The sequence below is a fragment of the Centruroides vittatus genome, unplaced genomic scaffold (genome assembly GCF_030686945.1).
Source record: "Centruroides vittatus isolate TY-2023 unplaced genomic scaffold, ASM3068694v2 contig_7, whole genome shotgun sequence".
Classification (NCBI taxonomy): Eukaryota; Metazoa; Arthropoda; class Arachnida; order Scorpiones; family Buthidae; genus Centruroides; species Centruroides vittatus.
The window spans coordinates 2461044-2569409 of NW_027122442.1; the positions used below are offsets into that span (position 1 = coordinate 2461044).

The 108366-nt window shown below is 31.6% G+C and overlaps 5 protein-coding genes across 6 annotated transcripts; 2 read left to right on the plus strand and 3 right to left on the minus strand.

Moving 5' to 3' along the window:
* Positions 1-754: 754 nt before the first annotated feature.
* On the plus strand, positions 755-57427 carry LOC136980408 (centrosomal protein of 135 kDa-like). The gene is given in 29 exon segments (XM_067276514.1): positions 755-944; positions 1049-1243; positions 5718-5844; positions 7755-7922; positions 11816-11952; positions 11954-12049; positions 12172-12300; positions 14877-15005; positions 15366-15413; positions 15501-15651; positions 15732-15901; positions 15985-16185; positions 17578-17703; positions 17781-17876; positions 20289-20459; positions 20542-20619; positions 20701-20852; positions 29624-29739; positions 35851-36005; positions 36077-36132; positions 38963-39131; positions 39290-39400; positions 50363-50548; positions 50608-50817; positions 50909-51111; positions 51179-51283; positions 56852-57082; positions 57166-57241; positions 57311-57427. Coding segments are annotated over 28 exon segments (3807 nt in total). The 5' UTR covers positions 755-944; the 3' UTR covers positions 57326-57427.
* A 17-nt stretch (positions 57428-57444) lies between these two features.
* On the minus strand, positions 57445-80642 carry LOC136980487 (stAR-related lipid transfer protein 13-like). Of its 2 annotated transcripts, none has more exons than XM_067276611.1 (20): positions 80410-80642; positions 76971-77077; positions 71699-72484; positions 71471-71616; positions 70919-71387; positions 69730-69766; positions 64385-64456; positions 63332-63413; positions 62979-63042; positions 61854-62811; positions 61664-61781; positions 61334-61584; positions 60948-61259; positions 60747-60877; positions 60489-60677; positions 60263-60409; positions 60029-60192; positions 59831-59956; positions 58218-58397; positions 57445-58144 (listed from the first exon to the last, which is right to left on the minus strand). In XM_067276611.1, exons 1-20 carry the CDS (start codon positions 80474-80476, stop codon positions 58030-58032), a joined length of 4521 nt encoding a protein of 1506 aa, XP_067132712.1. In that variant the 5' UTR covers positions 80477-80642; the 3' UTR covers positions 57445-58029. The 2 variants fall into 2 exon arrangements, with proteins under 2 accessions (XP_067132712.1, XP_067132713.1); XM_067276612.1 differs by lacking the exon at positions 80410-80642 and adding an exon at positions 77505-77798.
* A 1659-nt stretch (positions 80643-82301) lies between these two features.
* Positions 82302-91197, minus strand: clos (closca). Its single transcript, XM_067276597.1, has 27 exons — positions 91059-91197; positions 90755-90984; positions 90549-90665; positions 90111-90250; positions 89952-90048; positions 89774-89882; positions 89600-89691; positions 89236-89520; positions 88832-89131; positions 88497-88750; positions 88270-88423; positions 87413-88024; positions 87151-87348; positions 87034-87084; positions 86714-86970; positions 86185-86629; positions 85286-86085; positions 85087-85216; positions 84835-84978; positions 84530-84773; positions 84125-84468; positions 83873-84060; positions 83700-83808; positions 83334-83578; positions 82989-83257; positions 82541-82740; positions 82302-82467 (listed from the first exon to the last, which is right to left on the minus strand). The coding sequence occupies exons 2-27, from the start codon at positions 90981-90983 to the stop codon at positions 82322-82324; spliced, it is 6159 nt and encodes a 2052-aa protein (XP_067132698.1). The 5' UTR covers position 90984; positions 91059-91197; the 3' UTR covers positions 82302-82321.
* Positions 91198-93758: 2561 nt separating this feature from the next.
* Positions 93759-96771, minus strand: elg1 (enhanced level of genomic instability 1). Its single transcript, XM_067276600.1, has 2 exons — positions 95427-96771; positions 93759-95342 (listed from the first exon to the last, which is right to left on the minus strand). Exons 1-2 carry the CDS (start codon positions 96736-96738, stop codon positions 93997-93999), a joined length of 2658 nt encoding a protein of 885 aa, XP_067132701.1. The 5' UTR covers positions 96739-96771; the 3' UTR covers positions 93759-93996.
* Positions 96772-102680: 5909 nt separating this feature from the next.
* Positions 102681-105680, plus strand: IleRS-m (Isoleucyl-tRNA synthetase, mitochondrial). Its single transcript, XM_067276598.1, has one exon. The coding sequence runs from the start codon at positions 102724-102726 to the stop codon at positions 105643-105645; it is 2922 nt and encodes a 973-aa protein (XP_067132699.1). The 5' UTR covers positions 102681-102723; the 3' UTR covers positions 105646-105680.
* Positions 105681-108366: the final 2686 nt, after the last annotated feature.

Here is a 108366-nt window from a genome sequence, read left to right on the forward strand (position 1 = left end):
AAGACAAGGGACTACAAGCATCACCGGGTTGAGAAACATCAGGAATTTTTCGGGGTAATCCATCAGGATGTATCAGGTTCCGTCCCTCATCACCTGGGCTCTCCATTTGTGAGCCTAGCAAAATCCGTAACGAACTTGCTAAAAAAGATAACTCTCTCTTAGGCAGGGAGTGATACAGAAGTGAGTAAGGTGGGCTGCCCAGGGAGGCAGATTGCTAAGGGCGGCAAAATTGGCCGAAGAAAATAAAAATAATAAAACATTCGTAATTTCAGATAATTGATTTTTTTACTTTTTAAAAATAGTTAAGTAATTAAACGTGCGAGGTCTGAGCCTCAGATCTTTCAATTAAAATTACACTATGCCTATATTTAACAGGGGTGACGGCCAAATGGCCGGAGCGGCCAAGGTGGCATCCTACCGCTCTGGGGACCTGGAATCGAATCCGGACAGGTCGAAAAATCCCCGGAAATTTTTCAGAGGTGGTCCATTTTGATATGTCGGGTCCCGTCCCTCACCACCCGGCTGCCCCATTATGACCCTGGCCGAACCCATAATGGACTTGCTTAAAGAGGTCCTCTTAGTGCCCACAGGGCGGAAAGAGTTAAAAACAAAGTTATGGAAGGCAACGAAAGATAAATTATCATTTTAATTTAAAAATATTACTACAAAAATTCATTTTCATTAAACTTCTTGTGTTTTTACAAGTTATTTAATTATTTAAAAAAAAGTTTATTTTTAGCCGCTAGAGGGATAAGCTTTGTTTGAAGTCGTTCAACTTTTTGAGTAAAATGGCGGTTTACTCAAAACATTCGGTTGTTGTTATTAAAATTAATTTAAATTGAGTATTTATTTTACACCAAAACAAGAAAATAACGATCAAGATCTATTAGAACATGTTTTGACTTAATTATATTCAAAAATAAGTTTGATATGCCGTTTATAAGGTACTTTTATATTTTCCATTTTATAAATTAGATTTCTTGATACATTTATAAGTGTTTGTGTTTAAATGTTATTTATAAAATAATTTTTTCATTTTTATATTTAGATGAGTTTAAGGATGAATACTCTGACATCTGCAGAGAATAAATTTGGACATTTGAGGAAGAAACTTGATCAAATGGGTTATCTTCAGCCTTTGGGATTAGAATCGGCTTTGCTTGTGGAAAAGATTTTAACAGATTTATTACATGCTACAGAAGGATTGCATAATTATAAAGAACAGAAAAATATATTGGAAGAGGTAGTTATAAACATATATATTTTATTTTCAATTTAATAATAAATAAGGGGCTGTCCGTAAATTATATCTGCATTTTTCTACTTCCTCTCCCCCTTGTTGTCTAAGTTTCCGTAACCTCCTCCCATTTTCAGATGTCCAACAAAACTCAACCCCTTAAAACCTTTATCGTTTTGTGAATAGTAAAATACATAAACTGTATAAAATTTAATGAAATAAAATGGATGTCCATTGAAGTTCAACCCCTCCCCCCTTCTAGTGTGGATGTCATTTATGGACAGCTGATAAGTACTATACATAAAAGTATCCAGCAAGAAATTATGAAAATCTAGATAAAAGCAAATGTTTTTACCTGTGTTGAATGGTTATCATTGGACTAAAAGACCTTTGCAGTTTGAATGCAGTTACTAACAGTTCAAATAGAAGAATTACTCGGAATAGGTGTAATTTCTTGGTTTACTCTGTTTCTTGCTGAATATTGATTATATGTAGGCTTACCAGATGTCCTGGTTTGATGATGTGGTCCCAGCATCCGGCCAGTTTGGTTTGTCATTTTGTCTCAGTTATTAGGTTAAATTTTAAAAGCGTCGAATATACAAGAAGTAAAAATAGCGTAGCCTTGGTAAAATGGTGATTTGGCAACTAAATAATGCCTTCTGTTACACTCACTGTTGCCAATCTAAATATTTTGTATCTAGATCTAAGTGTTTTTAAAGTATGTTGTCTAGATGTTTTCCTCCATACTTTATAGCATATGGCCTAATGAATTTAGATGTTTTATTTTTTCATCCAGATATTTTTTACAGAATTTATAATAGTATGTAGCCTCTGAGATCCAGATATTTTTATTTCATTTTTTTAGATATTTTGTTTCAATTAGAATTGACAACACTTACACTGGCAACATTATTTTTGCACATGTCCTATCTTAGTCGAGTTCAAATTGCTAGTTGGCATTTGCGATTATTTTGTATTGTACATTAATTTAATCTCCAAAAGTCCAAAAAAACTGTGTGTGTACTGATTGAAAAAAGGATTATCTGTTTTTGAAAAAGTCTGTGATCATATTGACAAAGTGAAAAATGAACTGCGCTTTTTAGAATTTTCAGTAACTCATGGTGGGTGTTCGGACATTAAAAATCACTTGAAATGTGGGAAACAAGGCAAACCTAGTAGCAATAGGAACTTCCTTAAATATATTGTCATATTTTAAAGCAGTGTTTCTCAAACTTTTTGGACCGCAACCCCCCTTCTGCACTTAAAAATTTCAAAGGACCTTCGAAGAATAAGTATGTGTCAAAAAGCATCCCGGAGGGAGGGGGTTAGGCTCGTATTTAAATATTTATATTATTTTTATTGTTTATATGTGCAATTTATTTAAGTAAAAATTATTTTATATATTTTTTATTTCTATTATTTCTAAACATGAATCCATAGTAAATTTATAAAATATTTGAAAAAATTGATCTGGCATCAATTTTTCAGCGACCCCCAAATATTTTTCACGACCCCCACTTTGAGAATCACTGTTTTAAAGGTACCGATTTAAGTGAAAAGAATTTTTAAAGAAAGTTTACACTTGTAAATATTAATAAGTTCTTAATAATAAGGTATGTTCAATTGAGTTATTAAAAATTGCTTTTAACTTGTTTTTTGTTAACAACTTTTTATATAGCCTTTTCAATCATAGGTACTTATCCTAGTAGGCTTTATTTTCTGTTGTGAGTATTTTCTCAAAATTGTCCTGATTTGAGAAAAAAATATTATGGTAAGCCTAATTATATGTATAGTGCTTATTTATATATACCCAATATGAATCATTGAATTTAATGATAAATTTAACAAATAAAAAAATATTGAAATATACTACTAGCTAATAATTGTATGAAATTTTATACATATGTTAAGTTTGTATTTATTAGATTTACATTTTTAAAACTATGAAAAATAGAATAATGCATTTCTTATATATTTTTCCCATATATTTTTTATTCCCACAAATGCATTTATTTATTCTTAATGAATTAGCAACTACATTTATTATTATTTTTATTGCAAAAACATACAAGTTGAAAATTACAAGTGGGTTGACTATTTAATAACTATCAGTCCATGTTCTATTAATGACAAATATCTGAAATACTGCTGAGGATTTATTATAACTTTGATCCATGACAACATAAGTTGTTTTATCATTTAATGTTGAAAAAAAATAATTTAAAAAGAAATTTTAATAAATTACAGGAATTCACAGTAATAGATTCAGTAATATAATATAGTAAAGGAATTTAAATTTTTAATGATTTTGAAAATTCATAATTACATAATTTCATACTAAATGATGCTCATTGTGCTATCTTTAGTATTGTGTATTTATTTCTAATATTATATGAAGTCATACATAATACTGTTACAAATGTTACTTATTTCATAACCTTTGTGGTATATACTGTAATTCTTGCGTTCTATGCAAATAAACAAATATTTTGTTTCATTTATATAGATTTACATTTTTATATTTATTTATGTTATAGCAATTATTTTTTCCAATTAGAGTAATAAAATTTTAATTATTAATAAAAAAATAGAAATATGTTATCCTTTAAGAATGAATTTCCATTAATAATAGTAATACTAATACATTAAAAAAATCCTAAGATTTAATGTCACAGTTTTAAAAATTTACACACAAATTAATTGCTGCAAAACTCAACCTTACCATAAATTTTATAATTTATGGGTAATTTTGTGAACACTTGATAATTATATTTATATATTAATCATTTAAATACTGATAAACAATAAATATTATTTGTTTGTTTTATAAGTATTTGAATAACAGAAAAAATATTAGAAAACAATGTATAAAAATTAATAAATTGTTGAAAATCAATTTTTGAAAGTTAATTAGAATGCATTTATTTCTGTTATGAGAAGAAAAAAGAAATTTAAAACAGAGTTTCAAAAATAAATAAGTATATTCATTGTTTTGATAAGCAATGTGATCTATTTTAAATTCATGTAAATATTTCAAAAAAGATTTAATTAATTATAATTCAGAAATTGCTCGTCATATATCAGAAATATTTCAAAAAAGATTTAATTAATTATAATGAAAATAAATATTGCTTTATTTTAGTGAAGGTTTGTTATAGTTCCGATACATAACATAAGATAAACAGAGGTTTAAAATTTTAAAATTTATTGATAATGCATTAGAATTAAATGTAAAATTTACAGCAGTTAAATCCATGAATATATCTAATGTTATTTAAAATATTAACATAATCAAATACTACATTTATTCTAATAATCAGCACATCTACAAAATAAAAAAATTATAAACAGCACTGTCTAATAGTAAGCACACTAACTATTGAAAGAAGATAAATATTGTAAAATGAAAAATTGTAAAAATTTTGTTCAGCATTGCTACTCTTACAATATGTTGAAATAATGTGTGCATTATGTTGTTTGAATAATAATAAAATGAAAAAGTTACTGGACTTATGCCATTAATAGTTGCCCTCAAATAATAGTAACTATATTCAAATAAACAGGGCAATTGAAAGATGAAGTCATAGACAGCATGCTGTTTATTAGAATAAATACAGTATATACAGGATGAATCAATATGACGAGCAATTTCTGAATATTTTTATATAGAAATTATTAGCAATAGGAAAATGCAGTATTTGAAACAAGACTTTTATGGTATGTACATTCATCATGAAGTTATATCTTTTTTGAACATCCAACTTCCTGGCAGATTGATAAGCTAAATGTGTCATACAGTGGCCTGTGCACTCATACCTCTAGATTTTTTTCTGAGGGAATGTGAAGGATAAAGTTTATGTACTGCCTTTACCATAAAATTTTGATTGATCTGAAGTTCTTGTTCAATAAATGTTTTTAATTGCTCATGTCATTTAGACTCACCCCTGCATATTATTATTATCATTATCATCATCATTATTATTCATTACTAGATCTACATATTTTGTCTAAGTTTGAGAATAACAAACAGAAATCAAAAATTTATAATCTGTTTATGTTAATCCTTTATTCTGTATTATATAATTTATATATATATATATATATTGAAAATTATTTGTATGTTGATGAATTATTTTATGTTTTATTTTTTAATTTGAGTATTACATGTAATTTGATGAAATGACAATGTAGGAAAAATAAAATCTCGTATTCATTGACTGCAGTTTTGTAGTGTATTTTAAATTTGTAAAAGTGAACAATGTGTGAAAATATATTTGAACAGATTAAAAGCATTTATAATCAAATTACAAAATTATAATTAATGAATTTATATTTTTGTTGACTTAGTATATTTGTATCATACTGAGTAATCCATTAATAGTTTTATACTATATATATATATATATATATATATATATTTGATGATAATTATAAATTTAATTTTAGATTATAAATTTATTTATACTAATATTTGATGAAGGAAAAGAAAACATTTGAAAAGCAACTTGAACCCTTCCAAGCAGAAAATGCAAAATTAGTGAAAAAAAATAATGAACTTAATATTCATATACTTCATCAAAATGAAAAATTTGAAGAGACAGTAAAAGGTAAATATATACTTTGTTTATAAACAAAGAACAGTATAATTTCCTTTAAAATTTTTAGTGTTATGATATCTGTTGTTGATAAGTTTTAGAGCTATTGTATGCACACTCACTAATTCATGTTATGCTAATCTGAACTCTGCTTAGTCAAATCAACTTTGTTTGTATTTTTTATTGATATTTTATCAACTTAATGATAAATTTTATACAAAATTAAATAAAAATAATTTGCTTACTAAATAAAATAAAATGCTTACTATGATTCTATCAGTATGATTTTACGAACTAAATACATATTTAGGAAAAGAATCTATTTCTTACAAGACTATACATATACATTAGTCCATATCCTTTTGGTCCCTTCATGTGCTTTTTTAGAAGCAATAACAAGTCTATGGCGGAACTGACCTTTTATTGGAGGCTACTGTCCGCCATCCAATGTAAAAAAGTTAGAGTCCTCTAGCGGTAGCACACACAATTCTTAAAAACTAATAATTACATTCAATTCGTCCCAGCAATTTTTAATGTAAATACATATTCCTTGATACTTTCTGAACATTTTTGTGGACCCTTTAGAACTGGTCTGCAGACTCCAGTTTGGAAAATTCTAATCTATGTTAAATTTTTTTCTTTAAATAAATTGGAAATTCAAGATTCTGTTTGATTCAAGAGAAACAAACAGATTAACTTTTAATAACCCTATTAAAAATCCTTTTCGACAGAAAGAAATATTAACTGATTGTAGAGATTCCTGAAGTTATTTAAGCATATTTGCTTTTTCTGTTATAGGTAAGAAACTGCAAATAACTTCAATTTAAAGAATAATAATAAAATATAAAAATCTAAGTATCAATATTTTCATAAATAAAAAGTTATTAAACTTCATGAAGTTGCATGAGTTACATGTAATCTAAAAAGTTGTACAATAAATTCTTGACTTAGAGTTAATTCAGTCCAAAAATTTCTGTGCAAATTGAAAAACAATGTAAGTTGAATTATGCTTAAATACAACATATTTTTAACATACAGTAGAGAGTCGAAATTGGAATCAATTGGGGACTGGGGTTGTTCAGATTAGTGATTTGTTTGGATTACCGATTATGTAAGAAAAAATATTTTAACCTATCCGATGTTAAAATTTTTCTTCGTTGCATGTCGCTTCGCGTTGAATTTTCGTCGATTTTAAGCCTAACGAAAATTTTTATAATAATAATCAAGGCTATTGTATTGTTAAAAATGATTTCTTTATTTTGTACAAACAAAATAAATATATTGAAGAATATAAAAACATGAAAATTATACTTTAGAAGTAAATCTAGCATCAAAAATGTTCGATTTGGCACGACACAGTCCGACTGAAAATCATTCCAATTACCGGGGTTCCGATTAACGACTCTCTACTGTATATATTAATTTCAAAGAATAATTAAGGCTAAACAGCTTCTGGTTATGAGAAGAAAACATTAAGAAAATAAATTTTTATTTAATATCCTATCAAGTACGTAAATGCACAAAACATTTGTATTATGTAGGTTACAATAAGAACTTTGAGTTTAACTAACATGACACAATTTACACTCTAGGTAGAAACAGACAAACTAGTGATGACAGCATTTGCTGACATTAGCTATAAACTAATACTGTCTGTTATATATGTACAAAGTAGCACTTGGTAGCTAGCATTGCTTATTATAAATTGAAGTATTGTAATTGCTTATCTATAAATCCATGTAAATCAAGGATGTACTGTATCTTATTTCTGTAAAATTGAACATGTATTCAGATAAAAATAAAAATAATATATAGTCTTTTAAATTAAGAAATTTATTTTATTCTGTATATTCTATTTTTAGAAAAAAAATAAAATAATAAAAATATTTTTATTTCAAAGATTATAAAATTTATTGTTGCAGATCTTAAAACAAATTTGAGAAAATTGGAACATGAAAATGCTGACTTAAGATTTCTTAATACACAATATTATCATAAACTAAAAGCTCTTGAGAGAGAGTCTCAACAAAAAGCTGAACAACTTTTATTATTTCAAGAAAAAAATCTTCAAGCAACTGTTCAAGTTAAAAGTAACAATTTCATTTTATTTTTTGTTTTTTAAATATTTACAAATTATTTTTTATAAAATTTACATTTTCTTTTTGCTAAATGCAGGTTTCTTAGATTATTATTTTCCTTATAGACAAGATATATTTTATTACATAACAAGAAATATTCATGTAGAAATTTTTTCCACCAAATAAATTCTTGTTTACTGTACTCTAATAAAAGAAAAAAGAAATTTCAATATTAAAAGTTTCATTTTTTTACATTCCTAATTTTACATGATAACTCTGGATATCTTCTATATTGAAGTTTATGACTATACAAAAATATATACATTTTTGAGTCTATCTTTTTATTCATTTAACACCAACCACAGAAGTAACAATTACAACAGCTTGAAGAAAACTTCTTTAAAAAGACCAATGACAATAAATAAAAATTCACATAGTTAAAAACGATATCAAACATCAGTTTTTTACTGGAGGATCTGATGTTTTCACATTAAAAACAAAAGTACAATTTTCTCACCTGTTGGTGTTAAATGGATAAAAAGATAGACTCAAAAATGTATATATTTTTGTATAGTCATAAACTTCGATTTCTAATTTTCTTACATTTATATTTATATACTGAATAACTGATACTAGAAAAATCAGAGAATATATCATTATCTCTCTAAATGATCTTATTTATTTTCTGCTTATATATTAGATGTTTATTACTCTTTAATAAATCAAAAACTCAAATTTTGTATTAAAAAGTGATATTTTGTAATTTTATATTATTTATTGAATATTAGAAAAATAATAATTCAATACAGCTTCACTGATACAAATTTCACTGTTCTGTTATTGCTGCTGAAATTAATACTAAAACAATAAAATTTGAATTAACAGGTAAAATCTTAAAAATAATTAAAATTTTAAAAATTGAAAATATTTTGAGGAGGAAAAAAATTCATCAAAGAATTATTGATCAACTTAAATCTGTTTTTTATATATATATATATTTGAATATATATATATACAGTAGAGCGTCGAAAAGTGGAACCAATTGGGGACTGGGGTCCTTCCAGTTAATGATTTGTTGCAGTTTCCGACTTTGTACGAAAAAATACATTAACCTGTCTGATGTTCAAATTTTTCTCCGTTGTGTATCACTTCCTGTTGAATTTTTCTCCGTTGCGTGTCGCTTCGTGTTGAATTTTCGTCGATTTTAAGCCTAACGAAAATTTTTATAATAATCATCGAGGCTATCGTATCGTTAAAAATTATTTCTGCATTTTGTACAAACAAAATAAATATATTAAAGAATATAAAAAACATGCAAATTATACTTTAGAAGTAAATTTAGTATCAAAAACATTCGATTCAGCACGACACAGTCCGACTGAAAATCGTTCCACTTTCCGGCCATTCCACTTACCGACGTTCCACTTATCGACGCTCTACTGTATTTGAATAATAATAATAATATATATATATATTATTATTATTATTATTATTATTCAAATTTCTGTTAAAAGCTGTTAAGTATGAACAGCTTTTTGAGTTTAATTTGTTTTTAATATATCTGTTAGAATTCATACATTTGCTTATTTTTTCATTTCTGATGTGTTCTTGAAATAAAATTTTCAGTTTTCATAATTATGCTATAAAAATTAATTAAAAAAGACAAAAATTGGAAATATAACAGCTTTTTTAAAAATTTTATTTGGATTGAAATAAATAATAAATATAATATACAGTAGAGCATTTATTATCCGACCCCCGATTAACCGACTTATTGGTTAACCGACCGTGTTCTAGTCGGCAAATTCAAATGTCCACTAGTGATGTGGCGCTACAATATTTGGTTATGTCTTGGCTACTTTAATATTATTTCTGTTAAATTTTTGCATGTTTTAGCTGGCAGCACTGGCTCGACCATGAAAGGGAGGCTAGTATTTAAACCAGGCCTAATACACTATACTAATAATGTATTTTTTCATACTTTTTGGTTATCCGACCAACCCCAGTCCCCAATTAAGTCGGATAATTGATGCTATACTGTATATATATATATATATAAGTAAATCCCTATTAAATCCAGTTATTTTGTTAGAAATTCATTACATAATTTGATTTTATTATTATAAATATATATAAATTAAAACTGCATATACGTTTATAAATTACTCAGTTTTACTCATAGTAATATGAAAAAATATAAAGAACAACTTAATCTGATATGAATGGATTTTATAATTTTTGACAGTATCAAAATTGGATATAATTTATGCTACAAGTAATTTTGATTGTAATGTAATTAGATTCTGCATACTATAAATGTAATTTTTATTCCCTAATTAAATATCAGGTCAGTCCATAAGTCCATGGCATTTTTATGACCTTGAGAAAAATCTTGTTTTGCTGTTAAAAATGTCAGTCTAATGTGATAATTTTTACACTGAAGTGTTAAATTGGATCTCATTCATGTAATACTGTTCAGAATTGTGAACATTTCAGTTGTTTATTTTCGTTAAAATGGAAGTAACCCACGAATACAAAAGACATGTTTTATACTTTTTATTTTTAAGTGGTGAGAATGCTACAAATGCAGCCAAAAAAATAAATACTGTACATAATCAAATTGTAATTAGTGCAAGGACTACACAGAAGTGGTTTGAAAGATTTAGAAACAATGATTTTAGTGTGGAGGATAAGGCTCATACTGGAAGACCCGTTGACTTTGATGATGATGCTCTCTCTGCACTAGTTGAAGCAGAACCATCTTTAACAGTTGATGAAATTGCGGAATGTTTAAATTCATCCCATGGAACTGTTCATAGACACCTATAACAAATTGGAAAAGTTTCAAAGCTAGGAAAATGGATACCACATGAATTGTCAATAGCTAACCGACAACAACGTGTAAACATTTGCACGTCTCTTTTATCCCATATTGCTTTAGAACCTTTTCTTGATAGGCTGGTTACTGGAGATGAAAAATGGATCCTCTATAATAATGTGACGAGAAAAAGACAATGGATAGATCGCGACAAGCAGCCAAAACTGACTGCAAAAGGTGGGTTGCATCCAAAAAAAATTCTTTTGTCTGGGATATGTCAGGTGTAATTCACTTTGAGCTGTTAGAACCTAATCAAACAATTACAGCTCAAATGTATTGTGAGCAATTAGAGCGTTTAAATGAAAAATTGAAAAAAAATCGACTGTCATTAGTGAACAGAAAGCAGGTTCTCTTGCAGCATGACAATGCCAGACCACACGCTGCAAAAATAACTGTACAGAAACTTGAAAGCTACAACTGGAAAATTTTACCTCATCCACCATATTCGCCAGATATTGCTCCCAGTGATTATCATCTTTCTCGCAGTTAGCAGAATTTTTTAAAAGGGAAAACTTTTGAGGATGAGAACAATGTAAAAAAGGCTATTTCTGAATATTTTGATTCAAAACTGAAATCATTTTACGAAGACGGGATTAAAAAGCTACCATCAAGATGGCAAGAAATTGTACAAAATAATGGTGAATACATTATAGGTTAAAATAAAATTTAATTAAAATTTTTTGCTGCTTTTTTTGTAGATAAAAATATGCATGAGCTTATGGACTGACCTGATATTAACTAAATTTGTATATACTTTATGATTTTTACAGTATTGAGGAAGTATATGTAACAAAAACTAGATAAAATCTAATTTTATCCAGTTTTTGTTACACGTAGATTAAATGTGTTTTGAAGAAAATGATTTTAAAAAATTAGATTGTTTATTTAGTATGACAAAATTGCAAATAAATATTTTTGTCTATAAGAATTACTTCTTAAACAGAATATGAGATAAAAAAAGAAAAAGATTAAAATATATTTTTACTGTATTATTAATATTATCATCATTATTATCATCATTTTTTAGATGTCAAGAAACAAGCACAGTTTAGACGTCAGAAAATGGAAATAGATACTCTTCTTCCTCCTGCTGTGCCATCTGAAATATTAAACAATGTTTATGAACAGACCCAAGATATATACATCATCGATATGTTAAAATTAAGCCGACAATCGCATAATTCAATTAGAAGAAGATAACAAAAAGATTCTAAATACATTGGAAGAAGCTGAGGAAGCTTTAATTGATCTTCAGAAACAAGTATGCATTTTTCTATTTGTTAGAAGTGTGATTGCTAAGCTACATAATTTTGAGGAATTTTAGAAAAAGTAAAGTGAAAATATTTCTATAATTTAGAAAACAATGTAGATATTATGTTGTAGATAGGATCAAGAAATAAGGAAATAATTCGTTTAAAGCAAATGCTTGATGGTGGTCGTCCCATTGATGCTATTGTTTCTGAAGCCAAACATATTGCAAATGATAATTTAGTCACTAGTCTGCACATGCAGGTAAAATTCTTTAAATATCAGAATATATGCTTATTAAATATTATATAGGCCTATTAATTTTTTAGTTAATATAGAAATCTAAAATTTATATATATATATCTTTTTAGTGTGTATATGTATGTAAAAACACTAAAAAGATTTATGTATAATCAGAATTACTGTATTATTCATGCATGTAACCTTTGGTAGCATATAACTCACAGAAATTGCTTGGATAAAAATAAAACTTTTGCATAACCTCTTTCACTGTATACCTCATGGCTATGGGAACACCCATTGTTTTATAGGTATAGTTTGTAATTGCAGTTTAACTTGGCATGCACTCACATGACTAGCACACTTTCAAATTGTCTTATAAGTCAATTTGATAACCCACTGGTTATATGCATGAAAATATGTTCATGAAATTATATAAAAATTTTATTGATTTTGTATCTTTTAATGATTGGAACAGGATATAATAAATACATAAATAACAAATATTACATGATTTTTGAACTTATATAAGAACAATGAAAACTCATTTTGTTATATAATGGTTCAGGAGTAAAAGGTGGTAAGTGCCATTTCCATTGATATGTTATAATGCATGTTAATGGCTAAACAGAATGTATTTCAATTTAAATATTACAAGTACTTTCAATTATAACAAGCACTTTATTCTGATTAAAGTAAACAAAGCATTAATTATCAAAGCTACATTAATTAATGATAGGAGACATAATATATTAAATAATGGAGTTTTGTATTAAGAAATAAATGCTTGTATTTAAAATTTTTTAACTCTATTGTGTAAGGTAGGAATATTTTTATAAAATTGTTTGTGATTTATCTATTTCTATAACCACAAAAATGATTGACATTAACAGAATTATATCTTAATTATTTTGTATGAGAAAAATACAGTTATATGCTTTTTAATTTTAACTAAATATAGAATAGAATAATTATTCCTAACATTAGAAAAATGTAGTTTTTCTAAACATATTTACTTCTGTAATGCATTTCTATCAGTGACAGATCATTATCTTCATAAGGTTAGTATGCTTCCAATTTATCTTTAATGATAATTTTTACAGTTGTCATACAGATTTATTTTAAATATAAATATTAGTTATTTGAAACTTGAATAATCTTAATCAGCAGAAATTTCTATTTGTTATGTGTATTTTAAGTTTGATACACAAATCAACATTAATATCAGTCAAAAATGATAATGAGATTAAAAATTATTGTATATTTTTATTTAATATAAAATAAATCATACAAATAAAATAAATCATTTAAAGTCTGAATAAATTTTTTAGTTGATGAGATTAGTTTTAAGTTTTAAAAATCTGAAATGATTTCCATAACTTTTATAAAAAAAAAAATTATAGACAAATCAAACATTTATGAAACCTGTTTTACATATCTACTGAATAAGAAGTGTGTAGAAATGCAAATCTTAAACAACTAATGAATGATAAATTTTTAAAAACTACTTGGAGTTATTGTTTTATTCTTCAAAATATTATAATTAGTCTTTTCTTATTTTATTCATAAATCTATTGTTTATTTTATTAATATTGCATTGATTTTTGTATTATTTAAAGAAAAATATTTTAACATTTAAATTATCTTAGCTATTTTTGCACTATTATATAACACTATTTTTGCATTTCACCTTTTTTTTTGTAAAAGTGAAAATCCTCTTCAGATTTGTTTCGGTTAGCATAAACAGATATAAATATAAATTTTTTATAAAAACAAAATGATGTAAAGTAAATTTTTGTAAAGTAGGCAATACCTGTATACAAGATGAACTGTGTAATCCACTATAGTAAACCCTTGCTAAGTCAAACTGCCTTAACACAAAGTCATATCAACTTGCTGTCAACAAGTTCAGGGCATAGTATGTAGGGTTTTCCATATAATATGATCTAATTAAGTCAAAATTGCTGATACTATTAATTCAGACATATTTTCCTATGTACTCTCTGCTCTTTGATAGGTCTGTGATCTTTATTTTCTCTTGTAGTACATATGAATATAGACAATTTAAGATAAACAAACACTATGGCTCCATGCCAAACACAATTAAACACAATACCATGTCATTACAGCTGTGAGGTTGTAATGACATGGTATTGTGTTTGGTGCAGTATGTTATATTCTGATTAGAACACAAGAAAATGCCTTGACAATGCCCTCAAAAGTACCAAAAACTGTGTACAATTTTGTAATCATTCTGTGATCAGATTCTTTATAACAGGAAATTTATAGCCACAGAAAAATTCAAGAAAATCTGATATTAAACTCGTTAACTTGAAACTCTTTAACTCAAAGTCAGGACTCTTTTACTCCTTAAAACTTCAACTTAATGAGATTTTACTGTGTTTGATGTTTTATTATTATTGACTTAATAAATTTGAATTTGGAAAATCAAAACTATTTTAGATTTTAGATTAATTAAGTTGTATGTAAATAATTTTAGAATTTATTTATTTTATAATAGTTTTTTTCATTATTTTATGGTAAAATACTATAAAGAGTAATATTTTATTTAAACAAAACTATATAACTTTAACAGATAGAATGTTTACAAAAACAAAATTCTGAACTGGAAAGCAAGTTTAGTGAAATATGAAGAATCTACTAAGTTTCATTTTTCCAATAACAATTCAAATAACAAGCTAAAACTTCAACCAAAAAAAGTAATTCAAGTATGAAATATTAAGATTTTATTATTTTTATTTATTATAGCAAAAATTTAAGAATCTAACATTTAAAATTTTGAATAAAAAAGTTTTTTTGTAATAAATATTTCATAATTTAATATGATTTTCATATTTTCTTGCATTTTTTTCCATCTGAATAGAAAGAAAAAACTATATCAATTAGAAGAGAATATTAATTTAAGGCAGCATTGTTATTTATATTTCATAAAAATTTAGTTACAGTATTTTATTAATAAATATTCAAGTTCCAATGAGAAGAATAAACTAAAATTAAGAAAATATTTATTATATTTTATTTATATTATAATAATTGTTTTCTTTTACTCAATTATAACATTATTATAGAAACAAAAATCGTGTGGAATGAGTTCAAAATATGATGAAATAATAAAAGTAAGTACTGATTTGTAATATAAATTTTATATTTTTAAGTACTTATATAAAATACTAATCTGAAAAAATTATTAAAATTTATTAAAGAAATATAATGAATTGGAGAAAGAAAATCAAAATCTAATTATGCTTTTGAAAAGTAAGGATTTAGAACAAATAAATTTAGAAAAATTGATTAAAGAATTAGAACAAGAAAAAGAAGAGCTCCAGAAAAAACTAAATTCTATGTCTTCAAATGGTAATTTTTTACATGTAAAATATTTTAGAAATATACTGTTATTTACGAAATATTTAGTTTAATTATTTTACAACATACAGAAAAAGATTTAGTTTTGGAAATTGGTCGACTCAGTCATAAAAATGTGGATGATATCTGTCAGAGGTATTCTTCAGATCACTTGTTGCAGTTAATCTCTATCTTAGAAGCTCAGAGAGATCATTACAAAGAAGAAGTTATTGCTTTACAAAATATTCAACAATATAAAAATGTATATTTATTTTTATAATACAATATATTTAACTACATTATTTTAAAATAATTACATTGTTATAATTTTATTTGTCGTAATAGAATAATACAGAAATATCAAAAACTACAGTGAAAAAGAATAAAAAATCTTCAGATAAAAATGAAAAACAAACAAAATCAGAAGATAATCTTTTAAAATTAATAGAAGAAGAAAGAAATTACTATAAACAACAATATTTAAACTTAGAAGAAAATATAAAGAAACAGTCAAATACTCTTTCTAATGTTGAACAGATTGATAAAGTAAGGAATTTTAATTCACAATTTATTTATAAAGTAAATTAATTTTTTTAATATTAAATAAAGAACTGCTGTAGGTATATTTGTACATCATTGATAAAATAAAATCTCTAATGGATACTGATAACACTTTTGATAATAGTTTTAAAATTCATTTTAAAGCATTTATCTTAAATAGTTTGATTATTTATAATACTGTTCCTGTTCTTGTTTCATATATTAAATCTAACAAATGTTATTGAAAACGTGGCTATCGACAAGCTTTCAATAACATTGTATTAAAAGTTAAACTCTTTTTATTTTAACATCCATAATCACATTAGCAATAGCAACTAAATGCAACACTATACAAAAGAAAGGAATATATTGTCTTCATTTTGATATTTAATATAAAATAAGTAATTTAATTTACTTAATAATTCAAAAAGTTAGCATAAGGTTTTTAACAATCCAATAGATTTATCATTACTTACTAAATTAAAGAATTTACCTGAAAATTGTAACACAATTTTTTGCATTTTTTTAACACGTTAACTGCCATCCGACGCGCCGGTGGTCGTACTAATTAGGGCCGTACAGAGCCATCCGACCGCCCGTCATCGCTATAACCAATGTAGTTTCACTCAAGGTTAAATTATCCTGGCTTTGTAAGACGTTGTTTTACATCCTAGTGGTGGCCTCTCGCGGACGTCTATGAAGTTTGTTTCTGACTGCCGGCCGTCGTATGGCCTCACGAAGTGGTTCGACGGCCGGCTGTCGTAGTTTTTTTTAAATAAAAAGCTATTTTATATCTAATAGTGTTTTTTTAATAGTGAATTGTTAAAAAAAGGAAAAAATATCGAAAACTAGTTTAATTATTTTCTTTTGTTACATATAAAGTAATTAATATTAAATATTACATGGTCTTATAGTCTCCGGTTTCAGGCCATACGATGGCCAGTCATTGTTGATATATTTTTTTCAATCTTCACTCTACCGACTGTTATATAATGACCCTTCTATTTATATCATAATAAAATATTAAATATCAAATTTTCTCATTGTGGCCTGAAAAAATGGAAAATATCATATTACAGGTGGCAGTTAACGTGTTAAAGTATAGTGATGATGTACAGTAGTTATATTGGATGGAAAGCTATCAATATTATATTATTGAAATTTGTTTATTTGAAAACAGTTTTCTGTAAGGGTATAGTTACTTAAATATAAAATTAAGTTATATGAAATACTATAAACCAAAGATTTAAATGCTAATGAAATTGTAAATTTAGTTTAAGAAATAAAATAAATTGAACATTTTGAAATTAAAGAAAATTGAAATTTCAAAGCAATACAAGCATAACAATTTTTTGAAATAATTGAGTAATTTTACACTGTTATTAAATCACTCCATAGGAGGTCTCAGCAATTGACAATGAGTTATACAGATTACGAGAAGAAGTTATTGAATTACAGACTGTAAAGTTAGAAAGGGATCAGTTAAAAAACAGAATTAAAGAATTAGAAAAATTATTAGAAAAAGTATGTAAAGTATGTTTTAAATATATATTTTGATAAAAACATTCATAATCTGTATATAATTTTCTTTATTTACAAAGAACAATTTAAAGTTTAATGCAGAATCAGATGTGAGAACTGAAGAAAGAATAGAATTGGAAAGTAAAGTCCAAATATTACAAGATGAATTAGAACAGGTTTGATTTTTTTTTACTTTAATAATGCAAATTAATTTTAAATTAGCAAAGAAAAATTATTTTTAAAATGTTTTTTTTCTTTGAAAGAGGAAAAAATTTATTTAACATATTATGTTTTAAATTGTTTTCATTTCTCTCTTTGCTGCATTTGCTATTTTCCTGCATTTACTGTAATTTATTCTGTATTATTTTTGGTATTATAAAAAATTATAACTATTTTACATGTGTAACAATGCCTGAATGTATGAATAATGTCTGATTTTACACATATAACAATAAAAATCACTAATGTTATTATTATACATTTAAGTAAAATCACTTCTGAAAAAATTTAATTTGTGCAAATAAAATTATTTTAATTCCAAATGTCTCAGGTTAAAGACAGGTTTACTGAGGATGGGAAAATTTAAATAATTACAAAAAGCAATCAAATGCCTGTTTTGATTTTGATAATTAACAGTGGTGAGTGATTTTGTCAATAATAGGGCTGCAATTTTCAAAAATTGCAGACCTATAAATTCCCACTTGCATCTGTCTGTCTGTCTCCTTCCTTAATCTCGAGAACAGAGTTAGATAGATTAAGGTTGAGACCAGATATGGAAAGGTTAACGGCAGAAGACCCTCATTAACTATAACCAAACTTCCAGTTTGGACCATAAGTCACATTATTTTGATTCAAATATTTTCTTCTGAAAGGAGGTAGATAGATGACTGGCAAGACTATATTGCCAGTAACATGAGAAGTATTATGTACAGGAGCAAGACACTACTAAAATTGAGAGCATAGTGATGAAAACTTGCAGCCCTGCTTTTTTACAATGTCACAATAAATACCGTATTTTACGGACTATAAGATGCATTTTTTTCTTTGAAAAATTGCCTCCAAAATTCAGGTGCGTCTTATAGGTATTTTTTTTAAAAATTGCTTAAAAATTAAGGTGCGTCTTATAGTCTGTAGCGTCTTATAGTCCATAAAATACGGTAATTGCTCATATTATTAATGCTTGTTCTTGTCTTAATATTTTGTCACCCATATGCATCACTCATAAACACCCAATTTCCAGAATACATTTTATTTTGTACGGAATAAATAAATATAGATTTTCAAGAAAGTCTCTGTTATTATGTAATATGTTTGGTAAAAAAAATGAAAAATATAGAAAAACAGTAGTATATCTTCTTAAAATAAAAAAAAAAGATATATTACATATTTTAGTTTAATCAGATCAGTATCTTCATAAAAAATTATAATTTAGAATTATTTGAAATTAAATTTAAAAACAAGTACAAATTTTCAAAAAAAAAAAAAAAAACAATTAACATTATAGTAAATAATGTATAAAGAACATAAATATCTATACTATATATATAAATGAGGATGTTTGTTTGTTTGCTATACACGCCTATGCCATTTAACCAATTGTTATGAAGCTCAGCAGTTATATTCACATACTTCTAACTTAGATATTGTTGTACATCTCACCCCAAAATATTGATTGGATTTCTATAAAATCAATTTCTATTTACATTCAATTTGCTGGCTTTACACACAGCGCCATTTATTAGCAAAAAATTAAGAAACTGATAAACTAAGTATAATTCTTACAAAAAAGGATATAATTTTTAAAAATAGATGTTATATTTACTCAATTACTGCAACAATGATATAGTGCATCTCTTTCATCCTATGTCATTACTGCAACAGGTAGCATATAGCACTTGCCTGCATGAAATTGAAAGTGTTATCCTGTGAAAAGTCTATAAGTATTTAATTTTTCACATCTAAAAACTTGGGTGTTTTTATTTCTGAATGGTACACTCCTAATTCTAATAATTGCCTTCCAGTAGCCAAGTGGATAAAATCCCAAATACTGGTAGTTAGTTGTGGGTTTCGACATTGCTAATGGGCTGGCCAAGTGTCGTTTTTCGGGTTTTCTTCATATTAGTAATATTTAAAAAGGGTCCAGCTTCTCATAAAAGTTCTCATTCCTGGAATGCTTTACCTTTATCAGATCACTCACATGTCGCATTGCCATAACCAAATAAACCAAACTAAGCAAAAATTATTATTAGTATGAAGCAAAAATACTTGAAATTTTAAGTATTTTTTCTTGTATTTTTCAGTTTTTATTGTCTGTTTTATCTTACTAAAATGAAATTAATACATTTTTTATGTTAGAAATTATTTAATTAAAAATTTAATAAATATTTGTTGTTGTTTACATATGTATTCTTACATTCTTACAATTAGTTCCATAGCAGATTAATAATTAAAACAGAAATTTTTATTGGAACTATATTAGTTTTGGATATGATTTGTTGTTCATTGATTTGTATTAAAAATTTGATGTTTTCTTTTAAAATTTTCAAAAACTAACTATGAAACTAAAAATTACACTTTAAATTATGTAGGAAAAAAAAGAAATAATGTGGTTACGTAATGAAGTTGTCCTTGCTGCAAAAAATCCTCAACAATCTACATTAGATTTAATATTAAAGAGAATGACTCAAGAGAAAGATAATATTTCATTTGAATTACAACAAGTTTTAGATGAGAGGAAACTGTTACAATTAAAGTTACAGGTATTTACATGAAAATATTTTAATGGAAAACTAAATAATATAATTGATAATTCTGATTACAAAATACAATGTTTATCGATAGGAAAGTAATGATAAACATTCCTCTGAAAAAAGAAAATTGCATCAACAGATTGAAGATTTGAAATCTACTATAATTGAAGTATATTTATTACATTAAATAAAAATTTATTTTAATTTTAACATTTTTTTAAGTTTTGTATTTATTATTCATTTTTCATAGTCAGAAAAACAGAGAAATATTTTGGAAACAGAAGTGTCATCACTCAAAAATTTGGTTTCTTCTTTAGAAGAAGAACTGATTAATTTACAGTTTCATTGGTCTCAACTTAAAGATGAGCACAATATAACTAAAGCTGCTGCTGACCAAATGAAGTAATTATCTTGATTAAATTTTTTTGATTTTTTAAAACTTTATTATAGTTTTTATTTTATATATACATTTTAAATTTTTATATTATATTTTTAATATTAGTTTAATTTTTAAACTGTTTTTACATTTTTACACAATACAGAGCATTGAAAATTTTAAGTTTAAAAAACTGTATTGAAGATATTACTTTTTAAATGATTTTATAAATGATTTTGGGTATGATTATTTAATATCATCAATCAAAATATATCACTTTTGATATATTTTGATTGATGATATTAAATAATCATACCCAAAATTTTGATAACTCAGATTTGTGAATAATGCTATATAAATATTAGCATACACTTGCAAATATTAAAAGAAATGTACTGAGTTTTTATTAAATACAGTCAAATCTTAATTTAGTGCTATTGATTGTTTGTTACTGAAATTGGCACTAAATTGAAGCATCTCAAATAATAAGAATTACATATAATAATGAAGCATATACAAAAAGTAGGGTTTAAAAGTTTGAGTCATGTATTTTTATGCTAACGGCATTGTTTGCACTGCAGAATCATACATTTAATAAATACTATAGAAGGTTTCTATTTAATATTTTTGAGGATATATATTAGATATATATATATATATATATATATATACACACACACACACACACATATACAGTAAGACCCCACTTAACGCTGATTCAATATAACGCAGTGTGCTTGATGCCTAAAAAATGCTCAAAATTTATGCTGATTCAAATTAACGTGGTATTTCATTGATTTGTATATAATACAATTATTCCCAAACACAAATCAATTAGCAAAAGGTGGCAATTCGTTGTAGTGCTGTACTTCCCTTAAATCTATGTTTGTTTTGTGCAATTTTAGAAAAACTATAACATTATGGATGCCATAAGAAATATCGACTTTCCTTGGCAAGAATTAACTGATAAATGCATGAATGGAGTGTGGAAGAAGTTATGGCTGAAGGTATCCAAGAATTCTCATTGAGAAGAGCTTATCACTGCATTGTTAGGTTGACAAAATTGTCAACTTAATTGATACATAAGATGTAGATGAGCAGGGTATTGAAGAGTTACTGCAGGTTTCTGGTAAGAGCCTTACCAATGACGACCTCCAAGAAATGGCAGAACAAAGAATTTGTGTAAAACTGGAAAATAGAGATTCTGAAGATGAAGAACCCGAAAAATTTCTCTACAGATATCCTTAGTAAAAGTTTGGTAATGATAACCAAAATCATTGATCAAATTGTACTGAATGATCCGTATTTTGATAGGATGCCAAAGCAAAACGAGGCATTTTGGTTGCAATCTCCTGCTACCAACATTTGCTTAAGGAAAGAAAATGAAAGTGATCAATGAAACTACATGACATCATTGCAAAAAAGGAGAATTTCAGAAGAGCCAGGACCTTTGTCACAAAAAATTACATTTCAGTCCACATATGTTTATGTGTTATTTAACATATATTATTATGCAAAAGTTTATATAAAAATAACTTAAAATTATAGTAAAATTTGTTTATTTTTTGGTTGCGTGTTTCCCTATTTACTCTATATTAAAATGGTCTCTTTTAACGCTGTTTTGCTTAGCGCTTTGTCGTCTAGGAATGCATCCCCTGTGTTAAGCAGGGGCTTACTGTGTATATATATATGTTAAGTATTCATTGGCACTTTGAGGAGATGGCAGTGTATCAAGGTTTGACTGTATTATTATTATTATGTTGGGTTAAAAGAGATATACTCGGTTAACATCGGTGGCTGTGTACTATGCTGGACCAAAGTCAAGGCATAGTAACCAAAACAGAAATTAAAGAAGTGTATCAGTGTGTGTGTCTGTATTCAGGAATTTTCTCACAATATGACATGTATTCAATATAGTGGCCTTCTGTAGTATGATGTATGTGTTTCTATTCAATTGTAACGTGCCCAGGCTTTTGTGTAGTGTGTGTGGTATGACACCTGTAGAGGAGAGAACAACAGGTACAATAAGCACCCTATCCATACTATCCCTACACTATCCATACTATCCCTACATCCCTATACCCTATCCCTATAGATACTAAGCATCCTACCCACCCTATCCACAGAACTTGCCCAGGAAATAAGGCATCTGTAGGATGCCTTATTTCCTGGGCAAGTTCTGTGTACTTGCTAATTTTTTCGGTGCATGCGTTTTGTATATTGTGAGTGTTTGGAATGGATATGTCTATAATGTATGTGATTTTATTGTGTTTGTCAATGAGTGTGATGTCTGGTCTGTTGTGGTAAATTGTTTTATCTGTGATTATGGCTCTGTCGTAGTACATTTTGTGCATGTTGTTTTCCAATACTGTCTGCGGAATGTATTTGTAGTATGGTTCGTGGATGTCTACTAATTTGTGTTTCTTTGCAAGCTCTTGGTGTATTATATTTGCTACTTGATTATGTCTGTGTAGATAATCTGTCTGTGCCAAGAGCTTGCAACCAGAAGTGATGTGTTGTATAGTTTCTGGCATGACGTGACATTTTCTGCATGTGTCATTTGTGAGTGTTGTATCTTTGAGTATGTGTTTTCTGTAGTTTTTAGTATTTATGACCTGATCCTGTATGGCGATCATGAATCCTTCCGTCTCCCCAAAGAGGCATCCCCGAGCTAACCAGCTGTTTGACGCAGTTTTGTCAACAAAATCCTGGGCCAGATCATAAGGATGCCTGCCATGGAGTGCCTTTCGAGCCCACGATTGCTTAATGGTGTCTATGCTTTTTATATGTTGCGTTGTGTCCATATGATGTGAGTGTAAGTTTAATGGTGTGTTATTCGAGTCTGCTAGAGTTACTGCTTTATGTAATTGTGATGTTTCTTGTTTTTTGTAGAAAAACTCTCGCAATGACTGTATTTGTTTGTAGTGAAGGTTAACTATGTCAATCAGGCCACGTCCGCCATCTTTACGTGGAAGGGTTAATCTTTCTGTGGCGGATTTAGGATGATGTTGTTTATGCTTAGTAAGTGTAGTTCTTGTTTTCCTTTGGAGTTGCTCAAGATCTGTGTGAGTCCAATGTATAACTCCAAAAGAATATGTGAGTACTGGGATGACATATGTGTTTATTGCTTTAACTGTGTGTTTTGCATTTAACTGTGTTCTGAGAATAGCATTTAACCTACTTTGGTATTCTTTAATTAATCTTTGCTTTATTTGTGTATGTTCTGTTAGTTTGGCCTGTTGGAATCCTAAATACTTGTAGAACTCGCCCTCTTCCATGGATTCAATAACGTCTCCATTTCCAAGTGCAAAATCTTCTTTCTTCAGGATTCCTTTTTCTATGTGAAGTGTTTTGCATTTATCTAGGCCAAATTCCATTTGTATGTCCTTGGTGTATGAATGTGTGATTTGTAGGAGTTGATGAAGTTGTTTTTGTGTGGATGCATAAAGTTTTATGTCATCCATGTACATGAGATGTGACAGTGTAAACTGTGTTGTTTTTTCGTGTCTGATATTGTAACCATATTGCGTGTTGTTTAACATGTTGGATAATGGATTCAGGGCTAGGCAGAACCAGAGAGGATTCAAGGAATCTCCTTGAAAAATTCCTCGCCTAATAAAAATTTGCTTTGTTTGTATGGAAGTGTTACTAACCCTGAGATGTAGTGTTGTTCTCCAGTGCTGCATAGTGTTTTGGAAGAATGCAATGAGTGATGGATGTATTTTGTACATGTGTAGAATATGTAGCAGCCAACTGTGTGGAACACTGTCGAATGCTTTTCTGTAGTCTATATATGCCATGTGTATGTTTCTGTGTTGTTTGTGTGCTTGCCGTAGAATGACTGAATCTATGAGTAACTGTTCTTTGCATCCCCTGTGGTTTCTACGACAACCTTTTTGTTGTTCTGTAAGAATGTCGTGTTCTTCAACATGTTTGTATATTTTGTTTGCAATACAGGATGTCAATAATTTGTAGAGTGTTGGAAGACATGTAATTGGTCTGTATTGTGTGGGGTCTGTGGTATTGTTGTTTTTAGGTTTCATGTAGGTGATGCCCTGAGTAAGAAAATTTGGCATGTCTTGTGGATTGATGATGATGTGTGTTAGGTGTTTAGCTAGTTCCTGGTGCAGTGATGTAAACTTTTTGTACCAGAAATTGTGAATGTTGTTTACACCAGGTGTCTTCCAGTTGTGTGTTCTGTTAACAGTGTATTGGAAATCACGTATGCTTATTTCAACACAGGGCATAGTTGGTATGTTGTGTAAGTTTTTGTTCTCCTCCTCGATCCAGCCTGCTTCAGCATTGTGCGTGACAGCACTGGACCAAAGAGAAGACCAATATGTTGTGAGTTCTTCTTCTGTTGGTGTGCCACTGTGCTGTGTATCAGTGTTTGCTTTGTTATTAATTTGTCTGTAAAAGAGTTTTTCATTGTTTGTAAATAATTTATTTTGTTGTTTTCGTAGTGTACATGTTTTGTAACGTTTGAGTCTACGTGCTTTGGCAGCAAGTTTTTGTTTTAGTGTATCAATGTATTCTGTAATGCGTGTGTTGTGATGTTCATGTTTTGTGTGTGTTTTTATTTTCTTGAAAATGTTTTTGAGCTGTTTCCTTAATTTGGGTGTTATGTTGTTTTTAGTGTATTGTGTTAGTCTGCCTAATTGCTGTCTAATGTCATTTATTTGTGTTTCTATTCTTCTCTGCCAGGCAGGCTTGTGATAGAATTGTGTTTTCTGTGTATTTGTCTGTGACTGTACTTTCAGTCCATGGTGTGTCACTACTGTGACTGCCCCAGCATAAACTAATGTATGAATGTCTGCGAGTGTAGAAATTGAATGAATGTAGTGTGGTAGTAAGTGAGTGTTTACATAATTTAGTGTTTTTCCTACTTCCTTTGACGTGTTGATTTTTGGTATTCGTGGTCTGTTGTGTGGGATCTGTGCCTGTATATTTAGTGAGTGTTTCCTGAAATATAAGTGAGAGCGTATTAACTAAATCCATGTCTATGTTATCAGTGATGGATGAGGAAGTGTCTGTAGTATCATTAGTGGTAATTGTTGTATGTGTGTTATTATCAATGCTTGTTGCTGGATTATCCTGACAGGTTACATGATCTTCATTAATGTTAGATGTTTCTGTCTGTTGATGTATTTGATCAGCAACCTGTTGTTTGATAAGTTCAAGTGTTGTTTGTGGAATAAGGTTGTTGTGTATAATTGTTCTTTTTTGATCAACAACCCTTTGTTCGGTGACAGTGAGATGAGGATACTGTTGTGTGAATCTATGGTGTAGTTGTTGTCTGTATGCTGTCATGTTTGTTTCGAGTTTTGTGATCGTGTAATAAGTACGGATGATAAACTCCTTCATTTCTACTGTCCATTTCATCCGTTGGCGTGGTTTTCCAGCCTTTGTGGTCTGTGGATGCATTGCCACAGAAACACCAAGGCTGGGTTGGTTCCTCACATCTGTTGAGGGCATTGCAGTAGCCATGCTTGGGCCAGTGCTGCTTTCGCCACCGGTAACCAAGGGAGACTGTGGCCTATTTTTCGAAACGTGAGCCTCTGCCTAACCCACGAACGCGGACCTTGTTAACCCGGGCGACGTTCGAGCCGGTATCACACTTTGATCTAGTTATCACCATTTATTATTATTATGTTGGGTTAAGTTAGATATACTCGGTTAACACCGGTGGCTAAGTACTATGCCGGACCAAAGTCAAGGCATAGTAACCAAAACAGAAATTAAAGAAGTGTATCAGTGTGTGTGTCTGTATTCAGGAATTTTCTCACAATATGACATGTATTCAATATAGTGGCCTTCTGTAGTGTGATGTATGTGTTTCTATTCAATTGTAATGTGCCCAGGCTTTTGTGTAGTGTGTGTGGTATGACACCTGTAGAGGAGAGAACAACAGGTACAATAAGCACCCTATCCATCCTCCACAGATGCCTTACTTCCTGGGCGAGTTCTGTGTACTTGCTAATTTTTTCAGTGCATGTGTTTTGTATATTGTGAGTGTTTGGAATGGATATGTCTATAATGTATGTGATTTTATTGTGTTTGTCAATGAGTGTGATGTCTGGTCTGTTGTGGTAAATTGTTTTATTATTATTATTATTATTATTATTGAATTTTTAGAAAAAAAAATATTTTTATAAACATCTGTTTGTTATTGCATATTGTTAATTTAAATAATAGCTTTTTTAAATAAAAGTTCATGACAGTGTCTTCTGCAATCTCATGATGTAATTCTTTACATACTATTAAATTGAACTTGTCCAGTAAAACATTTTAATTAAGTATATTTAATAATAATTGCAGAAACAATATTAAATATAAATGAATTATTTTTATTAGTTTCTACTAAAAGTATAGTAAATAAAATTATAAGATCATTTCACATTAGAAATTATTAATAATATTTTTATTATTTAAATAAATAATAGTTGAAATTACCAGGTTGTTCAATAAGTTTTGTCGTTCGATAAAAAAAACACAATTTTATGGTTTGAAATACATTTTATTATTCAATATAATTTCCCTGAACTTCAATACACTTGTTCCAGTGATCTTCTAATTTATGGATTCCATCCCTGAAGTGAGAATCCGGAAGACTGTCGAAATACGCTTCCACGGCTGCTATTACCTCTTCGTTCGATGAAAATCGTTTCCCACGCATGAATTTTTTAAGATGTGAGAACAGCCAGAAGTCAGAGGGAGCTAAATCTGGCGAATAGGGAGGATGTTGCAACAATTCGTATTTTAATTCGCTGATTTTCGCGATGGTTTTTTGAGCTGTATGAGAGGGTGCGTTATCTTGATGAAAAATGATTTTTTTCTTCTGTAAACCAGGTCTTTTCTCACGAATTTTTACATCCAGCTGGTCCAAAAGATTACAATAATAGTCTGAGTTGATTGTTTTACCAGTTTGGAGATAATCCACGAACAAAATTCCTTTTGCATCCCAAAAAACTGATGCTAACACCTTCTTGGCCGATTTCTGGACCCTAACTCGCTTCGGAGCCGAAGTACCGGGTTCACACCACTCCTTAGCCTCTTGTTTTGATTCAGGATCATGATGGTAGACCCAAGTCTCATCCATAGTAATGAAACGACGCACAAAATCCTTTTTATTTTTTCTAAAACGCTCCAAATGTTGCTGAGAAAGTTGCATTCGAATGTGTTTTTGCTCCATAGTTAGCGAATGCGGCACCCATTGTGCACACAGCTTTCTGTAACCCAAAACATCAGCCAAAATATTGCTCACACTGCCTAATGAGATCCCTAGGGCTTCTACTAAATCTCTCTCAGTTAATCGACGATCTTCCAAAACCATATGCTGTATTTTTGCTACGATTTCTGGTGTTGATGCACTTTTTGGACGTCCTTCACGTGGATCGTCTTCAAGACTTGTACGGCCACGTTTAAATTCAGCAACCCATCTTTCTACTGTTCTAATTGAAGGTGAAGAGTCCTTATACACTTTTACCAATCGTTCATGAATTTGTTTTGGTGCTACACCTTCCAAAAATAAGAATTTTATCACTGCACGATATTCAATTTTTTCCATTGTAAAAAAATACACTGACACGTCAACTTTGAACAGCTGCAAATATAGAAATGAGTTGACAGATCTACATGAAACTTCACACGTGTTTATAAAAAAGTAGTACTATTTTTAGAGTAATAAAACGACAAACCTAATAGCGCCATCTCCTATTGAACGACAAAACTTATTGAACAACCTGGTAGTTTATAATTTGCTGCATTTTTTCATTGGATTGCTGATTATGAAATCTTATATTACTGAAAATATTTTGGAATAATAAACTGTTATTTATAAAAAGCTGTACATCTGTTCTAAGCAAAAATGGAATCTATTTAGGACAGTGATTTAATCATTTTAATTATTTCTATATGGTATATTTTAAAACTTGTTATATAAATTAACAATATTCTATAGCTAATGTTTATATTAAATTTTATTTTTATAATTTGTAAAAGTGTATTTAATTTCTTTATGAATAATAATACACAATACAATTTGACAATTTTGTTAACTATAGTATATTTGTCAGAAATGTTTTTTGATGTACAGTACAATATTACTTGTTAGATATAATAGGGGAGAAAATAATCAATAATTTCCATTTTAAAAAAATTAATATTTTTTTATATTCTAGTATACAATGACTAATTATTTTTGTTAATATTCAAACTTCACACACACATGATTCAGATATCACTTGTCTGTTTAACTGTTTGAAATATCCACTTGAAATTAAAAAATAACTAATTAAAATAAATAAAATATGATAACATTATAAAAATGGCAAATGTATATAAATTTTTCAATATTTGATTTCATGTTAAAGAAGCAAATTAAAATTCAATGAAAATTCAATTAGCTTTGTTAAATGGCTAACAATTTATTTAATTATTTTTAAATATTAAATAATTAAAAAATTAAATAATTGTTAAAAAATAATTAAATAAAATGGTAGCCATTAAACAATCATTTGAAACATTTTCATATCATTTTTAAAGGTGAATTAAGGATGAGTTATAAGATAAATTGAAAGAACTAAAATAGTGTTTTATTGTATGAAATAAGTAAATCTGAAAGTAAAATTTATATGTATTAAATCAAATTTTAATTGAAATCTATTTTAGCAAATTATTGATTATTAATGAAAATTTTATTATGGATATTTATATAATTTTACATAAATTTAATAAATATTTTTTGTGTTTTGAATTCATAATTATATGAATGCACATTATATTTTATATTATTTAGGTTATTAGCTGATGAAGGAGAAGCTTCAAAAACAAATATACATTCCCAATTCCTTCTGAAAGAAAAAGAACTTCATTCAGCTAAAGAAAAAATTTCCTCTTTACAAACAAATTTAGGTTAGAAATTTACATTTGTAATATTCAGTTATAATTTTTCTATTAAATTACATTTTGGTTATAATCAAAAGGTTATTTTTATGCATTTAAGTCTTCCAATTTATCATTGCATGTCGTAATTTATGGCGTAGAATTTTTATAACAATAATCTGCATCATATTAAAGAAAAATAATAGTATTTACTGTACTATCAGTAATCAAGAGTTGGAATGTAATTTTTAATTATATAATGATGCAAATATGTTTACTATTATTGGTTTTACACAAAAGAAGTATAAATAATGAGTTATTAAGTATCAAAGATGATGACAGGATCGATTTTGAAATAAAATAATTACTAAAATGTAAAATTTAGATTTTGTTTTAATATATTTAATATAAAAATTTAACTAGGCATAATGATTATGAATCTAAAACTAACTGTATAGCTATATTAGTCTCTGTATGGCTAAAGTGGTTAAGGCATTTATCTACTACTATAGGGACCCTGGATTGAATAAGGGCAAGTAAATCCAGAAATTTTTTATGCATTGATCTATTCCAGATTTTATTGAGCCATGTCCCTCACCAACCAGGCCAGTTGTTGTGAGTCCATCTGAAACTGCAGTGCTCTTGTAAACATATTCATATTGTTAATTACAGTACTTGCTTTTTTATTATAAAAGTAAATTTTCTCCTTTTCTCATTTTTCAAACATCATATAAACTCGGTTTTGGATGCAACGTTAAGTGATTACTATTTAGGATTACATAACATGATGTATATTTTATTTAATTATTTATTCATAAAAATTTATGAATTAATATTATGATTTTAACAGAATTATGATTGTTTTAATATTTAAAAAATTTAATAATCAAAATTAGCAAATATTTACAGAAAAAGAGAACTAAACTAAACTAAAAGAATATTTTATCAATGTTGAAAATGAATTTAATATTTATTATTAATTTTAATAATGTAAAACCAGATATATTAAGTTATTATTTAAATTGATTGGAAAAATTCAATAAAGTTGTTTTAATAATAATAATAGTAGGACAAAATCTACAAATATTTAGATTCCAACAGGCCAAATTTACAGAACACACACAATAAAACAAAGACTAGCAAAAGAACACAACAGGAAATTAAACTCAATACTAACAACACAGTTGAATAAAAAACATATATTTAAAGCCAATGACATGTCATTTCAATACTGGCATTTGGAGTTATATATTGAATACAACAGAAGTAATACAACTCCAAAGGAAAACACAAACAACATTAACCCTTTTACTGTGATGTGGTTGGTTGTACTTTATTCTTCAAAACACTGATCCAAACTGCAGTTACTCAAGGTCACTCTACGTATTTTATTTTAAAAATTCTCCAAAAATCGAATTTTTATCATAGAGATACAAAAAAATCACATATATTTGTTACTTTATGTAGTTTTTAGCACAATAGTGTATAATCGTTTGGAGTAAAAATTACAAAAACAAGTGTTAAATTATGACCCAAATTTCTGATGTTATAGATTACTTTACTTTGACAAAGAATAAAATTATTCAATTTCATTATTTGTTTTTGGCACCAAGCCAGCACGAAAGAAAATATTGTTTTGTACATGACGATATAATATTTAGGCATATTTATCTATTTTTTTATGAACACTATCACTTTATATAAAACAATCTATATTTACTAGTTTTCTCTCTTTTCGATTTGTAGGTTAGTAGAACATGTCATTTTAGGCAGTAGGCAACTTTAGACAGTAAGCGGAAAATACCAAAACTATAGAACAATAAAAGTATCCTCATCATTTTCTCACTTTTCTCACTTTTTTGGTCATTTTCACGTGCTTAATTAAGATGTGGGGCAAACCAAAAATAATTTTAAAGCCAAACGAATTGCCGAATTATCGGACTATCAGAATAGAATTTTTTAGAAGAAAATACGCGGCCCTGAGCAGACTCAAAATTGCAACTGCCTGCTCAGTGTCGTTAGGTTATAGAAAACAAAAATTTATTTAACGTATTTAAAAAAATCTTTTATGCACTTAAAAAATCCCTCTCATTACAAATTCAGAAGCCAGTGTTGAGTAAAGTTATGTACTCATGCCATATTTTCATTATTCGCCAAAATCTACCTTATCCGAATTGCATTTCCTTCTACAGAGTTTAAAAATAAGTATTCTAAGCATCCCTGCAGTTTTGGCTGTTTTCTAAGAAAATCACTAAAGTCCTTTTGCAGGGGAAAGCACATTACGCAGAGGGATTAATCTCTCAAGCTGACAACACTGCTGCCGCTTTTAAATTCAAAATATATAATTATTAAAATTAACACGAGATAGTAGCGTAACCTCCTACCACTAAAAAAGATTTCGTTTCTGACCATTTAGTTATCCTGGTTATAGCCCAATAATTTGGCAGATTATTTGGTTTTAATTAACAATCGGGTTATGGAGTTGTCGTTTACAAAAATATTTTTTTACTTGATTTATCTTTAAATAATTTCATAAACTTGAGTTTAATAAAATTACTTTAATGATTTCATAGCATATTGTTAACGTTAAATCACATCTACATCTTCCCATAAATGTATGTTTAAATTGACTACAAGTATAATTATTCCATATAGTAAGTGTTATTTTCATAAAATGTGTGATTACTTTGCTTGTGAAATATCCATTTTTTAATCTTCTCTTATGCCGATTATAATTGTGCATTAATTGAGAGACTAAAAAAGTAAACGAAAATGTAAATTCATATTTACATATAAAATTTACCAAATAAATTAAAATATTCGAAGTGTTGTAAAAAGTACAACACGTAATTGCTTGTGAGAAAGATTTTCACAGGCTTCCCAAAGGTTAACAACTTTGCAACGATGTTGGTTTTTATTCATCTGCAGGAAAAAGTTTTTTGTTATTTATGAAATCATTAATAAAATATTATTTTACTTATATTATTTGGAGTATATTTATTTCAGATTTATTATTTTATTTGGAAATCAATATTTACACATCTCGAAGCATTAAAAAATAAACAGTTTCTGATAATGATAAATATCCGAGAATAGCCAAATTAGTGAAATCAGCATCGAAAATCCCGTTCCCATGAATGAGAGGATCAATTTTATGCCGGGCACTTTCTCCTGATAGAGCATCAGTGTTGGAAAGAATGCTTAATTCACTTTTGATTGTTAAGGAGGGACTAAACATGTATGACCAAAGCCCACACCTTGTACCTATTGCAAAGGACGACTGAAATTAGCTTCCTCGGTGCATAGAAATTATCAAGAACGATTGGAAAATGAAAAGAAGTTAAAAGAATAAGAGAAACGGAAAAAAGAGCACAGAAATGTTTTGAAGAACAACAAAAGAAAGCTGTTCGTAACATGAAGATTATGGAACGGCAACTGAGTTTAAACCAGAAAAATGTAGAAGAAAATGAAATACATGCGACAGTCTAAGTTTTGTTAGAAGCAGCAAACAAAAAAACTGGAGAAGGCTATTAACAGCAAGAACATGAATGAAGTACAAGCAGCACGTGTGATGCTTATTAGTGTTAAGTGTTCAAAAGCAAGAGGAAGCGAAATAGAAGGAAGTTGATAACATGCAGAATAATCTTAATAAAAGAACATCATCTTTCATGACTGATTATTTACAGAAGCCAAAGACATTTCAAGTATTCATGGTTTACTGGAAATACAGAAGCCACTGGTTATCGGGAAACAGAAAAAAAAACGCGATATAACCGAGTAATAAAAATTCTGGGCTTTTACTAAACAGATTATACATGCTATGGAATCTCTGTTCTTTCATCAATCAGCAAGTGTTTCTGATATAAAATAAGCTTAGTTTTTCAATCCTGAATTTTATTCGTAGGTTATATCGAATTAATTGACGTTTACGTAAACATCGAAACCATGAACGCCCATTTAGCATTGTTTCTTTAACAATGACATTGAAAGACAAATACTGTCGATATAAAAACAAAACATCAATTGCGATTTTATTATACAGTACTATATAAATCGCTTATTAGAAATTCGTGTAGTTTATATTTTTCAATAAAAATTATAAATGCTGTAATTGAAAATTTAAAAAAAATGAATATTGAATATATAATAGAACATCAAACCTTATAAAATTACAGAGTAAAAATTCTCTAAAAAGCAAAATGAAGTTACTACTGTATAAAAATTTTAGAAGTTTTCGTTCAGAATTAGAGAGATCTTTTCCTTACACGTTATGCGGTGAATTCGAAATTTCACACCTTTATGTGAATTGACGCAATACCGTTAATTCACATAAATGTATGAAATTTCGAATTCACAGAAACTTGTAAATGAGGAGACTGTACTTAAAACTAATAAATAAACAACTTTTATATCAAAAGGAAACAAATGACAATCGATCTATCCACCTGTTCTGCATATTTAGCTCTTTCTCGTATTTCGTTGCAAATAGAAATTCAGTGGTAATTGGTAATTTAAAATTAATTGACTCAAATGCTTTTAAAATTTAGGGGACCAAAAAAACGCGATATAACGAGTGGCTACTATATTACAGTATATACAGAAATTTTTAAAATGTGTTTAACCATAACAGAATAAAAAGAAATAACAATTTTTACTGCTGTTTTGCTGAGTTTTCCTTCTGTGTTTTCACTTTGTTTTGTCACTATTGCACTCACTTTTTATTCACTTTTTCTGTATTTCAACTCACTTTTCTCACTTTTTCAAAGGGGAAATAGCACTCCTAGGCCTGAACATGTCATTTTAGGCAGTAGGCAACTTTAGACAGTAAGCGGAAAATACCAAAACTATAGAACAATAAAAGACACTACATAAAAAAATTGATTAGTGAATGTGTTTTATTTGTTTGAGAAAATAAAACTAGAAAAAAAATAAGAAAAATAATAAATAACTATATATATAATCTTACAGGCAATAAGCAGTAAATACCAAAATTAATTTTAAAACAATAAAATGACTACAGAAAAAAATCGACTGGTGCACATGTTTCCTACGTTTGAAAAATAAATAAAATTAAGATGGAAAAATTAGAAAAATAATAAATTAATACAATACATATATATATTTATTTATTTATTTATTTATTTAAATGCAGTGAGCAGCAATAAAATATCACCAAACACAAGTAAAATGCAAATTTTTGATTAAAATTAAACATTTTTCAAAATGATGAAATATCATTATTCCATATATTTCAGCTGAATCAGAACTGATGATATATCATCATGTCAGCATAGAACAAAACATAAACAGCACCCAAGTTGACCACATAAAGACTGAGTCTTCCTCATAAAAAGGATGAGGCCTCACAGGTACTTTAAATCTACACTACAAACAAATACAGTTTCTGTGAGAGTTTTACCACAGAAAACAAGAAACATCGCAATTACACAAAGCTGTAACTCTTACAGACAAAAACAGAGCATCATTAAACTTACATAACACTGACTTGGATCTAACACAATACAGAAAATATGCAGACACCATCAGGCAGTCTTGACACAGAAGCAGCTACAAGGAAAGCATCCAAATGATCTCAACCAAGATCACATTGACAAAACTGTATCAGACTGCTGGTTGACTCATGGCTGCCTCTGGAGAGTGAGAAAGGGCATGATTGCCCTACAAGACTAGATCATAAATAAAAGAAACTACAGAAAAAACGTTTTAAAAATGCAACACTCACAGATGACATTTATAAGAAATGACACATCATGCACAAGACTATACAATTATGTCAGATAGGGTTGAAACTCTTTACACAAACTGACAAGCAAACAGCAAATATAATATATCAAAAGTTTGTACACAAACACAAGCTTATACACACCCAGGAACTGTACTACAAATACACATTTAAGATGGTCATAGAAAATAACATACAAAATATAATATAACTGAGCCATAATCACAGATAAAACAATACATTACAACAGACCAGATATAAAAAAAACATTTTCTCCCTATAGTTATGCCTTGACTTTGGTCCTGCTTAGTACTAGGCATTATATCATTAGTATAAACTTATATTCTATGCAGGAAACACTCACCAGCACAATAATAGTAATAATTTAATATTTACAGATAATCTAAATGAAATGATAGAACAGTATAATGTAGATGTCAGCAAATATCAAACAGAAATTGAAAATTTGAGTAAAGAAAAAAATCAGTTTCAGCAATTAGCAGAACAAAAAAGTCAGCATTTATTATCTGTTCAGCATGAAGTATTGGATAAAGTTAGTATTTTTTTTCTTTAAGACATTCTAATCTACTTCTTGTCTGATTTAATGACTGATTTATTACATAGGAGGAACAAATGAGTCAACTTAGAATAACAATTAATACACTGGAATCACAATTAGAGTGAGTATTGGTTATTTTTAGTTTATTTTTATTTTATTACTATCATCAATTTTTTTTAAGGTGTAATATACTAATATTTTTGAATCTGATCTTAATTAAATAGCTGAGAGAGAATGTTCCTTTTTAATTTATTGAAAAATAACAAAGATTTCATTACAGTGGATTCTTGATCTATTATTTTGGCATGGGGAAAAAATGACTGATGTGGGAAAATGATTGACATGGAAAATTTACGACATTGATGTTTTTTTGTTTATTTTGTATTAAAATGTGTATTTTCCAGTGATAAGCTTGTATGATGGTTTTCTGTAATACTAAACTATATGGAGCATTTGTTTGATTATGGACATTTGATTATTCTACATTTTAAAAAAGTGTTAAGAACACTGAAATTTATTCTATTTCCTTTTGGTAAGAATACTTAATGTATTTACTCTTTTCTTGCACATGGAGTTTCTTGCACATTTCTTGCACATGACTACCATAGAAGTGTTGAAGATGTTAGTGAAATTATAAATTCTTATCACTTAGGACGTGTTGATTCTCGTACATAAAAGGGTACTGGCTTTTTTACCAGACATGATCTCCCCTACCTCAAGGCAATGTAGGTTGCCAACCTTACAGGAGAAAATTATCACATCTGCCTCTTGAAATTATTGTACGTTCATCTCAATCCTTTATACTTGTATCTTTTATTTATAGAAATCTTAACAAGGTTCACTCTTTGTCAGAATCTCATGAACTTTTTATCTGCTATCCCTTCTTACAACAAAAAAATTGTTAAATCTCATTTTACAATGAAGTTTTCACAACTCTCTCTTATAATATATGATACAAAACAAACTTCTGAATGGGCCTAAGCTAAAATTTAAGTTTCTTCATATAATTTCAACATACCAAACATTAACAAATATGTAGCACATTCCTTTGTTTACCGTACTTATCTCCTATACATAAACCTTAGTTTTTCTAATTTTTGCGACCATCTAAAATTTTTTAGTCTATTCAAGTGGTCACAACTCCCTATGCCAGGGATGGCAAACCTTTTTGAGTCTGCGTGCCATATTGTAAGCATACTTAGCTTTAAAGATGTTAATGCATGCCAATATCTTACACTTCGAATAATGATATTTAAAGAAATTAAACGAATACGCTTTAATTCGAATAAATGTAAAAAATCTGATTGAAAAAAGGATGATCAGGTGATAAACAGAAAGGATGATTGAAAAAAACAGAAATCATATGACACATTACGTGCCAGATGATTTCTGCTATGTGCCACTTTGGGCACGTGTGCCATAGATTTGCCATCCCTGCCCTATGCCAAAAAAGTTTCAGTTCTAGACAATTCTCTAGATGAAAACTACTCTATAGGTACTAAATTAATACATTTTATTACATTTTGTACAAGTAGAAGCATAATGGCATTTCAACAAAATGTTTATTTGCGCAAAATTTTTTTTTTTTTTTTGCATAAACTTGAGTATTTTGTCATTAGGTCTAAAAGTATAGCAGTTACCAGTCTTAAAAAGTATGACAAAGGTGCGCCATATAATCAAGAATATATGGTAGTAGCCAATCTAAAAACTTCTGACAATTTAGTAGCCCTCTAGTGATGAAAAAAAGAAATATCAATGAAAAGGCAATATGTATAAAAATAGTGATTGCAAATTGAGTTTTTTCAAAAATTAACAGTTGTTTTCAGAGTAAAGCCTATTTATGAAATTATCATACAAAACCCTATTATCATACATCATACAGCACCCAAAATAATTGTACAAATGCGATAATTACTGTACAGATAGCAACTCCGAGACAATGTGCTAATTTCTACCAGTGTTGCCAGGCTTTAAGAGGCAATCTCGCCAATAAAGTACAGTATTTTATAAAGCAGTAGACAAAAAATAGCCAAAAATTACAATAAAAACTGGTTAGCTGTAGCAAAGTATTTAACTGTTAAATTTGATGATCTTTTATTTTTAGTACATGAAAATCAGTGTTTCAATTTAGTGCCCCTTATTGTGAGTAAAACAATTGATACAGGATAATGTTTTTTTTTCAGTTAAAACACAGAATAAACATTGTGGGAGCAAAGAATACTGGAAAAATTAACATTATATATGTGTTCTTATTTGGGACTGAAGAAAACAACCGATAGATGCAATAAAACGATTGATACAAGAATGATAGGTTGCGAATCCACTATATTCTAGAATAAATATGCATGCCAGCAGAGAAATTTTACCAATTTGTTCTTTTAATTTTTTAAAACTCAATTTCAAATAGATAAAATATTGCTTTAATGCAAGATCATTTTGAATGATTTACTTGAAAAATTGGCAGTTTTACTGCAGATTTTCTACACACAAAGTCAATTGTTGATTTTATACTAATAAAATTATATATTAAAAAAATTTTTGCTAATATTATCAAAATATTATTTTTATTATGTAGACATCTTTTGCTTAACATCAGTAATTCATTCCTGAAAGCCGGATGTTCTATCTAAAAATACTAATATTACATTTATACTATGAAAGTTAAACTGTTCAGAAATAACCATGTTTAAGGTTAAACAAAGTTATCAATTGTGCTGTTTACAATAATCACAATGAACTTAGTTAAATCGTCATTTTCTTTTATGTAAACATTAACTAAAATATTAAAAGGAGTTTAATTTATAGGATGTTTGAAAAAGAATTGATGGATTAGAAAAACTCATATCTATTTTCCTAAAATAAACATAACTGCACAGATTGTAACTATGGCAAGGATATTATTGTATTTTATGACATATTGAAATATTTTGTTTAATAAACTTTTGTTTTAGTAAACTTCAGTCAGAAATTCAAGATAAGGAAAAATTATTACAATCTATAAAACAGCAATTAGAATCAAATACAGAGCAATTTGAATCATTTCAACATTCTCAGAATATTGTACAAAATGAAAATAAGAAATTGCTTGAAAATATTGGAGTTTTGACAAAAGAAAATCAGGCAAGTAACTATAAATTTATCTTATAAATTTATTGTTTTATGACTTTTAAAATATTATAGCATCTATTAAAAAGCTGTTGTTTTTAATTCAATTTTTAGGAATTGATTAAAAATAATCACAAAGTTATGATACAGTTAGGTAATATTTTTATTTTTAGATTCTAAGTAAAGAATTGGAAAAAGTACACAGTGAAAAAGAAACGTTGAAAAGACAAATTCAAGAATATGTTACTGAAGTAACTCGTGTTGAGGAATTACTTGCTCATAAGGTAACTTAATCTATTTTATACATAATATACATTATTTTTTACACATAATATATATTATGTGTAAAAAATAAACACTTTTAACATATATTATACCAGGCATGGGCAAATGCAGCTCTTGCTGAAAGTGTTAATTTCTATTTTTTATTAATATTTTTACAATTTTATTTTTATAATTTTGTCAAAATATGTTTATTAAAAAAATTCAATATTTGTTTTATATTATATTTATATTATATAATAAAATCGCGCACCTTACCATACTATCCGCCACGACAATACAGAACTGCAGCTCCATGAATTTTGCAAAATCTACATTGCGGCTCCCACTGAACTCTTGCTCACCCACCCCTGTATTATGTTTATTTTTTTAATGAAATTTTAAACATTAAAGTGAAAACTTTCATTAGAGTCAACTTATATTATCTCTAATTTTCATTTTTATCTAAATATGATATATTCTTCTAACTAGTTTTTCTAGTATAAATTTTTTTAGATGTCAATATTCACTAACAGCTTTAACTTTGTTCATCAATGGAGTAGTCATACAAATGTTGGTATGCAGAATAAGATAGTCAAAACTTAAATGAAAATATGAGAACTATTATGAAAAGCTATAAAATAAAATTATATATATCATTTTAAAGAATTCAATTTAAGACAATGTTAAAAATTAAAATAAGGGATGTCCCAATAGATACTACCAGATTTGAATTTTACACAATTTTTATTCGGTTGCTTTTTGGCCAATAATATTTGATATTTGACATGTTGAGAAACTAATAGGAAAAATAAATTAGTACGCAGTTGCAGATTATATTGTTATTGCTGAAACATTTCACAAAAATCAGCAATCTAATAACAATGTAAAGAAAATTATATACTGGTGTTGGTAAGAATTGTGTGCTCAGTAGCAAAGGAATCCAAAAGTTAATTGTGAGGTTTAGAGTAACTGATTCTGTAAACTGGGTTGGCAACCTTTTCTGGATGGCAGGCCATTTTCAAAAAAAAAATATTTTTAAGCACAGTCAGATGTTTTGTAATGTAGTATGTAGCTTAAATAGGTTTTTTTAAATCAAATATAAATATTATTTAAAAAAATAAAATTGTTACTAATTTTTATTTTATTTTTATTTACATGCTATAATAACATCGGAGAACAAAAAGTGACAATTCTTAAAAAAGAAAATAATTTATTTTATTCAAATAAAAGTAACATTAAAATTTAATAAGATTTTTGTTCTTGAATGTTTTTCGATAATTCATTTATGTCAAAATGGGTTTGAGAAGCTGAAATCCTTAAAATGTTTTGCAAATTTTCGTTGGTCAATCTCTTTCTATATTTTGATCATATTATCAAATCAAATATTTGATCAAATATTATCAATAAAAACTTTTACTACTTTTTGTTACTTTTTATTTATAAAAATAATAATAATACAATCAATATATTTCATAATATAACTAGCTTACCCGTCGCGCGTTGACTGCGATTTCAGAAGAAAGGAAATTCAAGCAAACTCGTTATGATAAAATTCAATTTACATTTTATCATTTTTACTGAAACTTATTTTATTATTATTATTATTATTATTATTAATTTTTATCGGGAAAACATTTCAAAGTGTCGTTTCAATTCTATTTATTTATTGGAGTGCTTGTGGATACACGATATTTTTTGTTTTTCTGTCTGGTGTGTACACGAATAAATCAGAAGGTTTTCCGACGCGTGAGCTGGCCACCTACAGTTGTCCATGTGAGAAGCATGGATTCTCCAAATCTAGCCCACACACTTGCAACGATTGTTCCTGTGCTTTGTTGATGGTCATTGCAAAAGCGATTTGCATCGGAAACTGCAAACGTTTGAATTCAAATGGCTTATCTGTTGGGATCATTGGAATACGTGGCAACAGTACATCTTTCCCCTTGAATTTCCCATTTAAAATTGTAGCTTCGATGACATTGTTCATCATCTTTTTCACCGAAAGTCTTGTACTGTTGCAAAGTTGTGGTGGATTGATGTTTCGAAGAAGAATGATAGGCACACCAATTTTTAATGTTAAAATGTGCGGTGGCATTCCTGGCAAATCTAGTGAATTCAAGAATTCTGTTGGGTAATTGACAACTTCGTCTTGGTTCATAACAGTGTCGATGGACTTATACGTTGTCGCTTCGCCTGGTATTCTGTTTTGAATGCTGAAGTTGATGTCATTGACATCGTTGTTCTTAGCTGCTAATATAGCACGTGCACTGAGCCACTGATGATTTTTGTAATTCTGCACGATATTTGGGAAATCCTTTTGAATCAATTTGTCTTTGGTTGATGTCATCTTACAAAAGTTTGTTGGCAATGTGATACATTGTGTAGATCTGTCTATTGCCATCTTCCCATTCCCAATATCCAGCAATTGTTTTGCGAAACGTTCGGCGGATACATCATTTTGTAGTTCAACACGCATATTGGTTTTCAAAGTCAATTTCTTTACATGTTGCCATAGAACTGATGATTTGAGGCATGCATTAAGTTCATCAGCAGGTGTTGAACGTGGTATAACTGGCAGAGTTTGTCGAAAATCACCAGACAATAAAATGAGTGCTCCCCCGAAGGGCTGTCCATTTCCCCTCAAATCTTTCAGTGTACGATCAAGCGCTTCCAATGCTTTTTTGTGAGCCATTGTGCATTCGTCCCATATGATAAGTTTACATGTTTGGAGAACTTTGCCCATTCCGGAATTTTTGGTGATATTGCATGTTGGCGTCTCATTGGTTTGCAAATTCAATGGCAACTTCAGTGCTGAATGCACTGTTCGACCACCATCCAATAGTGTTGCCGCAATTCCAGATGATGCAATTGCCAGTGCAATTTTATTCTGTGATCAAACGGTTGCCAACATTAGTGAAATGAGAAAAGTTTTACCTGTACCTCCGGGCGCATCTATGAAGTACAATCCACCCCTTTGATATGTAATTGCTTGCATTATTGTGTCATATACAACACGTTGTTCTGAAACCAACTTTGGAAGATTCGTTTCAACAAATGTATCCAAATCATCGACATCGAAGTGTGTTTCACGTTGCAAATCACGATCATAAGCGTCATTTACAGACCGATTCGGTGCACACATTCCCAACTGCCCCAATCCTTTGTTAGTGATTGCCAATCATTTATCCTCGATCGAAACCAACACTTCATTATACATGTGTGGTGTAAGTTGCATGTCTGGATTCTGATTCGTTGCTCGCAAATGATGTAGGATGTCTTCACTCATATAATCTTTGTATTTTTCCCAAAGATCTTTTGGATTGGATGGGAAACAAGTTGTCAATATTATTGCAAATAACATGCGTATTTGCTGTGGTTGAGCAGTGTTCGATGCATCAGTGAGTGTCGCGAGTCATGCAGTCCCAATGTGCATCGTTTTCAAGAAGATTTAATTCTTGGCAAGCCTCTTGATAGGTTGCACATACTTCACCATTTACTGTTCTCAGTTCTTGGAAGGATTTCGGTCCACGTACGTTAACTAACAGTAATCGCAAGTAAAAACATTCTTGATTGTTTGGATGAACTGTATACAGATGGCCTAATGCGTCGGACGAATATAAATTCGTATGTCCTTCAACTGGTTTGCCCTGTTTACGACGTTGAAACTTTTTCGCTGATGCATTCCATGTGTAGTATTTTGGCACTTCTGAGTAAAGTAGCATTTTTGCGAACAAATCATTCGTGCACAATGAGAAGAACGCAGTTAACATTGTTTTCGGTGGCGATAATGCTCTTGCATGTACATTCTCCGTTGTAAAATACACACGCTGTCCATTTTCAAGATGTACTACCAAATGAACAACTGTTGGATGACGTTCATGAATTGGAAATGAGAAAATATGCCAAACTGCTTCATTGCTACTAATGTAGCGTCCCAATTCATATTGATCGATTTCATTGATTGGTGCAGATGCATTTCCCACTCCAAAAACTGCCATATCACTTCCTTTGTTGACATATTTGCAAATGTATTTGATTGATTTCACTGAACTACAATATTCAACATTAATGTGTGCTTTGAAAGTCTTTGAGAGGAATGGCGAATACAGCACAACCCAATGATTATCGACTTCAATGTCATTGTTGCGTACTTTTAGAGTGATGAATTTGCCACCATCTTCAGTTGATCGTCGACGATATTGTGGATATCTATCATTTCCAGTGATAGTTTCGGCGTGTAAGTCTCATGGATAGCGTTTCATGCATTTTCCATCCTTCATGCATGGAAAATTGTTGTTGATCGTGCCGCATGGACCATGAATCATGTTGTTGGTAACGACTTCGAATAAGCCTGGATCAATGTTGACATCTGGTATTTCTGCTGAGATGATTTCGTCAATTTTGTGCTGGTGTAATTTTGTCGATCAGCCAAATCAAAATGTGTGCACGCGGTAATCCTCTTTTCTGCCATTCAATGGAATACATTGAACAGCGTGTCTCTCCAAAAACATGATGTTTGACAATGAAATCTGTCATAGATTTCAATTTTTGTTTGAACACACGTGCAATGATGTCATGGCGATCCGAAGACGATTGTCCAGGCAACAGAAGATCTTTAATTTCTTCCCACGTAGGATTGCATGTGAATGTTACGAATAAATCTGGACAGCCGTATGCGCGAACATAAGTCATTGCATTTTGTGCGTATTCATGCATGTGCCGTGGGCTTCCTGTGAATGTAGCTGGCAGTATGACCATTTTTCCCAGTTCGTTGGGATTGCCATCAGTAGCAATTGCATCGCGTAAATGAACATATTCTTCAGAGCGCAGCTTGGTTTGATTCAGTCGAATGAAAAGAAGTCATTCAGTCTCGATTTTTGCGTACATATCGACAACATATTGGTGAAATAATTTTCGACATTTCAAAATGTGATTGTCTGTGTTCTCATGAATCATCAATCGATAAGAATAGTAATTCATGGCACTGACTTTCTTATTGGTCTCCCTATCTGTTTGTGGATTTCTCATTTTGATGTTGAAATGATATCCATCTTCTCCTTGCCAGAATAAAATTGGATATTGCAATGCATCGTATGAGCGATGAGTTTCGGAGACTCGCTGAACATTACCATCTCTGCGATGAAGAACTATATCACGCGAGTTAAATTCTTCGCCAACTATGACGATCGCCACTTCATTAATTGTTGGGGCATTGTATTGTCTTTCATGTTGGCTGGCTGGTGTTTTGTCAGCTCTAATGACAACTACATAATCATCAGCTGGCATTCGCTCGAGGGCCGTCCTGAACAGTCGAACTAATTCATTATGTTCATGGAATAAATTTTGTAATGCAGCAACAATTTCTTGATTAGTGCCGGTATTGAATCAACAACGTTGATCAACTTGTTCATCAGTGGCTCCCATGAAATAAATTTGGAGAAATTTGTGATCTGCATCTGGCAGTGGTAGAAGTGATCCAGTACGATGATAAATTTGCCCTTGCACTTTGAATGTTGGCATGTAATTGACACATATGATTTCTGTTGCACTAAACGATGTCATTTGGAAACATGAATTGTACTTGCGTATGTTTGCCAAGAAATGTTTCGACTGGCTTGTGTCACCTGATACCAACGTTGATAATGGTTCGGGTGGTAAATGCAATTCTGGCAATTTCACTTTTCCACCTGCGCAGCACATTCCTGTAGTTTCATTTTTGAATTTCAAAGTATGGCAAAATTTGCATAATTTGTCCATTTTTTCAATAACGACACTTCGATGAAGACTGTAATCATAATCAGCATCGTAATGAAATGCAGCAAGATTCAAATCAGCATGCAGTGTCCATCTGGATCGAACATTGCGTTCTCAATTCGTTCCTAGTCTTGCTCCCCGTTTGTCAATTGTTTCCTTTGAGCGGGCTTGAGCAGTATGTACTCGATTGGCTTCCAATCTTGATTCTCATTGCTCGTTTGTTTGAGAAGAATGGGCTTGAGCAGTGTGTACTCGATTGGTTTCCAATCTTGATTCTCGTTGCTCGTTTGTTTGAGAAGAACGGGATTGAGCAGTGTGTACTTGAACGGCTTCTAATCTTGCTTTCTGTTCCTCGTCTGTTTCTGAAGCTCGTAATGTTTTTTTCTTTCGTGCTTGAGATCTAGATCGACCAATCGATTGATGTTTGGGGGGCATAACTGTCGGCGATGCTTGCAAATTCGCTGAGAAAAATGGGGAAAATAAGTATTCGAAAGAATTATTCGATTTCGAATTTATTCGAAGAATTATTCAAATTTTAAAATCGATTCAACTCTCTATTAAATGTTTCTCTGTCTCTCTCTTACTACTACTCACTACTTTTCACTACTGCTTCTGGTCTACTCTCTTGTCTGACTTTTTCTTTCTGACCCTGAGACTTCTTGAGTCTTGTCTCTGACTTTCTATCTGACTCTTTGATCGGGTTGGAGCTCCCTTTTTAAACACTTCCAGCATGAGAAAGTTTGTCATCAGACGATGATTTATAGTAGTGATATGGTAGTGTTGTCATCAGGTGATGATTTATTGGCGGTTTCGTCATCGTAGCTGAGATGATTGTTTTATTTTGTTGTTTGATAATGACATCTAACTTTTGTAGAGTCATCATCTTGTTGATGTGACTCATCTTTGTTTTGTGACAGCTCTCATCATTATTCATTGATTGCTTTGACTAAGTTCTTCGTTTAATGTGTAAACATTGTAGAAGTGACACTCGGTGCCATGGAAGGGGGTACCATGTTTCCCACTTTTATATTTTTAATCCTTTACAAATTAATTTAATTACTTAATTGCTCCTTTCTGTTTTCCTTGGCATGTTGTCAGTTTTCTGACAGTTGGATAATAAACCGTTTCTACTCTAATTCGTCTCTTTAAACCATTTTAAGTTGATATTAAAATTTGGAAACGGGAATACCTAGATCGGTAAAATAGGCAAATTTCCTCATACAACTTCGGTTGTTGTTTAAGATACAGTTAAGGTTTTAACAAAGGTCAAGTGAATACATAATTAGCAAAAATAAAGTGATTAAACAAAAATTATTACAAATAACAGTTCACAAATACATATATAAAGATATTTTTGGAAGGAGGGAAATGGTGGCCTTTACATATGCCAGAAACCTTTGTGGGAGTGTATTAAACAACTTCCCAAAGTTTTATGGCAATCGGATAAATGGTGTAGTAATGCATGAAGAACAGACAGCCAGACGGACACATTCGTTTTTATATATATAGATAACACTTCCCCCGTGGGGGAATTTCAAAAAATCCCTTCTTAGTGTACATTCTTCTTGACGTACCCTATTAAAACACAATCAAACACGCATCTAAAATAGTATAATAAAAGTTGAGTTCTTCACAGTAAGCCTTAATCCTGTCCCTCTCCCTCGCAAGGGAATATCGAAAAATCCCTTTTTAGTGTATATTCTGTTGACGTAACCTATTAAAATGCAATCAAAAACGCAAAAAACCGCATGTAAAATAGTATAATAGAAGCCGAGTTCTTCACGGTAAGCCTTAATCCTGTCCATCTCCCCCAGTAGGGGGAATTTCAACATGTATATTATATAAAAACACGTGCGTATTCGAATGCAATGTTGTGTCAAAATTTCAAAGGAATCGGTAGGAACAAACAAATGTTATATTTTATTTATATAGATAGATAGAAAATGATCTGCTTTAGTCCATTCTCACAGAAAAGCATAATGCCTCACAGAAAAGCAAACTTAAGTCGTCGGAAGTTAGCGCCATCTGTTGGACATGAAAGTCTTAATCCATATATAAATATATTTTTGAAAGGGAGGAAATGGTGGTCTTCTCATATGCCACAAACCTTCACGGGAGTGTATTAAGCAACTTCCCGAAGTTTCATGGCAATCGGATAACTGGTGTGGTAATGCATGAAGGACAAACACACACACAGACACACAGACAGACACATTCGTTTTTATATATATATAGACAAATAACAATAATATAAAAAATAAAAAAGCCTTCCTAATTTTTACTTTACAATATAAAAGTTATATTGCATGATAGGCCGTGCAAGAACTTGCAACAAGCTGTGTGTTGCCAACCCCTGCTGTAGAAGATAAATGAATGCTTCTATGCCTGTATAGTGGATACTTGGTTGAGGATATAGAAAATATGCGTGAAAGCATTGTGGAAGATAATTTGAGTATCCATTGGACACCATTCAAAGTAGCAGTGTAGTCTATGTTCAATGTTGTAGAAAATTTTAACAAAAGATTGTATATGCATTCTTACAAGATTCATTTGACTCAAGAACTGCTCAAACAAAACATTCAAGTCATTGTTGCAGAAAAAGACCTTAATTGAGGTCTTTTTCTGCAACTAAGGCAGCATTTAACCAATGTCATATTTCATGTGTAAGGCTTCACTTTCAATAAATGATATTTGACAAAAAGAAACCGAACTATTTTAATTTAGTAAAAATGAAACCAGAATTTAATTAGAACTGTTTTAGTGTGAAAAGAAAAGAAACAGCACACATGAATTAAGTGGCATATTTGATTGATGAAATTATTTTATTATTTAAAAACTGAAGTAATTATAAGGAATTAAAAAATAAAAAATAACCCAACTATAATTTTTATGGTTAGGACTGAGTTTTTAAAGAAATTGTAAATTCTAATAACAACAGAAACTTTAATCAAGTCTGTCCCCACTCAAAACATGACATATGAGCATCCTCTATCTCCCCATTCCCTTGACTTTTAACTACTAAAATCTAATAGCATCAATGCCCCATACATAGAAATAAATTTATCAAGTTTAAAAATTTTTGGTTCACCCGGTCCTGAGATGTAGTGCAAAATAAATGCATGTGCATTCACACACACATACCAATTTTTGTAAGGGATTTTTTTATTTTAAGGCTTCTGAAGTGTCAAAACACTGAGAAATGCAAAAATTCAGGTCAAAATTTGACTAGTCACTATACTTTCCCTATGTTATATTCTATAACAGCCAGAAGAGTAATTCTGTTTAAGTTTTTATTCTATTGTTATTTTCAGTTTACTCTAAATCAGTTAATTATAGTAATCTGTTTTTAGATTACCATGAAAAAATTATAAAATATTACATAAAAATTTTTTATTTTGTTTTATTTTTCATTACTTTTATATTTATGATTTTATTTTTTTATATTAATCTTTACTCCCTTTGCTGTTTATATTCATTTCCTTTTTTTCCTGTTGTATTATTTTTTTTCAAAATTAAAATATGTGGACATAGAATTATATATTGTTCTAAACTTATCCAAGATTTCAATTTTTATCATCTGTATTAATTAGCAGCTAAAGCTTTTTCACATTAAGGTTTGTAACCTCTAAAAAACGATCTGCATTAATATGTTCAAGTTTTCCTATCTAATATGTGCAAAGCATATGGGTATATAATGAAAATATATTTAGTTTATCATCATTATTTATACAAACTATACTTGTTTTCTTTCAAAACTTTTTTGTTTTATTTTTGATAGTATCACATTAATAATAAAGAATTTCACATAACATTTCTATTTCTGCTAATTTATTATAAAATATTTTATAAGAAATTATTAGACATATAAATTTTATATTCTTTTATGAAATTTTGTGATCTTACCTTTTTTGTAGAACCTTCATTATAAATTCACATGTGAAGTTATTTGCTTTTTTTATTCTATAAATGGAATAATATCTAACATATATCTGACTTTATGTCCCTTATGATAGTTTTTGTTTTTAATTCATTAATATGCAAATTAAATAATGCCCCTGAGAATTCCACTCGAATAAACTTTTGAAATTAGATTGACCTTAAAAATAGGACATTATTTAAGGTCAAATCTATTCATATATCAGTTAGTATATTTATCTTTATCAAAATATGATAAATTAGAGGAAATGACTAGGAGGAAAAATGTTTTCCTCTTAGCTATTTCTGTTCATTTAACAATCAAATTCTTGATTACATCAATCTTCAAGACAATGTTTTTAACATATTCAATTTAATATCATTTGAATACCCAGTTTTATATTTCTATTCATCAGTAAGTTAATTTTAAAGCAAATATTTTTTTATGGTGATGTCCAAAAAAAAAAATAAAAAGTACGAACAAAAAAGTTATAATAAATATTTATATTTGTTTAAAAATTAAGTATTTATTATTACATTTAAAGAAATGTATATTTAAAAAATAAGGCTACGTAATTTAAACTTCATACAGAATTTATTTATATTTATTGTCTTATCTTTTACCTGTTTAATTTGTTTTAATATTTATTAATAAAATGTTATTAAAGGTTAATAATCGAAAGTTATAGTTCTAAAACACTAAGTTTTCAAATGTCTCAAAATATTTATTATATTAGTTACAAATTTTGACAAATTAATTGTTAAAACCAGACAATCTGTTGAATTGTTGGGCTGTGATTAGGTTAAGTTAACCATTATTATTATAATCAGATTTTTACTTTGTTAAATGAATGTTAAAAGATAAAAAAGTTTTTCAAAAAATAAATTATTTAATCAAGGTTTAGTTATTATAAGATTTAGTTAATTAGTTAATTAAATGATATAAAATATATATTATTTTTTGGCTTCTTAAAAGAAATTGAATTATATTAACATTATCGATAGTTTTAGAATAGTAAAAAATTTATTAATGCTTATACATTGAATTATTTGGATCACTAATGAAAAATGAGTGAGTTAAAATTTTTCAAAACGTTTTAAGATTTAATTTAAAAGAATCTATTAAATTTTATTATTACTAGAAAAATTAAAATACAATCTTTAAAATATCAAATTAAGTTTAATAATTGAATTTTTTTTAAATTTTAAAAGCCTTTGAAATTCATATTTAAATAAAAATTTCTTAATTTAAATATATTTCTGTGTTTTAAAATTATTATATTATTTAAATTTCATGAGTTTTTAAATTTTAGGAACAACAAAGAATGGAACTGCTTGAACAATATAGGAGTTTAAATGAAGAAAATGTTCAATTAGAAACTCAGACACAGCATTTAGCTTCAATAAATTCATCCACAGAACTAGAAGTATTAGTGAAAGAAAAAGAATTGAAAATGTGCCATGATAGGATTTCTGCCCTTGAAGATGAAATTGAAACAGTGAGAAAAGTTTTTTCTTTTTATTGTTTATATTGATGATTTTCTATTAAAAATAATAGCATTTGAGTGCAGAACAAAAATATCGCTCAGAAGTAAATATGTTGAATTCATCTGTACACGATTTAGAATTAGAATTACAACATACTCAAACAATGATTAGACAGTTACAACAGGATTTGGCATCTACACGATCTCTCTGTGTTCAATTGGATTCTACGAGAGATCAATTACAAAGGCAAAAAGCTAATGATGAAGCTGAGAAGGAACAGGTAGGCCCATACAGTAATAGTATCTAAAATTTTAAATAAAAGCAATTGACAAATTTTCTTTAATCATTTTAATAAAATTTCTTTTCTAAAGTTATTAACTCAAATTCAAAAACTTCAAGAAGAAACTAAAATGTTGAGATCTCAAATTTCAAATGAAAGAGCTTCTGTCTTAAATTTGGAAGGTGTATTAACAGTATCACGAGAGAAAGAATTTCGAAATCATTTAAGTGTTCAAGAACTTACAGCTGAAGTCAAACTATTAAGAGAAAGATTGAAAGAAAATGATGAAAGATTGTAAATATTGTTTATGATATTTATTAAATTTGTTTATATAATCTGAATAAGATTATTTTTCTTAAAGAGAAATGCAAAGTAAAGAATTGGCTAGTTCTCGGACAAAAGTGGCAGAATTAGAAATGGCATCAGAAAGATTGAAAAGACAAGTCACAAATGAAAAATATGAAAAGTAAGATTAATTTTTATACTTTTAATACAGTAGAGTCCCGAAAACTTGGCCTAATGTGGACCGAAGGGTGGCCGAGTTTGTGAAAATGCTGGGTTATCGGGAATGGGGTTAAAAAAGAATAAGTACAGAGTGTTTCCTCAGAAAATACTGTGCTGTACTTGTGTGTATTGTTTGCTTGAGAATACGACAGAAATATACTGCCCAAATACCCTTAAACAAAGGAAAAATACATACTTATGAAGGCATAGAGCCTTTACTACATGAAAATGAAAATTAATGAATTCACAGTCATTCACATCGAGTTACACAACGGGGTTAAGAAATCGACTAACCCTGGCAAAGGCTGCAGGTAGACTGAACGGCTGAGCGCATGCCGGTGCCAGACACGTGGTGGAGGAGCGGGAGTGTGGCCGAGTTATCCATACTGTTGGGTTATCGAGTGCTGAGTTTTTGGGACTCTGCTGGACTATAATTTGAAGCTTTGAAAACATTTGAACTTTTTTAAAACTTCAATTATTTATTTTGATAATTTTCCATTGGTTTTTAATCATAAATTATAGTTTAACAAATTCACTCATATAGTTTTATCATCATTACTTTTGAATTTCTGGATTATTTTACATAGAATTTCTTAACATTCTCACAAAATTATCTAAATGAATAAAAGGAAAATTTAATATACTTTATTCATAAGACTTCAAAATATTTTGAACTTAGAGGTGCTTTGTTCAACAGATTGTACTCATATTAAAATTTTTGAAGAATGAGAAGTTGCATAGGTTCTTTATTTTTTTTATTTCTTACTTTTGGAAGCATTTTTCAAATTTTATGGACACAATTTATTAAGTAAAAAGTACACAATAAAAATTTGAATTAATGAATAGGGTAATATAAAATAGATATGAATATTATCTAGAAAGTTGATCACTACTTTATTTTGCATATAATCAGAAAATTTGTATCTTGTAGAATATAGAAAACATTGATAATTATGTTGTATTCAATCAAAAGATAGATTAATTATTATGTTTAGAATAACTGATCTGATATTTATACTGTAACAGAAAAGTGATCGTCACCTGATTCATTCGATTAATGAATTATTTATAAAAATTCGTTTTTATTTTGATACATAATTTTTTGAACAAATTCAATTTTTAAAACCATTATTTCCTTAAAATTTTGATCCTTATTTGGATTAACATTTAATAAAACTGATTAAAAGAACTGGAAAATTTAAAAATATAGTTACAGATTCTGATATTGCATATTTATAAAAATAAAAGAGCTAGATTCAGCTAATTGTTATTTATCTATAACTGTGATTTCTGTAATTAGAGAACTACAATATCAGTGTTTAACTGATGAAATCCTCTAAGACTGGCAGATTTTTGATGTTTTGCAGATCGGCAAGCTTCCATCAAACCACGACATTTTCCAATTATCAGTCATAATTTATAACAGGTATTTATTCTATTTTCAATTATTGTAATCTGAATAAATACCTGTTATGACTTTCCATGGTCAAAATAAATGTACTTACTGAACAAAACAAAAAACAGTTCAAATTAAGTAAACAAATTTATACTGTAGCAATTATTTTTTTATATAGTCTATGATTAATATATTATCAGCACACATCAGACAGTGCTGAATAGTGTTGAATATGCTAATTGCAGAGATAACATATACAGTGAAACCCTGATTTATGAGCTTATTCTGTTCTTGAAAACTTATAAATCAAAATTGCATAAATAGGGATAGGCTTTTTCCATTATTTCTTACAATCAAAATTTGTTCCTCTTTTCAGCATAATTTATTCATTCTATTCATATTCTCCAAATAAGATTAAAAGTGCTACAGAACAACCCATTTAACCGTCAAACAATGATTCAAAATAAAATGAATAAAATATAAGCAATAGATAATTTACCAATATAGGAGGAATTAGTATGACGTAAAATTCTTGATAAATATTGTATTTGCTTCTTTCATCTATTTATTTATTTAATGAAAAGAAAACAAAAGTTAGTTAGACAATATATAAGCAAACAAACAAGTATAATAAAACTGTATAATAATGTAATTTCATTAGTGATCGCAGAGATATACAGTATGTGAAGTTTAGTGAACTTTATTACAATGAATAGTACTATCTCTTGTGATTGAAGACAAGTTAGATGAGACTTTAACCTAAGAGCAGTATAATCAGTGTGTGTGGGAATTTCAGTCTCATTGAATTCATGATTAGAATATTTTATTATTGAAATATTGAAATATGATATATATTCAACAGAATATATATCATATTCTGTTGAATATTTCATCTTGTGAATGGAGAATATCATATTCATATATCATGCGGATAAGAAGTTTTCAAAATTTGGAAGTAGTCTTTGCCTAAATGGCAATAATATTAAACACATTCCATTTTGTTCTGTACAAAACAATCAGCGATGTTCATACTGATTCATCAATACAATTTTTCCTTTTGTAATCATGCCTAGTTTTGTGCCAGAAAAACAGCATATGCGGGAAGCTCTGCTTTTCTGCTTCAATTTGAAGAAATCGGCTGCCGAAGCTCATCGAATGCTTGTGGAGGCCTATGGCGACAGTGCTTTATCGGAAACCACGTGCAGAGATTGGTTTCGTCAGTTCAAAGACGCAATTTTGACCTGAGCGACAAGAAGCGTGAAAATCGGCCCAGGAAGGTTGAAGACCATCAATTGCAGGCTCTTTTGGACGAGGACGATACCCAATCACAAAAAATGCTTGCCGAGCAACTGGGTGTTACTCAACCAGCTATTTCCATGCGTCTACGTGCCATGGGAAAGATTCAAAAGATCGGAAAATGGGTGCCGCATGAATTGAACGATAGGCAGATGGAGCGACGCCAAAACACATGCGAAATCTTACTTGCCAGACAAAAAAGAAAGTCGTTTCTTCATCGGATTCTAACTGGCGACGAAAATGGATATATTTTGAGAATCCTAAACGCAAGAAATCGTGGTTGATCCAGGAAAACCATCAACATCTTCCCCAAGACCAAATCGCTTTGGACGGAAGACGATGCTGTGCGTTTGGTGGGATCAGCAGGGTATCGTCTACTATGAGCTGTTGAAACCTGGTGAAACTGTCAATGCCCACCGCTACTACCAACAACTGATCAAATTGCATCATGCTCTGCGTGAAAAAAGGCCAGATTATCAGCAAAGACACAACAAGCTGATTTTCCTCCACGACAATGCACCATCGCACTCGTCAACATTGGTCCAAAACTACTTGAAGACACTCGACTGGGAGGTGCTACCCCATCCCGCTTATTCACCAGACCTGGCCCCTTCTGACTATCACTTATTTTCGTCGATGGGCCATGCGCTCGCTGAGCGCCACTTCGATTCTTACGAAAATGTCCAGAAATGGCTTGATGAGTGGTTTGCCTCGAAAGAAAAAGAATTTTTTTGGCATGGTATCCACACATTGCCCGAGAGATGGAAAAAAGTGTAGTCGAGACTTTAACTAAGAGCAGTATAATCAGTGTGTGTGGGAATTTCAGTCTCATTGAATTCATGATTAGAATATTTTATTATTGAAATATTGAAATATGATATATATTCAACAGAATATATATCATATTCTGTTGAATATTTCATCTTGTGAATGGAGAATATCATATTCATATATCATGCGGATAAGAAGTTTTCAAAATTTGGAAGTAGTCTTTGCCTAAATGGCAATAATATTAAACACATTCCATTTTGTTCTGTACAAAACAAAATTTATGTGTAAGACATGATGTCATCCAAAAAATATGTGATATTTAATTCTATGTTTAATAAAGACTTTATAATTTTTTAAATATATTTTGATACATAAATTTTAATTAAAAAACAATATAGATTACATTTTAAAAAATAATTGATGAAGTATATTCCATTAAATGGAACCAAGTAAGATACAGAAAAAAAGCAATTAAACCTGAATGTGGTTATCAAATCAAATCGATAATGTACGCTTTCTTTCAAATTTAATGCACTGGAAATTAAAAAGTTGATATAGATTGACTGAGTTAGTAGATGTATGTTATTGTGTAAAAATACTTTTTTCAATGCACATATATATTCTAATATTGTAGATATTTTGTAAATTTGTGTGTTCTTGATGACTTGAATTAGATTTTTTCTTATACAAGCAGTTCCCAACTTTTGTACTTAATTTAAGTAACACATTGTCTGAAAGTCAGACAATAGAGTTGTATGTTATAAATGGTATTCTATTCCCATAGAGCTAAAATGAAAATTATAAATTTTTTTAAGATAGGAAAATTATAGTTTTTTTACAATGCATAAAATATTAAAAAGAATGTTAAAACTGTAGATTATGTAGATATTGTCTCTTAGACAATAAAAATTAATTTTTACAAATGATTTTGATGTTACTGAAACTAAAATTGGCAGAGAGTGCTATCATGCAAAAGCACAATTTTTGCCAGCTGAAAATGTATGAATGTACAAATTTGATATATATAAAAGGTGATTTAACATTATTAAAGTATACAAAGTATTGTGCATGAAAGAAAATCTAGGATTGCTTGTATATCATCATTGTATCAAGTCGTCAATTTATATTCTATCTGCATCCTATTTTAATATTTAATTTACAAAGTGTTTCATATTATTTCCTTAATATTTGTAATAACAAATTCATATTATCTTATTTATTTTAATTTTCATTTGATTACCTTTGAAAACAAAATTTCTTTAAGAATTAATTGTTTATTATTGAAAATAGATTAAAGTTTTTTGCTTATAAAATTTTTATATATTTATTAGCAAGGAAGTTTTAAAATTTTAAACACAAATAATAATATATATTAGATATGAATTTTGAAGCTATAAATAGATTATTTAATTCTTGTTTATAGGAAAGTTGTTAGAAAGAATGTTGAAAAGATAAAAAAGTTTGCTTATTATAAGCATTATTCTCATAAATTCATTAATAAACTGTAGAAAGGAAAATTGCTTCTAAAATCTACATCATTAATTACAACTAAATCTATCTGCAACTATTATTATTCTGAATTAATATTCTTCAAAATTACACATTTCAATGGATATTATTTCAGATTTAGTCACATATGCTAAAATTATACTTGAATTTTTTTTAATTATTTACATATGTACAGTACTGTACATTTTAATACTAAATTTGAAAATGGCATCATCATCATCATCATCATCAGTAAAGTTAGAAAAGTTACAAAGATTGTCATTGTTTTGCATATAAAGTTTGTGGCTTTGAATCTGAAATTCTTTTTTGATATCAAATAACATTACAAATATTTTATTGTTGAAACCACTAATTTAAAAGATTAATAATACATCATTAATGACTTTTGAGATGATATAATTATTTCCACAGTTATGTTTATTTTATTGCACAATTTTTTCTCTAGTCATTATTACTGATAATTTCATTAAAAAAAAGAATCAGTATAGTTCAATAAACTTTAATTTGTAATTCTTCTTTGATAAAAAATTGAATTTTTAATTAAAAATCTTTCTTTAGAGAAAAAGCAAGTCAGGAATTGAAAAGATTACGACGACAACATCAGTTTTTTGATTCCAGCACAGGATCTTCGGATCCTCATTCATCTCCTCAAAGCTTACCATCTAGTAGTCATCATATTTTATTTACACGTTTTGATAAACAAGTTCAAACCTCGCCTCTACGTGACCAAACTTCAATAGAAAAACATACTGATTTTGTATATACATCCTTAACAGAAGTATCTACAAAGTGAGTTCATATTCTTTAACCAATATTTAAAACATCTATTGATCAGTTAATGTTTATTTCTTAATGATGATATTATTTTAAAGCAAAGAGAATTCTCAGCAGAAAACCATTTTAATTCAGAATTCAGATGAAGAAAATAGTTATAATGTAGAATCAAAGGTAAGAAAAAAATGTTTAAATTTTTACATATTATGAGTGCAATTATTTATCATGGAATTCTGTTTTCAGGATAGTCAAAAATAAGAAATTTAATTGTACAGAATTTTAATAATCAGATTTATAAAGTGGTTTTGTTATGTATTAAAACTGATTTATTTTAAAATAATAAATATAAAAGAAAATATATTTATTGAGGGAAAAAATCATCATTTAAAGTTTTTTTTAATTCATAAACTACAATACATTTGAACAATATACACTTTTATACATTTACAGCATCAACAAAATTATAACATCCAACAGAAAACGATTTATACCAGATAAATCATATTGCATGTCACTACCCAAAACATAAGTTTCTCTTTTCTTACTAACAAATATTCTTGCATAATTAAAACAACAAAAACATCAAGTTTCTGCAATACAATACAATATCAATTCTTGCATAAAGAAAAACAATATAATGAGGTTGAAACATTTATACATTTTGGTCCATATTATTACATGAAAATTAAAATAAATGCAATTTGGAATGCTTATTAAGTTAGTTTACTCTAAAAATTAAATATAATTTTGAGAGGCACTTTGTCAGTCCAAAATATTGAAAATAATTATTTATTTACAAGTTGTATTTAAAATCTTATTTTTTATTTATTTTTCCACAAAAATAAGTTATAAATTTCCTGGGGAATATGAGGTATGAAAATAAATTGTATTTCATTTAAGTTATGAATTATTATCCCTCATCATGAGAGAAAAATATAAATATTTATAAACATAAACTACTATTAAACTTTTGTCTCCGGTCCTTCACTTTTTAGAATGAATGAATCTCTCAGGCGTAGCATTTGTAAAGCCGAAATATAACCGTACGCTTTATTGTACCATTCTGATGAACGACCACTGAAACAATAAATAATAATTTTTTATTATTTTTAACAAAACTAAACTTTCAGATAAATTATAATTTACTTACCACAAATCTATCCTACTAATGTAAGATATTCTAGATTTTCCTGAACCACAAGGCTCAATCAAATAACGAGAAGCCAGTACCAAACCTTGTATGCTGTTCATCATTAATGGCTTATTTGAATAATTTATAGACATTTCAATGAGAATACAAGTACCTTTTGGTAAATCTGTTTGCCAAGACCTAGAAAAAATAAACAGGATGCCATATTTTTTCAATAATCCAAAATTTTTATGTAATACTATATATTAATTCATGACAATTGTTTTTAAAATAATACCTAATATAAGCAGAGAAAAGTAAAAATAATAAAGCAATTAATATTTCATTAGTTAAGTAGTTGATGTGTGGAAGCAAGTTTTGGAAATGGGGTATAATGCTCCTATAGATTAAAAAATAGTTGTGTTTACATTTATTTATTAAATTTTTATTAAAATTTCAGTGAATTCCAGTTCATTAAGAGTTAAATATATAAATCTTTTCTCTAAACTGCAACATGTTATTTTAATGGAAAAAGTATTTATATTATATTTAGGGAATTCTGGTTGATGTAAAATGCAGTCATGACGTATGGATTGTGTTCCTGTTATTATCTTTCTTGAGTTGTTTTTTTTTTTGCTTATCTCTTTTATCCAGCCCCTCCCCATTCTAGTTTGCATCATTGTTTACTAATTCGCAAGGATGTTTCAATCACAAAATTTCTTAATTTCTTTCCAGTTTGAATATCCTACATCCTTGTAAACTAGCAAAGAAAACATTATTACTTAATGCAGTAATCTAGAAATTGCAGGAGGAAATTTTATTAAAATATTTTTGTAATGTAAAAAAAAACAATAGTTATTTTGTGATAAATTGTTTTCAAAAACTTTTAATATAACCGATAAGTATCAAAATACATTCACAATTCAAAATTATGCTCTTTTGTCATCAATGGTAATGTTTATATATGTCAAGTTTTTCAAATAGTTACTACATCAAGAGAATACGATAATTGGAGAAGATTCAGACAAAATTTTCCTTAACCAACTTTTATCCTTAATTTACAGTGAGATTTCTATTTAATCAGAAATTAAAGCTAAATTAATTCTAGTCTTTTATGTTTCTCATTTTTTGCAAAATTTTCAAGAAAACTTTGTGTTTAGGTTTTAGTTTATTCTTGTTTTCATTACTAGTATGGTACTTCTGTAGAGTGTTAGTAGGATCAAATTCATGTGTGTGATGTATTTAGAATGCAACCATTGCATAATTTGAGAATTCATTTACAGTCCCTTTTTTATTTGTCTAAACTGATATGTGACATATTAGAAAGATGTACTAAACTAGATTAAAAAAAATACATACTAAATAATTTCCTATAATGCATTATTATCTATAGCATCAAATATTCTAAGTATCATTTTTTCATCAAGTAACATTGTTTAGAGAAATTGAAATTTCTATCAGTAAAAAAATAACAAATAGTATATTTCCCATATTAGTTTAAGCATAATATAGGAATCCCTAAAAGTTTTACTGCAGAGATCAGAAGTGACTTTTGAACTGTAAATCAAGAATAAATTACATTATGAATGAAAAATTCACTTCGTATATGATACTTTAAATTCTAAATAACTAACCTTAAAATGCAGTAATCTCTTGGTGGATGAGGAGGCATTGAATGACATACATATTGGAAAATTTCAGTGTGTTTATCTAACCTTGTAACGACACGCCATTTAATAAAAGATTCATCCCAAACTTGTCTGAAAATTTAAATTTATAATTTAAATAAAAAGTTGAAAGATGTGATTTTATTTGATAGATAAAAAATTTACCTCTCTCTTAGTATGCGATTTAGAACTTCAACAGGAGGTGCTTCGACTTCTACTACCACTTTCCATAATCTGAGAGGATAATTATCTCTTATTTTTTTATAAGCAATGTCTGCACCATCAGTCTGAGTAAACGGAACCCATTCTTTGTATTTATCTCTTGCTTCCTGCATGTATAAATTCATTTGTTTAGAAAATGCTTAATAGAAAATTTACGTAGATTTTTATAAACCTAACCTTTAACATATTATTAATGCATCCATCAATATAAACTTTCCAATCAGAATTTGTTTTGCTTGCAAATCTTCCAAATTCTTCTAAAGTAGCAGGCTGACAGTGTTCAAGATAAGACATGTGTTGATTTGATAACATATCTTCTGACACCTATAATGTGATTAATGAATTTCTAAAATTAATATTAGAATATTGTTTAATAACATTTTAAAATGTGTAAAATACCAACTGTAAACAACTGCTTGTATTCTAAGATCATTTTGGTTAAACATTCATAAGCTGCACGATTCTCATTCAGTTCTTTTTGATCTAACACAACAACTGTTTTTCTCCTCCTTGGACTAGCACTCGCACTTCGAGGTGTTGTCAAATGAAACAAAGATGGAGCAAAACACACAGCTAGGTTGGTTGCTGTCATCTATAAAAAATAATATACCATTTAGGATTTCGTTTTTCTAGTACCACATTATTTTAAAAATATACTAACTTGATTTTCTCCAGCATGCTGATAAACTTTATTAAGAAATGTTAGCAGTGTATGAAGTACTTCTCTGTTTTCATCTGGCATTAGTAGAATTGCTGCTCGCAATGCATCCAGTCTCTGTTCTTCAGGAACATCTGATTTATAAATGAATAAATTTTATATTCTTTGTTTAATTATCGTTATCTACAAATAATTATATCTTACATTGAAAGATACTAATAAATGTTTCTGATAGTTTATTAGTCAGGAGAGCTTCTGGTAATTCTCGAAAATATTGTTTAATCATGTCTGCCACATCGTATGCTTGTTGATCTTCATATTCAATTTTTTCTGAATTGGATTCATTTTGATTTCTTAGTTTTTGGATGCGAGATCTAACTCCACTTTTTCTAAATATGCCTACTAAGTCCAATGATGTTTTCTCTACCCAAACAAGAGCATCTTGAATAGAAGGTGGTAATGAATATCCTGTCCTTTGTAAAATTACCAATAATGGAACACCAAAAACTATCTTATCTACAAAAATTGAAAAAGTTAAAAAATATTATCCAAAATTAAAACAGAAATATATATATAAACTTGCTATGTACCTTTATAATCTGGTGTTTTTATTCTGCGAATAAATTTTGGTACAGCCCAGTTCCATCCAGTCCTACTAGACGGAGTATATTTTTCCATTAGCATTGTCACTTTCAGCAATGACAATTTACGGAGGACCATTAATTGCGGTGCATATAAAACATCAATACTTATTTTGCCATTTATGGTATTTGATTCAGATGCAGAATTCCAAAAGGGATCACAAGGAAAACAATGCCATCTTGAATGTATATTACTAGAGCTAAAATTTAGAATGGAAAACAATCAGCTGCAAATTATTAGCTGAAAGATAAGAAATGCGTAATTAAAATTAACCATACGTAATAGTTCTATTTAATGAGGAACCAACTCCAGAATCTCTTCTTCCTCTATATGTACTAGTATCTATGCTATCAGATATTTCTGGATCACTATTAGTTAATCTTGTTGATGTATCATCTAAGCATGAAAAATGTTAAATGAATTGTGTTATCTGAACCAAGATATCCTTAAAATATAATTAAAACTTACCTCCAGAATATATCAAATAAGAATCTAATATCTTTTGTTTATCTGTATCAAGAGAGCCAGTTCGATTAAATAAAACCGGAGAAATTAAACTATCACTGAACTTTTTATATCTATGACTGAGATAGTTCCAATCTATATCTTTATCAGCTGGATGTTCATTTACATTGCCATAAATGTGTTTACCTGAATATTTATGACTTTTTGATTGTATATATTCATTTAAAAGTTTGTTGTTAAAATTAGTATCAGTCCATTGATCGGGAAGCAGGATCACATTTTGATCTATATCACAATTTGAATCTAATTTCTGTTCACCGCGACCGAGTATTCGCCAAACTTTTCTTCTGTGTTTCATTTTGGGAGTACTCCCCTGACTTCCTTCTGATGTGTCGCCTCCTGCTGAGCTTTCTTCTGTGGTGGTGGAAGTGGGAGACTGTTGTTGATGCGATATTTTTGGTGACGAACTAGTACTACAGTTGGGACTAGTTTCTGTTGTTTTGTTTGCCGTAACCATGATTATATCACGAGATTCAGATTCTTCCTGACTATTCTTTTTCTTTTTCTTTCCTTTCAAACTGTCCATTCGTCTTAAGAGTGCCTTGGCACCCTCTTTAATTCTGTCACTTCCACTGCGTCTAAGACTCTTTTTTACCTGGGGTTTTTCATTCAGTTCTGTAATTATGCTGGGAGTTCCACCCGAGCTGGAACCCGAAATGGATTGTGTTTCTTCAGTAACTGCAGATCTCTGTCCTTCCAAAGACACTTTTCTAGTACTATCAGGACTGCTTTGATGATCTTCACCAAAAATACTGTCACTGCTATAAGAAGGAGAGTATTTCTTCACAATAAAAGATTCTGTAGTACTCGGTACCCTCGACCACCGTCGATTAGATCTCTCGAATTGCCAGCTGACACTCAAAGCACAGAGTTCTTCTTCGTCCGAGTCGTCATCCGGTAACTGTAAAAGTATAACGTATTAATCCAAGGAAGGGAAAGTAGAGACCAAACAACCGAACATGACCAAAAGTATCAAACAAATGAGAATCTTATCCAAGCAGAGAAACATTAAACCAAAAAAGTACCATATAAAAAACAAATAAAGAAGAAATATAAGATGGAACTCACTGAATGTCTTGTCACAGAGTCAATGGCCTTCATTTTGGCACATCTGTTCAGGGTATCAAGTCTCCTGTGGGAGTAATAAGAAAAAAACTACATAAATTAGTTCATAGGACAACACTAACTTATTGACCGAGTGTGTGATTTGCGGCTTTCATACTTTAATTTTAGCATCCGAAACACGACACTAATTTGCAAGCATCACGTGGCAAACAGAGAAACCATAGATATCTGATAGTTTAATATGGCAAGTTTATCTATTTTAAATATTTTCCCCTATGAACTTTAAACTATGACAGCAAAAATTTATTACAAACCACTTCCTTCTTTCTCTCTTTCTGTGGCTAGTTTTAACTTACCTAAAAAGTGACTGTAAGGAATCTTCATCTAGAAAGCTGTGATCTGCTTGAACTGTTCTTAAGTCTATTGGAAATTGATTTTCTGAAAATAAATATTTTAAGATTAATTTATTAAATATAAAATTTAAATAAACTTTTGTTTTATTGTTAAATTATGAATCACCTGCAAGTGTTTCATTGCAAAACAATACATAGTTTGCAGTGAAGCATTCGCAGGCGCTATATATATATTTTTTATTATTATTTTTTTTTAATGCTAATTACTTAACGGACAGGACCATTTATGTACACTAAATCATTAAAATTCTATTATTCTGTGTTTCAAACAGCATTTCGCTACGTAACAAAAGCGAAACACGTCACGTAGTGTACACAGTGGAGTCGGTTGACAAAATCGATCAGATCAGAGCCTTTAATAGAACTTTCCGTTAACGTCACGCTTTACATAATATTTAAATCCGATCTATCAGCGAACATTCGTAAATTTAATTTTATAATTTGAGAATCTTAAATGAATTTATTAATTCGTCTGACAGAAATTTACATATTAGTTTAACGAGTAAATATCGACTCTGTTTGACATTGATATCAAAGTGATAGTGATTTAAGCGGAAAAAATAGTATTTTAACGAATTTCATCTCATTAAAAAACTTGATGAAATGGTAGTTAATTATAGAGAAGCGTTTTGTAGATTCTTGGACGACTTGTGCAGTTTTTTTCTTTCCGTATGAACTTCTTGAACTAACGTAGGAAATAAAATGACGAAAAGTATGACAGAATTTAAAGAGCAGTTTCATTTCATTCGTGTTAAATAGTGCTCCACATAGTTCGGAATAGAGAGAAATGTATTACTTCCTCATTCATGCGAGAAACTGTGGCTTAATTAATTAATTAATTTGTTTAAACGCATTATTTTTCACTTTAAACGTCTGTTAAAGCGCAAGTTTTCTTGCTATTTTTGTCCGTGAAAACATCTTATAATCGCTTAACTATCTCCCTTCCTCTCTTAATCTAGAGTCTAAAATGGGAAAAACATTTCCTCGTCCACTTACCTTCGTACATCTGGGCATATTGAGGGAATCCTGCAGCTCGAAGCCATAGGCAAGCCTCCAAAGTTTGCAGTTCTGGAAAGAAGATTCGAATTAAATCAAATTTCCGGCGACAAAAATTTGAATTTTTCTCAAATCGCGCCGAGTTTAAAAGCGATTAAAAACTGTTCCCCTCCTCCCCCTTAGATGCTTCGCCGTCAGGCAGAAAATTATTACAGGAAAGCTATATTATTATTATTATTATTATTTGTCGCCTTCGTCTGTTAATTTTTACCCATTTTCGCCGACGTTTTTGAGTTCAAAATAATTTTATACGTATTAAGTAGAATGAGTTCGTTGTAGTCTTACAGGAACATCCACCCACTCGTGCGGGCAGACCCGGAGGTCATCGTAATACAACCACACCTTTGGGGTGTATCCGCAGGTGCAAAAGAGAAGAAGGTGGCATCTGTTCAAACATCGCGCGCAGTACTCCAAAAATTCTGTTTATCTGCTGAATTAGGACGATGACCCGGGGTCCTGGCTCCTCTACTTGATGCTCGACGTCACGCATGACGTAACAATGTCCTTGATACTCTTAAGTATCACCATTCCGTCCAAATTTTCGTTGTTTACTTCCGTCCGACCTTATATATATATATATAAAATGAAAGAAATTTAGAAGGAAAAAGCAAACTAAACTGGCAAACAAAAAAACAAATTGATTTATATACTTTAGAATTTCCTCAAATGAAATTTCGCCAGACATGATGCAATAAATGGGATTTTTGCGAAGTAAAGGCTATTCTCGAGAGCTTCTAAGAAATTGGTTTTAAACGAGAAATAGTACAGGAGTGGATGAAACATCCCCTCCTTTCGACATCTTTCCAGTAAATTTAAAGATGCCGAAAGAGTTATCGATCTATTACTCATTAGAGAAAGCGAAAGATGTCTAGAGAATCCGCATGTCATCTTCACTAATTTAGGATTTAAACACAGTTCTACGTAAAATAACTCGCCTGTCTCTCGTCGCGAGCGATTTAAAAATTAAATAATAATAATAATAATAATCGCTAATAATTATGCCACAAATCCATTCAAAAAAGGAAAGGTATATATTTTTTTTTCTTCCATTTTGACAGTAGCTGACCTTAGAAACACGATACGACCTGTCGTTTAACCACGCAGAATCTTCCTGTAAACTAATTTGATAAAGTCAACACCCCCAGATAAGGAAACTCTAGCAGACTCGAACGAACTCCGACCTCTTTTTATCGCAGTAATTCTATATCTATAATTAAAACAATTTCTATAAACTCTAGAAAACTATCGGTCGAAGATAGGGGGAATTTTTCGATTATAGAAAATCGTAACTTTGCTTCATTCTAGGAGATTATAAACTTCCAGAATCCGCAAAGATTACAAGAGAAATAAAGCTTTACTTATCGCAGCCGTAGGCAGTTTTATGAACAGAAATGAAAGGAAGGATTTGGAACGAGTGGGAATTATTAAAATATATATATTTTCATAATACTCGCACAAGAATAGGGAATCCCCAGTTACCAGAAATACACCGCAGTTTGCGAGAAGCGATTTTGTCGCGTCGTCATAGTTTTCTTGCTAAATCGCTGAGAATTTTTGAAAATTTTGCTCCGATTTCGAATAACATCCGCTTATAAACTGAAACATAATATAGGCACACATTTAAAAATCAGAGCGAATTTTTTAGAAGCTTTAAAAAATATATATATATCAAGAATGTTTATTGACAGATGAAGCTGTTTGTTTTGTTGTTTTGATTTACATCATATAAAATCGCTATCAACAGTTATTTCTATTCGAGATTTGCGGTTTGTTTTATAATCGTATTTACCTTTTAGAGAAGTCGCGGATCGCGTAGAATCATCGGCGACTTCTCTAAGAGATTGATTTTTATTTGGTTTTCACACGCAGAGAAATCGGCACGATTCGCAATATAAAGCGCAAAATCGCGAATTTGCGACTCGCTATTTATGTCGCGAATCTCGCAAATTCGTTATCCGTTTCTTTAAAAATCGGTGACAGAACGTGCAAGGTTTTATTTAAATTCCACTTTTAAAAAATTCAACTATGCAGCGAGAAATTTCTTTATTTCTTGAAATTCGCTTCGTCGCTGGCGATTTTTTTTAGATGTACACGTGTGTGTATATACGTACAAAATAATAATAACTGATTTAATGAAGAGAATGGCCTCAAATCACGCACCCGTCACGAGCGAACGACGGAAGAAGAGACCCGCTCGTCATGACAACCCAAATTTCAAAACTCGCCTTTCTCAACAAACGAAACGTCCTCAATCCTTTACCTCCTACGCACCCGAATAATCGACTCTTCCGTGACGTCATCAGACCTTCTTCCTACCCCTAGTATACGGCTCTTATCGCTTAATAGTCTCACTACCTCTAGGCATTAATTAACCTTGACGAAAAGTAAACAAATTTCCCACTAACATATAATAGATTAGTCCCAAAACTCTTGGATTCGCTGGAAGAGTGACCTTGACCCGAGTCGCTTCTTCTGAACCTTTTTTTTCCTTCTGTAGTTTAGCCGGAGCATCGCGCCTTAATAGACAATGCTGCGAGTGTTGCGACACGCGGTTGATAAAACTACAGCGCTACACCTAAAACGAGTGGGGTGCGTGTGTTCCTCGCGCGCTTCTTTTCCTTTCCCCCCACCGCTTCTGTAGAGAGTAACGATAATTCGACCGGAAACCTCTCAAGATTTCCTGACGTCATCGCCTCGCACCCTCCTCGAGAGTGGCTAGAGACGTTTCCAGTTCGATTGCTAATTAATGTCGATGGGAGGTTTTAAACTGCCAAGGGTAATTTATGTTATCCCCCGGCCTTAATCCGGATTAGGGTCCAAAAGAGACATATTAATCTGTTTTCGAAGGATCATCAAGATCGGAATAATTAGACTAAAGGAAAATCCGTTTAAGTGCGTTAATATTGGTGTCGGAGAGATTTTTTAATGGCCCTTGGGTGACGAAAGCGCGTTTGGTGTCGATTCGGTGTCTTTTGGTCGGTGCCACTATAAAAATCCATTCGATTTAATTGGCGTCAAGGACGAACGCGCGGTCACGTGACGACGTGATTTCGCGTAACGGAGTGATTTTTGGAACGAAAACTTTACCTTGGAAAGACGTCTACGAACGATCGTGACCTACTTTTGTTAAGGACGGGGTGGAGATCGTTTAAGAAACCGAGAAATTCTCGAAGGATCACTAACCTGGAAGATGAGAGTCTCTGGGTTTCCACCATCGATCCCTTCTCAGATAAATCGCTCCCTTCCCACTCAACCTCTCGCTGAAGCTCCTGACGAACGTTCGGTTTACTTTACCCGATTCTGGATACATGGCAGGCACGTGCGGCTCGTCAACATCACGCGTGTAGCCGGAACTGGAGAAGTGACGGAGGCTGGCGAGTCTCGATGCTAAGAGTAGGAGAAACGAGCCGTGACTGGTTGCTAGCCGGAGCGGGCTCCCGCCTCTTCTCTGTAACAGGTGTGACGCTCCTGACGTCACTCGTATCTCACAAAGAAACGCGTGTTTGAATTGTCGGCCGCTACGCAGCGCACCCCTTCTCGATTCGGTTGTGGAAAGAGGCGCAGCGAGAGCGAAACGTTCTGACACCTGCGTTAATTAGTAACCAATGGCGGGCAGCGAGGAAAAACGAGACTTTTCTACTTGACCCGACACCACTTCAACCCGAAGAACGGGCGCCTGTTAAGCAAACAAATGCCGTCGGGCCGGACACAAGTGGCCACTCCAAGTGTTAAAATTTCCATTGTCACGCTTCAGACATCGTGACGTGAACGGTCGAGTGGGCGAAGAGAGAGTGTACAGCACGTCTATCGATCACAACCGATTCCTCTTCCCGATTCGCATACCGTAAAATGCAATTTCTGTACCCATTTGAATGATAATGACCCCCATTGATCGACCCGTTTCGTAAATGTCATCGAGTCGATCGACGCTCTCTCTCTCTCTCTCTCTCTCTCTCCTCTCTCTCTCTCTCTCCAGACGGGCGTAACAATGACCTTAAACCAAGACGACGCGTAACACTTCTCCAATACGAACGTATACCTTAAAAACGAGGCGGAATCCGTTACCGTGACGACAAGTTCGATTTTAAGTCGGGTTATTTTCCTTTCTGGATTCTTCTAGAGAATGCAACAGCTGAGTCAACTCTCCCGCCATTAACCAAAGGCTGATTCGATAAAATACTACATAAAACGGAAAAGCGAGTTGCAGAATTCAATTTATTTTTATAAAGATGTCCGCACAATAGAAAAATGGCCGGCATCTAATATACGTAAGAAGCGGTTGCATTTTTAAAACTGCCGCATAAAAATAAGTCATATGGCGTTTAGTAGTACGTATCTTACGCTTACGTCACATTACGGTTCGGGATTTTGCTTTGTATTAAAATATACGACTCAAAATTCTAAACCGCGATGTGACAGTGTTTTATGTTGTGTTCACACTACATTTTTACTGGTTTTATCTTTGTTCACGTGTTATAATTGTTTCATCGGCTATACTCTTGCATCACAAACACTAGACATTGGTACTGTACAAGTGTCTTGAGTCATCTTTATCCTTCATTTAGTGGTTGAGTCTTAAGTGGTACTATGACTAAGATGTGACCACCGAACATTACGACTCATCTTATGACTCGAAACAATCACAAAAGGTAAAATAACACTAATCATAAATATATTACACTACCATTAAGCCGTGATAATAAGTAACTAAGTTGTATTTCAAACACGTGACTGTGTTTAAGTATCGTACGATTTCAAAGCCTGGTATGTATAACACCGTATGTGTAATTTCGATATTTAATTTTATTACACCGCAGTTTATTGCCAGTTTGTAGATACTATCGGTGACATGTCAAGGACGATACCCGAAATCCACGTTCGGGAACGATAAAAGGAGATCGAGTTCAAAAAGGGGTTAAGGGGAGGAAGAGGTTAACTAGATCTTCGTGAATGGCGCCGGGTTAACGAACCGTCCCTTCCGGCAATCGTGACATTTGGCCCGGGGAGATCGTGGATCACGTGACCGCGATGGGAGAGACTAGTAAACTCCGTTACGGCGAGGGAATTTTTAAACAATAAGGTGCCGCGTTCTATCCACTCGATTAAGGTCCCTGCCCGTGGCCGAATCGGAAAACTCGACCCCGTTTCCACCAAAAGCGATGATTAGCCTACATTTCGATGTCGCGTTCTACGACAAGGTCGACGGGCGACGTCATACCCGTCGACCAATAACATACCACGTTTTATAATTTAAAAACAAAAATGTATATAGGAACGTAACTCACCTGTAAATTTCGAGTGATTAATCGAGACGAAGCATATCTGTAACGAGAAAAGTAGTAAATTTAATAACGTAAAGAAGGAAAAAAATTAGAAATTTGACGATTATTATTCCGAAGGTGAGCGATAATTGTTGTTGAATTTTTTATTATTATGGTAATGAAAGAAGACACGCAAAGGAACTAATTCTCACGATGTAGGATAATATTGTTTACGTACGCGCTAACAAGTCGGACACGACCCATTTATTATATTTAAATTAATCCCGAACCTATTCTTTACAGAAACGGCCTCCTTACCGTTAACCGCGCCATCTATTGTCGACTTTTTAAAACAATTTACTGTTGAATATAATTTGTAATTATTTACAAAATTTGGCATCGTCTTTAATACCATAGGCGCGTGCGTCGCGTCTCATTAAAATTTATTTTCAGAAACGTTATTGTTAAAGGAAGATACGAATGCAGAGTCGCACATATCGATCGATGACGACGATATATTTAGTATGCACGCCATGCTACGCGCTTGCTCAATGATTATTTTTACTGTTTATGAATAATTTAATTAAAATTTTATAAATTAATAGATTTACGGTCTCAGAAGAGTTTAGAAAAAAGCGGTTGTGACGTAAATATCGATATAAATCAAGCGCAAATTAACGTTTTCTCAAGCGACCACGCGGCTAATCGCGTCGTCGCTTGTTTGCGTTTTATTAATACAAAGCTGAAATATAATTTTTTAATAATATGAAAACACCGTAGCGGCTATTATAAACGTTTTTAATGATTATACTTATTTTTATTTCAACGAAAAGAAGAAAATTATTGTATTTAGCCTAGTATCTGTTTTTGTAAAATATCGCCTGCGGCGATAGCGTTGGACGATGGCGACATTTGTGATTTGTATATTGCCATTTCTTTAAGTAACTAAACTTTGAATAATTGGAACTGTTGATAAAAATGAGGATTTGGTTCGTAACTACGAATTATTTCAGTCGAACGAAGCGTGGCCACGCGACATTAATAGCCGCCATGCGGAAGAGCGCATGTTTAATTGTTTATCCATCAAACATTAATATTCCGTTTGCGTCGTGAGAAATATCAATTATAATACGGCTAAATTTTATAGTTTAATTTTTTTTCTTTTTTTTTAAATTTAATTCAAACGATTTTTTAAAAATTATTATTAACTTACCGAATCGTCTATGTCTACATTTCCGGAAGGAGTGCTTTCGCCGCTGGACGAAAGATGGCGCTGCAACGTAGGAACGGAAGACGACTTAACGATGAGATCCGGAGTTACGACGATAGTTTCCACCCCGCTATCCGGCGTTATATCGCCCTGATTGGCGTTAAGAGGGGAAATAAATGTACTTTTGGCATCCTCTTTCTTCCACGTGACCTCCACTTCACGCGTATCATCCGGCAGCACGCTAAAATCGGATTTTAGCGACGTTGCCGACGATAAAGACAAGCTGCTGCTGCCGCTACTTCGCCTGTTGCTGATAAGAACCGAAGATTCCGAAGAAGAAGGCGATGAAGTGGTTTCCTGTTCACCAATGTCGGAAGTGGTGGTGGTGGAACAGGAGAAAGACAATTGACTGTGCTCAGAGATGGAGTCCAGATCACTACAGTCGCATTCCGTAACCCAAGTGAAACTAGAACTATCAAATAAATCCATCGATTAAAAAAACCCATTTACTAATTTAAAAAGAAAACAAGAAGCAAAAATGAACGGTTTATTCACTTTCTAGACAGCTGAGGCGTTGTTTGAGTGACAGCATCTTTACGCGTTACGATCGCATCAGTTTCTACTTCTTTATTTTCGGGAGTCGGAGGCCTGTAAGCGCTGCTTTCCACCTTCTTCATGAAGTCGCGAAGTTCCGTGTGACTCTGAAAGACATTTAAAATAATTTTCGGAAAGGTAAAATCGAGCGCGTGACGAAAAGTATGTCAAAAAAGAACACCCATATACCACTTTAGAAAATGACGCCGAGCGATTCGGAAGAACGTCTCTGATTGGTGGTTTCCTAGTGAATTCTTTAGGAAGCGACGAACTGTATTGTTCCTTACACGTTTGAATTAACGATCTGGCGAGATTTTCTTCAGACTTGCATCTTTCTATCTTTTCGGATTCGGAATCTCGGTCCTCTTCGAATGGTAAATCGAGGTCACAGGAATCGAACGTCATCATCTCCTTCTTGAAGTTCATTTCGGAGGCCAAAATGTCTTCCTCGCTTAACTTCGCTTGAATGGATACGTCGTGATTGTCACTAAATTTAAAATCTTCACGAACGTAGTCATTTGAAGAATCTTCATTGTTGTCGAAAGAACATACGCTGGATTGTTTGAAGAGTTTTTTAAAGTCTTCGTTAGTAAGAGAAGTTAACCATCGTCCGTCGCAAACGTCCGTCCATTGAGTTTGAATTTCTACATCGCGCGTTAGAGGAGTGGAAAGTTGACGCCTGTACGTCCTCTGGTTGTTTGCTATACAAGAGGGACAAGAGGTGGCAACCTCCATCGACTTGGGCCTCACACGTTTCAAAAGTGGACATTCGGGGGCGTATTTACATTTCCGGTAAGGAAGGGTTGATTCCATTAAATCTTCGCTTTCCGGAAGCGTACTGTCGACCAGACGTGCGAAGTCTTCCGCCCACGTAACCAACAGATGAAAATCGCCACTGGGTGGTCGCGGGAGGATCCACACATGTTCCTCTTCTTGAAAACGCTGCAAGTCGTTGAAGGCTCTACAGATCTCGTCCTAAAATAATCATTTATTAGTAATTTAAGTTATTAAAGTTTTATTATTATATGTATAAATAATTCTATACATGAATTCGAATTTTACGGTGGATGAAGAACCAAACAATCGAAAATGCGTGGGCAATTGTTTCAAAACCGATACATCATTTAAGAGGATAAAGCGAAATGTTAATTTTCGACGTCACTTCTTTTAAAACACGTTCATAATTTCTGACATCACTACTATTGAATATAACGGAAACGACGTCAGAAATTAAATTGTTTAATTAATTCCTTCGCGACACTTCTGATTTGAAATATATATATAGGCCTATATACTCCACCTACTATAAGACTCAAATTTTCTCAACAAATCTTCTAGTTATAATTCAATTATATACTTCTCTAATATTATAATGGCATCAACTGATTAAAAACAGATTTATTAAACTAATCTATAGAAAATGCAATAATTCATAATAAAGTTTCGTAAAATGCAAATCTCATTTGATCTATTCTCTCGCCAATTATGTTTCATTTAAATCAATTTCTCTACCTTTGTGACATTATAATATGATTTATTACCAATAAAGAGCGTGAAAGATCATCGCGTGACCTTTAACATTTGACGAATAACACGTAATTTATTTTTGTGTCATCGCGTCAACAATTCAAATCTATAAAATTTCAGTATCAAACTTTGACAGTTAAACAATGACTAATGTATTAGTCAAATTTGACTAATGCAATTTCTATTATTATATAAAAACACTACTTTCAAGTCGTAGTGGTTATTGGTTGTCAAAACAATCCAAAACCGGAAACGGAAGTTCAGTTTTTCTAACACGTCAGAGACAATATTACACCACAGTTTTAAATTTTCAAAAATCCATCCAATCAGAATAGATTTTTTTTTTAATTTGAAATCGAATAACCAATAAAATGTTACATTTTTTAAAATCACTTTATATATATATATATATAATGTCAAAGATCTGTCGAAGATAATCTAATCACTAATAATTTGTAGCTCGGTATGACATCATTTATAGTAAATTATAAAATTATCGATAATTACAATTTTATGTCTGATGTAAAAGACAGTCACCCCGGCTGAATGACCCATTTTATCCCTCCTCCTCCCATTTATATCCCGAACAGATAATGCCACTTCAATGTGACCAAATCGAAGTTGACAAGGCCAAATTCAAAATGTCCTTCTCGTAATCCTACTTAATCCCTGGTCCATACAAAAAAGTGTCATAATCTCCCTCGTCTATATATCAATAAAAAAATGTCCATCCAGGTGCATCTCTCTCGTAGGAATTCGAAGCTTCCTGCACCAAATTTTTTCCTATTTTTAGTTATTTAAGAATCGACTAGTTAATAAGGAGATCGATTTTAAAAAAATAAGGACATAAAGATGAAATAATTTTCTCGACGGAGGAAAAAAAACAAACATTATCAAACGAATCTAAAGTTGGGTTGGCATCTCAAGGTTATTATTAGATAAGAAATATGTCATTCGAAACACGATAAGAATCGCAGACGGTCGTTTAAATTTTGTTAACGTGTTGCCAGTTCGTTTGATGCCTTATTAAAACTATGTAACTATAAAAAATTAGCCGTAATAAAGCAAAAAAAGTCTCTTACTCTTCGCTTCAACATGTTCCTGGCCGAGGTTGCCGCCGTCCCAGTTGGTGTCGACTGCGACTATCGAGCAAACGGTGTTTATTTTTGGACACGTTCCAACCCCCTGTATGGTCAACTTCTACGAAACGACTGATGTCACTGCAATATTTAATTCGCATACGTTCGGAAATTATACATCAAGAATGGTTTCGAATTCCGAACGGGGAAAGCGGAAAAACCATAGAAGATTCCGTTCTCTCTATAGGAGTGTTCGGTACTTCGATACTTAGACGTTACGACGACAGAACTAAAAAGGGGTAAAGTTCGAGACGATGGATGAAAACTTTATCTTCGGGCCAGCAACCCGAGCAACCCAGTTCCGCCATCAAGGTGGATCTAGCAGCAATCGCTGGTGTCTTTTATTGATACAAACGAGGACGTTGGCCTTTTCTTTCAATATCCTTCTACCCCGCAAATGGTCGAATCTACAACACCAGAGCGGAGTGACGAGGAGCTTCTGTCGATTGTGGACGTGTACGAAAAAAATACGGATGTGGATGGATTGATATCAATCTCGATGAATGAAGAGTCGCGTGTGTTCTTTCTTTTTCCTTTTCTTCATTTCTTACTTTTGAGAGCATTCTCGCAAAGTTATAATTTACATAATAAAAGTCTCAATTAATAAACAGGATAATAAGCTAAGATACGAACGTTATCGCAAAAGCTAATCACTATTCTTATTACTTTGCATATTATCCAGAAAATCTGAACATCTTTTACAGGTTTTTTGTTTCTACAAGAAACAGAAACAAAAAAAAAACACGTACGAGATGTAATTATACCGTGTTCGACTAAAAGATTAATCATTATGCAAGGATAGTGTATTATATTCAGAATAACTGATCTTTTATTTATACCACAGAAAAGCCATCACGTTCGATCCATTACATTATACAAAAGTATAAAAGGAACTAATACTAATCACATCCGACTTCTAAAAAAGGAAAAAAAAAAACATAATTCACTTCCTCTCTCTCGCACAATTTTAGTTTCCTTTTAAGAAAAAAACTTCTTTAAAACCATTGGATAGGGGGCGAGAAGAGTCACGCGTATCCCTGGCCATCTATGTCAACTCTATTTTGGGTGTGGAGACGATTAGCGGTAGCGACCGACACCTATCGTCGCCCGACACACGCCCTCTCCCCATTAAGAGCCGATGTAATGGTCGTCTCCTACGTCATCGAGAGAGTGTCGTCGACCCGCACCCGGGCCTCTGTGACTCAAAAGTGCCGGGACGTTGGCGAAAAAAGAGCCAGCTACACCCACAGTTTGGGTCTTTTCGGGCCACCTCCTGCCCCAAAAATAAGCTCGACCTCGATTACCCGGGATAGCTATTAGAACTAATTGTCTCATTAAACTCTGCCCTCGTAAACGTAAATTAATGGAGAGATCTTCCCATCTCTCTCTCTCTCTCTCTCTCTCTCCTTCCTAAAAGCCTCTTTACAAGAATTCTCTCTCTCTCTTATCTGCTGGGAATTTTTAAGTGGCATGACAGGAAAAAAAATCGTCCAAATCTTTAATTCCGCCATTTTTTAAATTAATTAATAAAGTTAATTATAGAGATGACTTCAATTAAGAACACCATTATCTCTGTACACAAAACTAATTAATTTCTCGTTAGATTATTTACTCCTGTAAACGGAAGTAAATGGATTACGTAATTGTGATAATGAAATCAAAAATATTCAATCGGGGACTACGTTTTAAAATTTTCGATCACGCGAAGGCAAATATGAAACACGCACTTGTGATTGGTTGGTTTTTAAATTTATTTTTAAAATGCCGATCGTTTATTGGTTGCGTAACGTTTTTATCTTTTAAGAATTCAAAATATGCAACCTGATTGGTTAATGTCATTAAGAAATATAAAATTTAGGAAATAATAATAATAATAATAATAATAATAATAATAATAATAATATTTATTACTTAATTTAAATATTTTAGAATGTTTTATTCGATTAAATGGCCTTTTTATTTATTTGAATTTTTAAATAAATATTCACTCTTCTGTTGTATTACTATTTCTTTTTTTAAAATTTTGGATCGAGTTCTTTAAATCTAAATCTAAAATTTCGTTTCTATTAAAAACACATCAGATACAGGTCGTTAGATTCCACAAACAGCCATACATCAACGAGACGAAATATAAACCAATCGGAGGTCAGTATTTTAAAAATTCAAAAAAAGTGACCAATCGCGAGTAAAGATTTTTTAAAAGTTTAAATATCGATATTTATTTTTTTAAATATTCAAATTAAATAAATATTTGGTTACTTAAATAAAATCATTGTTTAGAATTTCAGAATTACATAAACCAATAGTATCAGATATTTTAAAATTCTTCGAGAAAAGGTTATAAAATACGATAACTTGGCTGCAAGTTTGTGAAGGATAAAATGTCTTCCTAGTATTAAAAAACTATATTGAAAACATGTTTAACTCTATAAATTCTAGGATTGGATGAGAGTCAACTCTTGAATAGCGAGTGTATTTTTAATAGCGCCGAGTGTTGAACGAAAGATCAAGGTTCCGGATACGCCGCTAATTGATAGCTGTGTGTTATCTGGGGTCGGATTTTGTGAACTGGACGACATTTCTCGTTTTTTTTTTTCCTCCGCCGCGACTACATCCAATGGTTTTTTTACACTCGGTCCATCCGCTTAAGGGTGGCTTTCTACCGGCAAAATTCTTCTCCCAATACAAAAGCTGGCCCTGGAGAATTCCCAGGTGCGATACCTTTGTGCTGGAGAATCTGGGATAATAAACTAGGACAAAAAATATATGTATAAAGTTTTTTTCTTTTTTCTTACCTGAGCTCTCTCCAAATACTTCTCGATCTCTCTATAAGCATCGGTCCTGCAGTGAGAACCTTCCATCTTGGAGGAATAAGATATCACGTCCCAGCCATATTTATCAACTATGAATAGAAATTATTATTTATTAAGTTACGGTAGGATGTTGGGGGATTTTTTAAACTGTTAATACAATTAACTCGATAGAAAAGCGAAACCGTAACGATCCCTGGACAGTTTTTATCGGTTCGGTCACGCGTGATGTCGTCACGCTGTCTACTTACAACAACCCCGATTACGCGATTGGTCTATTGAGGTTATCCGCCGGATGTCAAAACTTTCTACTGTTCTAGTTTAAACGCTATTATCACGCGAAGGAAAAAAATAAGCAGTGGGAAAAAAGAGATTACGCTCCAATCGAACCTAAACTGATTTCTCCACTTTAACCGAGCTTGTTAACTATAAACGTTTCGATTTAACCCGCTTAAAAACAAGATATTCCCTAAAGAACTGGTCTAATGTTTGCACTAGAATGTTTCACGCACTACTTACCTTTATAAAAGGCCTATCTTAGAAGGATTTATTTGTTTTTTATCGTGGAAGTCGCGCTCGACTGATTTAACTCAATCGACACCGAATAAAAAAGTCGTTACTTTATGCAAACATTCTCTTCTTATCCACCTATTTATCATTATAAAGCTGGTGTTCTTCAAATCGTAACCGCTACAAAACCGTTCACGCCTGTATTTGCCCGTATTCCATACTTAAACGTAACAGAAGAGCTAACCCACTTGCCACCAACGCCCTAAAAATGAACAGATTTGTTCGTTCCGCTCTCGATAGAATCTTTAACAACCCACATGAATACGACTACGGAGTAGTGAAAATCTGCTTACCATTAGGCTGGTGCGCAAGGACAGATAGAGGGAAGGATGTTTCGCACGCCTCTCGCTCGTTAACTTCCTGCCTTCTACTTCTTTGAAGCCTTATCAGCCGATAATCCCATTGGTCATTCGACGCTCGTCGGTTGCATAAATCGTTTCGCTACATTAATTCGGGAGCTACGAAGAGGCCACTTTCGCCCTGAGACACCCGCATTTAAAGGGGGTGGACACTTTTAGACCGAACTCCTGCACCCTGAATTATGCGCCCTGCAGGGAACATCCCGTCCCCCGCTCCACTCCAAAAAACTGTCAGCCCTCTATGACTAAAAACTGGTTTGATTTCTTCTGGTATACAAGACCGACTACCCCATTTCGGCATTTTTGAATTCCTTCTGTAGGTGTAACACAGTTACGCTCTATGGATTACAATTCCATTATTCTGTTACATTCGACTGGAACAGTTCTGTTTACCGCTTTTTAGAAATTCTACAATAGGTTTCTGATGATCTTTACTCGGAAGAATGTTCAGTAATTAAAGAGAGATGCCACTATCCGAATTACCGATCGTTACTGAAAACGGAAGTAATGTTACAGTATTATACAAGACAGTAGTAATCGTAGACATCTGGCAGTAACAATTGTAGAAGTCCCTACCTTAACGGATCCGCAAACAGCACGCAGATCATTCGATACGTAACAATATGCGTACTGTACACCCGATTATCTATTGTTTATATAAATTCTGCGGTTTAAACTACAACAACGTTGGGTGACGAGACACGAAATTATAAACCAATGGTTCAAGGTTGTTTCACTTCCTTAACGTATGTAACGACTGAAAGAAACGTAACACCTGTGTGTATGTGGTTAACGGCGGTTTCGGTTAAACGCGTCCACAGGCGTCGTTACACGCGTAGACGCATTGTCCGCTACGAAACATCTGTCACACGTGTTAAACACGTCATCCTTGCCACTCCCACCCACGCTGCTCCACCTAGAGGCGACTTTCGTAGCGACGAGTTTGATTCAATATTGTCATCGCGCGGAGGAACAATTGCATTTCCAATTGACACAAATCACGTAACAATAACGCGAAGGAGGAGGCGGCATCTCTGCCCTTTCGATGCCAAATAGGAGTGGCTAATGAAGAAATGTTTGCACAAGAGAACGGGAGCGGCTATAAAGTTGTCAACCACTCGACGTTTATTTGACGTCCGGACGGATAACGTTTACGTTCATTGACTTAATGTAAAGACGATACTCGTCCCCGGGCCAAACAAAAATCCGGCCTTCGATGTCGTCGCACGTCCCGAGGCGGCGTTCGTATCGGAAAGACGCGAATCACGTGACTCCGCCACTTTAGGGACCTAATAATCTCGTTCCCGTCGCACCCTCAGCCAGAAAGAGGGTCAAAGGCCAAGATAGGAAGACCGAACGAACTGTATCGATACTTTTTAAGAAAAATTCTTCAGCGCTATAAACGGGCGTGGCGTTAATTCGATTTTCCACTACCCCTATACTGTTAATCGCAGACACGCAAGTAACACACAATAGCGTCCTTGACATCGCCATTTTTTTGCTCGCATCATAATAATACGTTAAAAGTAGGACTCGCTCTCGTCTAAATCTTTCGTTTCTATTCTCGCAAGTATGTGTTGCGCGCGTACAAAGTTCGCGCACTCTGTGGCTTCAAGGCTAACCTACAACAACGGACCGAGAATGCTTCGTCACCTTGTTTTTCTACACACTGGCACGTACCCGCGCACTAATCGAATTTTTCTTCGCTTATTTCCAGTCAAGACTTTCTTCCAGTCTCGAAATGATGCAATACCGGCTGTACTAGTTACGTTGACAAGTTTCCAGCGACGTTGTTACGTGTGCGCGCTTATGTCCTGGTTTTTTTTTTTTCTTTTCTTTTTAGATCGTAACACTTTCGTTATCTAAATTTCCCTTAACGTAACGCGGGCGCATCTAAGGGCCGATTGTAGTTAAACACAATATACTACAGATACGTATTTTCTGCGCTTGCCACGTAGAAACTAGAAAGGTAAAGCGATTCGCGCAGGATCAAAGCGTTTTTAGAGGACGAAGCGATTTTGGAAGAGTCTCAACTGCTCAAATGTCTTTTAGAATGATCGCGGCGAGGTTTTAAAGCGATTTTCTATAGGTTAGAGGGATTTTAGCGACTTCGCGAGGATGGTTCCATTCTTAAGTTCATCTTATCCTGTAATTTACGAGCGATCTGATGGGTTCGAGATGATTTTTCGAAGGTTAGAGAATTTTTTACGGTGTTTATTACGAATCCAGAGAGGGAGGGGGAATTGTCTTAAATGACCTATTTAAAAATATCGATGAAGGTTTATCGAACTTTAATATTTTGTATAGTTATACCGGAAGTCGTACGAGTTTGATGGAGCTACCAACTTCGAGGAGGTCGATCGCACCAAAGTCGAGTCGCCAGCTTGGGGTGCCGGATGTATAATATAAAATCGCCACGGTAAAGGACGACATTGCGACTCTCGCAGATTGTGGCGGAGTCGACGTAGTTGTTAAATTGCTAAGAAGGAACTTACCCCGACTCTCGGGATATCCTGGAACCAACGACATAGGCAATCCTACTGGCGTCCCATCGTTGCACATGGTCCGTGTGGTATCGTAGACGGAGACACGTTACATCCCTTCGGAGAAAGTGGTAGCGACCGGTTCTGGTGGCGTCCAATCAATGTCGGTGCATTGCGGCTGCACGTCGTACGTATTTTATGAATCGAACTGGCAACTTACGAAGAAGTTTCGGCTCGTAAATACGTCATTTCTCTCCCCCTTTTTAAAACGGAAGAGGGGGGAGATTTTTTTTAAAAGCAAATATCACCAGAGCGCGATTTTCGAGGCGTTGGAGCGCTTCGCCCGAGCACCGTGAAATTTATGGTTCTAATGTGATTAGAGCAACTTTCCAACTTAAAGATTAGTTTAAAAAAAATAAATAAAAAATGGCGGAACGATATAGTCGATGTTTCAAAGTCTACTCTCGAGTATTATTTAATATTTGTAGGGTATCGAATATCCGACCTTTAAACCATTTGTGTGTCATCGACTTTACTTTCAGACATATATATATATATATTTCTTGTCAATCGCTAAGAAAATAAACTCTTCTATGATCCGTGAATAAGTTTAGTACGTGCCAATGGGTCAAATTCCATTTTTTTTCTCGCTCTTATCTGGTTTAAGTACTGCAGGAATCTTCCTCGAGATAAGAAATTACAAAATCGCTTTCGGATAAACAACTAGGTCGATAGCGAGCGATACGAGAAAAAAGTCGCTGCACAACTAAAAAAATATCGCTGCTGCGATTAGAAGTGAAAAGTAAATTTTTCGGGAAATTTATCCTGCTGCCAATTAATCATTCGGCTGCAAGGACGTTTCAAAAACGAGGAACTTCCGTGTTTAAGTGCGTTGTTTGTCAAAGTGTAAAAAATTTTAACATTAATGTGCACTAAATCGAGTCTAGTCGCGGGTTATTTTAGTACTGATACTAAGAAAACGTCAGGATCCCCATCCGAACAGAGGAATTTCGGCCAACCCAGCAGCAATTCCCCACGCTTAGAAGATTGATTAGTCATTAAAACGTGCGAAAAAAAAACAAAAAAACGCGGGTTTTTGTATTCTCCCCCACCAGAAACATCACATTTTACACGTTTAGACGCCTGAGCATTGAAACAAATCTCCAGCTAATTATGCGGAAATAGCTAAGACCGACACCTCCGCCGGCTATTTACTAGTATAACAGAGGGGGGAAAAACGTCGTTTAGCAGCAAATAAATGAGAGAAACGTCAAGACGGCGGACAGAAATGGCCAACATTACGGCCACTTAACTCGACCGCGACCTCGCAAACACGTTCTGTAAGGCGGCCCTTCTAAATTATAGCTCCGAAAAGGTCGGCGCGTGTCAACGTTGCTGAAGTATCAGAAAAAGGATTTTGTAGAAAAGAGATTTGTTTGCTGCCTACCTACTAATTATCGTAACCGCCACACTTCAAAAGATGAACTCTGACGAGAAAAAGATCGCAGTATTTAAGAAATTTCTCCATCGTTAGAGTAGGCTTATCTCTCTCTCATCTCCCATTGTGATTTTAACACGTTTGTTTCTAATTAAATTATTTATAAATATATAAATTAATTAGAAGAAATCGGAAATTAATCAGTAAGTCGCGAACTACTAAAGTTATTTCGTGTTTTAACGTGACGTATCACACAGTAAAATAATAATCTCGTGCTATATTGTACCTAACAATTACAGGAATCGCTAAAACACGCTCCAACGAACATGAAACATTTGCTTGTTCGAGACAGTTGTGAAATAACTAATGCAGTTTATTGTCGTTTTTTTTCCTTCAAGGCTAAATCGAGCGTTTACACAAAATGAAGTTGCGTGAGTCGGAAAAAAGAAAGAAAACCATACTAAAATTAAGTAATAAACATGTTTATTAAAGAGTGTTTTGAGGAGGTAATTTTCCTTTCAGCGTCGATTTTAGAACAATTCCAGTCTTAACCTTGGAATTATAGATAGAACGTCTCGCTAGCAGAAGGTAATGAGTGAGACCATCTTGGAAAACACTCAGGCTCTTGGCACCTACGAGAAAAAGAATAAAATTTAATCCTTTCTAGTTACAGTTTTAAAGTAAAAAGAAAAAAGTCGTACCCACCTTCAACCTGTAATGAGTCTTGTAAAACGAATGCGGAAGCTTCGGCGTATCTATAAACCAGCAAGTTTCTAGTTCGGCTATCGACTAAGATGAAGAGTAACGAATCGTGAGAAGGAAGAGTAAGAGCAGAGAGAGCCACCACAGGAGTCCTAAGAGCGATTTTTTGATAACTGGAGAACGTTTGCAGCTGGCGATCGTATCTAGTAAGGAGAAAAACGCACTAAATTTGGACATTGTTCACAAAAAAAGGTTACTCACTATCGCGCTCCACCCCGTCATCCCACATTATCTATCGCTACTAGCTCGACGGGCGTTAGTGGAAAATTCGAGATTTAAATAAGGAATAGAAGTGGGCGATGGCGCGATAGCGATCTAGCTCCAAAATTACTTTATTACTGTGTATAGAAAGAGTTAATGTGTTCCGTTCGTGCGTAGAGATGACCTTTACCTGTATATTGTTAAAGGCTCGATATGGTCAGTGTAGGGGCTTCCGTTCTCGCCCACCACCAGAAAGAGGCGATGCCTCTCTTTAACGGATAATATAGGCAAGAACAAGGCGCACTTTGCATAAACCGAGGGTAGGGTTTGAGAAAGAAGAAATTTCCGTTCTCCGTGCCACAGATATAGATCCACACCGTCGTCTCGACAGTCGTAACCGATGTTGCGCCATTTAGCAACCGCCAAATATGTTAAATTTTCGAAAGAAATGACGTCAACCTGCAAAAAAGGAAGGAAGTAGTAATCATAGTAAAACGTTGTTGTTAGTAAAAAATGAGTTGTATATACGAGCTACCTGATGCGATAGAGATGCATTAAGATTTTGTACAAATCCGAATTTGTGGGAGAGATCATTCATGCAGTAGATCTCCACTCTCGAATCCGAAGAAATGTGACTGCCACGTGGTAGAGACTCCGAAAAAGCTAGACACACAGACCGTCCAATGTGGAAGACTTCTACGTCAACGGCTGAATATATTGGCAATTGTTGGAAACGGAAGAATCGACTTTGCAATTCCTTCCAAACGAATATTTGTGCAGCTGAAAGAGATAAAAAAAAAACATTTATTTAAAAAAATTAACAGAATGCTCTGGCGTTAAGTAATTCTTTTATAATATAAAAGGTCATGCAATTAATTCAAGCCAAGATCACGAAACAGACTTTTATAAGGAAGGAAACATTCAGACGCATTCGTATTGATTGTCACCAGGAAAGTTCTCCCTTTGTACGTGAAAGTTTCCATATCGGTACCATCACAAACCGGGATAATCTGGAAGTTTTAGGATTAATAAAACAAAATGAAAGAATAAATGGCAATTAAAAAATTTAAAAACCTCGTTAGTTTTGTGAAATAATCCCTGTTTGAACCAGTAAGTGATGATGGTAGAATGATTAGAATGACGAGGTGAAGTTGATAACACTAACAAATGATCGTCTTTGATTGTAGCGTGCAGTAAAAATTGCGTGCCAGGATGATAGAAATCTTTAACTTTTTCGTAATAAGTTAACAGCAGTGGTGGACCTGAAAAAATTTATTTTATTAACGAATAGTTAACAAAGGAGCGAGAAAATTTAGAAGTACGTACTGTGCACGATTCTGCAAAAGTCGAGTACAGTCTCTTCCACCGTTTCTATGTGATAACTAACGTCAGTAATTGTCCAATCTGTTACGTTTACATCGTTTATAGTTCGATGTACCACGAGATCGAAAACTTCCATCTCTCTTTCGAAGACTGACTCATCGATTACAATTATCTTTGTATTATTCAATGCCAGTTGGAGGAAGTAATTAAACGGGATGCCGTTTATAGAATAAATTTCTAACTCATTTACACGAGTGTTACTTATGATTTTAGCTGAAGAAATAGTCTGGTTTGGCGAAATTAACAACACACTTGACAAATTTACGTTATTCAGAAGGCCGTGAATTCTGAAAAATCATAACATTTATTAATAAAAAACTCAATTAGAAACGACTTTTTTCTAATTACCTGATTTTATCTATCGATAACTCCGCAAATGTTCTTCTCGAGATGTTTATAGTTCTATATTGCAACATAGATTCTAACCATTCTGTTACATTTATACCTTGAATTGTGCCCGTAATTAGAAAAGAATTAGTTACTTCTACGTCATTTTCGAATATGACCAGATTATCGAAATGATTGTTTCTGGTTTTTATTGCAAAGTCCATCATATCATACTCGTTGAGGTAACCGTACAACGTTACTTCTCCTGTAAAAACAAAACAGAGGGTTAGTATATAATTATACACCAAACCTATAAAAAAAATTACCTTTAATAATTAAGTCTTCTATCGTAAGAGATTCAGTAGTTAAAGTCTGATTCCCTGAAGTTTTCAGTCCATTTTCTTTGATGTAAGTCATGTTTACCTCGTTGATTAATCCTTCAACAAGTAAACTTTCGATTGTCAGATTATCTGTAAAATTTCAGAAAAAAGGGTGTTTAAATTTGTAAACCTTCCTTAACACTTTAAAAAGGTGACCTGGCTATTAAGTTATAGTATAAATTATATATTACTACTTACCAATCGAGATATTGTCTTCGAAAATATAGACTCCGGTCACAGTTTGATCCTTTGTACGACTGAAGTAAGTCTTGCTAAGTTCTTCGATATTTATATTCATTCCACATAACGAGCCTCTGACATACAGATTCTGTATAAATAGTAACACACATTACCTTTTCTGTTAAAGTCTTTGTTTGCGTGTATAGCCTATACTTACGTTCTCTAAGAAAAGATTTTCGATATAAACGCTTGTATACTTGTATATCATCTTGGGATCGGTTGTGGCATTAGGTACTAAATGACTAGAATTTATATTTCCCTCCACCCGAATGTCTGATTTAAAGAACACGTTCCCCTCAACTCGCAAAGTAACAAAGTTCCGATCGTCATCTGTCATGACGGTAGTGGTATAAAGTTCTTCGATGTCGACTCCATTTATAAAGCTAGAAACGTAAAGATCCGTTGTCGAGAAAGATTTGACAAAATTTTTCTTAGCGGATATTATGACTCTTTCTTCGTTTCTGTCAACCAAATCTTTGAATTCTATTCCGTTAATGGTATTAACCGAACAATCTTCTGTTTCAACGTACAGGAAATGAAGGTAAGAGCTCGTAGAAGTAGTCTCTTCTACATTGATGATCTCCCGTTCGAATGTTTGGATATTTATGCCGTTAAAAAGTCCTTCCACTTTCATATCTATGTTTTCTTTTACTATATGCAAGTCCTTTAGAAAGACGAGAGATCCGTTGATCGTCTGATCGCCTTGAAGCAACCAATTCTCAATATCGAAGTGAGTAGTTCCGTCGATAGATCCTACTAACTTAACGCTTTCGAATGTTGTTTTTTGAACGAAAGTCTTCTTTCCCGTTACGGTTTGATTATATTCGTCGATCAGAAGAGTGTCTTTCCAAATTTCGCTGATGTCCAGATCATTAAACGAGTCCGTTTCTAAGTTTCCTCCTTCAATAATTACCAATTCTTCTAAAAATGTTTTCGTTCCTGTGATAAACTGGCGACCTTAAAAAAGGATAAAATTCTGGGATTATTGAGAAAAACAGCTCTAGTAAACTAGGGAAAGCGACAAAGTTTGTAGAAACCCAAGGGGAAAATAATTACCTGAGCGTGTTAAGGAAGTTTCCAGGAAGTTAACAATATCTAAGCCATTTAAGAATTTAGAGGAATACATATTATCTACGTGTAAAGTTTCGGCTTCTATCACTTCAAATATTTTATTTCCGGTGATTAGAGAGTTGTCTGACACGAGTACAATTTCTTCTACAGGAATTCCGTTGATTGCATTATGGACGATCAATTGATTTTCTACGTTCAGATTGTGGAAGGCAATGTTCGAGACCGAGAAGGTTTGGTTCCCGTGAGTCTTCAAAACGTAATGGAAATCAGAGACGTTGACATCGTTTAACAAACCTCCGACGATTACGTTTTGCCCAAATTCTATAAATTCGAACGTTTTCTTGCCGTGGACAAGTTGATGTCCTTCGTTAAAGACGAAATCTCGATGACAGTCCAAACCGTTAATGGTATTGCAAGTAAAGTTATTTACCTGGAAAATAAACACGGTTTTTAAGAAAAAAAAGGTACAAAAAGATGATTATGGAGGAGGAGAATTTGTTCGTGAACATCTTACAAAAGTTAGCTGTTTGAAGATGAATTTAATTGAAGGCATCCGAGTAGTATTGACTTTTAATGCTTCTGTGGCTATTTTTTCAAGTTTCAAATGGGTAGAATATGCAAGTTTCGAACCATCCTCCAATATCACTTTAATATTCATATCTCTGAACTTTGAAAGTTCCTCGTAAAACGCCACTAAATCTATTCCGTTAATTGTTCCTATGACGACGTTTCTGTTGCTCTCAAATTTGATCTTGTTGAAAGTCCTTAATTCTGTTGAAATATACAATAAAAACGAGGAAAGTTGCGGAAGAAAATAAAAAAAGTCATACTTACCAGTTACTGTTTGTTCTTCAGATTTCAACAAAATATTCAACAGTTTCCCATCTGAAGAAAATCGCAAGGATTAGTTATTAAAATAATGCCATTTCCCCCCTTTTCAAAAAAAGTTACCTGGGTTTCTTTGAATGCCATTGATAGAATTAACTATCAATTCCTTTATAAAACAAGAACTTTGAAAGATCTGTTTGCTTTCTATAACTATATCTTCGTCAATGAATATTACATCTGGTCCGGGAATCATGATCCCATTTACCGTTTTCTCGGCTTTAACTGTTTCATTGATTTGCATAATCTCAAATTTGTAAGGAGCTGTAAGAAATAGTTAAAAATTCTTAAGATTTCCTCCCTTAAAAGAATAGCGTATGACACATACCATATATATCCTGATCAGTGTCTTTCCATAAAATATGACTCCACAGTTCCTCAAAATTTTCATTATTGAAGTACTCTTCGATGGAGATGTCTTCGACTTCTACTATATCTATCTCTTTCACACCGTAAATATCGTAGTTTTCTTCTTCTAGAACTATTTCTGAGTACAAGTTGTTTAAATTTATCCCATTAAGTAAACCGTGGATTAACAATTCCTCTACTGTAATACTCTCGAAAGCCACGAATTGGTTAATTACTTGATGCTTTTCGGTTAGTAAAACAGAGTCTTTATCTATAGTTAATCCATTAATCTTCCCTCTAACAATTAGATCTTTGGTTTCGATGGAGGTGAAAGTTTTCGGAGATGTTATCGAGTGTTCGCCGTTTACGGTAACCAGTTGATTGGGAGAAAGTGTGTTGATCTTATCAGCGTGCAAATCGCTTTCGATTATAATCTTATCCACTTCTAGGCGATCCACTTCTTGTTTGTCATTTGTTAAAATGATATTCGAAGACAATCTTCTCACATCTTTACCATTCATGAAAGTAGTTTGGATCTTATCAACGTAACCATTGCGGCTTTCTAAGGACAACTGCTTGAATTTGTAATGGCCTTAAAAATTCAGAATAAAAATATGAAAAATTTAAAAGTTCTTGGCTTTAACCATTTATATATATATAAGAATGTTACCCTTGGTGCCAAGATGGTGGCTCGTCTGATTCCAGCAAGGAAACGGTGGGACACGTTCTAACGTAGAACGTGCGTCCCACTGTTTCCTTGCTGGAAATCAGAGACGAGCCACCATCTTGGCACCAAGGGTAACATTAACCTATAAAATCAACTGCCTATAAACTGACCTGTTACGCGTTGTATCTCATTTAGTAGCAAAATTTTCTTCAAGTTATTTTGAAGATCAGCCAATTTATGACTTATCCTTTGAAGTCTCTCTTTTATATCTATTATATCTTTTTTGAGTCCTGTCATCATTTTATTAGTTGATCTTTCGATTATCTAAAAATGAAAGATTTTTTCTTCATCCAATATAATAAAAAGAAAAACTTTGTTAATAGGGGGATATCATTACTTTTTGTGTTACGACTGTAGTAGCTGCCATTTCACTTTCTAACGTCACGTTTCTATTTAGAATTATCAGTTCATCCTGATCGACTAAATAAACGTTCTTAAATTTATTTAACATGTATTCCACTTGTTTACTATTCGCAATTTCTTTCATTTCGTTACAACGTTTTAAATTCTCTTCGTACCATCTTTTTATATGGTTTTCGTGTCGAAACCACAACGAGAATGTCTTCCCACCACCATGAACATTAGCTAAACCTAAAAATAAACGGGGGGAAGCACACTTAAAAGAATTCGCGAGGAGAAAAAAAAAAGCTTTAAATAAATGAAAAATCATACTTAAAGTAGGTTGTAACTTGTCTGGATATATTAGGGTATGAAGAGATAGATGAGAAATGCCATTACTCAACTCTCCATGGGAGTATTGAAAGGATAGAGTTTTAACAAACTTCCAACCGTTATACTGATACAGGCTTATACTTTCCATAGTAACTATAGCAAAAAGAAATTCGCCTTTTAAGCCTTTAAACGAAGATAGATGTCTGGCGCGTACCGTCTCGATGCACTGAAAAGGAACGAATTTCCTCTTCACGAATTTATAGATTATGGAGTCCGTTTTATAATTTTTTTGACCTTTAACTGAAAAATAATAAAAATATATATACGAATTCTAAGTATAATTCCTTTAAAAAAATGTAAAGTGTTTTTCCATTTAATATTAGAAAATAAAATCATTGACTAACCATAAACTAATTCACTAGCTACAGCTAAGAAGAATTCTCTGTGGTCACCCTCTCCAAACGTGAAGAATTCCAAGTCTTTGGCCGCCGTCGTCTCTATTTTTTGTCGACTTTCCCATTTTTCAGTATGGATGTTGAATTTGTAAATCTCGGAATCAACACGATAACGATTTTCGGTAATTCTGTAATTGGCTATAGCTAAAAATAGACTGCTATGGATACGAAAGACCTCCAGATCGCTGACGTCGTAAGAAGTGACATTGTAAGGATCTTTATCAAAGTAATTTCCTAAAAAGTTCGACAAAGATTTGTTATTTTTAGAAATATACAGTCTGTTTTTAAGAGGAGGAAAAGAGAGGGAACGTACTTTTCCAAGTAAAGAAGTTGGTTACACTCTTAAAACTAAGGCTGTTCTCGCCTGCATAATTAGCCACCGCCAATCCGTAATTACCAGATTCTCTATTAATGAGAAAAACCTCTTATATATCTTTTTTTTTTAAGAAAAAAAGGTTAAAAATTTAGGAAGATGAAATAAGCGTACGTTTTCCACATAGCTAAAGCACTAGCATATTTATTTTCCTTAATATAATAGTTCTCATCGTTTTCAATCTCTCTAGTTTTGGTGTTATAGATGAAAGATCTGCATCTAGCTATTAAAAAACAAAAATTCTAAGTTTTTTTAAAAAGGAGTGACTAAAGTTGAAAAAATGAATAGTTACTTCTGCTGACAATATAAAACAAAAAGTTGCCATCCTGTTCTAAACATGCGAATCTCGAATCTTCAAGATTTTCTAACTGTTGTCTCTTTTCGATCCCCTGTGGAGAAAATGTTGGTAATTAATAAATTATTTTAAAAAATAAAAAAAATGATTACGTACCTCATTAATTTTTCCTATTATTAAAGAATCTCGAACAGAACAAATAAAATAAGTACTATTTTCAAAGTCGAGAAATTCTATTTGTATAGGATTATCACAGATTTCATCAGCAGGAGTGACGTTAAATAGTTTATACATTCCTATTGAAATTAAGAAAAAGAGGGAAAAAAACTTTATTCGTTAGAATACTCTTCAATAGCAAGCTTTTGTGGTCTAAATAACTCAAGGATAGAAGCATTAGACGTATTCTAAAAAGCATGCAGTATTGCTTCAATAGCAACATCTTTCGCGATACTCTTATGTAACATTAACGAATGAATTAACCGTTGTCATACATAAATTAACCTATTATGTGACATTCAACGACTAATTCAAGCTTAACTTATTCGATTTAATAATCGCAAGGATTAGTGTATTATTAATAAATACAGTACATACCAGTTTGATCGAAGTATAAGTAACGACTCTCGTCTATTTTCCGGGCTTCGAACACACTTTCTATTTTCTCTTCCATTATCGTAGTTGATAGAGATTCCCAATAAAACTCGCCAAAAGCTAAAACGAAAAAAAGGGGAAGAAACAAGAGATCAAAGCAAAAAACTCTTTTTTTTTTTTTTTTAACGATCAACACAAACAAGAATTACTCCGATGGACTTCAGAAATTCCAACATCCGAAGGATAAATTCCACTACTTTCTCCATCCGACAAGTAATTAGAGATATTTGTTTGCTCTCGAGATGATAATGCTTCGTTTCCGTCTCCACTTGCCAATCCGGAAGATTCTCCGCCACTATCGATATTGTCGAACCAATCGCTTTTGACACTTCTCAAAAAGAAAATCACTTCCAAAAACAAAATCCATTTCCATAACATCCTGTAACGATATTAAATTATCATTCCGTAGTAATTTATTTTTTATTTTTTCTATCGATGTCCATCATCACTTACTTCCTAATCACCTATCAAGCGCACTCTCGTTCCTCCTCGGCTAAGGTTTTATCCCTGTCACGAACTGTCGAAATTTATGTAGATTAAGCAATTTAATAATATAATGAAACGATTAATTTCTCTTGTTTTTTCTTAATTTTTCGAGATTATATATATATTTTTTATTTTATTTTTTTTATTTTTTCCCCCCGCAATCGACAAAACTTGTAAATTTAAAATTTTAAATGAATAACAATTTCTAAACAAAAATGGCTACCGCCGAACTCATCGATTTCTCTTGTAAATTTAAAATTTTAGGTGTAGACAATAGGCCTATAATTGATTTTTAACTGACGTTTACAACAGTTCTGGGTTAATTTCTTTTTTTTTTTTTTTTTTTTTTTTTTTTTTTGTTAGCGATTAAACACGTCAATCATTACGTTTACAAATTTAAAAGAACTAAAACTATGCTATGAGAGTCTTCGTAATGAATTCAAATGCAACGGATTAATTAGTTACGGGTCGAATTATGAATTCATAGAGACATACACACACACACACACAGCCTAACGTGGCCATTTGCAGGAATAATTTCTAAATGTACAGCTACAGTTTAGACACGTTTCTGCCTGAGTCAATACTTAACACGGCCGAGTATTTGGCTTAAAAGTGAAGGAATAGATGGCACAGAGGGTGGTAGAGTGGTCTAAGGCAAAGCTGTCTAGACCCGTTCCCGCAATCAAGTCGATCTACTCGATTTAGGCGATCAAGTAACTTAAAAACTCGTTTGCAATCAAAATATGAAACTCAAATATGTATAAACTACTTTCTCCTTCTATTTAAGTTCAAATTTAGATTTCTTGATAGATCTACAACACTTGGAGGAAAATCCATAACAAGAAATTATGTATATTTTATAGCTTCAGGATAACTTAGGCTAGTTGTCTACAAAGACTATTTGTATAATTGTATAAAAATATATACAATTAGCAAGTTGAAAATGCATATAATAGTTTAGGCCAGTGTTCATGAGCGTATGAGTAGGGGAAGCGGGGGGGTAACTACCTCCCAAATTCGGGCAAAGCAAAGACAAAAATTAATTAGAGAAAGCAAAATTATATGATGGCAAATTAAAAATTGATACTTGTGTTTTTATTTATATAATATTTCAGGAAAATCAACCTTTGCCCCTTAATCTGAGTGTCTCCCATACGCCCATGCTAGTGATTTTTAAACTAGTTGACGTGATAAATAGACAATGTTTTCCCCAATGTATATGTATACTGTAACGTAGCAAAAATCGATACCATATTTTGCTTACACTGCTATATTATTGCATTCGAGTGCTAGGAAATCTTCATAACAATATCTTAATATTTAGGTACTTACTTGTATATAATGAAGTGATAAGACATACTATCAATATATAATTTTGAAAACACGCCATATAATACCATGTTATCTCTCATTTTCCTATTATAGACAAAATTATAAAATTTAGTTAATCATTTCTCTCACACGATACTACGCAGTAGAACAACTGTTTTAAAAATATTATTGAAAAGGTTGTAGATACTACATTTTAATTATATATATATATATATATTATATATATATATATATATATATATTATGCTCTATAGGCACTAAGACCTTTTTAATATCCATTGTGGGTTCAGTAGGCCCACATAGAGCGACAAGAGGGCGAGGAATATATCAGGGACAGACCTTTCACGAAAAATTCCTAGGGGCGCTGGCCCGGATTCGATTCCGGATCCCCCAGACTGACTTGGCTATCAATTAAAGCTTATTAATGTAATTCTGTCACTAATATCCAATGCATACTTTGTTTGCTGGATCGAATTTCTCATAGACTCGACAGATATACTGTTTTAATCAACTCTATTTAATGCTTATTCTGAGTTTTTATATAGACCCCGTTTTCAAGCAACCACATAAACACTAAAATACGAATGTTAATCCTAAACATATCAGGCTCTCGACTGATACGTGGAATGATAAAAGTTGAATATTAAGAGATTTATCATCTTTAAACCACAATGGGATGTTATATACAATTGACTTTTCTGTCGTGTTTATCTTAACGTGATAGAAATTGCTCGTTAAGGATGCATTTTTGTTTAGAGTTTTAATCTTTTCGAAGGTAACTCGCATTTTTAATCAGATAAATATAATAAATATGCTAAAAAGTCAGCACGAGATCATTTTGTCAATATTTTATGATCTGCAGAGTCCTTAATAAGGCACCACGCTTAGAAAAAACGAACCGCCTACATGTACAATCTCTCCGAATTGGAGCGTAAAATTCTTTAAAATTTAGTTTTATGTCTATCGTACAGATTTATGTATAACTTGAAATTATAAAGTAAAATCCGAACTTATAAACAAATCCAAATTGCAACGACTAAGCTTTGAACAAATGTTTTTAATAAAATTCGGTCGCAAAACTTGCGGGAGAATAACTATTTTCTGGCAATTTGTATATTCAAGGATAAAATTAACATGGTTTCGGCACTTATGATTACGATAGTGCATCAAAATAACATGATCTGTCAACAACTTTACATGTGAACAACTAATTTTAATCGACAAGACGCACCGAGTGTTTAAAAGTCGGCAGTGTCGCCACCTGGTGCTACTAAACTATTACAAAATATTTAATTGAATAAATTGAAATCAACTTTGATAAAGATTTTAATGTCTTCTACATGAAAATTATGTGCTACAGAAACATTAAATTAGATAAAAAATTTCATGATTAATGATATAAGTTAACATATTTATATTTTGGATGTGTGAAATACTGTTTTGAACTTTTATATAATATAAAATTTTATAACATTATAGGGAAATCATTTCATCAACCATTTTCCTCCAGTAAAGATATATGTACAGTACATATTTTTGTAAACTTATGATACATGCTATGTACAAATTCTTATTTATGGAGTATGTAATATGTATCTTTATCTAATAAGAGTGAAATAGAATCTAAATAATGTAAAAATCTCCCCAAACGTTTTAAGTTTTGAGCTTGTCTTACTTTTTCCAGTTTGCATATACTTCTCACGTAACTCAAATAATCTGTACAGATGGCAGTTCTTTGGAGACGAGTGACGGGTGGTATGGCATTCCTTAAACCTTCCGAACATTTAATGTTTTCTTCTAGTCGGATTTTGCATTCTGTGCTGTATTTCACCATAATATGGTTGCTTGCCCGTTCGTGATTCGGCGAAGAAAACAATTTTCTCGATTGATCTGGAAGATCGTTTAGTACTTTCTCGAGATTATTTCTGGTCTGTTTCAAACTTAAAGCTTGGAGATGAGCGACCGCATCTACAGTTATAGAACTATAAGTGGCGCAGTCTTCAAACTTTAAACATTGTCTTTCTGCGGGATGCATCAAAACATCCGACAGACTAATTTTATCCGTTAAGTTTGCCACTGCTTCTAATAAACCGATTTTCAACTGAGCCGTCTCATTTTTCTTTCTCTTTGTTTGAAAATATGACGTTATCATTGTATTTTTATTTCCATTTTTTTCTTTTTTGCAACTTATTGCAAGTGTTTTCTTTGATCCAATGAAAGTTTCTTCAGATTTCTCCGATGGGAAATTTTCGTTCTTTAACTCGTCACATTCCAATTGAAAAATTAACAACCAAGGAAGATTTGTGTGTATGAAATTTAACTTATGATGGTAAGCTAAATGCACAATGTTTACAAAGTCAGAGAAATATTTTTTTAAATCAATAAAATTGTCATTTTTGTTCTTAATTCCCAATATAACATCAAAAATATTTGACACGATGCTTTTATTGTCCATTATTTTGCCAAAATTTTGGTATTTGTTATTCTCAATTTGAATGTCGGATTTAAATTGATTTAGACATTTTAGATGTGCAGAATACCAATACTGCAGTTGTAGAAATAACTTTCTGATATCACATCCAATGTAACTAATAATTTGTTGAATTTTGTCCAGATCAAATTCTAAATTTTCTTTCAGACAAATGCTTCTTACATGATTGGACATACTTTCCACAGTAGGCAATTGTAATGTAACTAGTTCATATGGTAAATTTATATTACACTGAACAGAATGTAAATGGTTACTTGCAGTTAAAATCACTGGTATTTTAGAAGTACGAAGAAATGCATTGACTGCATTCCAAAATCCTTCATCCTCATCAAATATTACATCTACATCATCAAATAAAATAACAGAAAGACTGGATATTGATAAACCTTTTGTAAGAGATACTTTGTCTGATGATTCTTCTTTCTCTTCAATAATATTAATTATATCACTATTATTTAATTTTTTTAAATTGTTATTATTTTGTGATTTTGTATTTTTATTTGACTTACTTTTTTTCTCAGACGATTTTGAAACTTTACCAAATTTAAAATCTTCAGGACTCAGTGAGCCATTCCAGAAATCTTTAATTGTATTTGTTTTTTTCTTTTTCAATTTTGATTTTGAAGGTTTAATAGCTTTCAGCTTTTCAGCCTGTAGCTTTAATAATTTGTCTAAACTTAATGTTTCACCTTCAACATGATGTGACTGTGTTGCTTCTCTTAGCTGAGCGGTTATCTGACGACCATTGCGAGAAGAAGAAGCGTTAACTTCAAGTACTTTAAATCCAAGTTCTTGAGCCAAACAATATACTAAATTTGTTTTACCTGAACCTGATGGACCATATATGATGGTGCAATTAGATATTTCAATTTCTGAATCATTAGAAAGTTCATAATCAAAATCAATATTTTTATGATTTTTACTAGATGTTTCTTCAATGACAGATTCGAGATTTTTATTTTTCCAATAATTCAGCCATACTTTAAGATTTTGAATTGCTTTACTATTATCTATAACATTTTCAGATGTTTCTGGTTTATGTTTCTCGACCCAAAGTTTGTATCTTTCATCTTCAATGTTGTTATCATTTGCAGCACAATCTTTAACATTTACACTGAGAGATTTTATTTTCTTCTTTCTATGCACTTTTTGAATATCATTATCATTTTCACAATGTTGTTTTTTCTTCCTTTTATAAGAACAAATATTTTGATTTGTAATAAAATCCTCTGTATCACTCAAGTCTATAACAAAATCTTCTGAAATATTTTTTACATTGCTGTAAATTTCTTTTTCTATATTATCTGTAATACCAAGAAGTCCGGTCCAATTTAAAGATGAAGTTCTTTTATAATCTTCATAAAACAAAAAATTAAACTTACTATGAAAATTTTCAATATTGGGGAAATCATCAGGTAGTTGTTGAATGTGACATCCTGTTAAATGATTAAATGTTTCATTAGTGGGAATAACTGGTGGTGATAATTCAATTAATTCAATAGTTTTATTTACTTTGATAGCTGGAATTGATTTCACAAATATTGGTGCTAGTTTAATATTTTCTATTGGTTTTATATTTGTCACTTTTTTGCACTGTTTCAATTTGACTTTTCCCTTATGCTGCAATTTTGAACCATTAATTTTCTTTCTTTTTGTCACTTTTGAATTTATTTTATTTTTAGATTTTGAATTGTTACTCGAATTCTGTATATCCTTAATTTCAGAAGAATCAAGTGAAAGTCGCTTTGCCAAAGTGCTAGAACGAAGAGTTCGAGTTGAAGAAACACAAACAGTTTTTGTCAAAGTCTTTTTCAACTTCATATTAAAGACGGCAACTTATTTTATTTAATGACGATTTACTGAAAAAAAAAAATAAAAAAACATGTTAGTTATTTTAAGACATGAAACTTAATGCTATTAAAAATCATTTAATTTTTCTTAAGATATTTAACAGAATTAAAAATTCATATGTTTATTTGAAAAACTAGGAGAAACTAATCTTCAAACAAACAAAAATAAGAACAATGAAACAGAATATAATATAATTTTAAGCAACAGATTGTTTTATAAAACATACATTCTAAATTTAAAAACTTTAGTCAAATATTCTATTCACATTCTTAAATTGTGTAAAAAATAAAAAAATGCAACAGACTTCCAAAATCAAAAATCATGAGACAATATTACTTGACGGAGCATCAAAAATTATGTTTAATGCAACAAATCAGGTGCCACAACTATTTAAAAAGCACAAAAGTTCAGAGGTCAAAAAATCCCATTCAAAAACTCAGTATGGGGAGAAACTACTCGCAGCAACAGGTAAAGCAAGAGTGCAAAGTAAATGTTTCCTCCCTATCAATTTTTTGGATAGGGTTGAACAGCTGTAAGCTGAACCTGTCTTATTCTTGATCTTAAATGAACCCACCAGTGGCCAAGTGGTCTTTGTTCCTGAAAACCGAGAGTTTGATTGTGGGTTTGCACTTCGCACAAACGGGCCGGCCACATGGAGTTTTTCGGATTTTCTCCACATCCATAATGCCTAAATAGGGGAGCCAGTTTCCCTTAAAAAAGATCTCCCAGAAGGCATATCGTTCAAGTGTTGCATTGCCATAACCAAACAAAACAGAAACATCTATAGTGTTTAGTTTTTTTTACATGTAAAAATAATTTTCAAAACTCTATTAAATAAAACTTGTCCCACAAAATTTTTTGATTTTAACACTTCAGAAGTGTCTCTGGTTAATTTTAAATACTTAAAAGTTCATAATAGTGTAGCAAAGCTTTCTTATCAATTCAATAAAAGGTATTTGAAAATTTGAAGAATGGCTATGATAAAGCTTCTTGCCTGTATATAAAAAAACATAGTTAACTGCAACTAATGAACCATGATTATTATACTCCCAGAGTATAATAATCATGGTTCTTATAATGCTTAAGATCCTGACAGATATTTATAAGGTTATAGTTCATTTATTACCCTTATCTACATGTAAATAAATGAGTGGAAGTTAACTTCATTTTGTTAATATATACACATAAATAAATGATCTAAAGGTAACTTATCGCTTTACATAATACGGGAATCGTCACTTCACAAATTACAGGACGTTAATATGATCATAAATGTTCACATACTTAAAAAATTATATAAAGATGCTTTAAAAACTTCGATTAAGAAACTTCCATCCACCTTAGCCTAATCCAACTTTTCCCGCTTTTGAAGCGCCCTCTGAGATTTCAAAATCTTTTAAAAAGAAAAAACAATGAATCAACATATCAAAATTTAAAAATTCGTTTTCGAAAATTAGAGAATTATTTTAAATTAAAACATTATTATAATTTTTTAAATTTAATATTTGAATTAGGGTCCCATGTTCAGCGTTGACATTTTTTTTTTCCTTCGAGGGGATACGTTGTTATAAAAGGTTGATTTAGGACTCCTAGACAATTGCCCTTTTTGCCCGTAGGATAAGGCGCCACTGATAAAGACCAAATACATGTGGAAAAAGGCCCCGTTGATATACACAGAACGGAAAGTGTATACAGAAAAGCATAGTCATTCATATGAACATTATTCAATGATGTAAGACAAATTACATCATTAGAAATTCTTATTTACATTAAAATTTATCTATTTCGTATTGGGAATGAGTTTTTTTTTTTTTTTTTGTAACTCTTTCCGCCCAGTGGACACTAAGAGGGCCTCTTATAGCAAGCCCATTATGGGTTCGGCCAGGCCCACAATGGGGCGGCCGGGTGGTGAGGGACGGGGACCGACATATCCGGACGGACCACCCCCCGAAAAATTCCTGGGGATTTCTCGACCCGTCCGGATTCGATCCCGGGTCCCCCAGGGTGGTAGGCTGCTAACCTTGACCGCTCGGCCATCCGGCCGCTAAAGGGAATGAGGTTATTGCGTAATCGCTTATTTTCCGAAGAGCCGGCCGAAGCTTTTTCGCTTCACAATTACCCGAGAAGAGCTGGGGAAATGCTTTTCGGGAGTTTTTTTTAAGGGTAACTGGCCCTTATTTAGGCTTTAGAGACGTGAAGAAAACTCCGAAAACTCCACGTGGCTAGCCGGTCCCGGCGACACGAAATTTATCGGTGGAATATAATTTATATAATAATTAAATTTTTAATAAGTTTTTTTTATTTCTTCGTAACATTTTAATAATAACTAATTATATTTTCTGTAAAATTTTAATTAATTTTAAACACATAAAATATATTTAAGTTTTGACTAGTAATGGGCGAGTAATAAATTCGATACTGATATAATCTGGCAGCCGTGTTCGTTAATCTGAGTTCATCTCTTTGTTTTTTGTGTATGCACGTGTCGTTTGTTCAAGAAGAGTCGGCGATATAAAATGGGCGACAGATATAATATACATAGTCAATTGGAACATTTACAGTCAAAATACATCGGCACTGGTCATGCAGACAGCGGAAGGTTCGAATGGGTAGTGAATCAACATAGAGACAGTGGAGGCATCGTGTATAGGCCATTTTGATTTACTTAACTTGTTCAGCATAGCCGAAAATGAAGCGAAAGCAAGAATCCGATTTAATATTACGGAAAAGATGCTGCAGCCTTGTGGACCTCCTCGTGAGAAGCCGGAAGATTAACATCTGTCAACTCTAAATTATAATGTAAATAATTCACAAAAAGTTACATTTAAAAGTATCGAGTGGTAATATACATGAATGCGTATTTATGATGATAGATATGGTGATGATAAATTTTAACACATTACTTTTTATTGAAAGAAAGGACTTTACACGTGGATTTCACATGACTGATTTGCATAAGGTTATTTACAAAAACAAGAAGTTAATTAAGATAGCCAATAGTCTTCCACGAGAAGCACTTGCGTTGCCCAGCGAGTAAAGTAGGAACAGTGAAAGGAGGGATTGTTTACCTGTTGACGCTATTCAAATAAGTTAACTGTTTGTCCAAGTTAAAATTTGCTTGTCTATGAAATTACAGATAATACTTTTGAAGACTGTAATATAGATAAAAATAAATATGTGTAAAGTTTTTTTGTACTTACCGTAGCATATAAACCTGGAAAATTGCAATATTCACTGAAACACCATAATTATCTACAAAGTAAAGCCACCTGTTGTCACTGGTGCTCCTATTTTGGCCATATTTCTTATTTAATTATTTTAAGCTTGCCACGGATTTTGCTGTTTGATAAATGACATTGATAATTTTACTTCTCTTAATGAGTTATCAATGGGTGTCTAATGCAAGTGAATCCATAAGTTAGTCTTTCATTTACTAAAACTACAATAGAGAACTGAATTACACATTTATCTCCTGGATAACCTACATTTGAATGTTTTCATAATTGTTCACAAATGGATATAACAGTTTTTACCTGTTCTGGCAATGAAAACTGTCATAAATGGTTTATTAGTTTTCATTTGTAGTCTTAATAATCTAAAGGCTTGGTTTACTATTTAGGTACCTACCTACCTACTTGCCTAGTTTAGTAAAGATTAAGTAGGCATTTATCCTCAAATCTCAAAAAGATATCTATTTAACTGTTAAATTACTAGCATGATGAATTATAAAGAACTCATGTAAAACTGATCCTATATAATTTAATTAGGTATGGGACATACTGTATTACAAAGAAACACAAATGTCATGCTCAAATTAGTGTTTTTGGCAATTTTAGGTTTGCAGGAATAACACCTTTTGTGTTTTTTTTTTCAAGTTTTGATAAAGAAATTGCTATGATCAAAGTAAGGATGTGGAATTTATTGAAAAGTTATACAATCTGTTTCACACCTTTTGCTTTAATATTATCTACCTGTGATTGTAAAAAATGTAAAAACTTGGTGGAATAAAAGTAACATTGTAAAAAGCTGGAAGTAAGTTCGTAAATTACTGAAATTTTAAAAAGTAGTAACGAAAATGGAAATAAACCTAAAGCGCTGACATCTTTTTCAAAGTGCCTTTTTTCTATACAGTAGGACAAATAACAGTCACAGTTTAAACAGTAATTTTATTCAACTGCTGACCAGACAATCATCGACTTCGTTATACCATCTTTCCAATCTTTAACTTCGAAACTCATACTTTTCTTAATTTGATTTCTACCGGAAACTTGTGAAAGCGAATTATCTGTTCATTATAATAAGCTCCCTGTTTATATTTGCGCTGATCAAATAGCAATATCGAATCGTTGTTTTAATACAAAGTTAAAAGACATCTAAATGCGTTATCACATGCGCTTAGAAATAGAAATGAAACCTAATTGGTTTCAGCTGTCGCATGATTTTGACGTCCCTGCCTTTTCGTCTTTAAAAGCAGCATTGGCTGCGTTCGGCAGAGTCAACAGTTGAAGCTGAGCAAAGGTGTTTCAATCGGTACTGTTACGTAGTTACCTCTGATGAACGACAAGTGACATACGCGTTGGAACAGAAAGCAGCCATCATTAATCAGTTTAAGCTTGCGATAAGTAACGTAAATGAAAAACGCTACTAAATGTGACGTCAAAACACCAAACACGTTCCGAAACAGCGCTTCTGTAGAGGGCGTTCAGCAGAAAAATGCTCAACAGCTCCCCTGTTGAGTCTACTGAACACAGCCAATATATACACATAAGCGAGTACAATGTATACGAGAAACGCAATTAAGTGCTTTTAAGGGAATGTGCGAGAGGCAATGACGTCAAAGTCACGTGATATCTTAAGCCAATTACCGTAATTATTCATTTCTACTTCTAAGCGCATGTGCATTATCCTCGATTCGTAGCCATGTTGTTTATATTTCACTAGCGCCATCACAAAATGTGATAGCAGCCGTGGGAGAGAATGCACAAACCACCATGTCAAATATCCCACGTACACGGAATATTTTACTTTTTGGACTTTTTGGGTTCAGGAGGTCTCAAAACGTGGAGATTTGGCAAAAATTTTGAGCGGCAAATTTGACACGATTTCAATACTTTCCCTTGTTATGTATACGTAACAAACGGGAAAGTAAAAATAAGAATGTTTAGAAATGCTTTTAACTTATTGCTACAAAATATTTTGCCTTGTTTAGAAACGTTTAAATAAAGGGTTAAAGAAAAAAAGTCGTGCTATTTACTTTAAAAATTAAAAAAAAAACTAAGTTGGGTCATTTTGACTCCCACCATCTCAATTGAGTTAAAGCTCTTCCTTTGCTTTGCGCACCTTTACGCAACGAATTAAAATATTCTAGCTCTTTACCTTTACACAACACAAATGGCACGCCCCTTGACTAAGAAGAAAATGGCGGACGTGTATTCAATTTTCTTTAAATATTGCGTCACTACAGCCATTCTATGTAGTATATTCTAGCTCGTTGGGTAAGCCATAGCTTTCTATGAGGAAGGACGGATTGATTTATAAGGATAGGATAGGTATAAGCCTGTACGAAAATTCACCACTGCCATTACGAAACACGAGCATCAAAAAAGGAAAATATAGGACAAATTATGCCCTTTCTTGTTTCAATGAAGGACAAAGACAATTTAGCTAAAATAAAGGTTAAACTTTGGAATAAAGTACTATATGTCTGGCAACTTTAAAACCTTTTTAATCTTTATATATGGGAAATTTAATAATTCTTTAATATTTAAATATTAAAATCAACTGAATTTGAACAAAATTATTATACAGTATTATTTTTATTTATATATACGTCAATAAATAAATTAAATTAAATATTTTTAAAATATAAAATAGTTACGTGTATCTACGCTAGAGGTCATTATATTAAATAACATGTGGCCTTGCATGTGATTACGATATAAACATTGAATAATAATGAATTTCGTTCTGATTTTAAGTCGAAGGAAATTAATTTATTTTCCGAGAAACTCGTGCCGTTTCTTGAGTGATCGACAAGATAATTTTTCTAAAACTGTATTGTTACCAAAAACTAAATTTCCACATCGAATCGACTCGAGTAAACGTTTTTCTAGAGATCAAGAAATTCTGGAGAAAGCAAAGTTTTCTTCTTTATACGATTGGCAATTGGAAAATAATAGACATGATATGTTTATATTACACGACGGGCCTCCGTATGCTAATGGCGAACTTCACATGGGTCATGCTATTAATAAAATTCTCAAAGATATAACAAATCGTTATAAAATTTTACATGGTTACAAAGTTCATTATGTACCAGGATGGGACTGTCATGGATTACCTATAGAAATGAAGGCCATTGATACGGGTGCTTTGGACCGGTTCCGTTCGCCATTAGAAATTATTGATAAAGCTAAAAAATATGCTGAAAGTGTTGTGAAAGAGCAAAGGAAAAGTTTTTTACAATGGGGAATAATAGGAGATTGGAATAATTGTTACAAGACTTTAGATTCTTCTTATGTGACGAGACAACTTGAATTCTTTTACCAATTATACGAAAAGGGATTGATATTTCGCGATTACAAACCTACATATTGGTCTCCGGCGAATAGAACTGCTCTGGCAGAGGCCGAATTGGAATATCGTGAAGATCACCAGAGCTTATCTGTTTATGTAAAGTTTCGTCTAGTTAACGTTCCGGATTTTTTGAAGAATTATCTTAACAATGAAGAGGTGCATGGTGTGATATGGACGACCACACCTTGGACATTGCCTGCTAATCAGGCAATTGGTTTTGCATCTAATAAAGATTATTGTTTAGCAAAAATTAAATCAAACAGTGCAATTATTATTGGAAGTGATTTAATTTCTGATTTTCAGAAAACACTAGGAATAGAATTACAAATTCTTACAATATTTCAAGGTAATTTATTGAAAAATGTTATGTATAGTCATCCTTTAAATCAAAGTAGTAAGTTTCCTTTTGTTGAAAACAGTTTTGTATCTATGTCAAAAGGTACAGGTTTAGTTCACATGGCTCCAAATCATGGTCATGAAGATTATTCTATTGCTTTGCAAAACAAAATACCTATTACCAAATGTATTGTAGATGAGGATGGATGTTTCACAAAATTGGCTGGTGAAGAATTAGATGGATTAAATATATTTACTACTGGTACTGAAACTGTATTAAAATTATTTAAAGATTATGTGTTGCATACAATGTATTATGAACATAGTTATCCGTATGATTGGAGAAGTAAAAAACCGGTCATAATCCGAGCCAGCAGGCAGTGGTTTTTTAATACAGACCGCCTGAAACCAAGAGTTTTATCGTGTCTTGATAATGTTTCTACGCATCCTCCAATAGCTAAGAAATTGCTTTGTGACACTATAAAAAATTGTCCGTTATGGTGCATATCTCGTCAACGCGTCTGGGGCGTTCCTGTACCAATATTTTATAGATTACCGAATGAAGAACCCATACTTACTAGATCAATTATTGATCATTTAAAACAGTTATTTACTGATAAAAATATAGATTGTTGGTGGTCACTATCTGAAGAAGAATTGCTTCCAGAAAAAGTGATAAAAGCCAGTCAATTGCCAATAAATGACAATTACAGAAGAGGAAATGATATTCTTGATATTTGGTTTGATAGTGGAATCAGTTGGTACAATGTAATTCCAAATGATCATATTGCAGACTTTTACATGGAAGGTATTGATCAAGTAAGAGGTTGGTTTCAGTCTTCTCTTTGGACTAGTGTTGCTATGCAGGATAAACCACCATATAAATCATTATTTATACACGGATTTGCATTAGACTCTAAAGGAAGAAAGATGTCAAAGTCTGTTGGAAATGTTGTTAGTCCAAATTTAATTATCAAAGGTGATAAAAGCAATCCTTCTTATGGGATAGATGTATTACGATGGTGGGTTGCTGCTCACGCTTGTCACTTTGATAATTGTTTAGTGAGTGATCACGTCATCAAGGAATGTGCTGAAAATCTAAATAAAATTCGTAATGTTTTTCGTTTCTTGATAGGTAATCTTAACCAGTTTGATACCACGACAAGTTTGCGTAATTTTGAATCATTAAATCTTGTAGATCGTTACATGTTACATCTTATTTATAATTTCATGAAAGAAATGGAGGAATTATATGATAATTTCAATTATGGACACATAACTCGATGCATATTAAACTTTGTAACAAATGATATATCATTTTATTTCAATAGTGTGAAAGATAGGTTATACTGTGAAGAACAATTTTCTGAAACTAGATTATCTTGTCAAACAACTCTTTATCATATTTTAACTGCTTTAACAAGTGTATTAGCACCATTTACACCTCATTTAGTTGAAGAAGTTTATCAATATTTACCAAATAGTCAAGAAATATTTAAAATAGGTTGGAAAAAGTGTAGTAACAAATGGTTACAGGAAGATGTTGCAGAGATATTCTCTGCTGTACAGAGTATTAAAAGTGCCATAAACAAAATGATTGACATAAATCCAAGAGAATTTGATGCTATTATACATACAACTGATGATTTATATAATTGTCTAAAAATGTTGCATAATGATAAAACTTGTACTGATTCTTTGTTATGTGAGCTGTTGCAAATGTCACAGATAACATTGACAAATCATATACCAGAAGCTGTGCCTAAGGATGCAAAAATTAGTTATGGAAATGTAATATTGTCACAATGTCACAGTGATAATCCAATTGATTTCAAAGTTATTCTTCTGTCGGCAAAATTGAAGTTCTGTTTTCGATGCAGAAGATATGCTGCAAGAAAAGAAAATGAACTCTGTTCAAGATGTTCAAGAGTATTGGAATCTTTTAAATTAAAAGCAGTCATCTAATATTTCAATAAAATTGTTTTAAGTAAATTTAATAATTTATATTAAGTGCTATTATTATAATTGTTTTCTTAATTAAAGAACTTACAAAAAAAAACTTATATAAACATAACATAACTTTTTGAACTTGTACATAAAATTTAGAAACAATAATACATTAAAAAATAAATTTCTCCATTACACACTCTTTGTTGCTATGAATTAAAAATAATTTCATTCACTGAATAGTATTTTTAATTTATGGCATTCAAAGAGTCAAGAAATTGCTACTAAAACAATAAGTTATATTCACATAACACACCAATTCGTAAACCAGATTTTGAACGTTGAATGGGAGTGATGACAACAATTACAAATAAACAGTAGTTGGAGAATTAGAATTCAAAACTACAAATCTAGGCATCAAACAATTCAAAGAAAATTGTAAACAGAAATTGTTTTACACTTAACGCTTTTATTGGACGAAAGCTGATTTTCTTTAGCTTGTTAAGCTAAAGAAAATCAGCTTTCGACAAATAATTTATATTTTGTGTAAAGCTTTTAAAGTTAAAAAACTTGAAATTGTAAATTAAAAAAAATCATTTTTAACATTTTATTTGACCTCACATATTTATTACAGTTTAAATTCTTGATAGATAATAATTCTACATGTTTTTCTGCATTTATTAGTGTTTTTTAATCCAGAATTTACAATGGCTTCTTTTAGCTCAGTTTTATTTGTTGAATGATGATTATTTGATATTTTTTATTTTCTATAATAGATTTTATATCTAAGAATGGCTAACTAATAACCCTTATTAAAATGACTTATTTGAGATTTGTGATGCAATCATTATCCTCAGAACCAAATGACAGCCTTAATCGGGCTATTTTATTGTAGCATAAAATAACCCAATAAATTAAGGTGGTTGTTTGGTTTATCATCAATACATCAGGCTTTAGGATGTTTATATATGTTTATTATCCTCAGAAACATGTTCATCCTTAAATAGATCTTCAATTTTTGGATAAAAAATTGCTTTGAAGGTATATCTTGCAGAATCAAAGTCAATTACATTCTACACTGACATGATATAATTTTTTCAACAGAATGTAGACAGCCATAATTTGTTTTCCAGCCATTTCAGATTTTACTGCTTTTATTTTTTATTGTAGACTACTGACTTAAATTGGCAGTAAACGTCACAGTTTAAAATCAATTATCTCAATTTGCAATATTTTCTGGTTACATTACCATTTCCTAATCATAGCACAACATTTTAGGTATGTTGATATGGAAAAAGTCAGAACAAACTTGATGGCAGGGAGTATCTTAGGGTGAATGATAAGGTAGATAAACAGTGTCTGCCAGGAGACATAGGTTAGGGGTGGGCAACTTTTGGCATGCTGCCCACCCTTAATGTGCATGCTCTATCACGTGATATAGCTGACCGGAAATGCGTCAGAGCTGTAGTCATGTGACCGATGACGAGGAATTGAGGTCACGTGATACGAATTGTAAGCGTCCAACGTGCTACTCCGCGATGTGGACAAGGTTAAGCAATGGCGGCTTCCACTGTGCAGAGTCGGTAAGTAATTCGACGAGTTTTCGCTTATAGCTCTTATTATACGCGTCGCCCCCTAAAATTTGTGTGTTTAAGATATGTCTACTAGAGAGGTGTCCTAAGAGAGCAAATTAGAAAAAAAATGCCCCTTGTAGTAAAGATGGACTTTATCAAGAACACGTCAGAGATGAGTAATCACGTGACCGACTAGCACCAACAAATGTCATGTGACACGCTTCGTACGCGTCCTCTGTCCAATGTGCCGTTCCGCGACGAAAACAAGCTTAAGCAATGGCATCTTAGAACGGTGCACACTCCATAAGTATTCCTACAATTTTTTGTTTATAGCATATTTTATATGATTATTTCTAAAAAATTATACGTGTTTTGGAAATGTTCGAGTCAAATGAGTCTAGAACCGATTAATTTTATGAAAGAAAACCTTCCAAACAGCCGTACCCCCTAAACTGCACTAGTTCCCCTTTTACCAAAGGGTCAAAAATATTTGCATTTTATATATCACAATGTGGTATAGCTGCTATCATGTATAATACAAGGTTCAGATAAGTTACTATTGCTTACTATTGTCAAATTCTTTTATGGCCATAGGTAAGTACAGGTAACCCCATATAACACTGCACTTCTATAGCACGGATTCACTCTAAGTCAGGCCTGGCTAACTCAAAGTGTTTCGCGGGCCACTTTGATCATGCGTAACATTACGGTGGGCCACAATTTAGGCAAACATGCTTTTAAAAGAATAAAACAAATACAAAATGAATAAGATTTTATTGTTATACCAAGAATTCGTACTCGTACTTGCACATTATAACAATGACACATGCAAATTTTCATTTATTCGTTTTGATATACACACAACGGGAAACAAAAGTTGTAATAGATATATAATATCGCTTAGCGGGCCACACAATTTAACGTGATGGGCCGCATGTGGCCCACGAGCTGGCCAGGCCTGCTCTAAGTGAATCCGTGCTATAAAAGCACAGTGTTATATGGGGATGTTCCCAATTCTCGAACCATGTTACACGGTTCGAGAATTGGGTAAAACCCTCATACAACATGAAATGTAATAAAAACCATTAAAAGTGAACTTTATTTAATTTGAAAATAGGGAAATCACCATACAACACTTCAATAAACGTGATAAAGCTTTTAAGTG

Excerpts from the sequence above, each read along its gene's own strand:
- elg1 (XM_067276600.1), bottom strand. The coding sequence starts at position 96,738 with ATGAAGTTGAAAAAGACTTTGACAAAAACTGTTTGTGTTTCTTCAACT. Across the intron at positions 95,343-95,426 it reads AAAATCGTCTGAGAAAAAAA|AGAAAGAAGAATCATCAGAC; the intron begins GTAAGTCAAATA and ends ATATTATTGAAG.
- IleRS-m (XM_067276598.1), top strand. The coding sequence starts at position 102,724 with ATGAATTTCGTTCTGATTTTAAGTCGAAGGAAATTAATTTATTTTCCG.
- clos (XM_067276597.1), bottom strand. The coding sequence starts at position 90,983 with ATGTTATGGAAATGGATTTTGTTTTTGGAAGTGATTTTCTTTTTGAGA. Across the intron at positions 88,424-88,496 it reads CTACAGTCGTAACACAAAAA|ATAATCGAAAGATCAACTAA; the intron begins GTAATGATATCC and ends TTTCATTTTTAG. Across the intron at positions 83,809-83,872 it reads TATTTCACAAAACTAACGAG|ATTATCCCGGTTTGTGATGG; the intron begins GTTTTTAAATTT and ends TAAAACTTCCAG.
- LOC136980487 (XM_067276611.1), bottom strand. The coding sequence starts at position 80,476 with ATGTGCAACGATGGGACGCCAGTAGGATTGCCTATGTCGTTGGTTCCA. Across the intron at positions 62,812-62,978 it reads ACTCTGTGACAAGACATTCA|TTACCGGATGACGACTCGGA; the intron begins GTGAGTTCCATC and ends ATACTTTTACAG. Across the intron at positions 59,957-60,028 it reads AATCGCATACTAAGAGAGAG|ACAAGTTTGGGATGAATCTT; the intron begins GTAAATTTTTTA and ends TTAAATTTTCAG.